Source organism: Platalea leucorodia (assembly GCF_965183815.1).
Source record: "Platalea leucorodia genome assembly, chromosome: 3".
Classification (NCBI taxonomy): domain Eukaryota; kingdom Metazoa; phylum Chordata; class Aves; order Pelecaniformes; family Threskiornithidae; genus Platalea; species Platalea leucorodia.
The window spans coordinates 13,769,462-13,913,640 of NC_138825.1; the positions used below are offsets into that span (position 1 = coordinate 13,769,462).

At 43.8% G+C, this 144,179-nt stretch overlaps 2 protein-coding genes across 8 annotated transcripts; one reads left to right on the forward strand and one right to left on the reverse strand.

The window, feature by feature from the left end:
- Positions 1-19,555: 19,555 nt before the first annotated feature.
- MAL (mal, T cell differentiation protein (MAL blood group)) lies at positions 19,556-23,912 on the forward strand (the record flags this gene model as incomplete). Its single annotated transcript, XM_082305998.1, has 4 exons — positions 19,556-19,642; positions 23,105-23,272; positions 23,455-23,589; positions 23,838-23,912. The coding sequence occupies 4 exons, from the start codon at positions 19,556-19,558 to the stop codon at positions 23,910-23,912; spliced, it is 465 nt and encodes a 154-aa protein (XP_082162124.1).
- A 6,940-nt stretch (positions 23,913-30,852) lies between these two features.
- On the reverse strand, positions 30,853-105,656 carry MRPS5 (mitochondrial ribosomal protein S5). Of its 7 annotated transcripts, none has more exons than XM_082306657.1 (12): positions 105,514-105,639; positions 94,649-94,786; positions 82,140-82,254; positions 78,902-79,027; positions 78,364-78,597; positions 73,674-73,708; positions 54,700-54,790; positions 50,114-50,160; positions 48,927-48,984; positions 48,252-48,314; positions 32,935-33,071; positions 30,853-31,473 (listed from the first exon to the last, which is right to left on the reverse strand). In XM_082306657.1, the coding sequence occupies exons 3-12, from the start codon at positions 82,204-82,206 to the stop codon at positions 31,249-31,251; spliced, it is 1,083 nt and encodes a 360-aa protein (XP_082162783.1). In that variant the 5' UTR covers positions 82,207-82,254; positions 94,649-94,786; positions 105,514-105,639; the 3' UTR covers positions 30,853-31,248. The 7 variants fall into 7 exon arrangements, with proteins under 7 accessions (XP_082162783.1, XP_082162778.1, XP_082162779.1 ...); XM_082306652.1 differs by lacking the exon at positions 82,140-82,254 and adding an exon at positions 92,961-93,177; XM_082306653.1 differs by lacking the exons at positions 82,140-82,254; positions 105,514-105,639 and adding exons at positions 92,961-93,177; positions 105,285-105,305.
- Positions 105,657-144,179: the final 38,523 nt, after the last annotated feature.

The window sequence follows — 144,179 nt, forward strand, 5'->3', positions numbered from 1 at the left end:
AGAGCGCCAGCGTTTGAGGGGCTGTGAATGGCGTTGCCTGGACACTTGAAGAGCAGCAAGAGCTTTTGGTCCTGGCACCTTTGTTGTGGGAGGACTCCCTGGACGTTGGCAATTGCTGAGCCAGGCTGTCCTCAGCGGCCCGGGCAGATATTACTGGACTTTGGGAGGCTGTAGCAAGAGAGAGTGCCAGCGTTTGTGGGGCTGTGAATGGGGTTGCCTGGGTCCTTGAAGAGCAGCAAGAGCTTTTGGTCCTGGCACCTTTGTTGTGGGAGGAATCCCTGGACGTTGGCAATTGCTGAGCCGGGCTCCGGCTATCCTCAGCGGCCCGGGCAGATAGTATTGGACTTTGGGAGGCTGTAGCAAGAGAGAGCGCCAGCGTTTGTGGGGCTGTGAATGGCGTTGCCTGGACACTTGAAGAGCAGCAAGAGCTTTTGGTCCTGGCACCTTTGTTGTGGGAGGAATCCCTGGACTTGGGCAATTGCTGAGCCAGGCTCTAGTCATCGGACTGGGTAGATAATACTGGACTTTGGGAGGCTGTAGAAAGAGAGAGCGCCAGTGTTTGTGGGGCTGTTAATAGCGTTGCCTGGACACTTGAAGAGCAGCAAGAGCTTTTGGTCCTGGCACCTTTGTTGTGGGAGGACTCCCTGGACGTTGGCAATTTTTGAGCCGGGCTCTACTCAGCGGCCCGGGCAGATATTACTGGACTTTGGGAGGCTGGAGAAAGAGAGAGCGCCAGCGTTTGTGGGGCTGTGAATGGGGTTGCCTGGGTCCTTGAAGAGCAGCAAGAGCTTTTGGTCCTGGCACCTTTGGTGTGGGAGGAATCCCTGGACGTTCGCAATTGCTGAGCCAGGTTCTAGTCATCGGCCTGGGTAGATAATACTGGACTTTGGGAGGCTGTAGCAAGAGAGAGCGCCAGCGTTTGTGGGGCTGTGAATGGGGTTGCCTGGGTCCTTGAAGAGCAGCAAGAGCTTTTGGTCCCGGCACCTTTGTTGTGGGAGGAATCCCTGGACGTTGGCAATTGCTGAGCCGGGCTCCGGCTGTCCTCAGCGGCCCGGGCAGATAGTATTGGACTTTGGGAGGCTGTAGCAAGAGAGAGCGCCATCGTTTGTGGGGCTGTGAATGGGGTTGCCTGGGTCCTTGAAGAGCAGCAAGAGCTTTTGGTCCTGGCACCTTTGTTGTGGGAGGAATCCCTCGACGTTCGTAATAGCTGAGCAGGGCTCCGGCTATCCTCAGCAGCCCTGGCAGATAGTATTGGACTTTGGGAGGCTGTAGAAAGAGAGAGCGCCAGTGTTTGTGGGGCTGTGAATGGGGTTGCCTGGGTCCTTGAAGAGCAGCAAGAGCTTTTGGTCCTGGCACCTTTGTTGTGGGAGGAATCCCTGGACGTTGGCAATTGCTGAGCCGGGCTCCGGCTGTCCTCATCGGCCCGGGCAGATAGTATTGGACTTTGGGAGGCTGTAGAAAGAGAGAGCGCCAGCGTTTGTGGGGCTGTGAATGGGGATGCCTGGGTCCTTGAAGAGCAGCAAGAGCTTTTGGTCCTGGCACCTTTGTTGTGGGAGGAATCCCTGGACGTGGGCAATTGCTGAGCCAGGCTCTAGTCAGCGGCCTGGGCAGATATTACTGGACTTTGGGAGGCTGTAGCAAGAGAGAGCGCCAGCGTTTGTGGGGCTGTGAATGGGGTTGCCTGGGTCCTTGAAGAGCAGCAAGAGCTTTTGGTCCTGGCACCTTTGTTGTGGCAGGAATCCCTGGACGTTTGCAATTGCTGAGCCGGCCTCTCCTCATCGTCCCGGGCAGATAGTATTGGACTTTGGGAGGCTGTAGCAAGAGAGAGCGCCAGCGTTTGAGGGGCTGTGAATGGCGTTGCCTGGACACTTGAAGAGCAGCAAGAGCTTTTGGTCCTGGCACCTTTGTTGTGGGAGGACTCCCTGGACGTTGGCAATTGCTGAGCCAGGCTGTCCTCAGCGGCCCGGGCAGATATTACTGGACTTTGTGAGGCTGTAGCAAGAGAGAGCGCCAGCGTTTGTGGGGCTGTGAATGGGGTTGCCTGGGTCCTTGAAGAGCAGCAAGAGCTTTTGGTCCCGGCACCTTTGTTGTGGGAGGAATCCCTGGACGTTGGCAATTGCTGAGCCGGGCTCCGGCTATCCTCAGCGGCCCGGGCAGATAGTATTGGACTTTGGGAGGCTGTAGCAAGAGAGAGCGCCAGCGTTTGTGGGGCTGTGAATGGCGTTGCCTGGACACTTGAAGAGCAGCAAGAGCTTTTGGTCCTGGCACCTTTGTTGTGGGAGGAATCCTTGGACGTTGGCAATTGCTGACCCAGGCTGTAGTCAGCGGCCTGGGCAGACAGTATTGGACTTTGGGAGGCTGTAGCAAGAGAGAGCGCCAGCGTTTGTGGGGCTGTGAATGGCGTTGCCTGGACACTTGAAGAGCAGCAAGAGCTTTTGGTCCTGGCACCTTTGTTGTGGGAGGAATCCCTGGACGTTGGCAATTGTTGAGCCGGGCTCTACTCAGCGGCCCGGGCAGATATTACTGGACTTTGGGAGGCTGGAGAAAGAGAGAGCGCCAGCATTTGTGGGGCTGTGAATGGGGTTGCCTGGGTCCTTGAAGAGCAGCAAGAGCTTTTGGTCCCGGCACCTTTGTTGTGGGAGGAATCCCTGGACGTTCGCAATTGCTGAGCCAGGTTCTAGTCATCGGCCTGGGTAGATAATACTGGACTTTGGGAGGCTGTAGCAAGAGAGAGCGCCAGCGTTTGTGGGGCTGTGAATGGGGTTGCCTGGGTCCTTGAAGAGCAGCAAGAGCTTTTGGTCCCGGCACCTTTGTTGTGGGAGGAATCCCTGGACGTTCGCAATTGCTGAGCAGGGCTCCGGCTGTCCTCAGCGGCCCGGGCAGATAGTATTGGACTTTGGGAGGCTGTAGCAAGAGAGAGCGCCAGTGTTTGTGGGGCTGTGAATGGGGTTGCCTGGGTCCTTGAAGAGCAGCAAGAGCTTTTGGTCCTGGCACCTTTGTTGTGGGAGGAATCCCTGGACGTTGGCAATTGCTGAGCCGGGCTCCGGCTGTCCTCATCGGCCCGGGCAGATAGTATTGGACTTTGGGAGGCTGTAGAAAGAGAGAGCGCCAGCGTTTGTGGGGCTGTGAATGGGGATGCCTGGGTCCTTGAAGAGCAGCAAGAGCTTTTGGTCCTGGCACCTTTGTTGTGGGAGGAATCCCTGGACGTTAGTAATTGCTGAGCCGGCCTCTCCTCATCGGCCCGGGCAGATAGTATTGGACTTTGGGAGGCTGTAGCAAGAGAAAGCGCCAGCGTTTGTGGGGCTGTGAATGGGGTTGCCTGGGTCCTTGAAGAGCAGCAAGAGCTTTTGGTCCTGGCACCTTTGTTGTGGGAGGAATCCCTGGACGTTGGCAGTTGCTGACCCAGGCTCTATTCAGCGGCCTGGGCAGATAGTACTGGACTTTGGGAGGCTGTAGCAAGAGAGAGCGCCAGCGTTTGTGGGTCTGTGAATGGGGTTACCTGGGTCCTTGAAGAGCAGCAAGAGCTTTTGGTCCTGGCACCTTTGTTGTGGGAGGAATCCCTGGACGTGGGCAATTGCTGAGCCAGGCTCTAGTCAGCGGCCTGGGCAGATATTACTGGACTTTGGGAGGCTGTAGCAAGAGAGAGCGCCAGCGTTTGTGGGGCTGTGAATGGGGTTGCCTGGGTCCTTGAAGAGCAGCAAGAGCTTTTGGTCCTGGCACCTTTGTTGTGGGAGGACTCCCTGGACGTTGGCAATTGCTGAGCCAGGCTCTACTCAGCGGCCCGGGCAGATATTACTGGACTTTGGGAGGCTGTAGCAAGAGAGAGCGCCATCGTTTGTGGGGCTGTGAATGGGGTTGCCTGGGTCCTTGAAGAGCAGCAAGAGCTTTTGGTCCTGGCACCTTTGTTGTGGGAGGAATCCCTGGACGTTCGGAATTGCTGAGCTGTGCTGCGACTCCACTTAGCGGCCCAGGCAGAGAGATTGTATTGGACTTTGGGAGGCTGTAGCAAGAGAGAGCGCCAGCGTTTGTGGGGCTGTGAATGGGGTTGCCTGGGTCCTTGAAGAACAGCAAGAGCTTTTGGTCCTGGCACCTTTGCGGTGGGAGGAATCCCTGGACGTTGGCAATTGCTGAGCCGGGCTCCGGCTATCCTCAGCAGCCCTGGCAAATAGTATTGGACTTTGGGAGGCTGTAGCAAGAGAGAGCGCCATCGTTTGTGGGGCTGTGGATGGGGTTGCCTGGGTCCTTGAAGAGCAGCAAGAGCTTTTGGTGCTGGCACCTTTGCGGTGGGAGGAATCCCTTGACGTTGTCAATTGCTGAGCCGGGCTGCAGCTGTACTCAGCGGCCCAGGCAGAGAGCTTGTACGGAACTTTGGGTGGCGGCAGAAAGAGGGAGCGCCAGCGTTTGTGGGGCTGTGGGTGGGTTTGCCTGGGTCCTTGAAGAGCAGCAAGAGCTTTTGGTCCTGGCACCTTTGTTGTGGGAGGAATCCCTGGACGTTGGCAATTGCTGAGCGGGGCTGTGGCTCTCCTCAGCGGCCCAGGCAGAGAGATTTTACGGAGCTTTGGGAGGCTGCAGAAAGAGGGAGCTTTATCGTTTGTGGGGCTGTGAATGGGGTTGCCTGGGTCCTTGAAGAGCAGCAAGAGCTTTTGGTGCTGGCATCTTTGTTGTGGGAGGAATCCCTGGACGTTGGCAATTGGTGAGCTGGGCTCCGGGTCAGCAGCCTGGGCAGATAGTGTTTGACTTTGGAAGGCTTTAGAAAAGAGATCCCCAGTGTTTGTTGGGCTTTGAATGGGGTTCCGTGATTACCTGAAGAGCAGCAAGAGCTTTTGGTTCTGTCACCTTTGGTGTGAGAGGAATCCCTTGACATTCACAATTGGCTTGCTGGGATCTGTCTTTTTCAGAGAACACGGGAGATACTGTCTTGTACTTCAGGATGCTAGGCAACTGCACAGCCCCTGTGTTTGTCCGTCTGCAATCGTATTTCTGAGTCTACTTGAGGACCAGCAACAGCTTTCAGTCTTGGCAACCTATGTGTAGTAGATATCCCTGGTCATTTACAATTTCCTACCTGGGCTCTGCTTTTAACTTGGGTGGCGGAAGATACTACTTTGAAATATTTGAAGCTAGGCAAGCGCAGCGCCCCAGTGTTTGTGGGGCTGTGAATTCCGTTCCAATGCTACTTGAGGACCAGCAACAGCTTTCGGTCCTGGCACCTTTTGTGTGCCAGAAATCGTTCGACGTTTACAATTTCCAAGGTGAGCTCTGTTTGTAACCTGAACAGGAGGAGATACTCTCTTGAACTTTAGGAGGCTAGGCAAGTGGAGATCTCCAGTGTTTGTGGGGCTGCAATTGTGGTTCCGAGGCTTCTTGAGGTCCAGCAACAGCTTTCAGTCCTGGCACCTTTGGTGTGGTGTAAATCCCTGGACTTTTGCAATTTCTGAGCTTATCTCTTGCTCTATCCTTAACGAGGGGACATACTGTATTGAACTATACGAGGCTAGGCAAGCGCAGAGCCCCAGTGTTTATGGGTCTGTGAATGCAGTTCCGAGGCGACTTGAGGACCAGCAACAGCTTCCAGCACTGGCTTTTTTGGTGTAACAGAAATCCAGGAATGCTTGCAATTTCCAAGCTGGGCTCTGGCTGTAACCAGGACGAGGGAGATACTGTACTGAAATATACAAGGCTACGCACGCACAGAGCCCTAGTGTTTGTGGGGCTGTTAATGCAGTTGTGAGGCTACTTGAGGACCAGCAACAGCTTTCAGCACTGGCACCTGTGATGTGGCAGAAATCGGTGGATGTTTTCAATTTCCGAGCTGGGCTCTGTTTGTAACCTGAACAAGAGGAAATACTGTATTGAACTTTAGGAGGCTAGGCAAGCGGAGAGCCCCAGTGTTTGTGGGGCTGCAATTGCAGTTCCGACGCTAATTGAGGACCAGCAACAGCTTTTAGTCCTGGCACCTTTGGTGTGGGAGATATTGGTGGACGTTTGCAATTTCCGAGCTGGGTCGTGGCTGTAATGAGAAGTCAGAGAGAGTGTTGGGATATTTAGGGGACTAGGCAAGTGCTGGGTGTCGTAGCACACCAGAAAATAGTGAAATCATGAATGGCTTCCATAATGAAAAAATGGTGAAGCGTTCCAAAAACACCCCGTTGTGCAGAGCTCCCAAAAATCTCCAGGTTGTGGAGCTCCAAGAAAAAACAAAAAAAATGAGGGCTCCAAAAAAGCCCCAGGATGGAGCAATCCTAAAAATCCCTGGAATGGAGCACTCCTAAAAGAAGCCCAGGGAAGGAGCAGTCCTAGAAAGAGGCCTGGGAGGAGTACTAAAAGAACAGTGAAGTGTTGCTGAAAAACCCAGGATGAAGTGCTCCAAAATTCCTAGTATACAAGGGCTCCAAAAAAGTCCCTAGGTGTAGAGCTCCCAAAAAAACCACAGCGTGCAGGACCCCCCCAAAAAAACAAACTATGTAGGACTCCCAAAAAACCAAATGCTGATACTGTACTCTGGGGCGGCACAGCGATGCATTCCATAGGACGGTGTGGTGAAACACTCCTCCGGGACAGCACGGTGAAGCATTCCATAAATGCTGGGTGTTGTAGCATGCCAGAAAAGAGCGAAACCATAAAGGCTTCCCATAAAAAAAAAAATGGTGAAATCTGAGGCTTTTTTCCTCTCTCTAGTCAGAATATATATTATCTATGCATAAAAAAGTATACAGACACAGGAAGCACAACCAAGTTTTTCTCTCTGTACATGCACGTTCTACACAGAATACATACATAGAACATACAGAACAGACATACAATTTGTCAATTGCATACATACTACACAAAAGACAGACAGGTGAGGGGAAGCTAAGCTTTATGTCTTTATGTTGAATATGAATGTTGATGTCTTTATGTTGAATAGATACTGTCTCTACATGGAACAGAGACATTTTCAAGGCCAAGGGAGGAAGGGCATTTCTCTCTGTGTGTGGAGTGTATGCTGTCCTGACTTGGAACACATGCACATGAATACACATACTTTACATGCAGACATACACAGAGAGAGAGGCAAGGCATGGTTTTTCTGTCTGTATAGAGCTCACATATTACCGTTATATATGTACTATCTGTACACAGAGTAGATATACAAAGAAAGAGATGAGGCAGGTCTTCTCTGCTTACAGAAGATAGCCTCTTTCCATAGAAGACTATAGAAGACCCATAGACTCTTTAGAAAACAGCCTATGCATATGTGGAATATGCGCCAGCAAGGTGATGAGAGGCTTTTCTGTGTGCACAGAGGGGTTATGATATCGGCTAAATATAAAACACATACATAGGAAAGCAGTGCCTCACCTACCTCTATGTCTAATATCTACCATCTGCGTACACACAACATGCCAACAACAAGGGGAGGCTTTTCTGTCGCTATACAGACTACATACTGTCTTCCTCAAGACTACACATGGACAGGTAAGGCCAGGCTTGTTTTCTCAGTATGTAGCGCGTATCAGGATATACTCTGCCTATCAGAAAAGAGATGGTGAGGCTTTTCTCTCCGGATACAGGCTATATTTCATCTGTAGACAGACTCTATGCAGGCAAAGCATGTCTAGTCATAGACTAGATACAATCAAGGCAGGGCTTTTTGGTCTGCTTATACAGTGTACACTGGCTGTAGAGAGAACAGAAAACAACAGAAGGGTAAGTTGGGGCAATACCTTTCTGTCACCATATAGACTATAAAATGACCGTGCAGAGAATACCTATGGAGAGCACTGCACGCCACTTTCCTGTCAGGATGCAGAACATATTCCGGTTACAGAGGAGAGATGGGCCAGGTGAGGCAGGGCTTTTCCACCCACCTGCATGTGAAATCTGGGAAGGCTGGGGGGTGGAGTGGTGTCTCTCTGTACATCAGGCACACTCTGCCTACAGAAGCACACAAACAGTGGAGGGAAGGCTTTTCTCTTTGCAGAGGAAAGACTTGGCGCACACATGTAGTAAGTACAGGGCTCTTCCCCCTGTATGTGGAATATAGGCTGTCTATAGAGATGTGTCTCTGTACTTAGAATATGTACTGCTCATCTGCACAAGAGACCCAGAGAGACAGGGAAGATAGGGTGTTCCTGCCCGTATACAGGCAACACCCTCTTTGTAGAGCATAGGCAGAAGGGTGAGGCCAGGTAAGGCTGCCAGGATGCTGGCAGTTATCAGAGCCCTCCTCTTGCACCTAGGCAGAGGTACCCTTCTGCCAACCTGACCTGAAATCTCAAGCAGCTTGCAGCTCACTGAATGCTCTGGTCCACAATGCTCCAGGGCAGCTGATGAGGCTCATCAGGCCCTCACCCCTATGACATGAAGCACCATCCAGGGGGAAGAGCCCAGGGCCCTGGCAGGATTCTCCTCAGGAAGGCTCAAATAGGAGCAAACACATCCTGCTGGTTAGTACCATCAGGCTGGTGGCACAGTCAGGGCTTCGGCTCTTACAACCACAGAACCCTTCCTTGAGGAACACAAGGAACAAGGACTGCTGGCCCCGAGACAGGGCCTCCTTGACTGAGCGGACAAGAGAGTCTCTGCTGGCAAGCTGGCTAACTCAGTGAGGAAGGCCTGCAACAACATACACCAGCACAGGCTTCTCAGACTCTGCAGGCAGGGTGCAGGGGGCAGTGAGGAGGCATCCAGCAGACAGCAGCACAGAGCAACATTGTCTCGCGCCCCATGTGTGAAAGCAGAATGACTGGGCACCCATCTCTACCCTCCGCTGGACTCCTTGTCCACAGACAAGGAAAAACTGATCAAGGATGCAAAGATCAAGGGTGCGCCAGGCTGCAGCCACCATCCGGTTGTAGAATTTAACAACCTGAGAGAAGTGAGCAAATCAGCAAAATCAGATCGCTGGACTTCAGCAGAGCAGACTGCCACTTCCTGAAAGACTTCTAGACAGGAGCCAATGGGAGACTGGCCGGAAAGGCAAAGGGGCCCAGGGCAACTGATTGAACTTCACGGACAGCAGCCCCCCCACCCAGACACCAGAAGGGTCCGTGCCAAAACACAGAGTTGGTCACAAGCAGTTGACCAGCACTGATGGACAGGAAACTCCTGACCCAGCTCAAACTCAAAAAAGGAAGAACACACAAGGTGCAGGCAGAGATGGGCTACCCAGGAGGAACAGAGAGACATTGCGCAAGCATGGAGGGATCGATTTTGGAAAGCCACAGCTTAACTGGAGGCAAACTAGGCAGAGATGAAGGAAAACAGGAGGAGCTTCTGGAAGGCTACTGGAAGCAGAAGGAAGGCTAAGGGAAATGCAAGCCACTGCTCAACAGGAAGGGAACCTACTGGCAAAGGACAGGGGAAAAGCTAGATAAGATGCTACCCAGGGCGGGGATGTGTGGGAGGGGGGTGGCGGGTGTGTGTTTTGGGGTGGTGTTTGCCCCACTTATCACTCCTACTTCTCTCCCTCACTGAAGGAAACAAAGCCAGACTCTTCTTGAGGGACACACTGGACAGACGTACGAGGGACAACAGACAAGCTGCAGATTCTGACTCAAGACAAAGTTGCTCACCATGAGGGTGCCCAAGCACTGGAACAGGTTGCCCAGATATGATGCTGAATCTCCATCCTTGGAGATACCCCAAACATGACTGGACACAGCCCTGAGCAACATGATCTGACTGGACCTGCTCTGCACAGGAAATCAGACTAGATGGCATCAGGAGGACCCGCCCGACCTACCCCATCCTACGAATCCCCAGACATTTCTCATTTCACTCCAGTACTCTTCAGTATTCAGTGTACTCTTCAGCATTCAGTATACTCTCCAGTATGCAGTACCAGCCACTGCTCGTGTTAAGAGCTCTACAAAAGCATTTGCAGAGCACACCACTTGCTCCTAGGACATCAGGGGAGTTGCTGGACACAGCAACCCTTACCTTCTATCACTTCTAGACAACTGAAGCATGGCAAGCCTAGGGCACACTAAAGCCATTTCAGACACATAACAGAAATTAAGGCAGAGTTTAAAGGCTAGGTCTTCCCATCTGAAGCCCATTGAGGCCAGATGGGGGCAAGTAAAACAGTTCTAGAAAGCACAGGGCTGGCAGACACATGAGAAGACACAGTACAGCTCCTCCTGGGGAAAGTGAGGAAGAGAGGAGGGAGCCCTTGGGAAAGGGGGCGCTGACAGCCCCAGCCAGAGGCAAGAACAGCCTGGCAGAGCTTCCTGCCAGGCAGCGCCCGCCTGCAACTCGGGCAGGAGCAGGGAGCGGGGAGAGAAAGTGGCACCCAAGGCAGAGCCTGCCCCAGGGACCAGCCCCAGGGGCAAAGCCAGGCAGGGCAGCCCAGCGCAGGCAAGCCCTGCCCAGAACCGCCTCACCCCACCCAGCCCCGATGGCCGCTCGCCTCAGCCCCAGCCCTGGCCAAACCCCACCTGAAGCCAAGCCTGGGGTAAGCCCCAGCCCCGCACTACAGACCTGCTCCGGCCTCTCCTGGGGAGGGCTCGCTGAGGTGGCCCTGCCCTGATGCAGCCCAGCTCCAGCCAGGCCCTGGGCACAGCCTCCAGGCTGGCTCTCCTGGGACAGGACAGGTCAAGCCTGGCCCGGCCAGGCCCTGCCTCACTTCTTCGAGGGCAGCTTCCCCCAAGGGGGCTCTGCCACAGCAGAGCAGGGGAGCTCAGCAGCCCCAGCTGCCCACAGGGAGGCACTGGCCTCCCCCCGCCAGGGCAAGGCCCTCAGGCAGGGCAGGCAGAGGCACCGCTGATGCCCACCCCAGCCTCTCTCCCCTACAGCAGAGTGCCGCCCTGTTGGCTGACAGCCTCGACGCCTCTGGGCACGGCCAATGGCGAGCGCCCTTGTTACTGCAAACTGGTCCAGAAAACTTTCTAACACCAGTTCAGCATTTAGAAAGTAGGCATTCTTTATTGCAGTGCTGGATGCACAGGGGATGCCTCTGCCTAACGTGCATAGTCATACAAAACTACAGCATATTTATCAGGTTATATGATCAGTATAAACCCGCCTAAATTTACACTTATTGGTTAGTGATTAACATTGCATACACTATTGGTTTACTGTATTTAAATTAGCCTCACTTTCTATGTAAATCAGCATGCATGCTCCTTTCAGGTGTGGGGGGGCAAGTCTTTTCAGTCCTGAATTGAGTCAGTGGCCATGATCTCCCCTCACTGCATTTACCTTTCACCCAGTTTCTGTAGTTTTATCAAACTTCATGCTTCTCTGGCCACCGTCCAGTCTTTGGTGCCAAGATGTTCCCTTTTATCGGTCTGTCAGCTCTTCTTCAAGGCTAGAGCCGTTAGTTTTCCACAGTTTGTTACTTATACAAACACTTCCATATCTTTTAGCTCCTTCCCAAATTCCTTTCCCAAGGCACAAGTGGTTAGTAGTTTTGCTAATTGGAAAATTACTGTTTCTGCTTAGCTTTAGAAACTATTTACAACAGCATGTCGGTTTGTGTTGTACATTCTGCATATGCATGCACCATGTGTGCACTATGTGTGGGTGCACGCAGTGTCTGTGAGCACTCTACATCTGTGTACATAACACCCTAGCTAGGGTATCACCCTGGCAACTGGTGCTGGGTGACAGGGCCAGCAGCCCCAGCTGGGCCCTGGGTCTCCTCCAGGCCAAGCCACCCAGCGCTGCCCATCCCAACACAGCCCCGACACGGGAGTGAGAGGGCTCAGGGCTGCAGGGAGGCCTGAGGCCATGCACAGCTCAGCACAGGGGTGGTGAGGCCCAGTTTACATCAAGTTTGGTTCCCCCTCAGCTTTCCCGCCCCTCCCAAGAGGAGCCCTTCCACATCAGTATCAACAATGTTCATGTTAACTCCCTGGAGCATAAACATCAAGGAACAAACTGGGAATAAACTTGGTAAAACTCCGTAGTTGAGCATGCGGAAATCTTCCCTTGTTATCCAGACACAAGTTTGATTCAGCACAGGCAAAATACGTGTTGTGGGATCCACAAAGACAGTGTCTTGTGGATGCCTTATTTAAGGGACCTATTAATAACCAGTTACTCTGTGAGAGGAAAAAATACATATCTGGAAGCCTTCTGTTAATTTCTAAAACACCCTGTGTATTTAAATGATGACCTTTGTGGAGTACTTTGAGGTCTGCCACTTACAAGCACAATACAAAAGTTCAGCATTTCACCATTTCAGCAACTAATCCGAGTCCTTGAGCACTGACACGGGGAAAATACTACTCAAAACTCCCACTGCCATGGAGGGTTTGCTTCAGCTTCTTGCAGAACTGGATATTCAGTTCTTCCAGAAATGGCTCTGGAAATCTCCCACATTCTGATATTTCCCAGTTTTTGATCTTTCACAGCACAGACATGTCCTTTGGCAGTGTCGAGTGTAGAATAGGCCTGAGGAAAATGCAGGAGCAAACCCCAGCTGTCCGAGGGGTTCCCACAAAGAGCACGGACTTTCCTCAGGGCTAAATTTAATGGGGTGACTTTATGGCAGTTTGGCCAGCAGGTTACTACAGGCACGGGTTGGTAGGCAAGTGTGGCCAGAAGGGCTTCTACCAAACTGGGAAAGGATGTACAACAAAGTGGAAATCATGGATATTCTCTTCTTTTGAGGATGCAACCATAACTTGTGCTGAATCTTGCTACAAATTGAGGCTATCGTACCTGCAAGAGCTGGGTGGAGCTGGTTAAAACTTCCAGCCTCCTGAGAGAGAGAGACACAGGTCTGGCTCCATGGCAGAGGGGTTTAGGGCATCAGCGTCCCTCCCGGAAGACACAAAATGCACCACCCACCTCTCTTCCCTCCTTCTGACTGCTGGAGGTGCCTTATGAGGACAGCAGTGAGGCCAGGCACTCAACTGTGAGGTCATCTGATGTATGAATGATTGTCTCTGATGTCAGGCATTTGTTTCTTGCCCAACCACCACAAAGGGAGAGGGACCCCCAGTTTGCTAACTGTGGCCCTCACTAAACATAGACAAGAACAGGCACAACAAAAGCTGCAGGAATCATGAAAACAAATGCTCATGTTAAATGCTCATGCTGAATGCAATCAGGCTGGTTTCCAAAAAGGAAAGTGTGACTGTGGTCTAAGAAATACACCAGCCCCACCGGCCCCGCACGGTTCAACCGTATCCTCAGAGCAACATGGTTTGTCACAGCAGGATGATGAAGAATTGGTAATAAGAGGGAGGAGGAGCAAAGAAAAATTAAATCAAATTAAAAATTCATTGATTTAATTTAGAAATCAAATCACATTATTGTAACTAACAAGTTAAATTTCCATTCCCACACACAAAAATACTTGAAAAAAGAAATTATCCAATAGTTCATGTGTATTCAGGCTATCACAACAAAAAAATGACGGCAAAGAGGGCGCTGTGCGAAAGGAGCAACAAATCAGTTTCCTTCTCTGACAGTGCAACAGCTTGTCAGGGGCAGGTACCTGGATGTGGGCTCCAGAAAGCCTCCACGCCCTCTCACCTGACGTTCCTGTAAGCAGGCTAACGGAGGCTAGTCTCAATCAAATTACTGATGGCTGATGGCAAACTGCTCCCAGAGTCATGCCTGGGCGGGGGTTCCCTGTGATTTCTCTGCTGACACAGGGTCTGTTTCTGAGGATCTATCTGAAAGATAGATGCCAATTAGAGGCATCTGGAGAATGACTAAGAAGGATCAGAGTTTTGGAAAACATGGTCTCTGAAGAAGGATTAACCACAGGGTGAATGGACTTGTTTAACATCAGGAAGAGAAGGCAGAAGAGAGCTGTGTAAGGGTCTTTAAATATCTAAAAGGATGCTGCAAAGAAAAAGGGGATTGACTTCCCATGCATCTTGTTGAGAACAAGGAGGAATGGGCTTGAAATGAAGCAAAGGAAACGCAGCTGAGGTGTTACGGAAGGAGAATTCAGAGGCAGTTTGGAAGACATCTGTGGTATCATGAGTGAAGAGAAGGAGAGAAGGAGGAACTACAGTTTGCACCACATAATGCAAGGAACAGGGAGCTTTAAATGAAATTATCAGTTGGGAGGTAGAAAAGAAACAAAGGGATGTGGTTCTTCAAACCAGTTGAGCTGTGGAACAGACAGCATATGCTGTAGGTTCCAAGGGCAAGTAGACACCCTGTGCATTTAAAAGGCTGGACTGAATCCCACCTAGCGTGAATTACAGAATCACTTAAGTCATGGGTTTCTGAGCTCTTTACTTTCCACAGTAATTAAATCTGGCCTGCCTACCTGACAGATGTGAAAATCTCTCTGAAAGTTGGCCAGAAATAGTCTCATGACGCAAGAGATTCTTTTTTGGAAGACTTGTGGGCAGCACTCTGAGGCTCAACTTATCCTGAACTGAGCCCTGTTGCTGTTCTGGGGGACCCCACATGGTCCCCAACATTTTCAGACAAATTCAGAAGCACACGTGACTTGAAAATAAGTCCCCACAGGTGCCTTAATTGTTTCATATTATGTTTTCAGAAGAACCCTTCCCAAATGGGAGAGGATGCCTTTTGGAGCAAATACACCAGTGTGCACTGTGACTCTATTCTGATGGAAGCTGGTAGAAGCCATAAAGGAGATGGTACTGAACTCAGTATTGCATGCAGGAGTGAGCACATAGCGTCAGTGCAACTTTTACTGAATAATAACAAAGACAACAAAACCAAGAAAAAATCCTCAGATCTTCATAGCCTCTACTGAATGGGGGGTGTAGGGAGCCTGTTCCCCATGTCTGCAAGATAGTTTTTCAAGGCAAAGGTGTGATGCCTTGGGAGGAGAACAGGAAAAAGCCAGTGTACCAAATACTCTTATGTTTCATCTGGGGCAGCCGTTCTCACAGCAGGCGCCTTGGACAGAAGCCAGCAGGTAACAGCCTCTTCCTCCCTTCATACCTCCTTGGCATGGTGTCACCTTTTGTACCATCTTCCCAAGGGAAGGGGAATCTTGAAGGAAGAGTGAATCTGTAGTAACAGTCTGAAAGAGACATAAACTGTTAACTAAGTGACTGTGATCTCTAGAAATGGGTACGTTGGTGTACACGTAAGCATCACGCTGACAGTTCACATGAAAGAACACGCAACACATTTCACACACAGTGGATTTCACTTCTCTCGGGCTTCCCTGGGTTTCTCATTGAAGAAGGCACTTGGCATTCTATATTGAAACAAACCAAAGACCTTGTTCAAGAACAGGTTATATTTTGTCCATTGTTTCTTCAGGATTGTGGCCTTTTAGTTTCCACTGTTGGTAACCAGGTTTACAAACTACAGGTGAGGCTGATGGCTACAACAGAGCTTTATTCTTAGCCTTTGTTAATGCCTAATTTGAAGGAATTTTAGCCAAGTACTTAGTCTCAGGAGTGTGAACTACTACAGCTCTGTCTCCTCCAGCATACAATTCCACAAGCTTTTACCAGCCAACATCTGGCCAGGAATCCTTGGCCTTAGGAGTTCAGTCCCGATGGAGAGACCGTTTTGGCTCTGTCTTGGAGAAAGATGCAGTGAATCCATAAGCCATTCACTTGGCTTTTGCTGGAGGGGGCGCGGAGAGAGAGAGAGAGAAGCTCTTCCAGAAGGTGACAGAGCAGTTAAAAGAGGTGTGTTGTGGTAAACTGGATGAAACAGGTGGGCAAAGCAGCCTGCCCTTTTTTGGGACTAACAGGAATGAAGTGAACCCTTCTGCTGGAGGGAGAAAAGAGTAGGAGCCCTTGGCCAAGGTGTGGGGCATTCTCTGGGAACAGAAATGCAAGAGGCTGATTTCAGGGGGCTGAGGGTAGCTGTCTGGGTAAATTAGCAACAGAGGAAAGCAAAGATCGAAACCAAAATACCAAGAAGACCTGAATACCTAACCCCAAGGGGTACTGACGACAAGGGTCACAGACCCATGTGAAGAGTAAGGAAGAAAGAAAAGGAAAAATCAAAAGATGGAGGAGTGTAAACCCTACAGACTTTTTCTTATGCTCATACTTTTAAGGTGAAAGTCAGTGTTTGTCAGCCATTCTCAAGCCAGCTGAGAATCAGTCAGACCCTTTTCAAATCGCTAGCAGCTACACAAACTCTGGGCTCATGAATGCCATACAGAAATCTAGCAGATGTCCAAAAAAACACTGCCTCAGCTGTGCAGATGAACTGTCTGTGTACTTGCTTGCACAGATGAAGGAGCAGTATTCAAAAGAATTTATATAAAGTACATATTTGTGATGTTTTGCTTGTCAGTTGTCTGCAAATGGTTCAGTTTACTCTATTCACCATTCAGACATGATTTGTGAAATAAAGTCGTCATTCAACCTCAGCCTGGAGTTTGTTCCCAAGCAATTCATTACAAAAATAATGGTCAAATATTCTAGCTATAGCAGTGTCTTTTCATCAGACAGGTGGAGTATTTGACAGTGCAATTATTCGTCGAAAGGTGTAGTCTTTAGCTTTAAGTAACCAGATGAAGAGAACCCAAACTTTGTTCTGTGTGTACTGCTAGAAGCAAAGACAATGGTACAGATCCCGTTCCCCAAGGAGACATTTAGATTCCTAAAATCCTCATGCTTATTTCCAGAAATAAATCCCTCAAAGTTTCTTAAGTTTAAATTGTGATACTCCTATATTTGTTATACTTCCTTGTTTCCTCAGGCACATTTCAGGAATAAACATCTATGAGATTTTAGTCCGCTTGAAATCATGTGTCATGCACTTCACTTACCTCTTCTGCTAAGAGGATGAAGTTAACTTTCAAAGAGACATGGCAGAATTCAAATAGACTTTTTTCTGATTAGACTGATTTTTGACTGGTTTTGTTGAAAAGCTGGTCTATTAGGGGCAAGTCAACTGCTACGGACCAATTCTAAGAAAACTTCTCTTGTATTGAGAGCCACCAACAAAATCAGGTAACAAGTTTGCAATGGTGTGGCAACTCCCAACAGTTTTGATAGTTGCTTTTAGTAACATGCTGCTTCCCAATCAAAAGAGGAGGACATGAAACAAAATAGGAGAAGCCATACCTTCAAGAAATTATATTCTAGTAACAAGCAAAGAAGGAGTTCTTCAAAGCTTACTCAGCCCTGCTGAACCGAATCGAGCACCAGTGTCCCCATCTCTCAGAACACAGTTGCTTGTTCCTCGCACCCACCACTGCCAGTCCCACGGTCCCAGGAATGGGAGGGCTATGTAGCTTCAGCTCTCCCCCTTACAGAGACATCTAGAACCCCTCTGGAGGTGTCCCTGTGCAGCTCTGTGCCTACACTCCCACTGCTTTCTGCTCTACCTGTTTGCTGGCTGGTTTAGATGTCTGCCACTTGGGTAAGTTTTTATACATATGTATATCTATGTAATCTTACAGCACACGTAATCTCACTAAAGAAGCAGGAAATTAGGTAGATACAGCAAAAACACTCTCCAACCTTTGAAGAAGTCATGAGTCCCCTGCGTGGTACTTGTGGCAGGAGGTGGTCAGCATGGACTCTGCATTTAAGTGGGAAAAGGTCAGAAACAAAACCCACAGAATTATCCTCTTAAATTGTCTTGCTTCAATGGACTTCTGGGAGGGGGGGGGGAAGGAGAGCTCAAGGTCTCAATAAAGGGTATCCATCACACCCCTTCACAGCCCCACCAACACTGGGGCTCTGTGCTTGCTCTACTACCTAACCCTCACCCACTCCCTCACACTAGACAGAGTCCAGGTCCAAAATGGACATGTGTCACCTACGGAGTCTCCCACACAGAAGTAGCCAGGACTGAAAGCTTTTGGCTGCCCTCACCTTCCCTTGGCAACACCTTCACAGCCCATCAACACTGGGGCTTTACACTTGCTCTACCACCTAACCCTCACCCTCACCTACCCCCTCAGGCCTCTTCGAGCACCCCTGCAGCCTGTCTGGCATGTGCTGACAAGGTTGCCCAGGGACTTTGCAGGTCCTCATTGTCCTTGCAATGCTTATAGCAAGTCCTAGTGATGATTGTTTTTCAGACAGGTTTGATACTCCAAACCACCTGGGCTCAGGCACATGCCAGAGGATCCTTCTCTTTCTGGTCACATTCTTGTGCACGTTGTATAAAATAAGGTGGGGAGGTCCCTAAAGTGGGGACCATCCCCCTCATTTAATTTGCTTATTAAAAACATTTGTCCAATTTTTCTGATTTTGCAGCCTCCTTCAGTCATCTGTCCCACTGCTTCCTCTCTAATGGAAAGTTTTCACACTGTCTTCCTTTCTTGCACTTGATGACCACAGTCTCTCAGTGTCCCTTGGATTCAGGGCAAGTGTTTATTCCTTTCCTCCCTGCAGAGGTCTCCCCATTTCCTCCTGCCTGCCAGCCTGCTGCAAAATGAACCCATCGTGCTTCCAGCCAGAAAGATCTGCACCAACGGTACAGATGCCACCATTATTCCAATGTAGCTGGCTCATGCAGGCTTGCCACCACACTCAGTGCTGCCCAGGGCACCCCATTCCTGCCGTAGGGCTGGGACACCAGCTGCTGCAGTCACAGAGAGCAAAGCAACAATGACCGTTGCAGCTGTGAGGAGGCTGGCTGGAGGCTCTGGGCCAGAGCTGATGGTGGCAGTTATGGGAAGCCGTATGTGCCAGGCACGCGGAGCTGCGAACAACGCAGTCCTACCTTCTGCTCCAGACTCTGCGCCAAAGCCCTGTGCATGGGAGCAGTTGAGGAAGGGCAAGCGCCATATAGAGGGCCTGGCCGAAATGGGCACTTCTTCCATAGGTCACTGATCCACAGCAATGTGTATTGCCACATTGCTCCTTTTATTTTCCTGATGTTTCATGTCTTTAGCCTTAGCTTCCAGAGTTGTGTGGTTTTACTGGTTATCCAAGTGAGTGTGTCCAAAAGAAATAAACACTCCATATTATGGAGAGGGGAATGACTCACTCCCGTGGACTCCAGACTAAAAAAAAAGGCAAAAAAAGGAAGCCAAATGGCTTGGGAAATCTCGTTATTTTAGGTCATTTTTGTTACCTTAGCATATCCAATCTCCTTCTGAAATGATAGAAGTGGTTCACCCTGCAATTCAACTGTCTTGGGATGCATCTCCGTCTGTGAGACATTTCTCAGCCCTGCTGTTTGCCAGTAGCTGGCACATCTTAGCTTGCCCTGGCTGCCAGCTGCCCTTGTGCCTGCTGCTGTGGCCAGCTCATGTGGATGGGGGACAAGCTGACTTACTATGCAAATAAAGGGGATGAGAGGCTGGCCAGCTGGAGAGCAGGTCTTCCCTGCTGTCCTCAGATGAAAGCCAGTGCCACCCACCACCACCCAGGGACTTGCCCTGTGTGCTCAGCTTGTGTAGAGACAGCTCTGCTCAAAATGCCTCAGGGCTGCCCACATCTCCTGAAAACTTCCTGTGTGGGTCCCATCAGCCACCAACTAACCCCTGGCCACAGGGTTTGGCCACACCCGTGCCATTCACAGCTATCTTCACCTGCCAGCAGGAAGGAGGGAGGGAAGAAGGAAGAGGAGGAAGAAGGGAGGGGGGGAAGGAGGAAGAGAGAGAGAGAGGGAGGGAAGGAGGCTGCATTTGGCAGGTATCTCCAGCAGCTAGAGCCAGAGTGGCTGATAGTCACCGTGGGAGAGGCTTACAATGTCCTCGGCAACTTCCACCACTTCTTTGCCCAGTGGCCTGGCTGTCCTGACAACTTTCCCAGATGTGCTCTTCATTCCTGAAATCGTGAGTGCTGGCTTTTCCCTGGGGAGGGCAGATACTGCTTGTGGGGCATCCAGCACACTTCATGCTACAGATGTCTGAGGGATGAGACCTTACACAAAGCATGTGGTACAGGACCCATGCCAGGTCCCTGAGCCACAAGGATCTGGGGGCAGCCCCTAATGCCTAGCTCACTCTCAAAGGAAACCACAAGCCCTGAGTTTTGTAGCTGTCCTTTAGTCTGCAGAGGATTTCTGTGATGCCTCTGAAAACCTTTTGTAATTTCCTGCCTAATGAAGTTGAAGGGGTTGGTGGTGGGTTTAAACGAGGTTGCCAAATTGAGCCAATTAATTAATTGGAAGGTGATTTTAACAGCTGATACAGGCAGAGGATAAACTGCTTGCTTATAGCAGGGGGTAAAGGCTAGCTGAGGTAATTTTTTGCAGTAGCGAAGAGCCTAGGCTGCTGAAGCTGTGCTGGTCAGCTGCAACATTCCTGAGTTGGAGGTGCAGAGTGCTGGACCTGGGTGTGTGGGCAACAGTGGGTGAGCAAAGAGTGAACAAACACCTTGTGCTTCTTCCTGTATTGTAATTTCTTTGAGCAGGAGATCATATCTTAATGGATTTGGCACAGGTGATTAAAAGCAGTTGCTGTCAGTACTGACTAAAAGATGGAAAGTTTCAACTAGAACCTTTTACCTGTGTTCTCTGCCCCTGCCCATGAAACCTGCTCTTCTCACAACAGTTTGAGAGACTTTTTCCAAAGCCTGAGCACTTTCATCCAGCATTGAGGGGTTTGGCTGAGTTTTGTAGGATGGCACTCAGATTATTTCATGCTAAAAAGTTCAACTCTGCCCTCTGGGACCAAATCCTTCCCTGTCACCCAACTCAGTCCACAGTCCTGGGATTTACAGCATTCTCCTAGTGACAGCAGTCAAGCAAAGAGGAACTGGGTTAAAGCAGGCATTACTGATGTGTGGAGAAAGGTTTTGCTTTAGCTCCTCCAAATATGCTCTGGGTACTTGGTCTCTGTGCCCAGGCCCTGAGAGCAAGATCCAGGTTTCCTGCAGCTGCATGAAGGAGACTGCAAAGTCCCTGTGGACATTTTGGCTCGGCAGACACTTGCCAGCCACCCCTGCCACTGGGTTGTGTTAGTCCTGGTGCTGAGGGTGCTGTTGGCCTTGGCATGCTTACAGTACCGTCTGTGCCTTGCAGTGTTTGTAATTCCTGTCTCCAGGGGATGTGGCAAGGCAGCTTGCTTAATGAGACAAAAATAAGCACCCTATCCTTTGGTTTGGGTAAGATCTGGAAATGTGCATCCTAAAGGCTCAGGAACCACCCCCAGGAAAGAGGAATGCTGCATAACCGGATTTCTCCATCTTCAGAGGTGTGTGACTCTAGGTTGTTCAGCTGTATTATCTCCGCTGTGTACAAAGGAGGCAGCTGCCTTGAATCACAGCATTCAGAAGGATAAAGAGTTTCTCAGTCCTTAGTGGAATCTGAGGTTGCCTGCAGTAGGTTAATATGGTAACTACAAAAAATTTTGGCATTTCAAATGCTAAGTCAGTTGTGAAAATGCCAGAAGGTCCTGCCTGCAGCTCAGATAATTGCCACATCTGGATGTGCTCATTAAGAACTACCATTTTTATTCTGTGAGGCTGGGTTTAATTCTGTTTTATTTGAAGAGCTCTCTGCATATATGGATAGCCAGGCCTATGTGGAAAAGCTGAAACAAGCTGAAAACAGATATGTTTGCTTTGTAAAAGGCTATTTAAAAGAGAAGTTTTTCTTAGACTGCTATCTCCAACCTGCTGTGGGTTGTTATTGAAAGCCTCTTGACCCTTTCCTCATTTTTATAAGTCTGCTGAACCAAAGTCATCAATCAAGCCATGTCAAACATATTTGCCTGAGTGAGAAATCACATCCTGCAGAAAGGAGAGATGGAGAGTGGTAACAAATGAGAAGTGATACTTCTTCCCCCAACTTCATATCTCACCCGAATTGTGTTGGATTTTAATGGAGCAACTGTAAGGTTTTCTCCAGGATCTTTAACTGCAACATGCTCATGGTGTCACCACATGAGTGAGTTAGTTATTACAGGGACTGGATTAGTGTTAAAGTGTCAGTCTTTGGTTATTACAAGAGGCACCAAAACAGCAGCACTTTGGACGACCTATTTTCACTCAGATATTTGCAAGGTCTCAACTGCATCGTTGCTTTAATGCATCAATTTGTGTAATGTAACCAATGAACGTTCCTACAAATGTGGGATGACACAAATCATGTGACGTTTTCTGAGTATCATCAATCAGAAAATTTTTTTTCCACTTGTAAAATGCCTCCAAGGAAATGGAAATGCCATGATTTTTATGAGTTGGCACTCGGATGCTGGCAAAGGCTGGCCTGGGATACACTGGTGATCAGAATTATCTTAGATTCAGTGAGGTTTTCTTACTTCTGGAGATTTGCCTGCAAATCCAAGACCAGCTGGTGATGAGGGATAGGTCCCCATAGCAGCACCAGTCTGCACACAGTGTTGGTTCAGCTGAGGAGCTCCTCATCATAGGGTGCTGCATAGACTAAACTTTGCACAGGTTCAAGAAACAACTGGGCTGATTTGTAGCAGAGAAAAGCTGCTGAGTGCATTTTAGCGTAAAGACACCACTTGCAGCTCGGACACTCGGCAGCATTGGACATCATGCTTTCATCCTCTTGTGTAGGAATCTGCGGTTGGAGAAAGGATGGAGCCTAGATATAGCTGTCCTTGTGTTCCCCACCCCACCAGAAAACCCATAGCAAACTCTCAAGGCTGGCTGAGAAGAATGGGGTCCCACTTGCTATTGGACCAGCAGCTGGTACCTTGCACAGATCCGGTGTAGCCAACGAAGGATGACTGAAATAGCTGGAGCAGCAATACAAGCCCCCCTTCCCAGGAGGAGCTGTGAGCCTCAACATTATTTCCCCTACCTCAGAGAGTAAAACTGGCCATATTACCTTTCTTAAACCTGTTCTCTCTCCTTTCAGGGTGACAGTTGCACATGGCCTTCATTAAGGCCATGTCTGTGGTCTTCATGAGGCCACATGTCTGTGCTGCTTGTGCAGGTGAGCTGGGTTTGACACCACTCCTTTCAGGGATCTGCCACACTGGGTGTGAAGCAAACATGCCCTACTGAAATAAGCCTCCCTGTTCATCAAAACCAGCCTTCAAAAATGTCTGAACCAGCCTCCTGAGCACACTGATGTGGGGAGGACATGAATGGCAGTGAAAGCAGGAGGCAGGGCTACGGTGAGGCTTTTTTTGGGTTAAGATCATAGGCAATGCTCCCAGCTAAATACCCAGTTTCAAGTGGAGCCTGGGAAGAACTCAAAGGCATCTCTGGGCTATTGCCATGGCAGTGCTAGTGCCAGAGGCGTGCATGGCTTTTCACTCTGCTCTGGATAAGCCAATTTATCCCATGCTCGTCTTCTCTCCCACTTTCACTTGCAGACCTTTGGGGGCCTTGTCTGGATCCTGGTGGCATCCTCGAAGGTCCCGTCACACATGCTGCAAGGCTGGGTGATGTTTGTCTCTGTGTTCTGCTTCATCATGTCCACCACCCTCCTGTGCCTCTACATCTGCGGGGTGCATGGAGGCCGCAGCTCCTGGGTCACCTTGGTAAGTGGATGTGACAAACCTCAGGGCCTCTCCCCTCCCTGGTATCACTGGTAGACAATTGTCTCCTTTGCTGCTGCTGCACTCCAAATCACAGGCTGGGGCTTGCTTGTGTGGGTTCCTTTTTTTTCCCCTTCGCAGTGTGCTCCCTCCTTGGAAATGACTGTGTGAACCTTGTTTCTTAGGATGCCATCTGCCAGGAGATAGCAGCTCTGTTCTATCTCAGTGCTGCCGTGTTGGAAGCCTACTTCACCTATGACAGCTTCTTGTCTAGCAACCCTCTGATAATGACCGTCTACCAGGAGAACATTGCTGCTGTGGTGAGTGCCTGACAAGCAGGGGAAGGAAGGCAAGGAGATGACTGTGGAGCAGCCTCAAGGACAAATCTCTACTTGCACTGACCATTCAGGGAGGGGGGAGACAACCTAGTCCCAGCCCTACTATGCATGAATGTCTCCAAACATGCAAGAGTCAATAAAAATATAATGCATCACTAGGTGTTTGCTCAGTACAGGAACTCATACCATATAATAAAAAGTTAACTGGCTGATGTGTTTTTCCATTGTAGGTATTTGCATTCTTAGCTACCCTGATGTACGTGATCCATAAGGTGTACTCGCTGCTGCGATGGAAATCATCCTAAGAGCCTCCCCTTGCAAGTGTGTCTTGTGGTCACCCCATGAACACAAAAGTTGTTCAACGACTGCAGTTTCCAGGCTGGGTTTGGGTTTTATTTTTTAATGTATCTATTACAAACAAGCAGCTTTTTCTGTGGCACCATAGCAATGAAGATGAAGAGCCTGCCAGAGAAAGCTATATCCTGGCACAATCTGTTTCCCTTCAGTCTCTTCTGGGTTGGTCACGGTTTGATTCTGGTAATTGAGGCCCAAATAGAAAAATATCCAGCTTTAAAAAGAATAATATAGTTGGGCTCAAAGTGCTAAAATCTCCCTGAACCACACCTTATGCCTCCAGGGTTGTTATTGCTATCAGAGGAAGCCTGAACAACCAGCACTAAGGAGCATGAGTATGAAACCGGGTAATTTTAATTGCTGCCCATCCATGTAACGCTGATTCCCTCCCTAAACCTGCTGTGCCAAAAGAACATTTTCATGCAGTTTCTGGGAATGCCATCTCTGACTTGTGATGAGAAATGGGGACAATATTTAACTTGCCTCAGGGGCAATATAAGTTATTGCAACCCCTGCTTGAAGGGTATTGCTGAATTACGAGGTACAGCGGTAATGCCAGGAATTACCGCTCTCGTTAATCCCCCTACAAAATACAATTTAGAATGCATGCAGTAGACTGCAGGAGAATTGTATGGATGATTAGAATAACACCTTGAATAAGCAGAGGCAATCAATCAACTCTTGTCTTTAGTGCATGGCTGCTCTCACATACACCAGCACTATGTTGCTAATAAAGATGGGTTTGCTGTGATTTTGCAGATAGACAAGAGTAATTTCTGCTATATTCCTTTTGCTGCACACAGGTACACAGCCTTGTACAGCCTCAGGAGCACTGCACTGTAACAAGGCAATGCCTAAGGAGGAGGCACAGATCTGGGCATGAATGAGAAGGCTTTTCTGGCAAGGGAAGCCTGTGGGGCTCTGTAGCCAGGGCCAGGGGCTAAACCAACTCAGGTTAATCTCAGTGATGATGTTCATCTGAATGCTCAAATTACTCCAGAGTGTTAACTTGAGTAAGTGTGCTGGTTCGGGCTGGGATAGAGTTAATTTTCTTCATAGTAGCTAGTATGGGGCTATGTTTTGGATTTGTGCTGAAAACAGCGTTGATAACACAGGGATGTTTTAGTTACTGCTTAGTTAGTGCTTACACAGTCAAGGTCTTTTCTGCTTCTCACACCACCCTACCAGCGAGTAGGCTGGGGGTGCACAAGGAGTTGGGTGGGGACACAGCTGGGACAGCTGACCTAAAAGGATCAAAGGGATATTCCAGACCATATGACATCATGCTCAGCAATAAAAGCTGGGGGAAAGAAGGAGGAAGAGGGGACATTCGGAGTTGTGGCATTTGTCTTCCCAAGTAACCATTACGCATGATGGACCCTTGCTTTCCTGGAGATGGCTGAACACCTGCGTGCTGATGGGAAGTAGTGAATGAATTCCTTATTTTGCTTTGCTTGTGTGCACGGCATTTGCTTTACCTATTAAACTGTCTTTATCTCAACCTACAAGTTTTCTCACTCTTCTGATTCTCTCCCCTATCCCACCAGGGGAATGAGCCAGTGGCTATGTGGTGCTCAGTTGCTGGCTGGGGTTAAACCATGACAGTGAGTTAATTTAAATGGGGTTTAGACCCAAGAAGGGGTGTTTTCCCATGTTAGAGGTGCCTAAAAAACAGTGGTACCAAATTAGCCCTTTGAGCTTGCGAGGCAAAAAATGCTTCCATTTTGAGCCTGAAGTTCCTGGATAATAACAAGGACTGGAGAATGGAAGGGAAATAAAAGTTGACTTGGAGACACCTCTGTTGCTTCAGATCCGGGGGGGGGGACACTTTTAGGCTGTGACCATGGGTTTGGGTTGAAGTTTTTTAATTGCAATGTGAGGAAAACATTTGGGGTTTTTTCTCTCGTTTATTTCCTTGCTGGAAACCAGCCTGACATGATTTGCTTGTTTTAGTGTGACAAAAGCAAGCTCACTGCAACAGAGGTGGAAAAAGAAACCCTTTTCAGAGCAGGGAGGGAACTCACAGCCACTTTGGAAAATGGCACTTTGTTCTAAAGATTTAACACATACCTGTTGAAACTTGTTTCAACATCACGTCATCGGGGGGGTGGGGGGGGCAGGGTTTGGTGCCCAGATTTGCCCTGCTTCTATTAATGCCCCTGAATTTAGCACTAAAACACAAAGATGCCTTTCTGTTTGGGTCTCTTTACAAAGGCAAACGTTTGTGGTCATACCCTGGGATGTGATATCTCTGTCCATCTTCTGCACCCAGATGTGGCCAGCACCTCTGCACCAAGCAGTGCTGTTGGTCGCCTCACAGCCATGTCCCTATGCCTTGTGGCAATCACATTTGCAGCCTATGTCTTGGCAGGGCTCCCATCTCTCCTCCCCAGTTCCTTCTGCCTTGCTTTGCCCTTTGCTTCTCCCTTCCCTGCCACACACCAGTTTACACCAGTCTGCACTAGCTCACCTGCTTGTTGTCCCTTTCCTTCTGGCCCCACCTGGTTTGCTGAGATACCTCCCCCACAACATTAGCATAACCTTGCTGTAAACCAGCACTGGAAAAAAACAGCCGGGTGCTGCTGGCATGGGAGTGCTCATCAGCTCCAGTGCAGCTGGGGAGCAGGCTGAGACAAGGTTGTGGACATGGCATTGGGAGGGAGGCCCTGTGGCCCCAGTGTAACCTGGGCCAAGTCTTTGCCTGGGGAGGGCTGGGCGGAGAGAAGGGCCACGACAGGGTCAAGAGCATCCAAATGAACTGATAGAAAGCAGTGCAAGCAGTGCTGCAACCTTGAAACCCTCCCAGTGTGGCCCCAACTTCATTCCCATGCAGCTGAACCAGCTTGCAGGTGAATGAGCGTCCCTGTTTGGCACAGGCCTGCTGGGCTGCAGCATAAGATAGTGACACAGTGAGGTGTGGCTTCCTTGCACCAGGCTGCTCAATTGCACCTGTCAGGTGCCAGGTGAGTTGCAGCAATATGCATGTCCCTTGCATGGTGGAGAGAAAAAAATGAGAAAAAGAAAATGAAAAAGCACGCTGAGGTCTCCATTGCCCATCATGCCCAGCCCTCCTATTGTCTCAATACAGCTATGAAGCCCCACATGCCCTAGAAGCTGGGCAGCCCAAGGTAGCTGCCTGGAAAATGACACACCTCAATGCTTCTGAAGGGGAAGATGCTGCCCAGAGCTCAGAGAATCCCCCAGGACCTACAAACCATCTACTACGTGTGCACCAGGTCTCGTCCCCACAGATTGCCCTAAGGATAGCATTGGCCTGAGAATTTGCTGTCACCCCACTGGAAACACTGGGCATGATGAACACTGCAGGCTTGATCCTTCTCCCATGGAGATAATTGTCTGGGGTTAATTACATATTAGCATGGCTCCCCAGAATGTGAGACAGCTAGGTCTGCTGAGTGCTGCTTGCACACGGTTGGCCCTTGCAGTTTGTTGACCACAAGGCACCTGCAGTTATTGCCTGCAGAGCTGCTCCCAGCCTGGCTGAATATATGGGGCTGCTTCATCTCAGGCTCTGCATTTGCTCAGACATTTCCAGGTTCCCCCAGACTGGCATCCGATCTCCAACAGCATCCTCCTCGTGCCATTTCATTCATCTTTCCCATCCCTTGCAGATGTAGCTAGATGGAGCAGCCCATTTAAAAAGCCACAAATCAGACCTTTTTTCAGAGCACGTACAAGTCCCATCACACTGTTAAAACCAGTGGGCCTATTGCATCCCCACAACCCCACCAGCTTTCAACTGGTAGTACAACTGGAGTTTCCATCTTTGCTCTTCTCCAGTTTCCTCAGCAAAACAAGGAGGTCTGCAGGCATCCACTCTAGAGAGCAGGTAATTAGACTTTAGTTAAACTATCCACTTGAAGGCAGTCAAGTGGATCAGATCCTGTGATAAAAGCAAGATTACAGACATATCATTCATTAACTATGCTCAGATTGTAATCTTGGTTGCTCTTGTGTAATTAAAATGCTTCTTAACCGCAATGTTAGCTGTTCACCAAGTATTTGCGTATTGGATACTTCCATCTTTTCCTGAATTGCAGAATTTGCTTTGTATGAAAGCAAAGAAACTTAATAGAAAATTACAGGCAGCTCCATGGAAAATGCAGGAGTTTCTGATGTTTCTCATTGTACAGTCAGCTTTATCTGTGAGTGATGAGCAAACCGTATGCTGGGTAAAACATCTATACAAGCATCTATATTAATATGAACAAACTTGTGAAAATGGGAAACTCACAAAAGATTACTTCTATGGAGGGATCAAAACTCCATGTGGGTCTGTGGCAGTCTGTTGGCTCGGTCTGCCTCCCCGTTTCCTGACCCAACTATGGTCCATTCCCCACATCTTCACACTGAGACCACGGCATCCTTCTGCTCCTTGGTCTCCCTTGTGCTAAGAGAATCAAGCACTGAAACCGCATTTGCTTTGAGAACAGGTATGGAAATGCCTTGTTCCTGATTCATGGAAATGCTCAAACATGAGTTATCATCCTGTGGGTCTGAGAAGAGCCCTAAACCTCCTCCAGAGAGCAGAGGCAAGGCAGAGGAGTCCTGAAGACCCTCATGAGAGCAGATGCAAGTATAGCTAGTGTGCAGACCTTGGGGAAAGAGGGAGATTGGTGGTTACCATGTTACTTTAAGTTTTGAAAAGGCAAATGACATTCACCCTACCACTTCCTTACCTTGCAGCTCCTCATTTCTACTAGCACACAAGACGGACCTGTAAGGCTTGTGTGGATTTTCTTGGAGGCACCAGCTAGAAATCAGTCAGACACTTCCCCGTGCTTTGGCTGATGGAGAAAAGATCCACTGAGAATGGTGTTTTACCCTGCACTAGCAGTGACAACAGAAATTATTGAGTGACCAAAAAGGGTTCAAGGGAGATGTCTGTTTGCAGATCTCTACTCACAAAAGACAGGCTGGGACTCTTGTGCAGAGTGATGGCCTATGCACCTCATGAGCTGGGAAAATGTGGTGAGATCTGTTTGGGTTGCACAAGGAACAGTGTTCAGGTCCAGGTCAGCTGGGGAGAGACGGACTTTACAACTTGCTCTGCATTGGGTGCTGCTAGCTAAGGACCTGTCCCTTGTCTTTCTTTCAGCTTGTCTTTCTTCAGCCCTTCCCAAGATCACACAAGGGCCTGCCCAATTCTGCCATCTCATCCCACTATGCAGATGGGGCATTGCTGGAGACCTTGATATCACCCACGCCCCCAATTTTTGTGCAGCAGTGGCCTTGTATGATCTCCTGTGGCACCATCACCATTCTTAGGCCAGAATATGGGGGGCTTCCCCATATGTGTTGGGTGAGGAAATGCAAGAACAGAGTGCAAGGAAGGAGCAGGACATCTCCAAGTGTGGATGCAATCACCTGCTACTGACACACACCTTATTCCTGATTCTGAGAAGAAAGAAAATGCTGGCATGATCCATCTGCTCACTGCAACACAGAGAAGCAAATGACAAACAGCTGATCCAGTCAGTAACTTCAGGCTCTCTACTACCCAAGCTGAGGCTGTTTCAGGTCAGTGGCAGAGCCAACTGACTTTAACTTCTGCAAGGACAGAGGCAAACTGAAGGTTATCTAAATGCAGCAAGATTTGATTCCTTCAGCTCAGGTTTATTCATTCTTGATTTTGCTCAACAGTAAGATGCAAGCTAAATGTTAGCACACATTCTCAAACAGTAGTGATATGCTGCTTACAAGAAAGTTTGCAAACTGAACGTTTTACAATCCTATTCAAGGTGGATTTAGATTGAGCTGGCAAACCAGAATAAAGCCTTCAGCCAACTGCTCAGCAGGCATGGCCTTTGAATTAGAAATTTCATTACCAAGGTGAGATACAACTCAATTAAATTCACCATGCCTGTTTGTATATAAGCGACTGCTGTCTTTAGAAACCTGCATTGAAATCACTATAAAATATTGCTCCTAAATGTCTTTAACATCAGAATTTAAAATGTAAATTCCCAGGCTGGTCTTGAAGTATTTCTAAGGTATTTTCTCCTGTACTAACAAAACAGGTGGTACAAGCATCTTTTAGCATACAGAGAAATGCCATCACAAGCACTTACAAACCATGAGGCAAAGAAGTTAACTCCTGACTTGTTTTATAGCCTGGATTACTCTAGTATTATGTGATAAAACATTGCTTGGGTTCAATTCCACTGTTTCTTTTGCCATGCCCAAGACAAAAACATGCAGTTGCCAGGTAGAGCATTGTGTCCTAGCATGTGGATGCAGAGTCTGTTTATCTTCTGGTGGGACTTGGGTGATGGATGCTCCAACCAGTGAGTTATTCTAGCATCTAGCATGTACCTCTATGTGCTTCAGTTGGAGATCCGCTACATGAACGGGTTTACTCCATCTCTGGTCAGAGGCTGTGTGTATCATGGACTGTCTCTTTCTCCTTTAATCCTCTGACAGCTGTAGCACTTTCTGAGTTCTGGGTAGGGTCCAAGACTCTACTGTGCTCAGTACCAAATTGGCAGAAAATGAAGTTAGGTCTTATCCCAGCACATATGCAGAGGAGAACTGTAAGAAACGCTGGATTGCAGGTTTTGGACTGGACTTCCAATGCCAGTCAAAACACTGCAACATCTCCCGGGAGACTGTGGGGTGGCTGTCCTCAGATATTAGGGCTCTGCTTCATTTGGGGAATTCCCTCACTTGCAGGAATAGTGTTTGCACAACTCCAGCTGTTGCCCATCATCACCTTGCTCCCCATCCCCCCCCCCCAGAAGACACACAACTTCTACTTTCTGATTTTACAGTTCCCTCACCATACTGAGTGAGCCTAGGGAGGGAGATGGAAAGTGCACACATTAACTCCCACTACTGCTTGCTTCAAGATCTCCCAGACATTGGCATTTTGCAAAAGAGACCCCAACAAACCCACACTGAACTAATTCTGAGAATTCTTTATTGCTTCCATAACCTTATCTTTTCAGTAGTTTCCCAAGATCTTGTGAAAGAAACATGGGGTCTGTTGATTAAACATCATCTTCAGGAATCAAGTAAATACATGGTTGAAGTCAAAGTCATGTTCACTGGCTGCTTCTGTTTGAACGTGCCTAGTCAAACAGTGGTCAGAAGAATTGTGGGAAAGCAAACAGTGTTACTGAATAGTAGCAATGGGAGCAGCAATATGGCTGGCATGAGAGAGCTACTGGTGCCCTCCTTTGAAATGTAAGCCTAGACAACTTGTCCATTTGGGTTGGGCTTTCCCAGTTGCATCTCTGAGCAGAAGAGACAGAGGAACTGAAGCTTTTACCATACTGTCCGTCTGACATTCGCCCAGGGAGATTTCTTCATTCCCTGAGCTTCTTTCACCTCACTCCATTCCAGCTTTGTGTCTGGAACCTCATCTTCAGGCTCAGGATCCTCCCGGACAGTCCCCTCAGGCAGTGCCACAACAATAGGCAGAGGGCCCTGCTCCTCCCGGAACTCCACTACATAGAGACTCTTCTGGTTTGCTAACTGTTGGTGTGTCTCCTGGGAGTAGGAAAGAGGAAAGACAATGCAAAGCAATGATGCACAATGTTGGTTTACTTCAGGTCAAACTCTACATGGAATATGAGGTAGGAAAAAAAAAAAGTAATTTACTAATAAACAGTTTAAACACTGCATAAATTAAATGACTCATCAGGCTCATTCTCATGGGTTTCAAATGAGCTAATTGCATAAGCAGCAGGAATTCAGGTAGCTAGACTGCAGATATACTAGCATTACAATATCATCCTGGAGGAACTTGCTTCTGGAAAGGACGTGGCCGGAAAAGGCAAATCCTGCTAATAAGGATGCATATTGGCATGTCAGTAACATGCAGTAATGTTCTTATGTCTTTATATGGATATAAATTTTGCTTTGACAACAGTAAAGTGCTTATTACTGCCCTGACAGGTAATATTAGCTAATATAATGATATGAATTTAACATTATTTTCAACTATACCTCTTCCTCACATACAAGTTGTTTTGTTAACACTCAGATTTTACAGAATACATGTCTACTGGGAGCAGGAAATTTTTCCCATTCAGGGCAGTGAAGAGAATATATCAAGTGCACACCTCTCAAAGCAATAGTCTATACAGTAGGCCCTTCTGTTCTTCTATTCATTCTGTGGAAGATTTCTCAGAGGCAATGCATTGAAAATATATTGACAGATTTCCTCAAGTCTGATTAACCTCAGATACTGATAAGCATTTGTAACTATCTCATCAGGCAAAGAGGATCATAACCCCCTCCCCTCCTGAGGCTAAACTGAAAACATTGGCTAGGACAGAGTGACAGATTTGACAGCTATAGCTTTGCAGGGCTATATTGGGAATGTAAGCAGCTAAATCCTGGCAGCTACCAAGACTCTATGACCAAATGAGATAACCAGGAACTTCCAAGGACTGACCTATCCTAAGGCTGGTGTTCAAAGGAAGTCAGATGAAATGTTGCATGTTGGCTCTTTCTATCAACTACAGACAGCTGGCTCAGACAGAGACATCTCCACTGTGCACACTTTGAGTTAGAGGAAATGACACCACCTCCCTGACTTATTTCAGAGATCTTAATTATACCAGTGATAGAAACAGCTGTGACATTGGGTCCTTAGGCAGTGAAAACTTAGAATGTAGACAAACAAGCAGCAGCAACCAAAGCTGGGCCACAACTTCCTCTGCCTATGGTTTTTCAAATGTCACCAAGAATACTACAAATGAAAGCTCAGAAATTCACATGCCCCCTGGAGGCACTTGGCTGTGGAACAGGTAAAGTTACAGCTGTTTCTGACTGGAGAACTTCATACAACTGCTGAGGAATTACCCACATGCTGATTTGTTTGCTCTTTGGAAAATTACTTCATTTTAAGCTGAGAATATAAACTGTTTGACCACAAACTATTATAATATCAATCCCATTCTATCCCTTGACCTAATGTATAGAACCACTCAGAGTGCAATCTACCTGTTGTGTCAAGCCTTTGAAGAGTGCTCTGGTAATGTTAATCAAGTTTTTGGATCCAGAAACCTTGGCGTACATGTCTTTAATGCCAATTAGTTTGCAGATGGTGATGATAGCTCGGTGGCAACGAAGACCATACCCTGGAGAAAAAAAAAAAAACATATAAATTAGCATTATGTGATTATTTGTAAGCATACAGCTTAGCTAAGGAAGAAAAGAGAACTGAGACCTCTTCGTTATTTTTGTTACCTAGCATGTTAGAACACATTATATCTTAAAAATGGCAAAACCATTCTGGGAAGACCATTCTTCCCAGTCTTTGCAGCCATGCTAACATAAAGATCATGGGTTTTTTATACTAAATATAACTTACTTAACATATTGCAAAAACAAATGAAAATGTCACCACCTATAAACTCAAAACATAAAAACATAAAAAATGCAACTTGAAGAATTGTTTAATAGCACAGGTTTAGGTAGTATTCCTTAGAAGTACCATTGGCAGCTTTAGAAGAATCTTCCACAAACACACCCCACCACCCTGGGAACATTCACCAAGCAAAAGGCAATTTCTTTCTCCCACTCAGCAGAAAAATAACAGTCTAGTAATTCCGCCCCCCCCCCCCCCCCCGCCCCAAAAATATTAGCAGAGAAGCAAGGCAACAAGTTTACTTAAGAGAGTATTAAAAGAAGCCATTACAAGGGGAGAGGATCTAAATGTAACTAGATCCTGACCAAGACTGTCTCTTCTAAAAAGCAATACCTATATAGCTTCAAAACTGCTTCCTTTGCAATTTCAGGTGACAAACTGCTGAATGACTGCTTCAGTAACTCCTAATGATGGTAAATCTGACTTTAAAGTCCAGGTTCATATACATGATAGAGGGATTCAAACTGGTCTCCTATGGTGAAGTTGCTGCTCAAAACAACTGGTATGTTCAAGCACTGCTGTCCTTTGGGCTTCCTTCCAGAAGGACCCTGCAGTAGAAACAATGTCAGTTTCTCTCATTCCCAGGGAGACTGCTGCTGGAGGAGAGGCCTACAGTCCCTTCCTAAAGCCTGAGGTTGTCCTCAAGACTTCTATCAGACAGAGCAGGCAAAGAAATTAGGGAGGGAAGGAAAAGGGAAGTCCAAGTAAGTCTGTGCGCAATAATGCTCCAACAGAAAAGTCTGGTCTAAACACAGAGCTGCTGGGAAAGAGGGTGAGTGCCCATTGGCACTAGTGTCTCTTGCTGCTCACAGGCCTTTGCGTAGCCAAATAAAACCTACCACATTTTTATTTTATTCAGCTCTTGGTAAGCAAAGCTTTGAGCAGTGAAAGTGGGACTGAAGCTGCTTGCAAATTGAGGAAGGCATCATTGCACCCACTTATACCAAATTCACACTTTGCAGTTTATGTCCAAAACGTGAACATGTTACTTGCCTCCTGACCCAGCAACAGCAATTCACCAGCTTCACACTCTATGCAAAATATAACAGCCACAAGCCACCAGCCATGAAAAAGTTATGTTTGTCCTCTTCAGGTTACAAAAGCTAGCAGAATGCTATGCACTATCAAGAGAGCAAGACAGCACAGATTATCAAGGTACTGTGCAGAGACATCACTTCCTTTCTCCTGGCCCAGCCACTGGCACGAATTACACTTTGTTATTACATTAGTGGCACAACGTGAAGGACAGGGAATGGAATAAAGCAGGTAACAGACTCATCGGAGCTAAAACTACATTGGAAAGACAGCAAATTATATTTCTAGAGAAAACAATTATTTTAATCAAGCTTAAAGAACATAGGGTTGTGACACTCATTTGCTTTCAGCTTACTGTTCAAAGCAATAAGATCATTCAAAAACATTCACTTGTCTGTGGAAACCACAGGCCAAATTACAAAAGCTTGTAATTGTAACAAGTTGGAATTTGTAGGTGAGGGGGGAGGAGAGACAAACATATTTCAAAATCCACAAACACAACAGAGGTTTGCATGTCATCTGCATCCATCTCCATCACAGAGCTCCAATACACAATTATAGTACATTTGCATTAATTGCAAATGGTTTCTTAGACCTGCCAGATTTTAATGAAGGAGTTATTTTTTGAGGAGTGTAATTTTGCTCTCTTGTTTCCCAGAGAAATTTGTTTCATGTGGCCTAGCTCTATTAATCTTTAAAAATCGGTTTGTAATAGTCCTAATATATCTTAAAAGCTGAAAAGCCAGGTTATTGATTAGTCCACTCTGTGGGACAGTCTTGCTGCTGAATAAATGAGGAAGAAAAAAACCCTGTTCCAGTGCTGCATGTTTAATTGTGCCAGTATGTCCCTTTTTCTTTTAAACTCTAATTTAACTATACCCATCCAAAGCCATTTGTTCTGCCATTTGAGAAAATACTGTTTTCTATGCTACAAAACCAAGTCAAGTTTCAGACACAATTACATGTGAATGAACTCTGAAAGGCTGTTTGTCAAAGTTTCATTTTCAGTCACTTAAAGCATTAAAGTGGCAGTTTTATTTTTGCTTTTCTCCCATCATTTCTGCAGATCGTTAATACATGAAACTCAGAAGCCAGCAAACTAGTCCATCAGTCACTGAACAAAATTTATTCCAAACACAAAAGGAAAGGATTCCAACTGCAAACTCCAGCTGTGGAGACAAAGTTGTGCTCACACATTTTTAACTTGTTTGTGGCACTCGGGCTACCCTACTGCAGTTTAATTCAAAGAGGCCTATATAAGAGAACAGGGTCATTGAAATGTAACAAATTTTCTCACACTGAAAAAGATACAAACATAACCAGAGGAAGTATTTAAAATGCATCCTTCCTATAAACTAACACAACCTGTTACAGGCAATCTACCTTAGATTTTCTGGTTAGCCACTAACAGGAGTTTGGAAATAGAACATCCCCTTTAAATCCACACTAAGGGATGAGTTAATTTCACATTCACATGTTCATATTACATTACTTTTTTAACTTGGATTTTCACTTGTCTCATTTGTAACCCTGACTATATATGGGGTTTTTCTCCACTTTGCAGGGATTAGGAATAAATTCAAGAAAGGAATGTTTAAGTATAACAGTGACTACCTTTTCTACTAAAACATTAGGCTTTGTTATGATCGTGTGTTTAGATAGCTGCCTGAGTCCTTTGTACAGGAACTGGAAATAAACTGCCAGCTGTAATTATGCAAAGCAAGAGGCTTCAGCATCCATAACTATAGAGCTGTAATGCCACCAGCAAACAGAAGGAATCTTCTATACTTTAAGCGAAGGCAGTCTACATATGCCATGGTCTAATGTGAAAACTATGAATAATTGTAATTTCTTATACCTATTCATTACAGCTACAGGGTATCAGTGCTGGGCTTCACAGCCGCATAAGTGTATTTGACAAACTGTTTTGCATTTCCCCTTAAAAATTCACATTAGGAACTAATTTACACTGCTTAAAGATGTATCAATGTGGCTAGCAGAGTAGTCTCATAACTACTTTAATTGTAAAATCAAGTCAGAGATGAAGATTAAGAGCTGTCCACACTCCAAAAGCACATTCTGCAGCACAAATCAGAAGTACCCTGGAAGTTTCCATCCAGCCGGCACATGCTAGCAACAGGAACGATCTGGAATGGTGGCAGACATGAAGTCCAGAGCCTGCCTCAAGTTAAATCTTGTTCTGTAGCATGTCCACAACTCATTTAATTGTTCTAAAATTACAGCCAGCTCCTGCTGCTGCTATGAATCCTTCCCTCAGAGTACAGCACAAAAGCCTGTTAGGGACTAAGGTAACATCAGCAAGATCTTTATCTATACCATCCCTAAAAACTCAATTTTGCATAGACATATAATGTTACAGCTTGTTATCAGGTTGCGAGCACATAATGAAGTCTCCCTCTCTCACACACACATATAATTCATCTACAAAATTTTACACACTGATCTATCATTACGCTTCTTAATAAGGCCAATGATGCCTGCTGCCCAGAGCACACTGGACATAAGCACAGTTTTTTCTTAGACAACATCAAACCTGTTTCAGGAAATGCATAATCTAGTTCCATCAGTTATAAAACACGGAAAATATTCATTAAGTGGAAAAGTGTTTCATGGTTTTTGGAGGATACTTGCATATATGTGAATGTGTTGTGTCAGTGAACAGGCTAGCAAGATACTCAGACAAGGCAAAGCACTGGCCAAAACTGGCAGCAACAAGGTACCAAGGCTAAGGTTCTAATGTGACAGAACTGGACTTGTATTCTGACACAGTTTGGTATGATACTCTCACAAAAAACCTAGGTAAATAAGAACCAGGCAAAATCATCATTGGAGTATATATCCCCATTACCATCAGTCTGCTGTCAGGCCAAGAGCATTTTCCAGATAGGATCCTACTGTGGATTTGTTATGGCTTTAATACCTGCAAGTATCTTCGTTAACGACTTGGATGGGGGAACAGAGATAAAAAAATAGGCTGAGGTCAGAAGTCAATGTAGGTCTGACAAACTGGAGACACAGTTTGAAACCAAAACACTGAAATTCAACAAAGACAGATGCAGAGTGCTTTGCTGAGAAATCAAAAGCACAAGTACAAAACAGAGGACACTGACTAAACAGCAACAGAAAAAGGATCTGGGGATTATAATGGACCACAACCCCCCCCCCCCTCCCCCCCCCCCCCGAGATCAACAGAATTATCCTGCTGCAGCACATCTGAAGTCTCAAACAAAATGCTCACTATATATGTTTTTCCATATAGTGTTCATATATGTTAAATGTTGCTCAATGGGGTTAACAGCTTTAAGAGGCCTAAACCCCACCTACAGTGTGGACACAAGCAGAGTCCAGTAGAATGGCAAGTGCAACCTCTGGGGAAGGTGAACAATGGAAGCTAGTGACTTCTGGCACCAAAAGGAGAGCTCCAGCTCCACCTAAAGGCTTACCACGATGAAATAGGTTCACTGCCCTCAAGGCTGAGGAGGAGCCAGATGTGTTTTTAAGCAAAGGGCCAACTGACCCTGAACAATGCAAGACAATTGAGAAGAAGCAGTGACTGATAGCAGTGGCCAACTCCCTGCTGCAGGGAAGAGGCACCCATCTGCTGACCTGACCTGTCATCTAGAGAAATTTCCTGCTTGCCAGGGGCCTGGATCCCAGATGTTGCAGAGAGACTGCTGAAGCTTGTCTGACCCTCTATTACCCCTTGCTGTTCTTCCACGAGGGCACCAATGATACTGCCAGGAGCAAGCTAGAGAGTACCAGAAGCAACTACAAAGCTCTGGGGGCGATAGTCAGGGGCATGGGGGACCAGGTAGTGTTCTCCTCAACTCTGCCAAGAAAGGGAAAGAGTGTAAGGAGAAGGGCACTGATAATGCAGATCAACAGTTGGTTGTGGAGGTGGTGTTGGCAACAGGGTTTTGGTTTCTATGACAACGGGACCTTGTCTGAGGATCAGTGTGTGCTTGGGAGAGATGGGATCTACCTTGCTAAGCAGGACAAAGGTATCTTTGCCAGTAGGATGGCTGACCTGGTGAGGATGGCTTTAAACTAGGAACGACAGGAGAGGAAGAGAGCTATCAGCAGCCCTCTGAGGGGGTGACAGACAGGGTCGACAAACAAAGGGTTTGGAGTGATGTGGGACCCATCCCATAGGGAAGTCTGCTGCCTCCCTGGGGCAAGGATAAGAGACATTACCAGGAAGCTCCCTAGGCTGGTAAAATTGTCTGATTATTATCCACTGTTGGTTGGTCAGGTTGGCAGTGATGAGGTAGCTGATAGAGGCACAAAGATAACCAAAAGGGACTTTAGAGAACTGGGGCGATTACTTGAAGGATCAGGAGTGCAGGTAGTGTTTTCCTCCATCCCGTCAGTAGCTGGGAGGCATACGGAAAGGAACAGGAAGACCCGTCTCATTAACATGTGGCTCAGAGGCTGGTGCCAGCAGTGGAATTCTGGGTTTTTCAATCATGGGGCAGTTTACATGGCACCGGGCCTGCTGGAGACAGATGGGGTTCCCCTGTCGCAAAGGGGGAAAAGGATTCTGGCTCAGGAGTTAGCAGGCCTCATTGAGAGAGCTTTCAACTAGATGCAAAGGGGGAAGGGGATAAAACCAGGCTTGCTAGGGATGAGCCTAGGGGTGGCATGCCTGTGTGGGAGAAGAGATCTATAGCCCAACTGAAGTGCATTTACACCAATGCACGCAGCATGGGCAATAAGCAGGAGGAGCTGGAAGCCAGTGTGCGGCAGGAAAACTGTGATGTGGTCACCATCACAGAAACATGGTGGGATGACTCACACAACTGGAGTGCTGCAATGGACGGCTACAAGCTCTTTAGAAGGGACAGGCAAGGAAGGAGAGGTGGTGGGGTAGCCTTGTACGTTAGGGAGTGTTTTGACTGTCTAGAACTCAATGACAGTAATGATAAGGTTGAGTGCTTATGGGTAAAGATCAGAGGGAAGGCTAATAAGGCAGATATCCTGGTGGGAGTCTGTTATAGACCACCCAACCAGGATGAGGAAACAGACAAAGTATTCTACAAGCGGTTGGCTGAAATCTCACAATCTCTAGCCCTTGTTCTTGTGGGAGACTTCAACTTACCAGATATCTGCTGGAAATACAGCAGAAAGAAAGCAGTCTCAGAGGTTCCTGGAGTGTGCGGAAGATAACTGCCTGACGCAGCTGGTAAGCAAGCCAACCAGGGGAGGTGCCCCGCTGGACCTGCTGCTTATGAACAGAGAAGGCCTGGTGGGCGATGTGGTGGTCAGAGGCTGTCTTGGGCTCAGCGACCATGAAATGATAGAGTTTTCAATTCTTGGAGAAGTAACGAAGGGGGTCAGCAAGACCGCTACCCTGAACTTCAGAAGGGCAGACTTTGGGCTGTTCAGGAGTCTGGTTAACAGAGTCCCTTGGGAGGCGGTCCTGAAGGGCAAAGGAGTCCAGGAAGGCTGGATGTTATTCAAGAAGGGACGGCCTGCTCCTGCGCCTTTGAGACTCCCCATGTGCTGTATGTCGAGCAGGCGGGGGAGAAGACCGGCCCGGCTGAACAGAGAGCTTTGGCTGGAACTCAGGAAAAAAAGGAGAGCTTACCGCCTTTGGAAGAAGGGGCAGGTGACTCAGGAGGACTACAAGGATGTTGTGAGGTTATGCAGGGAGAAGATTAGAAAGGCGAAGGCCCAGCTAGAACTTAAACTGGCCACCGCCGTTAAAGAGAACAAAAAATGCTTCTACAAATATATCGGCGACAAAAGGAGGGCCAGGGAGAATCTCCCTCCTTTGTTGGATGCGGAGGGAAACTTTGCCACAAAGGATGAGGAGAAGGCTGAGGTACTTAATGCCTTCTTTGCATCAGTCTTTAATAGTCAAGCTAGTAATCTTTGGGTTTTTCAGGCCCCTGAGCTGGGAGATGGAGATAGGATGCAGAATGAAGCCCCAGTTGTCATCGAAGAGGTGGCCGTCACCGACCTGCTCCTCCACCTGGATGTGCACAAGTCCATGGGGCCAGATGGGATCCACCCAAGGATACTGAGGGAGCTGGCAGGGGAGCTGGCCAAGCCACTCTCCATCATTTATCATCAGCAGTCCTGGTCAACCGGGGAGGTCCCAGATGACTGGAAGCTAGCAAATGTGACGCCCCTCTAGAAGAAGGGTCGGAAGGAGGATCCGGGGAACTACAGGCCTGTCAGCCTGACCTCGGTGCCGGGAAAGGTCACAGAGCAGATCATCTTGAGTGCCATCACGCGGCACGTGCGGGACAACTGGGGGATCAGGCTCAGCCAGCATGGGTTTATGAAAAGGAGGTCCTGCTTCACTAACCTGGTCTCCTTCTATGACAAGGTGACCTGCTTAGTGGATGAGGGGAAGGCTGTGGATGTTGTCTACCTGGACTTTAGTAAGGCCTTTGACGCTGTCTCCCACAGCATTCTCCTGGAGAAGCTGGCTGCTCATGGCTTGGATAAGTGCACTCTGCGCTGGGTTAAAAACTGGCTGGACGGCCGAGGCCAGAGAGTGGTGGTAAATGGAGTCAAATCCAGTTGGCGGCCCGTCACGAGTGGTATTCCCAAGGGCTCAGTATTGGGGCCGGTCCTGTTCAATATCTTCATTGATGATCTGGATGAGGGGATCGAGTGCACCCTCAGTAAGTTTGCTGATGACACCAAGCTGGGTGGAAGTGTCGATCTGCCGGAGGGTAGGAAGGCCCTGCAGAGGGACCTGGACAGGCCGGGGCCAACTGTATGAGATTCAACAAGGCTAAGTGCCAGGTTCTGCACTTCGGTCACAACAGCCCCATGCAACGCTACAGGCTGGGGGAAGAGTGGCTGGAGAGCTGCCTGGTGGAAAAGGACCTGGGGGTGTTGGTTGACAGCCGCCTGAACATGAGCCAGCAGTGTGCTCAGGTGGCCAAGAGGGCCAATGGCATCCTGGCTTGTACCAGGAATAGTGTGGCCAGCAGGACCAGGGAGGTGATAGTGCCCCTGTACTCGGCACTGGTGAGGCCGCACCTCGAGTACTCTGTTCAGTTTTGGGCCCCTCACTACAAGAAGGACATTGAGGTGCTGGAGCGTGGCCAGAGAAGGGCAACGAAGCTGGTGAAGGGTCTGGAGCACAAGTCTTGTGAGGAGTGGCTGAGGGAGCTGGGGCTGTTTAGTCTGGAGAAGAGGAGGCTCAGGGGAGACGTTATTGCTCTCTACAACCACCTGAAAGGAGGTTGTAGCGAAGTGGGGGTCAGTCTCTTCTCCCAGGTAACAAGCAATAGGACGAGAGGAAACAGCCTCAAGCTGCACATGGGGAAGTTTAGATTGGATATTAGGAAAAAATTCTTCACCGAAAGGGTAGTCAGGCATTGGAACAGGCTGCCCAGGGAAGTGGTTGAGTCCCCATCCCTGGAGGTATTTAAAAGAAGGGTAGACATGGTGCTTGAGGACATGGTTTAGTGGTGGACTTGGCAGTGCTAGGTTAACGGTTGGACTCGATGATCTTAAGGGTCTTTTCCAACCTTAACGATTCTATGAATGAAAGGGAAAGCAAAAATCATCAAAACAGGGCTTGAGTGGGGTCACGTTCAGCATTTGCATGTAAGCAAGGAAGTGTCTGCAAAGCACTTGGAGAAGTGCTTCCTGGGAAATCAGCATGCTGAGGTGCCTCTCTGAAATGGCTGTACACTAATGTATGCAGCATGGAGAATAAACATGAGGAATTAAGAGATCTGTGTGCAGTTGCAGGTCTATTGTCTTGCTGAAATCAGAGACATGGTGGATGGCTAACATGAATGGAGTGCTACAGTGGAGGGATACAGGCTCTTTAGAAAGGACAGGTTGGGAAGATAAGGAGGTGGAGTTGCCCTTTATGTGAGAAAATAGCTGGAATGCATGGAGATCTGCTCTGGTCTGAGGCTGGATGATGAGCCAACTGAGAGCTTACAGGTAAGGATGAAAAAGCAGACAATATGGGTGGCATTGTAGGGCATGTCTGTCTGCTAAACGACACCTGATCAGGAAGAACAAGTGGATGAGGCCTTCTACAGACAGCTAGAAGGAGCCTCACGTTCACAGGCCCTGGTCTTCATGAAGGAGTTCAGCCACCCCAAAAGACGCTAGACAAACAATACAGAAGAGCATAAGCAATCCAGGAGATACCTGGAGTGCACTGACAACAACTTCCTGGCTCAAGTGACAGAGAAGCCAAAGAAGATGCTCTGCTGGACCTCGTACCCACAAACAAGGAAGGGCTTGTTAGGGATGTGAAGGTCGAAGGCAGCCTTGGCTCTTCAAAGATCTGTTTGGAAGAGTCCTGTGGAATAAGGCCCTGGGGGGGAAGAGGAGCCCAAGAAAGCTGGTCATATTCAAGGATCACCTCCTCTAAGCTCAGGAGTGGTCCATCCTAACAAGCCGGAAGTCATGCAAAAATGCCAGGAGGCCTGCATGGATGAACAAGATGCTCCTGCAAAACTCAGACATAGAAAGAAGATGGAAGCAGTGACAGGTAACCTGAGAAGAATACAAAGACACTGTCTGAGCACGCAGAGATGCAGTTAGGAAAGCCGAAGCCCAACTGAATCTGGCAACAGATGTCAAATGCAACAAGAAGGGCTTCTATAAGTATCTAAGTGGCAAAAGGAAGACTAGGAATAATGCGGGCTCAGTGCTGAGTGGCACAGGGGACCTGGTGGCACAGGACATGGAAAAGGCTGAGGTACTGGACAATGCAGGGAACTACAAGTTAGTCAGCCTCACCTAGGTCCCTGGGAAGCTGATGCAACAATTAATCCTAGAAACCATTTCCGGGCACACAACATACAAGAAGGTGACCAGGAGCAGTCAGCATGGATTCACCAGGGGGAAGTCATGCTTGACCAACCTTATAACCTTCTATGATAAGACGCAGAGCTGTCGATATTATCTGTCTTGACTTGAGTAAGGCTTTTGACACTATCTCCCGTAAAATCCTCATAGAGAAGGTGATGAAGTACAGACTGCATGAATAGGCAGTGAGGTGGATAGAAAACTGGCTGAACAATTGGGCCCAGAGTGTGATAATCAGTGGCGTGAACTCTAGAGGCCAGTAACTAGTGGCCTGCCCCAGGGGTCAATACTGGGCCCAATTGTGTTCAACATGTTCATTAATGATCTGCGTGGTGGGGCAGAGTGTACCCTCAGCAAGTTTGCTGATGATACAAAACTGGGAGGAGTGCCTGATACACCACAGGGTCATGCTGCCATCCAGAGGGACCTTGACAGGCTGGAGAAATGGGCTGACAGGAACCTCATTAAGTGCCACAAGGGCAAGTGCAAAGTCTTGCACCCAGGGAGGCAGCCACCAATACGCCCTGCAGGCTGAATGGCTGGAAAGCAGCTTAGCAGATCCTGGTGGCCACCAAATTGCCCATGAGCCAGCAATGTGGCCTTGCAGCAAAAAAGGCCAACAGCATCCTGGTCTGCGTTAGGAGGACTGCTGCCAGTGGGTTGAGGGAGGTGATCCTTCCCCTCTAAGCACTGGTGAGACACACCTGGAGCACTGTGTCCAGTTCCGGGCTCCCCAGTACGAGAGAGATATGGACATACTGGAGAGAGTCCAGCAAAGAGCCATGAAGACAATTAAGGGACTAGAGCGTTTCTTCTATCAGGAAAAGCTGAGAAAGCTCGGACTGTTTAGCCTGGAGAAGAGAAGGCTTGGGGGTATCTTATCAAGATGTATGAATATCTGAAGGGAGGGTGCACAGAGGACAGAGCCAGGCTCTTTTCAGTGGTGCCCAGTGACAGGACAAGAGGCAATGAGCACAAACTGAAACACAGGAGGTACCATCTGAAACATCAGGAAACACTTTTTCACAGCAAGGGTGACTGAACACTGGCGCAGGCTGCCTTTAGAGGCTGTGGAGTCTCTGTCCTTGAAGATATTCAAAAGCTGCCTGGACATGGTCCTGGGCAGCTTGCTCTGTGTCACCCTGCTTGAGCAGGTGGTTGGACAAGACAACCCCCAGGGGTCCCTTCCAACCTCAACCATTCTGTGATATGCAACTTTTACTGCGTAAGTTGAATGGAAAAGCCTCACTGGGCAGGGCAACAGTAGTATGTCAGCTACAAAAGGATCCCTCCTGGGAAAAAGAGAAAGTACTGGAGAGGCAATTTGTTTCTCAAATCTAATAAAAAAAATGGAAATAAATAATGACAACAGTCTGGTGAAGAAAATTAATCATAAGGTGACCCTGATTGTTCTTGCTTCTGAGGTTCATGAATGTAACATGTCAGATGAGGTGGGAAGGTATGTCTTATTCTGTGTTCCACTACAGGAAAATAACAACATCTAATGCAAACGTTCCTTTACTATTTAACAGTAATAGCATTATTTGTATGTTTGTGCATGGTCAAATGTGTAGTTCAGTTCTGCTACTCCTGCTCCATGCATGTTTTTCATTCATTATATTGAAGACTAAACTGAAGTGGTTATCTTAAAAATTATAGCCCAATTACCTAATTTACCACCTTGAGAGCTTCTTAAATGCAGAAAAACTGCAGAAACGTAAGTGATAAGACAGTCTGACTCCATACCTGTTAACTTGTAAAGATTTTTCTAAGCCCATGTTATGACTTTACTGTCACACTGATTAAAAAAAACCCCTCATCCCAGAATCAAAATGTCATCTAATAAAAATTGTCTTGAAGGTTCATAACAATTTTAGACGCTTTCAAAATACATTAGCAACTCTGAACATTAATAATTGTACTCTCATATTACTAATGCGACAGCACAGAACAAGAATACCAGATACACAAAATCAAATAGTATGTCCAAAGCGTCAATGCTTCAGCTTACTTAAAAGTTGTAGAAATTGATGAATTAAGTAGTTGAACATGACAGTGTTCTGACTAGAAAATTATCCCAAGTTTCGGACTTATCATAAGCTAATCATTAAATGCTCTTGCAGTTTAGATCTTATCATAATGAAACTCAAGTGACTTACAAAGAACTAGCCATGTAAATAAATTAGTTTCCTACCTGTACGTTAAAATTAGAGGACCAATTAAGAGCGCTCTGCAGCAAACTAGATCTGTTTTCTATAGAACAGCAGCTACCTTTATCCGTCCTGAAAGCAAAGTTAGGCTAAACAAGTCAAATCAAACCTTTGTACACAAACATCTAACTCAAAAGATTCATGCAAAGAAATGACCTCATGTCATCACTGCAGGTCTTCAAAACAGAAAGACCCTAGAAGGTAAAATGGATCACACTGAAAACTGCAATGCATTAGAAATAAGTTAACCTTTAGCTCCTCAAACTACCTCACATGTTAAAACTTTTTTATGTTGCAATCCCGAAGAGCATGACAGCAGTTTACAAGGTTGTTTTGGATGTATCCCTGTCATTGTAAATGACTGGCAAAGCACATATTGCAACAGCTCTGAAGGTGAAGAAAGGGATAGCAGAAAGTCAGCAACATGTCTTCAAAAGGACAGTGTTCATGTGGAAGCTATTAGAGACAGCACACACACAACTGACGGACAATGTGTGGGGGGCTGTGTATCTCTGGCTAAAGCTGGGAGGGGAACACAGTCATGGCCCTCTGTCAATTTCCAGTTCGATGATAAAATCTGTGCTGTGTCTTGCTGGTGCAGAACTGTTGACACTAGACATGCTGAGCTGCCATACTTCACAACCACTGACAGTGATTTAGTACCACTGTGGACTGAAAGTATTTTTAATTGCAAGTACTTCCAATGGGCTGGTAGCTGTAAGAGTATATCAAAGGAGAGTGACAAGAACATACAGGGACACAAACCTGACCAACAAATGATAAAGGAGGTAGGGATGAGAACCAAACCTGGTCAGCCACACTAATTGATGAGAGCATGTGAGAGTGTGAAAATGTTTATTCTAGTGAGGTTATCTGATTGGGGACCTTGTCAGTTGGGAAACTGAGGGGAAAGGGGGAAACCAGAAACAAAATAGAGACACAGACCTGACAAAACAGAGACAATGACAAGAAACAAACATCGCCACTAACTGATGGGCTATCAAGAAATTACAAGTGCCACTTCCAGGAAGATCAACCTGGACTTTGCAACTGGTAAGACTGTAAGCCAGGGGAGACCCAGACTGGGAGGAGTGTGAGAATCAAGAGAGCTATACAAACCCACCAGTGGCTGGAGCAGGACCACAAGTCACAGCTTGTCTGCCTGGTGGTGGCTGCTAGGGGTGCAGAGCATCTCTATCTTCCCCAATCCTGGTGTGCATGAGGTGTGCATGTGTTTTTACTAGCGAACTTTAAGCTGGACTTAGGTGAGTAGGGGAACCTCAGGTCTGGGCGAGGGCATCAGGTGGTCAGGGGGTCTGTGCTCATATACCCAGGGGCACTTGTGAACGTGGAATGGATGACGGACAAGTGTGTGAGTGCACGTGTGTTGGCTAGTGAGCATCAAGCTGGATCAGCTGGCAAGCAGGGGACCTTTGAAGTGGGTAAGAGGGCCCAGAATCTGGGCAGGGGTGCTGTGCAGACAGAGGGGCTGTGCTGGTACTCAAGGGATCCGCAAATATGTGTGTGCTTGTGAACCTGGAGAGTGCTGTGTGTGCCTGCACTAGTGATCTTCTATCTCTGCCAGCCAAAGAAGAGGAGGGGACTTGGCTGTCTGCATTTATGTTTATGCGAGTCCTGTATGTAGGTACTGTTGAAGGTAGTGCCTTGTCTGTGGCCAGCCATGTCAGTGTCCTGTGTGCCTGTGTGTGTCCATGTGTCTCTGGGATGCATACTCAGCTTCGCTACTGGTTGAACCTGAAAAAGGGAAAGTGACAGCCACATCCCTCAGCTTGGGCGGAGGCCCTGGGTCCCTGGGCACCAGGCTGGCCTCCAGTGGTTGGGCAGGAGGGTCCTGGGCTGAAGCAGCTGGAGGAGGCAGCTGCACATCTAACATCACTTAACAGTAGCTTTGTGCAAGAACAGACCTGTGAGCTGAGAGCTACCAGGCATGGACTCACTACTACTCACATCTAACCTACAGGAGTCTAAAGAAGCATTTTCCTGTTCAGCTGGGATCAAAGTGAAGAACAGCTTGCAAAGATGGAGAAATGAAAACACTGCTACTGTGCAACAATGAGTTATATGCTGGTATGGTGCACAACAAGAAGCCAGCATAGATAATCCCTCTAGTTTCCACACTGGGAGCTCTTGATTTTAGGAAAAATAAAGCAGCAATGGTCTCAAGGAAGTAGCAGGCTGGATGCTGTCCTGGCGCTAGCTCATGACCACAGGTAGTCTGAGGCACTTAAGGGAAGGTATCTGCCCATGCTATCCCAGTATGGCTTTAGAAGGGACAGGCACACAGATGTGGCTTGCACTCCGATTCCCATTTGAAACACTCCCACTACTACATACTAAACTACCCCTGAATCTTGTCTTGAAAACAGCTATTAAAAATCACTGAAAAATAATGGAATGAGCCTATCAGTTCTCCAAAGCATGTGTGAGGCATACGGTAGGAAGAAAAACCTGCAGTGTTCTTCTAAAGGCCTTTGCCTCCAACATCTATGCTATTAGATTAGACCTTTCCACATCTAGGTATTTTAGAGCAGAAAGAACTACACTTAGGAAGTATCAAAGAAAACCAGGAAGAGAGCTCCCAGCAGTGTAAGAGGGTCAAATCCCAATTTACAATAACAAAGCCATGTCATCAACGGTAGGTATTTCTAATGAAAAATAATTTATCATCTTCAACAATTAAAATATGGCAGACTAGCACCAAATGATCCATCTCTGAAGTAAATAGACATTGCACAAATATAACATCAAATAAATACCAGTCAGTAATTAATAAAATTTCAAAATTTCCAGGCAGCTTTAATTACCTTTGTTTTGCTTCTTCATGCGGATGGTTGTGCTTTTAAATTTCACTGTAATGTCATGGTAAACTAGAGGGGAGGGAAAAAAAAGGCATTACAACTAAATTCTTCCTTCTAGAAAAGCTTTAGGTCAGTACATTTAAGGAGTACCTTTCTTTTACAGAACTGTGAACGGGAAGTTGGTTTTCCTCTCCTCTGAGTTCTTTAAAGAGAGGGGTTAATTTAGGTAAATTTCTGGAATAGGTGAGGCATGTTTACACATCTGTGAATACTATGTTACTACTGTATACAAAACCAAGCTTCACTTGAAAAACACGGTGTCTGTATGCCTCCAACGATCCTCATTTGAAGTGAGCTCACATGATACAATTTAACCTTCTTCCTCATACTCAGATTTTTCATGAAGTCCTTGACTTAGTGTAAGCACTACTTCGCAACAACTAAAACATCAGTGTGTTATCAACATTATTTTCATACTAAATCCAAAACATAGCACTATACCAGCTACTAGGAAGAAAATTAACTCTATGCCAGCCGAAACCAGGACAACAATGCATCAGGTCAGAAAAGTTTTAGTTAACATCTTTTTATGCTTTGTAACTAGTTGCAACCAGTTCTTGTTGGTATATTCAGTACTTATTGAAAGTTAAAGGAGGAGTCTAAAAAAATCATAATACTTACTTGTGTGGTTCTGGTATAGCTCTATGAAATGTAAGCAGCGTATTGCTTTATTCTTTGCCTAAGGAATAAAAGCAGAAAACATTTTTCTTGATTTTTTTCTTCAAAGTATTTGAAACTTAACCATTGTTCGGTTAACTAGACCAAAAAAAGCAAGAAAGAAAACTTAGGAAAACAGGTTTGCCACATCCAAACCATTTACTTTCTGGTAATGAAAATGTTCTCTTTAAAGAACAGCTTTTTCCTACCAGATTTAATATTTAAAAAGATTTCTCAATATCATAACAACTTTATCAAACTTTGTACATTTTAGCATTGCTACTTTGATAGCTTAGTTGAGCATTACAACACAAACTGTATTAATGTAGATAGGCAAGTAACACATTTGAAGTCTAAAGGAGCCTTGATAAGGTCATTATGCATGTGTAAGAGAGAATTTACTACACACTAACTGTATAAGCAGATTGTATGCTATATAGATATTGGAAACAAGTGAGCAAGGCGGGGATAGGTATAGACCATAGAAAAGGGAGTAGAAAGAAAATGAAGAGTGCACTAACAAAATCTCATTGAAGGGTAACCTCAATATGTGTGTCCAAAGAAGAGCAATGAAGCTGTTGAAGGGTCTAGACAACAATTCTTAGGAAGAGCAGCTGAGGGAGCTGGGGTTGTTTAGTTTGGAGAAAAGAAGGCTGAGGGGAGACCTTATCGCTCTCTACAACTACCTGAAAGGGGGCTGTAGCGAGGTGGGGGTTGGTCTCTTCTCCCAAGTGACAAGCAATAGGACAAGAGGAAACGGCCTCAAGTTGCACCAGGGGAGGTTTAGATTGGATATTAGGAAAAATTTCTTCACTGAAAGGGTTATCAAGCACCAGAACAGGCTGCACAGGGAATTGGTTGAGCTTCCATCCCTGGAGGTATTCAAAAGTGTAGATGTGGCGCTTAGGGACATGGTTTAGTGGTGGACTTGGTAGTGTTAGGTTTATGGTTGGACTCAATGACCTTAAAGGTCTTTTCCAACCTAAATGATTCCATGATTCTATGATTATTTGTATCAAGATGGACAAATCATGCACGTGGACTTATTTCTTTGCATAGACTACAAAACATACTGATTATTTAAAAAAAAAAGGTGTAGGTATAAATTATTTGTGCTTGTCATCAAGCAACAAATAATTCAATCAACATACTTTCCGTAAAGCATTCATCCTGTCACCTGCTTTCCCCATTGCAAAACCTGCAAGACAGAAGAGTCATTTTATTACTGAGAAATACATGAGGCAGGACCTTCAGAAAGCAGAGGGGAAAAAACAGCACTTCACAACCATGTTTAGTACCTGTTATTTCCGCTCCATTGCAGAGATCATACTCAGAAAATGGTCCAGAGAAAACCACAGAAACCATAGAAAGTAACAGTTTAGGAGTTATGAATACCTCACAATTGGATGCCAATTGCTTGTTGTCAAATGAAAACAAATAAGGCTTAAGTAATTTCTTTTGTATATTTGTCCAAACGTGTTCAAAACAACTGAATACTGGTGACTGCTTCAGCCAAAAGAAGTCCAGTCTTCTGCTTAAAAAGAAAGAAGGGAAGGAAGAAAAAAAAAGGAAGCTGATGCAGATATATCAACTACATCTGTACAAAGAGTAGCTCCAAGACCCTAGAAGCAAAGAAGGAGCCTGGGTTTCTATTAGCAAAATAGAGAATAGGAAAAACAGGTTTAACATAATAGAGCATTTGCAAAAAATGCATGCTTGTAGAACAGAGGGAAAACAGACTTCCAGTTTACAAACTGCTACCTAATTCTCTCTGAACCCTCAGACCTACTCCTATTTACCAGGTGAACTGTGGTAGCGATGAAGAGACTTGACGGCAGTCTTGGAATATTTGCAGTCAGCTCAGAGCAGGGCATCAACTGACTGTATGGAATGAACATTAGGATGTGACAACTGTTTTTACAAACTCTGTAGTCCAACAATGTCAAGGTAGATTGAATTAAAATTATTTAACTTCAAATCAGCAGATCTAGCTTTTTTGGTCCTTTGATGTTTCTGTTGTGTTAGCTGGGGCTGTGGGGTACCTGTATCCAAAAGCCTAATCCAAAAATCAATGGGATTGGACCCATTGGCCAACACTGACTCACGAATTTCATGCAGACACTACAGGAGAAATGGGCTGGAAGAGATCTAGGAAAGAAATACCATGCTGACTGTTGTGGTGCTACAAGCAAAGAGGATACAACCGCAAGCCTGGAGGCTGCTGTGGAAGAAGCAGACAGTCAAGGGTAGTGTCTGCTATCAGCTACCTCTTGAGACAACTTTCCCTGTGCATGCACCATGCACTCAGAGGTCTCTGTCACTTTCTAACTCCTGCACAAGAAAATGCAAGGAAACTGTGCTATTCTTTTATACACACACAGAGAGCACAACAGGAGTGTATTAATGCTGTGAAGTCACACAACAGATTAGAAAATGCCAAAAATGAAGTCACCTGGGCAACCTCAGTTCAATCATTCAGCACATATGGATTAAAGTGATAACATGTTTCATGAAAAAGCTTTCCAAAGAAGAGGTAGGAAGAATTTTTTCAGAGTAGCATATCTTTCTGCTGGAGAACACACCTTCCTCTATATAGAAACTTTCCTTCCCTCCAAACTGCAATTAAATTCAGCTTGAGGAACACATCTGGACTTGAATCTTTCACATAAATGAAGTTCTGCAAAACTGTAGTTGACTGGAAAAACAGTTGTCTTATTAAAGCTCCTACATACATCCCATCATCAGAGATACCTATTCAGCTCATAATAAAAGGAGACTATTTACATCCAAAAGGTGGATGCTCTGCATATACACTGAAAGCAGGATTTTCTTTACTAGAATCATATAGCAATGCAAATGCAATTTGCTGTACTCTGTCACCAATACAATACATGCCATATTCCTACCTCCTGATAGAGGTAGGAATCCTCTATTATTTGGATTATCTACTTCACAGCTATTCACTTTGGTTTTTGTAGCTGATTCTTCTTTTCATTTTGGACAGCTGTTTTATCTCTAAGTCTATTTGAGGTCTAATGGGAATTTAAATGTACATCAGTTTGTACCCGCAAGAAAATGCATGAAAACTATCTCCTTATGGAGAAAAAATTAGCACATTCAAGGGTGCTCCTTAAATAAAACTTATCCTGCAACAAAAAAAAGTCTTTAACTCCTGGTATTTGAAAACTGAGTGAAAGATAAACACTATTTCCTCAATAAAAGAACCGGAAACCTGCAAGAAACTCATTGCTGTAAGGGTGGCTGCATGGTTTCTTTATGGATGCCCTTACAATTAAGCGGTAGTAGCATTATCTTTTATAATTCTGTCTCGGAATCTGACCCATCCCAAAAGCTGGCTACCAAAAGCAAAGCATGTACTGTCAAATGAAGGATGACCAACAATTTTTGTAACTGACAAAGTGAAACAGAAAATCCTTCAGAGAAAATATACTTTTCTGGGAATATGTGCTAGCCTTTACAGATTTTTTAAAAAGACAGCGACAGTTTTGGTTTTTGTTTTTTTTTTAAAAGACAGTGACAGTGACCACCACATCATGGAATGTCTCCTTTTGCTTTACCAATATGTAATATTGGTAAGTATTATATATACAGTAATATCCAATATATAAACACCTGGCTATACCATTGCATTAAAGTACTAATATGTGCTTGTCAGCTTTGTCTGGCCATATCTGTTTTCTTTTGGTTGGCTGGTGGTTTTTTTTTTAAATGGGACCTGCTTGTTTAGAAAATCTGCAACTGTAACACAGAAACTACTTCAGCCTTCTCTACACTGAGTTTCCCATCAACAGCCATAACTGATTCAATTAAGAATTTTTCTTGCAACTTTTTACTTTGCATACAACCCCATAAAAAGCTGCAGTAGGGTGAATTCTTTTCTCCTTATTTGTAAAGACCAATTCTGACCAACTCAAAGGCTCTTCTGGCCAAGACTGCTAAACACTTCACTTGAAGAAAGAATTGTCATTACTTCATCGCAGCATTTTCCAAACTTCTGGGGAGAGGAACATGGCACAACATGCCAGGTATCAGTCATCTGTGTCTTTGCTGTGAGTGATCTTACTAACATATGAAGCAGTACCATGATATCAGCTGGGATCCAGGGCTACCTAATCCAAGTTAGATGCCACACTGAGATGGTTCGATTGCTTCTAGAAAGAGCTTGGTCATCACTACCCTGCATGCATAACTGTGCTTAGAGTTCCGTTACGAGGAAATCACAATTAAACGGAATGCCTTTGACCAGTGTTCTTTCTCCAGTCTTCGCTGACAAAGAAAAGGAAAAAGGTGTCTTTTCAAAGCTCGTATCAGATGATCTGTCATAATCCTACATTTCTTTGATTTGTCCTATTTAATTTATGCTGTAGACAGCATTTCTATGATTAGACTTCAAATTGCTTGCTGAAGAGACCATTATAGAGTCATAACAGAGAAAGCCTTCAAATAGGCCAAGCCTCAAATCACTGAAGTTACTGTGAGACCGGACTTCAAGGACCCCAAGTATTCTATTTTTCCTTAAAAGTGTAAATATAGTATTTGTAGGAAGCCCATAAATTGGAATTATTATTATTATTACTATTATTATTATTATTATTAACTTCCATAAAACAAGAAAGCTTCCTAAAGAGGCTGAATCAGAAGGAAATTCAGGGTCTTCTAATTTGACAGATTCATTACGGATTTCTGAATCAAGATGCTAGCTGAGACTACCAGTAAACAAGCCCTTTTTAACTAAAAGCAGTAATACTTCCAAGGGATTCTCCCGAGACTTAATGAGAAGAAAAAAAAAAAAAAAAAAAAAAAAAAAGACAGATTTATACTAATTCTACCTAGAAATACTAACACTAGCTAGAAAATAACCCAGGAAAATGCACAACCAGTCATGCTGCCCTTTGCTGCAAAGTGGTCTCTGCTGTTAGATCAAAGGAAAATAAGACCCCAAGAACCCTAACAACATTAAAGTGATTTTCAAAACCAGAAAGACAAATCCACTTACTCCTACTTTCTTATGACTCTATCTGCTCTACTAAGCATGGAGGCCCAAATTCATTTTAGTCAAGCACAGGCACCTCTGTGAACAGCACACTCAGCTGTGTTTTCTTCTACCATCAGTGCAAGGGGATGAATATTTCCTGAGGCATGTCAGCCTGCCTGCAATTCCAGGCACCTTTTGCAGGTGCCTGATTCTTTTCTTTGACTTGGGAGTAAAGGACTACACTTTGCAGCTAGGTGCCTAAGGCTAGGTGAAACAAATGCAGATATGCATGGCTGAATACTTTCAGGCTTTGGTTTTTTTTTTAAACATGAACAGTATCTACAGTAAAAAGAAACAGTGTGTACAGGAAAGCATAGATGATTGATCCCTTCCGGTAGGATCTACCAGTGTCAGTTCTATCACTCTAGAGTTAAATAAAAAAATTATTTTACCACTGGGTAACATATGCTCCAAACCTAACCACATACTACTAGTTTTCCCAGTTTCTTTTTCGTACAAAACAAGCTGTCCAAATGAATACATATATAATTTGACTATAAAGCTTACTTTTATAGATGAAACTCAAAATTCTTACAGGTATTTCAATATTGCCCAGTGGAAAAAAGGGTAATTTTTTTTTTTTTTAAGTATAAAAAGTCCCTTTAAATCACCATGCCTCCCAAAGTCCTATTACAAACAATGACTAATTTGGCATCTTTTACAGACAGTAAACACACATACCTGCAGCCCCTTTACCATTTCCAATAGCCACTAAGGCACGTACTGATTTTTTTCTGCCTTCCTTTGCCTTCATACAGAACACATTTTTCACCTGAAGAAAAAGACCACAAAGTATCTTGTCATTACGGCACAGTCCAACTGTATTTTTTTTAAAGAGAGTCAGTTTACCAAAAAGACATTAGAGGTCTGCGATGATATCTTACAATATATACTGTTTTTGTCAATGGGTATCATCTGCAGTGGGATACTGGCTTCAAGGCATTAAATACGTAAAGGCTGCTAAAAACCTATACTCAGACACAGAAAAAGTTACCCCAGAACAGTTTCATTAAAATATCTCCTCTGTTGTGTTTAGCTGCACAACAGATGATGCTTTAATGCCACTACCTTCATGCGTGATTTCAATCGCGATGAAAAAAACATGGAAAAAAAAAATTGAAAGTGGCATTAATATCTCACTGCCCCCTTCATATTTTAACATATTTTAGAAGCACTCTCAGGAATTGCTCAAGGCATGTTGTCGCTTTACGTGGGTTAAAACTTACAATTGAAATCTACTTGCAGACTGCAGAAGTCAGTCTCATTACCGAGATGACAGCTGATAAAAAGACGACTTCATTTAAGAGAGAGGAAGAAGAAAAAGGTATTTCATTCCTGGAACTAGAAATGTTTACAGAAACTCTGCAAGAAATTCAAGCAAAGATGCAAGACAGATATTTAGTTTGGAGTGGGGGTACACAACAACAATTGGGGGAGTCAGGTGGCCTTATGGTTAGCATTCTGGAAATCTAGATTTGCTTCTGCCTCTGCTAGAGACTCCCCTGTGTGACTATATGCAAGTCACCGCTTTATAGTCTCCCACCTTAAATGCTCTAATATATCATCTGAGATCATTTGTCCATCTAGCTCCTGTTCTAGTTTCCTTGGGTTTGTTTATATATTAAAATATATGTTTATTTAACTATAGACATATATTTTTATATATAGTTTATATACTGTATATAAGATATAAACTATATATAAAATATAAAAATATATAGTATATATAAAATATATACACATATAAAATAACATACTAGATATTGCGTGACTGAGTTAATATCTGTGTCTCTGAATTACCAGTCAAAAGGTACTGTTTACTTCATGGTTCATTTCTCCCCTTCCTCTCAAATGCATCAGGGTCTACTTTCTTGAAGCCTCAATATGATTTCCATAAATTATAATAACAGTTAAATAAAACATGCATTGTTAATATGTGAATTAAGCAGTGCTCCCCCCTTTTCCCTACATGTAATTCTTCAGTAAGCTAGTCTGGTTGTAGTGTTATACATCTGGAAGTAGATTATTATAAAATATTTGGTCATGGTGTAAACATTCTTACTGAAATTCAGGGAAAAAAAAAAAAAAATTCCACTTCATGGAATTCCAGTTCATTAGGTACAGATTAGGAACAAGTGCTTCTGAAAAATTCCACCTTGTTTTCATTAAAATAAAGATGCTGTTAAATTCAAGCTGCATATATGTTCTAGAGAGCACTTTGAAGAAATATCAGCTTTGCTAATTGCTTATTCCAAGCTATTTTTCTTTCTGCAATCTTATTGCAAGAAGCTGCTAAAAAAACCAAGCCCCCTAAGATGAAACTGCCTGTGGAAACAGGCTATTTACAGAAAATGCAAAATAATGATGAAAGAAACAAAAGAGAGTGAAGTACAGTGATCTATCCAGGAGCATCAAGAGCATACTATTTTTGCTTTGCACATACTTTTGTCTTCCATTGCCAATCTTAATAAGTACATGCACAAAAAAAAAAAAAAAAAAAAAAAAAGCTGGCATGCGTATTGTCAAAAATAAAGGGTGTGATGTTTGTAGAATCTACTCAACAATTATTTTTCTCCCTTTCCAGAAGGTGGCAATAAAGACACATACAATGAGCTGCTCCAGAAGCCTTCCTAAAACTGCATTTGTCAGCCTTTTCTGAGCAGCTCTGAAGGAAAATGTGTTCAGTCACCCATCACAATCAGGGCTATTGCATCTCTCCTGAAACACTGTGAAGGCCTTTCAAGCTTGATAATGTGCACAGGCAGCCATGACTGCTGGAACAAGAGTGTCCTTAGATTCTCCCCACCACAGCCCTGTGCCTCCTTACATCAAAGAAAGCAGTGTTCTTCTGGAGTGCACTCAGCCATGCTTCCCTTCTGTCTTGGAAATAAAGCATGCAGCTGAAAGCCTATCATTAAACTGCACTGGAATTAATTAATACACAACGAACAACATGCCACTTTTAGAACAGCATGACCTCTGAAAAGTGACTGAAACTAAGACACAATTACCCCTATTTACTAGATTGACACTCAAGCCAGATTTGAACCCAATTTTTTAAATCTGAAAACAGATGCATGCTCAACCTTAATCACAGTGTACCTCAAATTGACTGTCTCCCTGCAGCCATTATCCAGTGGTGATAATGCAAATTCAGCTTTCTTTTGAGAGCTGAGGAAAGGACAGCATCTCTCAAATACAAAATGAAACCACCTCAGACATTTATTAAGAGGAGAAATGGTAAGTAACAGTTTCGAAGGTGGAGCTGAAAGTGTGGAAATAGACTACAGTCAGAGACAGGCTGCTAAAGGTTATTGTGATTTCAAGTACTTACTACCTGTTGCACTCTGTTAGAAAAAGGTAAAAACCCAACACTTCTCTAGAAGTTTTGTTCTTGTAAAAGCAGAATGAATGACAGACCAAACTGATTGCCCTTGGAAAGTCTTCCTTTCCAGAAATCCCATTCTAGTCATGATTTTAGGAACCTGCCACCTCTAGGCCACACTCTTGACACTGCTATTCTTTTGCTGCTGTTATGCAGAGGACAGTGTCTGCACAGGCTGATCCCCTCATGGAATAAGGTCCTCTGGTCCCAATACTTCTCTAAGGTACAAGGTGAGACAAGATAAAATGAGAGCAGCATGCAGTGCTGAAAGAAAAGCACTTCCACGCAAGTAAGCCTAGAGATGCTCAGGGACATAGTTAAAAGGCTTGGGAAGCCAGTTACCCAAAAGAATTGAGTAATAAACTTGTAAACAACAATCAAGCTCACATTAGCTAGATCATGTCATATCAGCCTTCTCTTCTCTGTGAAAAGCACCAAGGGCAGAGCGGATTTGTATCACAGTGACAGAGCATCTCTCACTTGTAACTTAAACCTACCGTACCTAAAAATCAGAAATTGCACAAGCTAGCTGGAGGGCAGAACTAGTATTGCTGACAAGTGACAAGGATGTCATATGGTTTCCCTAAAAGTGTGCAAATGGTCAGCAGTGGCCGGGGCAGTGCTTCAGGAGAAGGTAAATTAGTCTGTCTTCTGATATGATTACTAAGATGTGACCTTTTCAAGAACAGCTAGGTAATGAATTTATCAGTTCATACTGATGTTTAATATAAGTGTTTAGAGAGGGCTGAATTCAGCAGCCCATCAGAGATAAAGCTGTTATAGCTCCATGCTCCCAGGTCCAAGAAGTAGCCAGGTATTAAGGGATGTCAGGAGTGGACACCACCTCCCACAGCTCTGGGCCCAGGACTTTGTCCCACCTGGCCACTGGAGCCCAGTCCAGCCAGGCTGAGGGATGTGGCTGCAGGTTCAAAAAGTAGCAAAGCTGAGTATGTATCCCAAAGACACATATGCAGGACACTGACATGTCCAGTTATAGTCTGTCACAGACAAGGCACTGCCTTAAACAGCACCTACATACAGGACTTGCATAAAACCCAAGTATAGACAGCCATGTGCCCTTCCTCCTCTTCAACTGGTAGAGACTGAAGTTCACTAGTGCAGGCCCATGCACACCACTCTCTAGATTCACGAGTGCATGCACATTTGCAGACCCTCCAGGTACCAGCATGGCCCCTCTGTCCATCTTATAACACTGCCCAGACCCTCTTATCCACTTCATGGATCTTCTATTTGCCAGCTGGTCCAGCTTGGTCCTCACTAGCAAACATGCAGCATTCACACACTCATCTCAAAGGCACTCCACATTCACATATCCCCCTCAATACAAGCAACTAGTCCTCTGCTTGCTTGACCCCATGCCCGGACCTCAGGCTTCCTACTCGCTGGCTAGTCCAGCTTGAAGTCTGCTGGTAAATTACACCTCCCTCCCCCCACACCAAACATCAGGTTGGGGGAAGATATGGACCCTCACCTCCCTGCTGCCTCCACAGCAGCTGACACCAGGCAGACAGGCTTTGACCTGCGGTCCTGCCCCAGGTACCAGCGCTGAGCCCCTGACTTGCTTCGCTTACCCTGGTCCCTCCCATTAGCTGATTTTCAGGACACATACCATTCCTGCACCAGTGGCTGGTGGCAAAGACCCTCATCTGCTCCAGTAGCTTGCACTGAGACCCCATTCACTCCAGTTGCTGACACCACAAGTTAGGGGTGCCCACACCCCCAGTTTGATTGCGGTTGCTGGCACCAATTTCACTCCCACTGGTCCCCTCACGTAGCTGGCACCCCGGGCTCAAATTCTGTAGGACCATCGCTAGATCCAGAGAGCTACGGCCCCTCTAAATACTGACACTAGGACCCTCGCTTGTTCCAGTAGGTGACACCACAGGCCAGAGGGCACCCATACCCCTGGTCTGACTCCAGTTGCTGGTCCAGTGTCCACTCAACGCCAGTTCCCCCAAGAAGTCCTTGTATTTAACCCCTGCAGACCTCACACACACACACATGGCAAAGAGTGACATAAGACAGAGAGAAAATTATGAAAGGATTTAATAGGAAGATAGACTATCGTCTACCAGACGCAGGGCTCAGTCAGACAAGTGTACGGACTGGCGTCATCTTAAATGCAGCCAGCCCCTTTTATAGTTCTCCTTTCTGTCTGTTCCTCCTTTGTTCCTCCCCGACCCCTTCCACTGCACATTTCTTCACCAGTTTGCACAGTTCCAGTGACATCCCTCCCACATTCTGGATCCTCAGGTTTGCATCCTTATCAGTTACAAAGTACTGGTTTGCCTGAAGGTTTTTGATAGCCCATCAATAAGTGTGACTGACAAGGTTTCTTTCTTTGCTTTGCCCCCGTTACGTCTGTCTGTCAGGTTTGTGTCTCCGTATATTTTGCTTCCCCCTTTCCTTGGTATCCCACTGGACCTCTATCAGATAACCTCAATGAAATAAACATTCTCACATTCCACATACCCTTAGCAACTAGTATGGCTGACCAGGTTTGGTTCTTATTACTGCCTGCCTTGTAGTTTGTCGGTCATGTTTGTGTCTGTGTATGCTCTCTTTTATGGCTTATTATCCCCTTTTTACATTGAAAAGGTCCTTAACCATGCACTCTTAAAGGAGGAGATGTTCTCTCTATCCATGTACTCTTAAAGAAAGCTGGGAATGCAATCCCAGGGGGCACAGACATAAACACACCTATACAACACATGGATGCCTATATACACAGCAAGCCCTGCAGATCAACACAAACAGAAATGAACAGCACTCCCACAAACACAAACAGTACTAATAGCCTCATCCTGTTCCTCTCTCTGGCTGATCAGGATGAAGGTCCATTAGTGGGAAATACATATACTCCAGTTGCTGGCACTTAGATCCCCCTATACACGCACATGTACACAGTAAACAAGAGTCTCTAGCCCAAGAAAACAGTTAGAAATTGAGTTTAATAAGAAGTCAGGCCAGACTGTACTGATCAGACACAGGTCATGGCGAGAGAAGCATGCTGACCAGCCCTGCTTACATGAGAGCCACCCTTTCTACCCCCTTATCCCTCTATTTTCCCACACTTGTTCCTCCCCAAATCACCTAGACCCCTCCCTTGCTCTCCCTTTTGTTCCTGCCCTAGACATCCCATAAGTCTTGTGTATTACTGCAATGCTCTTTCCCTGCATTCCATAATGTGTCCCCTACCCCTTGGCAGCAACCCCCCCTGACAAGGGCAGACAAGCCTTTTATCACATACCCTAACAGTCAGTATTCTCTCCATCTTGGCCAAGAGTAGAGTAAAGAAAGTACTTCTCTCTTGAAGAATTTGATTCGGTAGCTATAACCTCTGAGAAGCAGGAAGATTAGAACCAGTCATCCTGTTCACAGTGCATCCATCCCGCAAGGACACAGTAAGTGGAGAAACTGCAATACAGAAAATAATCTGGACTCCTACCCCCATCATGGTTTAACCCCAGTCAGTAAGCAAGCACCACACAGCCGATCGCTCACCCTCAGCCCCCACCCCCACCCCCAGTGGGATGGAGGAGAGACTTGGAAGGACAAAAGTAAGAAAACTTGTCGGTTGAGATAAGAACAGTTCAATAATCAAAATTTAAAAAAAATTGTAATGAAAAGGAAAACACCACGACAGAGGAGGAGCAAAACCCAGGAAAAACAAGTGACGCAGCCACTCACCATCCACTGACCAACGCCCAGCCAACTCGCCCCAGTTTATATACCAAGCATGATGTCATAGGGTATGGAACAGCCCTTTGGCCAGTTTGGGTCAGCCGTCCTGTCTGTGCCCCCTCCCAGCTTCTTGTGCACCTTCTCACTGGCTGAGCATGGGAAGCTGAGAAGTCCTTGACTTAGTATAAACACTGCTTAGCAACAACTAAAACATCAGTGTGTTATCACATTATTCTCATGCTAAATGCAAAACACACCACTATACCAGCTACTAGGAAGAAAATTAACTCTGTCCTAGCTGAAATCACGACAACCCCTCACTCAGCAAAACAGATCAAAGTTTTTGACCAGATACTTGAAGTGTTCCTCATATAGGCTGACTCATCACAGCCCTGGGATAAACCCCAAGTGCAGTTCTCATCCAAATTAGTAATAAGCCCAACCTGCAGAGAAACTATGGACTAAACCATGTTTAGTGCTGACAGTTTTCCCCTGTCACATGTGTGAAACACACTCTTTTATAACTCACCAAGAAAAATAACATAGCTCAAATGCCCTACTGACATGTCTAAATGTGACTTCATACTACAGCTCACATCTGAGTACAGATCCTTTAGATTAACACCATAATAATGCATGCTCAAAGCCACACTACATCTCAAATGGCTTTGTTTCATTTTCAAAGGATGATCCATAATCATGCTGAATTATAATTCACTTAAAAGCTTCTGAATGTTCCAAATGCCAATTATTTCATCCATGCAGGCTGACAGGTAAAAGAGAAAAAAAAGATTTAATTATTTAATCAACAGAATCAGTCAAAGGTAGCATCCCTAAACTCTACTTTAAAGGCAGGCCAAAACTCTTGAGAACTCAAAAAATATCAGAAATAAATTCTACTGCGCTGCTCTGACCTTTTGTTCTTTCCTGTGACAGGTTGCTTCAGGTGCTGTCTTAAAAACTGACTGAAATTTTCATTGTCACTCTAAAGACACTGTCAGTATCATCCAGGGAACAGAAAACTTCCCTATAGTTCTCAAAGCAAAATCTAGAGCTCCAATACTGCAAAAGTACTTTTGAGACAACATCTCATTTGAAGTAAATTGTTACTCGGAGAGTATCCTGTATACCATATAATTTTTTAGTCAAGGATGTCAAACAATGGATCTCAGACACTGTAATTCATGCAGCATTTCCTTCTCACAAGTCTTTTTTATTGCACACTTTGCAAAAACAATAGCTAGAAAACAATTTCCAATGACTTATAAAACGAAACAAAGGTTTTAGACTGCGTATTAAGGAATATTCTTTTTGTCACAAGTAGCAAGTCTACAAAGATTAATTCTGTGGTCTTAAAACAAACACGTACTTGTGGGTTTTTTACTGCTTCATGGAAAGTTGAAACTATAACCTTATATTCTATCAACAACCCCCTGCTGCACCTAGACAATTTATTTTTGTTTAGTGGATGCAGAACAAATGACTATACAGTGATATAGTTATAACTCTCTTCTGTGTTCATATTCCCTCTCTATAGTTCCATGCACTTTTGTGACAATACCTTTAGAAATACTTAAAACAAGGTCCTTCATATCATTTTGACCGAACAAACCTTTGTTTTTCTGACTTTACTCCTGCTTTCCACATGCCAACATAAAGCTACTGTTCCTAAGGCAAGTCAATTCTCTGTGGCTTGGTAAAGAAAGCCTAGTGGTTCCTAGTGTCACCATCCCTGAAAAGTGCCAGAACAGAATGAGGGTCCCCACACAACCAACCTTCGCTACTGCCCCAGTGATATTTGCCAAGGGCTGGATTCAGATGATCAGGTAAGTACAGGTGACATTCAACTGCAAGAACATAAACCTTGAAACTTCTGCTAATCTTTTCCAGCTAGGAAGACTGACTAACTCTAAGCCTGCTCAGATTTTGGGTGACACACAGCTCATGCTAAGGGCTGATGCATGCTTGGAGCAGCTCCATTAGGTTGAAGTGAGGGCAATACGCAGGCAGACACAATGGCCAGGAAGGGCTAAAGGTCATTATGCAGCTACTGCCACCTGCAGCTTGCCGTCCCCTGCAGCCATTATCTTTGTGTACTGATTGTCTGGCAGTTTCTTCAGAATCCCCTAACTCACAGCAATGGTACAGACCAAACTTCCAAGCTGGATGGTATAAATATGTCAGCTTACCCAGAAAGATTTTGAAGTGGATCCAACAGCAGCTGGACTGCTGAGGCTTTCATGCTTCCTTGTGTGATACAGGGGATGCCCGCACCGTGACAGAGGAGGAAGGATGAGTGCTCTTATTGTTGGTCTGGCAACTATTTTGCTCACAGATGTGTGAATTACAAGTTGCAAGTGATGAGTTATGAATTAGAGAACTTTTTGAGTCACAAACTTCATGAATTAAGTGATAAACTAGTGAATTCACATGTTAGACTAGTCAGTACAAAGGGGATTGAGCGCTTCTTTGATGTGTTTGTTTTCCTTCTTAGTAAGCTCATAAAATAAAGTTTAATTTACAGAGTATGTTGACCTGTAAATTTGAGCAATCCAAACGGACCGTGACAAGCACACCTAACACTACTTTGCACATGGGCAGCACAACTCACGTCAGATGCAAGTTGTGCAGACCCTGATCAAAAAACTGCTGTTTTCCGATTGCTGTCTTCAGTCTTGCTTCTCCAAAGTGCCATACAACAGTTGAGATAAATGCTGCATCCAAACAGGTCTCAGACAATCAAAACAAGCATGCTTCAATCCAGCTAAATGTCTGAAGAAAACAGTGGAAGAACAAGCAAACAACCGAACTCACTAGACAGAAACCACCAGCTTTGAGAAATTACAGGTTTTGCATGAAGTCTTGGCACATCAGGACTGGGATATGAACTGCTAATACTACAATACAACTCTGTGCAGTATATCCAATCTCAAGTCAATTCAACTAAGAATAAAGTCTGTAAAGAATACTACCAGAGGTATCATGCAAAAAAAGAGAGAGAAGATTTAGGTGAAAGCCTACAATCTGGCTTCATTTACTGCACACTACTTTGATTATAAGACAAAAGTATTTTTTCTCAAAGGCTTTCTGTAGAGTTCATCACTAACTCAACTCCTGGGAAAATATAATCCATGTGCTATTCAGAATATCCACTCAATTATCCACTCAATGCAATCTACTTTGATTGATTCTATCTAAGGAAGAACCAGTTAGTTATTTTTACTATGCAAGTGTTAAAAAGATCTCTCTTGTCCTTTTCTTCTCTCCCTTCCCACACTGAGAAAGTAAGAACAAACAAAAACCACACAAACACCCAAAAGAAAAAGGTCCACATACAGTTTTATCTACAACATAAGAAATAATGAGAGATAACCCTGAACTAAAATAACAACATAAAATGGTTTTGTATTTCAAGGACCAAAAAAGATACCACCAACATCCCAGTACCCAGCTCATGACATACAAAGCTCTGTATATAAACCAAAGCACCAGTGTACTTATATCTGCAGCAAGTAGCTTTTGCTTTAAGGATAGTACCAGTGTCTTTATGTTTGCTGCCTTTTGCACCATTTCTCTGTACAAATTGAGTGTATTGCCTGACCTGAACTTCTTTAGCAAGTCTAGATCTTTCTGTAATTTAACACTCAAACACAAATCAACGTGGGGTTTTTTTAAATTTTTTTTTTTTAAAAACAACAGTACCATATCCTAACCACCTGGCTGAAAAAGGGAACTATTCTGACACTGGAAAGGTTGCACTGACCCAGTTACAATGGGGCCATGCATGCACAAAGTTCTTCATTAGAAACAGGTAGCGAAAACAAAAAAGCATGAACATAATAGTAAGTGATCAAAAGACATCGTTTTCACAGCTCGCAGAGGGCAACTTCAGTGTTGGACAAAAAAAAAAAAAAAAAAAATCTGTCTTTTGCAGAGGGCATTATTTATAACTTTATCTTCTCCCTTAGAAAGCTCCCCTTCGTGAAAGATTCCAACGGCCACTAACCCCATGTTACGTGTTTTCAGGCCTTACTGATTACTAGGCTTCACTTTCTAATTTTGATTACACTACAAGGCAAATACTATCATAACACAGGATATCATGTAGGCTACCATTTTTACTATGTTACCACGTTGATTTTGGAGAAAATAGAAGAAAAATTCATCTGAGGATGGATGATACAGGAAATGAAGCCTTCCAGTTAAAATAAGAATGGTGTATGTCAACTACATCTGTAAATTTTAATTACTACTATTATTACATTATGTTAAAAAACAGTAAATACTACCACCAGTTCTATTCACAGAAATTCTTCTCATGCGTAATATATCAGCAAAACAGGAAACGTGCCTTCAGGCTGGCAGGGAAAGAAAGAAACAGGTAGTCCAAGTCACCTACTCTAAGTAATGCAACAGTCTATAGGAAAGCCAAATATGACAAAACCAATATGCAGTCCCTGCTGCTGTCCCTTAACACTCACTCAAGCTAGCTTTTTCTCTATGACAACTTTAGCTCCAGTTTACATGAAAATCTGACCTTGTATGTACGCTATTCTACAAGGGAAAAATCAAGTTAGCTTTTCTGTTTCTACATTATAAGAAAACACTTTAATAAGCAACTTCTCTCTTTTAGCAAGGGAGCATAGCCTTTTTAGTAGCATAATCATAACAGAAAGGGGCTTTTGTATCTTTGTTCGTAAGACAGTCCTTTAAAAATGGCTTTCAGTTTCTTGCTGCAAAGTATAATTTCCCAGCAAATACTATTTTAATCTCCTGTACTGTCATGAAGATAATGGAAAAGACATACAGAAATAGCATCAGGTATGCCATCTATTTAAAATAAGAATGCTAAAAAAAAAATCTGTTTATTTCAAAACTTGTACCTGTTATCAGAAAATTATAGGACTCAATTATCTTGGGCTCACTGCTGGCTTTGAATATACAAGTTTTTGCTGCTGATAATTTTTTTCCTGAAAAAAAAAACAGTCCTCTTTTTCAGTTCACATTGGTGGCAATCTCATATAACAGTAGAGTCCCAGCCTGCTTCTAAAAGCTTTTTTATTATTCAGATATAATAAAGCATTGAAACAGATTTCTACAGCACATGGAAGCATTGCACAAGCAACTTAATTTTGTTGTTTAATCTAATGAATTTGACTGCAAATAATTATGCCAGCACAGAATGGCCAACTTGAGTAAATAGCTACTGTAGTATCCAAACTGACAGTCAGTTGTGACATGTCACAGTAACAAAACAACAGCTACTTTTCCACAATGTGCCATTTCAATTAATTGAAAACACTGCCAACTGCAGGGCTCATTAAGAAAAATATCTTCTCTTATGAGCGGTGCCCATGTAACTCAAGTTGCCTTCCAACACAGACACAGCTAACGGCTAAGTGGTCCAAATGGTCTTTGCTACATCAGAGTCAAAACACAGAGTGCCCAGTCCACTCCAAAAACTCATTTCCTTAAAGGAGCTTTAACAAATTGTGTGGGTTTTCCAAACCAAAATAAATAGCGACCATATCCAAAGAATAAAATAGCTTTGTTAAGACAACAGAAGGGACTCTACAAAAACTCATCTTACTCTAAGGTCTAAGTGCTGGAAATCTAAAAAATTAAAAATAAAAAAAAAAAAATGAGGACTTAACTCAGGCACCAAGGCAAAGAAAGGTCTATAAAAAAAGTTTAAAGATGATTGACAAAAAAAACCTGAAAAATAAACTATTTTTCATTGGCAAGGATGTTATCATCACCCCAAGCAGCAGCTATTGGAAAGTGATTTTGAGTGATTTTGCTCAACATTTCATCGTCACTATAAAAGAGCACTACCAAGTAGCAGAGACATCTGTGACAATGTCTGCATAATGCTGTTTCAGGGCAAACAGAACATAAGGAAGAAATATGAGCTCAGTGATGGAGGGATTCACTATATTTAGGGTGAGAGGGGACTCTAGAAATGAGAAGGAAAGAAATATATTTTTAACTCAGGCAGGACATTTGCTAGAGCCCTTTGGAAGTTCCAACAGGACAGCATTGTTCTCAAATGCATCCAAAACAGAAAGAAAACAGTTCAACTGCTGCAGATAGATAGATAGATAGATAGATAGATAGATAGATAGATAGATAGATACACAGACTAGATTACAGACCACTCCCAGCTGCTGCCAGGGAGGAAAGCATTCCTCTTGTCTTCCATCACATATACCGAGAATAGTACAGATCTACTTTCACTTCATTACAGTGTCAGATGAATACTCCTTGGGAGCTGAGTGCATATCTTTGAAGGCAAGTCTGCCCTAACCTTAACAATTATGCTACTTTTGAAGTAAAATAAAATGGAGTGCACAAACATGTCTACAGATTAAATGAAATGCACCTGGAAAGTCTTAAAGAATCATAGGAAAATGGGTTAGAAGGTTACTGATTTTGTCTCCCCACCCCCTCTTGACAGGTTTATCTTTTTTTTTTTTTTTTTTTTAAAACCTCCAGTGACCAACATCCCATATACTCCCAGACAATGCATTCTAGTATTCAACTTTCCATTTGCAACTCATTCTTTACATCTAAATTTCCCTTGCTCATTATTTAAATCCATTGCTTCTTATCCTTATCACAGCAGACACGTAAAATAGCTTATTCCTTTCCCCTTCGGAGGATTTTTTTAAATATATAAACCAACTCATGACTTCTAATTATCCAGTCTGACATTACAGTACAACATCATTGTTTTCCATGTCTCAGAAGATATTCAAAACCACTGCAACAAGCAAGGATTTTGATACATAGGATTAATCTAGAAATTTCAAGCTGCTGGATGGATTCCCAACTGATGGTCATCACAGCAAAATGCAGGAAGATAATCAAGGACAAAGAAACCCATTTGCTCATTTATCAGGACAGGAGAGAATCCTCAGAGGCTTTTCTGGACTACAGCTGTCAGTCAACTCAACTTCTGACTTGCCTGATTATTCTTTTAACTTTCAGACAAGAAGCTGTTGCCAATCAGGCTACTCTGTTTAAAGAAATGTTTCTCATAATCCTTCTCCCCCAATTAAATAGACTTACAGTAACTCACTTTCCAATAGGTTATGCTTGTACACAGTTTAAAAGAAATTAATGCTGCGCTCAGTTATATTAACTTTGTTCTTACTCTTGCACCCTATACACACTATTTATTAGTTACTCAAGGCCATTTAAAAGGTATTTTATTTAAATTCTGACAAAATCTTACCCACTCTGGCCGCATATATGTCAATTAAGACAATGGATAGACTCCTATTATCACATCAAATACAACACTAAAATTCTCAAATGTTGGTGAAAATAATTTCTGAATAAAACATTTCTTCATGGAAAGTACCTCACCAAGGAATGGCAAAACAATTTCAAGCAAAAGACAGTTGACCATCATTCCAAAGACAGGTGCCACAAACAATGACAGGGAATTGAGAGCTAAAAACAAAAGGACAGAAAACTGTTTCTTGTCTCCACATGAGAGATGTGGTTCACAGCTGATATTCAGTACTTCTGGTTCCACCCTTTATCCTAAGCCTCTAAATAAGGCACCATGTAAGAGTATTATTATTAAAGTACATTATTTATTTCCCTAACTTGACGTATCTGCTTTTTTCCTCAGAAGAGAGTGTGATGGAAACTAGATACTGACGTAGCTTTAAGGTCTCTCACACATCTCACATCCTACGCCTAAACCTATGCAGCCTTGTGTTGCAATGAACTCTGCAAAACTGGCAGATAAAGAGACTCTCTGCTCCATGCATTTGATCCTGTTCTGGACTGGGACATGGTCATCTCCTTCCCTCTTTTACTACAATCCCATTTAAAGGGCAACCTTTTCCTTTCTCTCCAAACCAAGTAAACAGTTGATTTCACGGTTCTTTAGGCAACAGCTCTGATTTTATTGGCAAGGGACTGGTTCACTTTTTCCTGTCTCAAAAAGGGAGATGTTTGGCCACGTTTCAAGACAAATGCAATCAGACATAAGGTCTGGCAAGAAAATCAATGTTTGTCATTTATAGCTTGCTTAGAGATATGCAGTGCAGAAGAAAGTTGCAGTCTCAAAGAGATTAAAATCTGAGTATGAGGTTTTATTATGACCACAATGCAAAATCTTGAGATAGAATAACTGTTTTCAAGTGCATCCTACTAATTAAGAACATGTTATTCCTTGCCAGTTTTGTCAGAAGAAGGATTTTAAAAGGATTTGCATGAAGGAAAAACAGCTGTTCCAACAGTATATGACAGCACATGGTAGGGGATAGAGAGTATGATCCCTTCCAAAAAGGGCATTACTAGTGAACTTTGGTAGTGGAACACAAAATGATATGCTGTGAGTGAAACTAAACAGAAACTCAAACATAGATACTTTGGAACAAATACCTTGTCTGGACACAGGTGCAACATAACATTGGCTAAAAATACAGGCAAAGTTTCAGAGACCTGTTTGGTAAGTGAAGCTGTACTAATGACAAGAGTAAAGTGATGAACCCATTTAAAATTGCACAACAACTCAATGGACAGTCACTTTATTTTATAGTGACAAAAGGGTGTCACCATTCATATTAAGCAAAGAGACCTGATGTGCATCTATCACAGAATGTGATAGACTCAGGTTAATACCTTGGCTCTCAGGTCATGGTTAGAAATAAAAGAAGTCTCTTTTTCAAAGCAGCAGCTAGGCTAGTATAGTTTTTCAATAAAGCAGTTAAATATTAATTGCAAATGAAAGTTCTGATGACAATCCTCAAAGGAACATAAATCTAATAAGCAATTTCATCTGTAGATAAGTAAATAAAGTAAGACTGTTCTGAAGTGATATATTTACACAATTGGTCATAGCCAACACAGGTTCATGAGGGGAAAGTCTTGTTTAACCAAATTAATTTCCTTTTATGACAAGGTCACCCATCTAGTTGATCAAGGGAAGCCAGCTGATGTGGGGTCTTTTGGAATTTAGCAAAGCTTTTGATACTGTCTCTCACAGTATCCTTCTGCACAAAACGTCCAGCATAGAGCTAGACAAGTCCATAATACATTGGGTGAACTATGGCTGATGGGTCAGGCTCAAAGAGTTATATTAAATGGGGTTACATCAGGCCAGTGGCCAGTCGCTAGTGAGGTTCCACAGGGCTCTTCAATGTTTTTATAAATGATCTGGACACAGGAGTCGAATATGCATTAAGTTTGCTGATGATACTAAACTAGGAGGAACTGTGGACTCCCTCGAGGGTAGAGAGGCCTTACAGAGGGATCTCGATAGACTAGAGAGCTGGGCAATCACCAATCATGTGAAATCTAACAAGAGCAAGTGACGGATTCTGCACCTGAGATGGGGTAATCCTGGTTATACAGACACACTGAGGGACAAGAGGCTCAAGAGCAGCGCCACGGAAAGAGATCTGGGGGTTTAGGTTGATGGTAAGCTGAAGATGAGTCAACAGTGTGCCCTGACAGCCAAAAGGGCCAACCGTGTCCTGGGCTGCATCAAGCACAGCATAGCTAGCCGGTCAAGGGAGGTGATTGTCCCACTTTGCACTGCACTGGTGCGGCCCCACCTCGAGTACTGTGTGCAGTTTTGGGCACCCCAATTATAAGAAGGACATCAAACTACTAGAGTGTGTCCAGAGGGGGGCGACCAAGATGGTGAAAGGTCTTGAGGAGTGGCTGAGGTCACTTGGTTTGTTCAGCTTGGAGAAGAGAAAGCTGAGGGGTGTCCTCATCGCAGTCTACAACTTCCTCAAGGAAGGCAGCAGATGGGGAGGTGCTGACCTCCTCTCTCTGGTGACCAGCGATAGGACACATGGAAATGGAACGAAGCTGCGGCAGGGGAAGTTCAAATTGGACATTAGGAAAAGGTTCTTCACTGAGAGAGTGGTCGGTCACTGGAACAGGCTCCCCACAGAAGTGGTCATGGCACCAAGCCTGTCAAGAGTTCAAGGAGCATCTGGACAACACTCTTAGTCATATGGTTTAGTTTTAGGTAGTCCCGCAAAGAACAGGGAGTTGGACTCAATGATCATTACAGGTGCCTTCCAACTCAAGATATTCTATGGTTCGATGATTCCCATTACTTTACACACAAAGCTACAGGGTTGATTCATGTGCCATAATATTTGTATAACAAGGTTTAATTTAATTTATTGAAGAACAACCCAAATTTTGACAAAAAGTCCTTAGGAATTCATTCGGTCTGTGAGGGTTCAGTGGCAGTTACCTGGGGCTCAGATTCTTCCACTCTGGGTGCCCAGTGACACAAAGGAAGTCACCTTACAGCAGTTGTTTCCGGAACGGCAGTGCTCTCTCACAACCACCTCTGCAGAATGCTCCACAAGGATGACTTCCCCCACCATGCAGCCAACCTGAAGAGTCACAGGCAGTTTCCTGCTTTGTGGGCCTTCACAGACTGGTGATGTGGGCTTCAGGGCACAAGAAGCCAAACATGGTTCTAAGATCTTACCCCACCCTTACTGCTGTAAGTAGCACTGAGGCACTCCCAGTCCCTTCTCCTTCACCAATAAGATATACAGTTATGAATAAGAAAGACTTGGCCAAATCATATCTTATGGGGGGGGGCCTTCTGATGCCCACACCTGAAAGTGGTCAATTTGCCACACGGTAGAGGGTTTTGCTTTCTAATGGATCAATCATTTTAGCAAATATTAAGTCCTTTTAACACATCAGGTATTTAAATAAATAAATAAATAAATAAACGTCTCAGTTGTCTAAAAAACAAAATTCTGGACACAGACAGAGTTGGAAATGACTTGGCCACTGCTACCACAGGTCTCACTAAAATTACAACACAAGTAGAAGAGAAGGGAATATGCAAGGATAGAGAGCAAATAATTGTTCTCACTTCCAGACCTGCTCCCTTTCTGGATGCTGTGCATCACCTGATTCTGGACTGCGAACAAATGAGTCACAAGAAATCAATTTCTTTCTGAAGTCATGATTCCCCCCAACAATGCTTATACTAGTTGTATGGTTTCCATAGCAACTACTGTATTTGAAATGAAAGAAAAACTAATAAGATAAATGAGAAGCATAAAATATCTTGCAATAGTGTGGGTGTGTGTAGCGCTAATTGTTAATGGTCTGCTTTGGAATGAGTTGCAATTTGCCTTCTTTGGTAATGGCTTTTCCACAGAGAAGCAACATGGGTCCACATATCTGCATAACTAACACTTTACATTTCACCAGTCAAAAAATATTACTGATGGATTACCTTGTTTTCGAAGCAAAATCCACCTTTATCATATTTGAAATAAGTATCTTCTCTGACCACATTCTGAGTGGTGTTTCTGTTGAAATCCTTAAGAATTTGGGTCACTAAAGAACTTTTTTTGGTAGCATTAAGGACCTTACCCTTTAGCTTGAGGTTTTGCTGTCAGTCAGCAAATATCTGATTTAGTAGTCAGCTAATGTCACTTCACAGCAACCAAGGGATTGCATACAACCAGTTACACATTGGAAAGCTACTGTATGTTTAAAAAAGGTGACAACATAACGAAATGTAAGAGATTAAGTATTTTTAAATCTCTGTAACTTTTAACTTAACACAACAAAGTTATTCTAAGTTGATTCACTGATTTTATTAAATACCTAGAACATGCAGAATGCATTTCAGCACATATGCTGTTCTTTAAAATATTCCACACTTCCATTAAGAAGCCCTAGTCAGCCAGTCAGAGAGCTCAAGAGTACAGAGAATAATTCTATGAAGTCCAACCAGGAATAAGTTCACGAGATAAGCACGTGAGAGTCAACCTTATTATGTGCAAATAAAAATAGCAGGATTTACAGCATACGTTAGATCTTATTTACTAAAAAACAGACAAGAAAAATACCAAAACACAGACATCTTTTGCCAGTTACTAGTTTTGATTCATATATATTTTTAGAGTGAGATGATGCAATACAATCTGTTTAGAAATGAGGGTGGAAACAAGACTTACATTAGTCCAGTCATAACCATCATCCTTACTCTGTCAATAAGGACAAAGTGGATATAAAATCATGAATGGGAAATTCTGTCGGAATATTTTTCCCAGAAGACACAAATATCATAGGTTAAGACATTTAGGACAAGTGAGTATTTTATTACTTGAGAGGCACACAAAATGGGATCTTCATCCTACTCACTCTCTGCCCTGTGCCGCCACTCCCCCCCCCCTTTAATTAATTATTTATTTTACAAACTGAATTATACAACTTCCTACTTGTAGTTTTGTCTGAGAAATAACCCTAACACCTAACTAGGTTCCTTATTATGGTTGTATGTGAACTATTAGAGCTTTATCTGTAGGCATCTGCCATTTCAGAGTTGCTCAAAACCACCTTCAAATTAGATATTATTTGCTCAACAGAGAAGATAAGGGCCCAATGAAAAGAATGACAGATTATGTCATGTAGTTGAAACAGAATACCAGACTAATTCATATTGCTGTAAGATTTACTTAGCAAAGACTGGCTAAATAATTGCCCGTTCAATATAAAATAGTGATAATTATTTAAAGTCCTTAAAAAGATTTGTAATGCTTACCTCAATGACTCTTGTTTCAAAATCTTCGTAAGTTTCTGTTGGGAGAAAAATAGGGTATTACATTTCCTTGTATTACTTACCTATCAGCACAGCTGCCTGTAGGTGGTATAATTTAAAAAGGACACAATTTTTATGTAACTAATTTATAAATTAATCTCAGAAGTAAGTAGAAAAGGCAAGAATAATTTGAACAAACATATCTAAAGTGAGCTTTATTAGTTGCTTCCTTTTAAAAAGACCTCAAATATGTCTTTTTACTTGACTCCATTCGATCTCTTTTAGAATAAAGTCAGTGAAAAAAACCCAGCATATAGCTCTTATTTATAAAGCATAGTTTTGTTCATTTCTTCACTAAAATCAACATATGTGAAGAAAACTAGCTTAAAAAAATTCCAGTTAAAATGATAACTTCCCAGAAAGTGTAATACTACTCTTGTTATAATTACAACACAGCTCCTGTTATAATTAAGAAATGACAACTGTTAAATAGATTCATTGTGCTCTAGTAGGGACCCCAACCTCCAACTGTAATCAATCTCTCATCTTTGTAAGTACCATACATACAGGGATGTAAGATGGAAACAGAAGAATTCTTCCTAATTCTTTCCAACTGCAGAAATGCTATGAAAAATAACTATCCACAGCGTGTTATGAAAACAGAATTTTTTGGGTTTTCACTGGCTGGCAGTGTAAACTGCCTTCTTCCCTAAATACTACTCTAAAACTGTAAATGAACCCCAAATTTCATATAAACTGAGCAAAGACTGTAGATGGTTAAAAAATAAAAAGGTAAATCACCAAATGGGTCACATCCATCATGTCCAAACTATTATCCAATATTGTTCAGAATATTCTGAAACTTGTATTAGGCAATCAACAGGGATTCAAAGAAATTGCAAGTATTTCTTGATACATATTTCTGTGAAATTCCAGAAAGCAGAGGAGGAGGATAAAACAAAACTATACATAGCCACTTCAAATAATCAAGAATCACATAGCCAGACTGTTTTTTTTCCTCTTTCAATTTCAAATTCTGCCTGAAAAAATGTTTTTGCAATCAGAGACAATTACAGTATCATTTATTTTGTCTAGTAACAGTTAAGGTGTTTTGCATTGTAAAATAAAGATTGCTTCTATGTCACATCTGTTCACACAGAGCTCTGTTCAGGTGAACATTACATACTTGGCTCTAAGTGGCAAACATTCTTTTCACTGCACAGAAATTTAGTAAGTTTCTGCTTTGTCATTAGAAGGGACTTCAAAGAAGTAAGATGTTTCTAAAATGTCTTACAACATTGTGGGGGAAGAAAGAGCAAGAATACTGGAGAGCTCTGGGCATGACGTGGGCATCTACAGGTACTGCCTCCAAAGACAGTAAGTCAAATGAGAGAGCAAAAAATCATGCAAACAGCAGCCCAGTCAGATCTTATCCATAGGCCTTCACCCTGACACGCTGTAAGAAAAGTCAGCAAGCAAATCCCTTAGGCTTGGCTTTCAGCAACTCCACCAGCATTTCTCAAAAGCCATTTTATAAAAGCAGGCAAAAATGCTGCAAATCATGGATACTGCCAAAAAGATCCCATTTTCTCTGAGTTTCTGTTTCAAAACCTGATGACCACACAAACACCTGAATATAAATTGCAAATATATTTGTTTCTTTTTATGAAATTGAGAGCATACTTATAATTGATCTACATTTTAATACAGACACATTTTCCACAAGAAGTATCCTATTATCAGCTTGGTTGTGGAAAAAAAAAACCTACTGACTTTGGAAACAATGGACAATGGAGTAAAATGCAACATCTTGGTATAAGAAGCAGAACAGATCCTTCCAACCTCCTACTTTTCCAATTTATCTCATCAACAAGAGCATTTCAGTATAACATAGAAGACCAGTGTTAATTAAGGCATTTAATACTTAGTTTATTTGGTGTAGTCACAGTGAGATTCTTGAGAAAGGCTTGAGAGCTGAAAACAGTATAATGGTGAAGAACTGGAGACTCATTCCTTCACCAAACATGGCTTTATCATTTACACATAAACACCAAGATGATTATAAACATGACCATCTCGGCACAATTTAGAGATCTGTTAGTCTACAAGAAGTAGACTTCTAGCTCACAACAGAGGATAGGAATGCCAACAGGCACTCTGTTCCCTCTCCAAAGTCTCTTCAGTTGCATAGAACACCATAAACTTGGAAGAAAAATAATGTTATTTCCAACTGAAAAATACCATTCTTTCTCTACTCATAGCTAGCACAATAAGTAAAGGTGTAGTGGAAGAAGATCCCCCGGAAAGAATGAAGCATATAAAATCACAGTATGTCCCCAACTATTTTCTTGGTGTTTTGTTTTTGTTTTTTTTTTTTTTTTTTTTTTTTTTTTTAAACATATTGGTCAATTTCAAACCAATTTGTCAGATGTTGAAGGCTAACAACATTGGGGTTTCTACAAATTTCCTGTACCTGTTTTCATTAGAAAATATGAATGCTGCTGAAGGGATGCTGCAGCATATGCTCAACCTGCATTTGTTCCTAGAGGATCTAATACCAGAATACTAGGAAGGGCTGAACTGCAGAATCTCTATCAGAACTCATGCTTGCTTAGACACCAGGGAATCCAGCCATGCCATAGTCTCAGGACAAAAGGATTCACTCGGTTTGGTGGTTTCAGGTCTATTCCTCCTACCACCTTGACAGTGCTTTGCACACAGCCAATGTCCCAGTTCCCCTGCAAAATCATTAATTCTCTGAATAAAAAGATGCTGAAAGAACTATGGGTACCTGAAAATCCCTGCAATTTTTAACAGATTAAAAGGAAATTAGTGTATACTAATCCAAAACTGCTTTTTCTCAAGCACATTTATAATACAAGCTGACAGTTTCATTCTCCTATTTTGACTGTAGTACCCTTTCCTCTTTTTGACAGAACTTGACCTGACTACTACAGCCTCCACACAGCCAACTTTAATGCAAATAATCAACATCAATAGTATCAGCCAAAAGCAAAATCAAGGAAAACACCAGAAGGTAAAATTCATACATGCATAAATGTTGTTTGCAACAGCTGCCACTTCTTTTAATGGAATAAATGACTTGAAAATATATTTGAATTTAAAAACAACATAGTCTTGTGTCTGAAGTATGGAACTGGAACCATGAACTTTTCTTGACTTGACAGGCTGCCAAGTCCATTGTTTCATCACTGCCTTCTATGGAATATTGCTTTCAAGGCAGTAAAATGAAACACAGGGAAGTAAATATAGAAATTCCTTCATTTGTATACTGCGGTATTATGCCGATATTAAAATAGAATGAATTGTGCTTAAAATTGAAGACAACCAAAAAATACTCAAAGAGATTGGCAGGCAAGCTCTCCTTAAATTCACAAGGTAAATCCAAGGGAAACAATGTATCTCAGATACCACAGCAGCACAAGCCACAAAATCATCTATACCAGCTACAGGAATGGAAAACCTGGGAAGGGAACAGAGAAGTAGATGATAGCAACAATGGCATGAATTTATAAAGCAGAAAGCTACAAAAATGCCAGTGTAACTTCGATCTACACAAACGCATTACATCACACTGGAAAGACAATGCTCTCACTACCTTATGGCTTGGTTCAAAGAATGCTTGAATTTTTAGCTGAAGTCCAATAGAATGTAACCAGAAAATATTCACAGAGAAAAAGAAATTAATAAACAAAGCACCAGGAAGACTGGGGAGCAAAGGTGACTGCAAGAAGATCAGAAAACAATATAATTGTGATTCCATGTGCGCAATTTCCCCGTTATGTTGACTTGCTGCAACATATGTTCCAAGATCCAAGCTTGCACTGGGAGATCATATTCCTGGACAAAGAGAGCTCTGAAAACATGAACAACCGTAACTGTTAGAATGACTGGAGTCTGCAACAAGCCTGAAAGAACAGTGCTAGAAAACATCTTAGGTCATTTTACTATAAAAGCCTACAGAAAGACGACAATAAGCATACAAGCATCCTTTAAGTGCTTTACAAGAAAATCTCAGCTGAATATGAGTAAGAACTCATTTTCGTATTTAATTAGTTGAAAAGGATTAGGCTTCTAAATGTTAAACAAAGCTACTATAGAATTTCTAGTCGTCTAAATAACAGCACTGTAAAAAAAGTTAAGGTCACCTCTCCACTCTACATATAGGACCTCTAGTTTCACTATATTTAACTAGGCAGCACATAAATAAAGAAAGAACTTCTATTAGCTACATTCAAACTACATCATCTTTAACCATATTTCATTATATGAACTAGAAAAAAAAGCCTGATTTATTCCACAGGATCCTTTAAGAAACTACAAAAAAAGGGTTATATTTCATATTCAAGACAACTGATGCTGAACACAGAGAAATATTTCCATACTTCAAGACTCTCAGTCTACAACATAACACAGTACTCTCTAATACGGTATAATATCACACAATCTATAACATAATACAATACTCTAACAGCTATATTAAACTAAGCAGTGATTTAACTTGTGTTAACACAACTTGTTCTTTGATTTAGCTGCCTTGCTTCATGTATGGGCATGTAAGACAGAAGTATAAAATCGATTTGCAATCACAGGAAAAGTCTGGATCTCACTTTCTCCGAGTCCCTTACCAGACAGGCTAAGTAAGACTAAGATAGATATTCAGTTTTCTTACCTCCATTAGGACCTGGGTCAGGAGGATCCAGAATGACACCTCCCCAACACTTTCCACTCCATCCTCCTTCTCTCTTAACTTTTATTTTTCTTTTCTTCTCCCATGTATCTCTCTGCTGAACAATTTCAGACTGAATTCTCTCTCGTTCTTCTTTTTTTCGTTGAGTAACTGCCTGGACTCTACCACTTTGTATCACAGGAGCATTAAGACCAGGCCAGAGGAAACCAGAACGTCCTTAAAAATAACAGAAAAATATTTCATTTTATGCCAAATTAGGACTGAAACTCTGCACACTGGAAAAATGCAATAAAATGGAAGGTTCTCACATATTTCAAGTGCGTTTTATGATACAGAATTTATATTTTAAAACCAAGAATAACATTAAACAACCATATCAGGATTTTTGTTAAAAGACAAAACTACCTGAAGCAGTTCTGACACCACAGAAATTAACAGCAATTTGTCAATTTATTAAATCAAGAATCACCATACACGGAAAGATCAAGACATGTTTTCAGCCCCTTATTTGTGAATCTACCTTCACCAATCTCCTGGCCTTTATTGAGATTCTTCCTTAGCTTTTTCTTCCTTCTCTTTCCTCTTCCTTTCTTTACTCCCACACCGGTCTCTGCCAAAGCTCCTTTCCATAGCTCATCAGCTGTCACTGAAATAAAAAAGCTTTCATAAGTAATATACAGCTTATATTGGAAACTGAAGCTGAACAAAAAAACCCTTGAAATGTTAACTCTTGCTTGATCTTTGCTGGGATTTAAACTGTAGGATTACCGCCTTGCTAAGAAAGTGATTTCCTACTATGTGTATATGTATCTGGTGCAGAGATGTGCCTCTACTCCTGATGACTGCAATCAGACAGGCACAAAGACAGGTGCATGGTTTTTAAAATCTATTTTGAAAATCCTTTTAAGGCAAACATTCCTAACCAGTAACCAGTAAGGTATTAATTTCCAGGTCATTAAAAGAAAATCATTCATTAGTAACTCAGAGCAGCAATACATGGAAGTACTTATCCAAGGACAAATATCAATGACAATCAAACTGAATCACTCCTAAAAATATACAAGGGTTAGCCTGCTTTAAAAAGCCACAAAACACAAGAAGTTAACCAACAACATAAATCTGGTGCTGTTCTCATGTTCTGACAAAATACCTCATCTCTGTTATTGCCTGTATAAATGCAAAGGAATGTAAGGAGGAAGGAAAGTAAGACACTTTAAACAGCCTCATCACAGAGCTCAGGCTTTGGTCAGGCCTCCTCACTCAGTGGCTGTGTACAGGACATCCACTGTCTTAAGATGTTTCACCCAGCATATGAGAGCGTGACATGGGAAGCACATATCTGGTAGTTAACTTCAAACTACTGTTTGCCCAGCTGATGGAAATATAGGATATCATCATAACTTAGACAAAAACAAACCACACCAAAATGAAACTGATGATGCAAAGAAGACACCACAGACAATATTTCATCCTATTAGTCCAGATGAGAAGGCTATTGCCACACAAGCATCACCAATGTTATATGTGCAGATTAATGCTATTATATGTTTCACCCAGGGGCAATGTTACTATGGCAGTTTAAATCTCTTGTCTTCTCTGATTAGAAACTGATTTTATTTAACGTAGACAAAAAAAGTCAGTGAACAGTTTTAACCAGGGGAATTAAAATAACTATGCTCAAATCACTACAGTTTCCCAACAGCAATCATTCTTAGAGTAATGCATGTGAGAGATCCTGTCCCACAGACTGGCAAACACATTGGAACTGCTATGTTGACAATACAGTGAGGGACAGGAGCTATCCAGGATTTCTAAGGTACTGCTAAGTGCCCAGGTTTATTTTTGTATTGAGTAAGTTTGTATATAGTGTCAAGGTGGCTCTTCCAAAGGTACGATGCTCATCTTTTCAGCCAAAATCCTTTTCAAAGTGGGATGCATAACTGCGATTCTTTTTTGAGAAGTACAATCCTGAATCAAGTAATAAAAGCTCAGTACATTGGAGAACAACCATACAAGGAAGGACACACAATACTACAAGTCCAGGAAGCTACAAAATAGTATCCCCTCAAGATGGGCAAGAGCAGAATGGCCTAGAAAGTCACTACATACCCAAATAATATATTGTACGAATAGTACAATAAACCAAAGTATGTAATACAGATGAAATCTGTACAGACAAGTGGAAATTGTGTATTATAGACAAGAAGAAATGCCCACAGATTGCACGTAACAGCAACATTTATCACACTTCTTATATGCTGTGAGGCAAGAATAGTATTTGCTCCTGGGTAGGCTTTAGTCCCTGTAAAAAAGAAATTTCTGTCTGAAATTACACTCTCTTTTCCAGACATTCAAGTGAGGTTTATGGTTAAGAAATTCCCACAAACAGTAACTGTATCAAATGGCTTGAAACCAGTGTCTGAACTGTCAGCCACTAAAAAATTCCCAGCTGAGTACAACAAATGGATGTATGTAGCTGTGTGCTAAATGCAAAAAATAAAATAAAATAAAATGCAAAAAATAAAATAAAATAAAATGCAAAAAATAAAATAAAATAAAATATTCTTCAGGTGTACAGAATTCACCAAACAGAAAAACTTCATTGCTGACTCAGCATGTTACTTTCAATAAAAGCCAAACTGTGATAGGTACTAGACTGTCTACAAGTAGTGAATATTACCCTAAGATAACATGGCATTAAGGTTCAGTACAGAAAAAGACTGGTAGTAAGCAGGTAACATATGATGCAGTTTTTCATGTTCTAAAGCAGACTACAGGACTGTTACATGAGTTGGAAGGCTGACGATCAATCATGTTAAGCTGCTTAGCTTATTCAGAAAACACTGTGTAACTAGCAATTTCTTTTTTCTATGATAATCCTGCTAGCCTGGAAACATGGAATTACAATAAAGGTATTTACGTTTTCCTTTGCAAGGTTATTTTTAAGCTGGAACATTCCTCGATCTACTGCAGTTTGTGTGGCCTCAGAAAGGGTCATAACACCTACAAAGGAGGCTGCAGAGGGGCAGCAACAAGCAGCTGAGAGATAAGAACAGGGAGCTCTTGAGCTGGTAATACACTCAAGAAAAACCCAGCATTTTGAGCTGTATTCTAAATATCTGTATGATAAGATCACTTAATCTCAGTAGAGGAAAGTAGCAGAAGTCACGGAGTAAGGAGATTGTTTTGTACCAAAGGAGACCAGTCAATGCCAACAGATCCAGCAAGATGAGGTCAGACTGAGTCAAGTTTTGGCCTCAAGCACTGCACAAATTCTGACAAAATTAGAACCAGAGGAAAACGTCACATTTGGTACCAAAGTGCAGTTAATCTCATCAGTCTATAATAATATCATGTGTTTGGAAAGCAGCTGAATTTAATGAAACACATCAGAAGCCTGCAGGCCACAGAGCTCTTTATAAGATGGCAGATATCACACTGATTTTAAGATAAAGTGACAAGAATGGAATATGGAAGGGATAGGAAGATTACAATGGTGGGGACATTGCTTACGACAGACAGACAACACAGCAACAAAGAAAATAAAAATCTGACCATAAGAAAGGTCAATCTGACTTGGCAGCAAAGCACCAAGATGACTGGAGAGCATAAACACAGGCAGGAGAAATGTCTTGTAGTGGAGGAAATAATCCCAAATAGAAATGAGGATTGCTGTACTGCTTTTCACATTTGCAGAAATGCTCTGAAATGAAGACGGTACAGTAGGTATGCAGTCTCTTAGTGATTTGTGGCCTTACCTTTATTTTGCCTTTGTAAAATGGGAAGCTGCATGCATTCCTCCAGAGCTAAAATAGACCCAGTCATAAAAGCCACCACACGTCTAGTCAGTTACCAAAAGCACATAGCTACTAACTGAAAAAAATAGAAGAAAATGTGTCATATATAAGATTTTATTTTATGGCCTAGAAAAAGATCCACTATTGAATTGCACTAACAGCTGCTAATAGTAAGTTTGTATGACAACACTCCATTTTGCTTAATCTACATAAAAGATGTTTGTAATATTCTGAAAAGGATTTTTTTTTGTGTGTCTTTTTATACTATCCCTGAATTTCAGGAACGCTAGTGGTTACTTCAGAGGAAGATGAATATTAGACCACACCTCAGGAACTCACAAGTATTACTAAAAAGACTTGCTGTAAACCTATCAGAAAACAGTATCCTAGATCCTGATAAACCGAGATTAAAAGCAGATTTCTTTGCCTCCTGCAAGATGAGTTCCCAGCTTGCTTAGAATATAAACTACAAAGAAAGACAAATAGCAGTAAGTTGGAAAACTGAAGGGAGTAAAAGAAGAAGAAAGAATCAACTTTGTAACCAGCTAAGTAGGCTCATTTCTTCCACTTACAAGCCATTTTTCCTTAAGTTTTTTGATGAAAAATAGCCTTGTGGCAGCACAGCAGCAGACATCCAAAGACATTAATATTAATGACATAATAAAAAGACTAATGATCATGTTATAAATAACATGCTTCTTTCAATTTACTGTTGCCCACTAATGCCATTAAGGTAATACAGATGCATAGCTGTAAAGAACTTAGTAAGGTCTTTTCAATCACTAACATTCTTTTCCAGGTTTCAGCTTAGAATACATACTTTTATTAGCATATGAATTCTAAAAACATATATTTCAACCTCTTTCCTTCTCCAGACACCAACAGTTTTGCCACCATCTCCAAACAAAAACAGAATTTGGAAAAAATACTTCCCACACATGAAACATGAAAGAGCAGCTGCAAAGCAAATGTGTTGCTTATGTATTCTATTACAAATTGCATGATAAATTACACAGTCTGCTTAATGACCACAAGGAGACATTTTTTCTCGGAGGCAGGTCAAAGGCTTAAAAATAACTCCTCTAGGAACCAAGCCTCACAAACCTCACTATACTGAAATGAAGAGGGCACTTCCTTGACCTCGTCTTCTCTGATGAACACATGCTTACCCATCTACAGAAAAGAGAATGCACTCTTGTCAGATCATTTATATGGGTTCAAAAGCAATCAAACAAATTCATAGAAGAAAAAGCCACCTAGAGCTATAAATTCAAAAAATTCCATGTCACAAATCACTGAAGGTTGTGAGGTTTTTCTAAGGAAACACCCGTACATGCTCATGCAATTCTTACTTTCTTCCCATAGCATCAGCTGCTGTTGGAGACAGGATGCTCAGTTAAATAGACATTTGGTCTGATGAGGCAAGGTTTTTCTCATGTTCTAGAAGTTAATTTTTAACTTACTCCTCTAAGACACTACCTTAAGGTATAGTTTTCATATTCAGTATCTGTTGGTTTTGAAAGACATTTCTGAAAAAACAGTATGGACTCCATAAGTTCTTAGAAAACACACACGTTACCATCACCTCACCACAACTGGAAGCACTGAGGACTGATTAAGAATAAGCCAAGCATTAAACAGGTATGAAAAGGCCTGCGCTCAGAGCTGGTCTCTAGGTATAGCTGAAATAGGATGAGAACAGGGAAAATCATGTGTCATTTATCTGTACAACTTCGCCTCTTAGAGGTTCCAGTTGTAGAACAGATGTCATTGTATAAGATGTTAAAAACAAATCCATAACCAGTCTTCTGTTCTCTAACATGGTTGTACTTCCAAAAGTCTACTGTTATGGCTATCATTTTAAGGATGTGCATCTCTGATAAGAACTGTGCAACTGTATATTAAACAGTGAAAAGTCTGTTCATGTACCAGACAGCTTATAAACAAGTTCTTCACTACTGAGAATTGCATTTCAGTATTTGTTCTCAACAGGCAAAGCCTCAAGAGAGAGGTCATTCTGTCAGTGTTCATGAACAATTAATATTAAGTCATCCTTCTAAAGCAGGATGTACTGAAAGTCCAGAAAGATAATGAAGTTCATCTTTATAACGCTTTGATTATGTGGCTAGTATCTAATACTGGCATTAAGGTGAACACCGTAATCCACTCGCTTTTAAATTGCATAAGTTCTCAGTGACAACTCCGCTGCCAATAAATTGATATCCCATCAAGTAAGAATTTTTAACATGGCATGACATGATGAAACTAAATTATTAAGCAGTCTCATCACTGAGATACAGGCAGAACTGGATTATTCCAATTAAATTGGGGTTTATGATTTCTCAAAAAAAGGTAACTGCAACCCTGTCTCATCAGAGCTAACTACAATAGTCTACAGGAGTTCTAAACATTAGGCTTTCCCTGTAAAATGACAGCTTTCTTCAGAAGCCTGGAAAGCCCAATAGCAGTTAATTTTTTTTTAAAACCCCTGATGGGTTGTAAAAATTCTGCAACTGTACATTCAACATGTAGTTGTTCACAGTATTTCAGCAGCTAAAGTGGCACTGGACATTTCAGTTGATTCTGCAAGTGCACCATTTGAGATATTTAAGGGCCACTCACCACAGTAAAGATGTACTTAAGAGACAGCATAGGCCCCAGTGCTGCAGCACCTAAACAAGAACAATGTTCTCTAGCTGTGCCCAGTACACTGTCATGGTGGGAAGTTCTCCAACTGGACTTCTGAAGCACTTTTTCTCCTGCTAGGCACAGTAATCTTGAGAATAGTAGGTATCTCTCATTTCTGAGGCTCTGATCTCAAGTTTTAACTAGATACAAAGACAGCCTGAAAAATTAATGATAATTTGCAGTCTTACGCATGTATGTGGTTTATCTTCCATTAGTTTTCCTCTCTTCTTGTATAACTATAGCTTCCTGAAGCTTCAATTTTGATTATATAATTAGCCAAAAACCTCAGACTATTTCTGATTACATGTGGTTTTTTTATTAGGAAACAAAGCAGCATATGGACAGCATAAAACATAAAGAACAAGCTAAGACAAAGGCACTGAAACAATGTTTAAAATTATTCAAAGAATTACCTGAGAACCTCATGTGACTGCTCAAGAAAGGCATGGAAAGAAAAAACATATCATAGTAGTGATAGTTGCCAGCGTAAGGGGTGCTTGATCCAGCAGCTGCCTGAAGTGAGCCCAGGAAGAGTTTGCAAGGGGAGTGAGGGAGATGTAGCTGGCTCAGGGCAGGAGAGAGAAGGCAAAGGAAGTGATGGCAACCCTTACATCCAAAGGAAAAGATCCCCTAACTTAATTCAGTAGATAAGACACTTATCTGGAATCTGTAGACCCAAATGCGACTTGATTTGAAGGACTTAAGTGCAAGGTCCTGCACGTGGGTTGGGACAAGCCCCAGTATCACTACAGGCTGGGGGATGAAGGGATTGAGAGCAGCCCTGAGGCGAAGGACTTGGGGGTACTGATGGATGAAAAACTGGACATGAGCCGGCAATGTGCACTTGCAGCCAAGAAAGCCAACCATATCCTGGGCTGCATCAAAAGAAGCATGGCCGGCAGGTCGAGGGAGGTGATTCTGCCCCTCTACTCTGCTCTGGTGAGACCCCACCTGGAGCACTGCATCCAGCTCTGGGGTCCTCAGCACAGGAAAGATATGGACCTATCGGAGCAGGCCCAGAGGAGGGCCACAAAAACGGTCAGAGGGATGGAACACCTCTTTTATGAAGAAAGGCTGAGAGAGTTGGGGTTATTCAGCCTCCAGAAGAGAAGGCTCCGGAGAGACCCTATTGTGGCCTTTCAATACTTAAAGGGGGCCTATAAGAAAGATTGGGACAGACTTTTTAGTAGTAATGTAGTCCTGTAATGACAGGACAAGGGGTAATGGTTTTAAACTAAAGGAGGGTAGATTCGGACTAGACATAAGGAAGGAATTTTTTACCATGAGGGTGGTGAAACACTGTAACAGGTTGCCCAGACAGGCTGTAGATGCCCCATCCCTGGAAACATTCAAGGTTAGGTTGGAGGTGGCTCTGAGCAACCTGATTAGTTGAAGATGTCCCTGCTGAGCGGGGGTTGGACTAGGTGACCTTTAAAGGTCCCTTCCTCCCAAACCATTCTATGATCCTATGACTTCAACCTTGGTCTCCCATTTTCTGCAAGAATATGTTTTTTCACAAATTCCATTCCTAAAAAACAGCCCCCAAAAACACCTTTCTGTTTGCAGTCCCTCCCCATCGCTACTTAAAAGATTCCTAGGACAGAGGCTGGCACAGAGCAGGCTACATGAACTACTCTAACCATCTAGGATTTGGCAATGAACTGCAATTTAAGTCACTTAGGTCAGGAAAAGGAGTGCTCAACTATACTTTTGAATCTGGGCCTTACAATGTCTTGCCTTCTCTCTCCACAGCCTAAATGTGCCTAATAACAATATCCTTAACTACAAAGCATTTAAGATAAAGGTGCCAGGCAAAAATGTACACAGAGCAGCTGTCTTAAGAGCAAAACCCACAACTTATTTCAGTGGCTGAACATGAACCAAACATGAAGCAAATGATTTATATGTCACTTTCAATTGCACATATGAACATTTAATTTCAGGCACAACACTTAGTAGTGGCTGGAAGCATTCCCACAGTCACATGAAATACCTAATTCCGGAACAAAAGAAGTGAACCATCCAAAACAAAGATGGAGACTGATTTTATATCCCTTCATAATCTTCAATTGAACTCTCATACTGTTCAAAACTGTGAACTCAATCCATACCATCAGTTATTCCTGACAAGCTATGTTTGTAATATAGCATTTTCCTGTTAGTTTTAGAAGTGGAATCTTCAATTCTAAGACTTACTCAGCCTGTTTAAAGATACCTATGGAAACTATTTAACTCTTTTAATAGGTTGAATCCTCTCCTCCACAATTCAAAAGGGAATACTGTGCAGATGATAAAACAAATAGATTTATTTATGAGAGAAAAATGGAACAATGGCATACTAATATTGGACGGATCACTTATAAAAGGCAAGATTCTAACGCAGTTTCGTCAAAATCGCGTGTTCATCCCTAATGAGAACTGTCATTGCTACTTCCTTTATCTCCAAACTGCAACTGTCTGCCATCATGCAACATCATAGTTTCATGACTCCCTGTCTAATCCCAGTCCACAAGCAGAAAAGCCTAGATCCATAAGAAATGAGATATAGTGCTGGCTTACTCTCAAGTTTCCTAAGTGACCACGCTCAAAACGTTGTTTTCTTCAACTGCAAGAGAGACTCCTTACATTCTAAATGGAAGTGTATCATGCATATCTGATATTGAGTTCTGCTGAAAGATAATGAGAAGATAAAAAACTTTCTCCCTCTCCCCCAAGTGACTCCTTAAAAAAAGAAAAGGGCTGCTTCAGCAAAATATGTGTTCCTCTTCGCAACTCTGCCTCAACCCTTTTAAGATGTCATCTTCTGGGGATATTATCTGTTAGCTCTACAGGGCCTTTACTCAAACCTACAAAGTTGTGAAGAATATAAAGCGTGAAAAATACAAAGCATTCAGTCTAGACAGCCTACTACTGAGTCACTCAAAATTAATTTGGATAGCAGGTGGTAGCTAACTGCAGAACTGCAAGAATCTGGACATTGAAAATGTCTGAGAAAGACAAGGTCTACTGCAAGACCATAAAGAGGAACCTGAGGCCATGTAAGAGATTAGTACCATGAGACAGATATAAGATGGTTTTAGATAAACTTCACAGACTAAAAATTACAACTGCTCATCTATGAAATGCTTCCACTGAAAACTTAACCTCATTTCTACTTCTCACTGCTAGCTGGATTTCCACAACAGCAAAACAGAAAACAACCTCATCTACTAACAAACTTTCTGGCTTCTGTTTGTTTTTGTTAATACAAGGCTGAAGCTCCAGGGGCTACCTACTTATTCACAGAAGTTTAATAGTATCATAAAAAAATGCAAAAGTTCTCATTATGTGGATTACAGAAAAGAATTAGTTTAGGTGTGTCCGCAAATTTGTTGGTAGCAGAAGATGTCTCTATAATCTAACTATTATTCCCATAGGACAGCATGGGAAAGTTTTGGACAACTTCCCCAAAACCAGAAACAGATCTATTGCATTATGATAGTACAACAAAACCTCTGGAGCTGGAAAATATTACTCTGAAAGATGCATTCATACTGCTACACAGACACAGTGAATAACTCAACTGCAAACCTTGAGCACATTTTCACAGCGCACTTGGCATTAGAATTCCACATTTTTAAAAACTGGCAATTTAGCACAATGTCAGCAGGAAATTGCACACATGGGATTTTCAGGTCAATCACAATTCAAATCCTAAACAAATCCAGCTACAAACCCAGTCATTAACAGACTAAAAACTTGTTAGCTTAAACAAAGAACCAAAACTGCTGTAAATTATCCTGACAAACATCTAAGAAATTGTATTTTTTCTTCATAACATCTTATTAAAAAAACTAGGACCTTAACTAATAATGCTGTTGTAAATGCTACTATCTTTTGAAGGTTGCTTTGATTATTAAAGCTTTCATTTGCAGCCTTTTTATTTTTTTTTAAATAATAAGTATTATGAAGCTGGCCTCAGTGTCACCAGATGGATATGGAGAACAGAGATTTCAGCGAGGTTTGCAAACTAAACACCATTGGCCTGGTTCATTTCGTCAAAACAAAACAAAAACCAGATGCCAAGTGCCTTCAGAAAAGTTACACTGCAGAGTAGCAAATTAAAACCCAATAAAATAGCCCGTCCCATTAAGTACAATTAACTGTAAGGCATTTAATATTCACTCCCCTTTTTCTGACTAAACACAATTAACCAACTGTTCTTCAACACACATGCATACATAGGCATCCCCCTTGTAAAAGGGAAAAAAAAAAAAAAAAGCAGTTGTATATGTGGAGTTTTTTACATCCTTAGTGCTGAAACATCAAATCTTTTCATATGTTACTACTGACAATGACAAGTGGTAACTCGGTAATTATTTATCTGGAGTGTTCATACTTACAGAAAAATTCTTTAAAAATTGAAAAACAAAATCATATTTTCACTCTGATTCTCAAATTAGGAATGGCAGAAAAAATGAACAATTTAATCCAAAGAAAACTCACATAGGACTACAAAAATTTAATATAAAATGTAATTAAGGAGCAGGCTTTCAGGAACTGGTGTTTCCAATAAAGAATACAAACACAGAGATTTATACTGAGTATAATTGCTTCCAGTAAGCAAAGCCTCTAGAGACAAAATGTGTTACTCTCAGTACGATTTTATATTGTTGGTCTAAATGATTCTCCCTTGATTGTTACAATCTAGTTCTATAACCTCTAAAAAACTATCATATTCCTTATACTGTATTCTAACCTAAGATGAAACATCACCTAGCAACAGAGAAATTAAGTTGTTCTTTTCATTTGTTCCCAAGGGTAGCTAATGGAATTAATACTGTAAGTAGGAAAGCATAGTTTTTATATAGTCCCAGTATCAAATAAAAGTTCTTTATTCTCACATACACTCGGATGCACAACGGATGTTGAGAAAATTATGCTTGCTGGTTTGGATGATTGGGGTTAAAGATAACTCTCTTATAGCTGGGAAACAGCCAAATCGTTTCAGTATTCATGACACATCTGTGTGCCTCTGCTGCCTTCAGGAATGATAGCCCATATGTTTCAACCCAATTCTATGGCTATCAAATTTAGAAGGTCCGTATCTCACTTTTTCCTCTTCTACAGGTCAGACAGATACATACTTCTTCCATTAAGCGTACAGCACTTTCTATCAATGTTTCTCAACAACTGAAGCTTAAGCATCTGTTCAGAACGTCTGGATTGGTGGGATTTCCCAGCCTGTGTGCCTGCACATAAGAGCACATAAACGAACTGAGAGGTAAGGAAAACAGATCTGCCCTGTCCTCTCAGACAAAAGCTGGACTGAAACAGGCACAAGCAAGACATTATCTGCAAATACGAGGTCTATTGAGACACACTGAAAAAGGAGGTAAGACTTTTCAGAGGAAATTATTTTTTAAAAATGATCTGAAAAACCTCAGGCCCTTCCACATCTCTAAATAAGCATGTGAAATTGTTAAGTAAATGGAAACTGAACTGCTTCCCACAGTGGGGAGGGTGGAAAGGGGAAAGGAGGGAGGGACAGAAGCTAAGCCTGCAATAACAAGATCATTTTAAATTACTTCATTACAAACTCACTGAAACATGTCATCAGACAAGAATAAACCCCTGTGTATGTTTCTGTTAGAGTTGCAGGAGACAACTATCTGGGTAAGGATCACAGACTGCATAGGATAATTGCTATTCTTTCTACTTCAATGAGTTAAATTGTTTTTAATAATTAAGTTGAAGGTACAGATGACCCTAACAAGAGCATATTAATTTTTAAAAGTATGAAAGAAAAGAAGTAAACCTTCACTAATGAGACAGAAAAGTATAGTTACCTTTCTCAGTCACAAAGGACTGTCATTTGGTTGACATTACACTTGAAAATTGTTTCATATAAAATGGTCACATCTGCATTTTTAATCAGATAATCATAGAATGGTTTGGGTTGGAAGGGACCTTAAAGATCATCTGGTTCCAACCCCCCTATCATGCACAGGGACACCTTCCACTAGACCACGTTGCTCAAAGCCCCATCCAGCCTGGCCTTGAACACTTCCAGGGATGGGGCATCCACCAATGCTGTAACTGCAACCTGTTCCAGTGCCTCACCACCCTCAGGGTGAAGACTTTCTTCCTTATACCTATTCCAAACCTACCCTCTTTCAGTTTAAAGCCATTACCCCTTGTCCTATCATTATGAGCCCTTGTAAAAAGTCCCTCTCCAGCTTTCTTGTAGTCACCCTTCAGGTACTGGAAGGCTGCTATAGGGTCTCCCTGGAGCCTTCCCTTCTCGAGGCTGAACAACCCCAACTCTCTCAGCCTGTCTTCATAGGAGAGGTGCTCCAGCCCACTGATCATCTTCGTGGCCCTCTGGATTCGCTCCAACAGGTCCATGTTGGGGGCCCCAACGCTGAATGCAGTACTCCAGGTGGAGTCTCACCAGAGCAGAGTAGAGGGGCAGAATCACCTCCCTCGACCTGCTGGCCACGCTTCTTTTGATGCAGCCCAGGATACAGTTGGTTTTCTTGGCTGCAAGTGCACGTTGCCGGCTCACGTCCAGTTTTTCATCCATCAGTACCCCCAAGTCCTTCTCCTCAGGGCTGCTCTCAATCCATTCTCCGCCCAGCCTGTGTTTGTGCTTGGGATTGCCCCAACCCATGTGCAGGACCTTGCACTTGGCCTTGTTGAACTTCATGAAGTTCACACGGGCCCACCTCTCCAGCCTGTCAAGGTCCCTCTGGATGGCATCCCTACCCTCCAGCATGTCAACCACACCACACAGCTTGGTGTCATCCGCAAACTTGCTGAGGGTGCACTCAATCCCACCACCCGTGTCACCAACAAAGATGTTAAACACCGGTCCCAATACCGACCCCTGAGGAATGCCACTCATCACTGATCTCCACTTGGACATTGAGCCATTGACCGCAAATCTCTGAGCGTGACCATCCAACCAATTCCTTATCCACCGAGTGGTCCATCCATCAAATCCACGCCTCTCCAATTTAGAGACAAGGATGTCATGCGGGACAGTGTCGAATGCTTTGCACAAGTCCAGGCAGATGACATCTGTTGCTCTTCCCTTATCCACCAACACTATATCCCTGACATAGAAGGCCACCAAATTCATCAGGCATGATTTGTCCTTAGCGAAGCCATGCTGGCTGCCATCAATCACTTCCTTATTTCTATGTGCCTTAGCATAGTTTCCAGGAGAATCTGCTCCAAGATCTTCCTGGGCACAGAGGTGAGGCTGACTGGCCCGTAGTTCCCCAGGTTTTCATAGAACCATAGAATCATAGAATGCTTTGGGATGGAAGGGACCTTTAAAGGTCATCTAGTCCATCCCCCGTTTCTATTTTTCCCTTTTTAAAAATGGGGGTTATGTTTCCCCTTTTCCAGTCAGTGGGAACTTCACCGGACTGCCACAACTTCTCAAATATAATGGATAGTGGCTTAGCAACTTCATCTGCCAGTTCCCTCGGGACCTGCAGATGCATCTCATCAGGTCCCAGGGACTTGTTAATTTTCAGGTTCCTTAGATGGTCTCAAACCTGATCTTCTCCTACAGTGTCCAGCTCCTCATTCTCCCAGTCCCTGCCTTTACATTCTGCAACTTAGGAGGTGTGGCTAGAGCACTTGCCAGTGAAGACTGAGGCAAATAAGTCATTGAGTACCTCAGCCTTCTCCATATCCTGGGTAACCAGGTCTCCAGTTTCCTTCTGGAGAGGGCCCACATTTTCCCTAGTCTTCCTTTTATCACTGACATACTTACAGAAGTTTTTTCTATTGCCCTTGACATTCCTGGCCAGATTTAGTTCTATCAGGGCTTTCGCTTTCCTAACCTGATCCCTGGCTGTTTGGACAATTTCTCTGTATTTCTCCCAGGCTGCCTGTCCTTGCTTGCATCCTCTGTAGGCTGCCTGAAAAGTCTGAGCTTGTCCAAGAGCTCCTTGTTCATCAGTGCGGGCCTCCTGGGGTTTTTGCCTGACTTCCTCTTTGTTGGAATGTATTGCTCCCGAGCTTGCAGGTTATCCTTGAATATTAACCAGCTTTCTTGGGCCCCTCTTCCCTCCAGGGCTGTATCCCATGGTACTCTACCAAGCAGATCCCTGAAGAGGCCAAAGTCTGCTCTCCTGAAGTCCCCGGTAGTGAGCTTGCTGCACGCCCTCCTTGGTGCCCTAAGGATCCTGAACTCCACCATTTCATGGTCGCTGCAGCCAAGGCTGCCCTTGAGCTTCACATTCCCCACCAGCCCCTTCTTGTTGGTGAGAACAAGGTCCAGCATAATGTTACCACTTCTGAAGCAACTGCACTGCTAGAGGATATGAGTGATTTACACTGTTAATATCTACTTCATTTGAATTTTGAGGATTTTATTTTTGACTTCTGTAAGAGAAATTGTTCTTAGAATAACTGTACTTTGAAATATAAAACCTTCAGTTTTCCAAATCTGATGGCTACTGTCTCTGCTGAACAAATAAACAAGCTACACTTGAATTCTTCCAAGTTGTTACATCTTATAAATTAAGCCAATATTTTTAGGTAGTTTGCCTAAATAGAACTTGCTTAAAATTTTATTAAGTCAAACAATGGGGATGCCATCACAACAAACATTTCTAATCCAGTCATCTAACAAGACAGCTGGCAAAATTCCTCGTAAAACAGACCTCATCTAGACTTTGTGAATATGAACGTAAGCATAATTAAGGAAACATCTAACCTAAAAATTGTAATCACATTGCAATCACTTGCAGTGCTATATTTTAAATTTAAGATAAACAAAATAACAACAGTGCTAAGCTTCTTACATATTCTTATCTTGTGACTGCTTGGGTGCCTAAGAAAAAGTACTAAATGAATTTTTCCTGCAGTTGGCATCCTTAGAAAACCTTTACCAGGCAGAGCCTCTTGTTCACACTGCAGCCTTTTGCAGGTCTTTTAAGACCTCTCTACCTCAGTTGTTTGAAATCAGCCAACAGTCACAGTTTACTGGGTAAGACAGACAGCCAGCATGACTGCTTAAACCCCATTTCCTGAGCAAATGTAAAGAAAGCAAATACAGTACTCTCCCACTCTAATGTTGAGAAGAATAGGAATTCTATGGATTATAAACAGTCAAAGAACTTTGACACTCAAACTGCTGCAGTTACCTCCTCCAGATACTACATTCTTACTATTCCTTCTTTTGCCCTATGGGATAGGATAAGGAACAGGTGGAATGGCCCCTCAGCTATCTCAGTTCACAGTTACAGAGTAAATTTAAACAGCCATCATTTCTCAATTATGTTATGCATGTGTGTAATTCCTTTCAGGACTGGAGGAAAATACTGCAGCTGACCAGACAATTAGCAGGACATTATCAACAGGTTTTGTTTAACACATTATTGCATTTTAGCTATTTCACTTTTGAGACAGCACAGCTTGAATAGTACGTCTTGCCTGCGGCTCAAAAATCATTTGGAAAATAAACACACAATTTATATCTTCAATAAAGGACTAGGAAACAGAGGGGAAGGTGTTTCCCCCTTCCATCTAATGACATATACTAGATGGATTCACTGTGACATAAGTCACACCCTTGCTTGCTATTAAAAGATAATAAACTGACCTTGTGCATGCACTTCTGCCAATAGCTGTAGTTGCAACTCTAGTCTTAAGAGATATGTAACTAGAGTAACAAAAAGTTACTATACATAGATTTTCATGACTGTATCTCTCCAAAGCAAATTTTTCTTTCCTTTTTCTGTTTACTACAGATAATAATTTTAATTCAACTCGAGACTTACACGTATTGAAGAAACTGCTTTTTCTGCATTGCTCGATGGTCACATTCCAGGGGGCAGAGATGGAACATCGTGTCTGGAAAGCATGTGCCAGGCTAGAATACGAACAGCAACTCCCTTTCACTGCCACAGAAGCAAACCCTGAGAAGACAGAAAGGTGTTTATACACAGCACATTTTCTTCTTTAGAACAGCATTTCCTACAAATATACACACCAGAAGAAAAAACACTAATATTTACTCATACAGCTTAGTTTCCAAAGGGAATCAGACTTGAACATTCTATCTTGAAGCGTAAAGCAAGTTGCAAAAGGGTGGGGGAAATATTGCAATAGGAAATGTCACAAAGAGAAGGCTAGAAGGCTTCTAACATATTGCTGTTACAGTAAGAATGCATGCTCAAAAAGTAGAAATATTGTTCTAGCAGCAAAACATGCAATAATGTTCCCAGACACAAACAAAGGTAGTAAATAAATACATCATTAAATACTATGTGCTATGAAAACCAAATCCGAAATCGGTCCAGTAATCCTGTTCAGTATCTTCATTAATGGTCTGGATGGTGGGGCAGAGTGTACCCTCAGCAAGTTTGCTGATGATACAAAACTGGGAGGAGTGCCTGATACACCACAGGGTCATGCTGCCATCCAGAGGGACCTTGACAGGCTGGAGAAATGGGCTGACAGGAACCTCATTAAGTGCCACAAGGGCAAGTGCAAAGTCTTGCACCCAGGGAGGCAGCCACCAATACGCCCTGCAGGCTGAATGGCTGGAAAGCAGCTTAGCAGATCCTGGTGGCCACCAAATTGCCCATGAGCCAGCAATGTGGCCTTGCAGCAAAAAAGGCCAACAGCATCCTGGTCTGCGTTAGGAGGACTGCTGCCAGTGGGTTGAGGGAGGTGATCCTTCCCCTCTAAGCACTGGTGAGACACACCTGGAGCACTGTGTCCAGTTCTGGGCTCCTCAGTACAAGAGAGACGTGGACATGCTGGAGAATTGGACATTAGGAAAAGGTAAGAGGGTGGTCAGTCACTTGAACAGGCTCCCCACAGAAGTGTTCATGGCACCAAGCCTGTCAAGAGTTCAAGGAGTGTCTGGGTGATGCTTAGTCATATAGTTTAGTTTTAGGTAGTGCTGTGAGAAGCAGGGAGCTGGACTCAATGATCCTTATGGGTCCCTTCCAACTTCAAATATTCTATGATTCTATGAGAAAGTCCAGCGACGGGCCACAAAGATGATTAAGGGACTAGAGCATTTCTCATAAGAGGAGAGGCAGAGAACTGAGACTGTTTAGGCTGGAGAAAAGCAGGCTCAGGAGGGATCTTACCTATGTATATAAATATCTGAAGGGAAGGTATAAAGAAGTCTAAGCCAGGCTCTTCTCATTGGTGCCCAGTGACAGGACAAGAGGCAATGGGCATAAATTTGAAAACACAAAATTCCATCTGAACATAAGAAAACATTTTTTTTTTTTGACTCTCAACTGAACATGGTCCCGGGTAATCTACTCTAGTTGACCTTGCTCTGAGCAGGGAAGGTGAACTAGATCTCCAGAGGCTTCCAACCTCAACTATTCTGTGATTCTGCAAAATCGTGAACCTGACTTACTCTGGCATCCTGAAAGGAGAATGTACCTCCAGAAGTACCTTCTCCATGGCTCTCCAGATTTGATTATTACAAAGCTAGCCAATTACACATGCTCTTATCATCTCCAGAACAGGTTACTTTAGAATAGCGTACATGGTGGTGCATTTTCTGCCAGGTGGCTCAACTAACACAAATGTTATTATTCTATTAGCCAAAGGGAGCATGGTATAACTGCTAAGACTCAGGTGTTCACCTACAACAATGAAAGCAAGATATACTTTCATTTATTGACCAGCACAGAGAGGTGGTTCTTCAGAAGTAAGGAATCTATATTTTTTCCTACTTACATAATCAAACAAGCCAAACAGCTTGATTAATCAATCAATCAATTGGCTTAATCAATCAAACCAAACAAATGATTCATAGAATCATTAAGGTTGGAAAGGACCTCTGAGATCATCGAGTCCAACCGTTAATCTAACTGCCTGGTCCACCTCTAAACCATGTTCCTAAGCACCACATTCACATGTTTTTTGAGTACTTCCAGGGACTGTGATTGTACCACTTCCCCGGGCAGCCTGTTTCAATGCCTAATCACTCTCTCCGTGAAGAAATTTTTCCTAATATCTAATCTAAATCTCCCCTGGCATGACTTGAGGCCACTTCCTCTCATCCTATTGCTTGTTACTTGGGAGAAGAGACCGACCCCCACCTCACCACAACCTCCTTTCAGGTAGTTGTACAGAGCAATAACGTCTCCCCTCAGCCTCCTCTTCTCCAGACTAAACAGCCCCAGCTCCCTCAGCCACTCCTCACAAGACTTGTGCTCTAGACCCTTCACCAGCTTCGTTGCCCTTCTCTGGACACGCTCCAGCACCTCAATGTCCTTCTTGTAGTGAGGGGCCCAAAACTGAACAGAGTACTCGAGGTGCGGCCTCACCAGTGCCGAGTACAGGGGCACTATCACCTCCCTGGTCCTGCTGGCCACACTATTCCTGGTACAAGCCAGGATGCCATTGGCCCTCTTGGCCACCTGAGCACACTGCTGGCTCATGTTCAGGCAGCTGTCAACCAACACCCCCAGGTCCTTTTCCGCCAGACAGCTCTCCAGCCACTCTTCCCCAAGCCTGCAGCATTGCATGGGGTTGTTGTGACCCAAGTGCAGGACCCGGCACTTAGCCTTGTTGAATCTCATACAGTTGGCCTAAGCCCATCGATCCAGCCTGTCCAGATCCCTCTGTAGGGCCTTCCTACCCTCCAGCAGATCAACACTTCCACCCAACTTCAACAAACTAAAAAGGGCTATACTGACTTGAAATCAACTACTCAACATGTTATTCAGAAAATGATAATAAAATTTTAAAAAATTTAAAAATCTACTTCTCCCTAAACCACATTTACATTCAAACTTTTCAGATAGATTTTAAAAGCAGAAAATAAGTATGACTTTTGTCCTGTTCTGTTACCATCCAGTATCAATAAAACAACAATCCATTTTTTGAAGTCAGGACAATAGGTCCTTCTAGGCAAATAACAATCTGTTCAGTTAACTGGGGTAATGCAGCAGGAAGTTCTAAAAAATTCCTCTCAAAGTAGTCTTAAAATGTAAATTTATCGTCATTTACTCCTATGAAAGTTAAAGTTGACAATAAAACTCTGTTATGAAAATTTTGTGAAAAACTATTAATTTTCCAAAATAAAAAGCAGTCTAGAAACAAAAAAGCAAAAAATAGGAATAGAAGATTCTTAAATATCTGGTTAAATTCACAGAGAAAGCAGAACATATCACTGAGTCATAATATGAGACACATACAAACAATACACTAGTCACTACTCAAACACTTCCTTTCACTTCAAACTGCTACTGAACTAGCAGTCACTCCTAATATGAACTACATAAACAATGTTTATGATAACTCTATAAGCACACACAATTTTTGAGCTGTTTTGTGTTTTTAATAAGCATTTAAAGACAAACTGTTAATCTACAAGATTAAATTAACAGTTCATCTGAGAATAATTTTCACAAAAATTACATGAGGTATTAATCTATTTTTTGGAATGGCATGCAATTAAAGAAGTTGTTTTTTAAAAAATAACATCATGTATCTACAACTAACTTGAAATTGCACTGTGCAGCAGTATTTATAATTTCCCATGTTGCACTCTTTAATTGCCTACATCTGGAAATTGCTTCAAAATAACTTGCAAAATCTAATGCCATCTTCTTCACCCACTTACAAATTTTGTCATACCTCAAACATGACTTGAAGTGGCACACTTTTCCCTGCTTCACATACTTCCTGTTGGTCTACAAATGATATTTTCACATACATAAGCACATCTACTGATAATTTCCTTGAACAAGCTTCTTTTAATACAAAGACTTAATAACTCCTAGTTCTTAACACCTTTTTGAGAAAAATGACAAAAAAAAATCTGGACATTTATGAACAGATGCATTGGTTCAAGCTACTGGCCTAAGCAGCTCAGTATTCCGCCGCTGTAAGCATTATAAACAGCTGCCTGGGGAAGAGTAAAAAGTGAGTGAATATGTACAATACTGTCCTTCTTGGTATTTTCTCAGTCTCTGACTACTTTCAGTACAAGTGATTTCCTCAGAACCATGTAGACACCTTGCATCCACAACACTCCTTGGTAAGGAGTTCCACACATCTACTACTCACCACATAATGAACCAGATGCTTTTTATTATTATTTTCAGCCTGTCTTTTATTAGCTCCATGTCCTACTTGTCAGATTGGAAGAGAAAGTCCATTCCTTTCCCCTCCACATGTGATCTAGAAGATTTCTCTCATACTTCCCCAGGAAGCCTTTTCCAGGCTGAGAAGACCCAGCCTACTCAGCTGTTGCTATGGTATTTCTGGTGACCCTACTCCCCTTTGCATCACTCTTCTCTGGTTGTGATTCAGTCTTTTCGATATGAAGGGATTTAGAACTTCATCACTTTATATTTAACTACACTGTAATTCATTAACCATTTTATTGCCCATTCACTCAATCTTTGGTAACTCTCCAGTCAGTCTTTTTTTTCTACTTTAAATAACTTAGTACCACCACCAAAATTAATTACCTTGCAGCTCAACCCCTTTTCAAGTGAGCTTATGAACATGCTAACCAGTACAGATGTTTATGGAACTCCACTGGTGATCTTCCTCTGACAGAAGAGCTCCAACACTCTTCCCTACCTTTCAGCGAATTATTTAAACACGCCAGAACCTCCTCTCATCTCCCACATCCGCTGAACTTAAAAATCTGTGGTGAGGGACTCTGCTAAAAGCTGTTTGGAAATCATGCATGTAGTATATTAACTAGATCACTGTTATTCTACTGAGTCTCTCAGAAAAACCAACAAACACGGCCAAGCTCTAAGAGATTTGCAAGGCTGAATTTTCCATTACTAAAGGCATGCATAATCTTTTTATTGACATTTATTCTGCAAGCTTTTTTTAAAAGATTGGTGCCACATTTACCACCTTCCATTCCTCAGGTACCAAAGCAATTTCAAAGTGAAGGTTACACACTCTTACTAGTAATTAATCTTTTTCAGCCTGGAGTTCTCTTCGAATTCTTTTGTGAATAGTTTCTGATTCTGCTAATGATCATCCTGTAGATTTGTCTCATAACCTCTTTCACAGTTATTTTAATTTCAGAAATATCCGCTAACTCTCACCACCATCACCACCAAGGGGTACCAATCTCTCTTGTTTCTTATTCCAGTGAACAATGATGCAAAGAATTAATTTAGCTTCCCTGCCTTGCCATCTCTGAGTGCTTCTCTTACATCCTGTTTGTTAAACTGGCTCTACAGACATTCACATTGAGTTATTTATTGGAGCAACACTTTATGAGCTAAAATGAGATAAATAACTGGTCAACATTCAGAACATCAGGAACAACACTAATTGTCTGGGCCAGGCTCAAATGTACATTAAAACATTACAGTGAGAAAGTCATTGCTTGCTTTGAATTGGTTGTCTGCACTTCTGGAGTGGAGGTGTTGGTTTCTTTCACAGTTCTGTAATAAAAAAGCATATTCCAAATTCTCTGCCTAAGAAACAATACATTCATTTGGAAAACAAAACGTAAGAGCATCAGACAGTCTACTTCATTCTCAAAAATATTTGCAAAGCAATTTGATTTTGGTTGTTTGTTTTACTCCTACTTTCATTAGCAAAAAAAAGTTCCATAATCTAAATACCATCTCCTTCTGAAATGATGATGGAAATTTGAAAAAAGTCTATAAAGACGCAATAAAGTTAGGACAAAATGACAAGTAAGAATAATCAAGAGACAGTGGAATCAGATGAGTAACTGCTGCAGAAATAAAATTTTGACAGAATGGCTGGGGCACAGAAGAGGAAAAGTCAAATGTCAGAAAAAGAAGCCATCAAATGAACACTGGTATGATAGATTAAGGTCAGAAGACCTTCGACTTCTCTCAAGAAGTCTGGCAATCCAAAGTAATTTTTAAAAAGTACTATAACATTCAACTATTAAAATTCATAAGAGAAGTTGTTAAAGCCCAGGGTGAGATCCTGGCTTCAGTGAAACCAGTGACAAATCTCCTATTTTCTCTAAGGATTCAATCTTTTTTAAAGTGAGAGCAATTTATACTTTTAAGACTGGCAGCAAGAGAATACCAGTTCTGAGCTGGCAATCAAAATTATATGTCCAGGAAAGCCCAGGGGCTGTGTTGACCATATCCTGGACAGTGGGAGATGAGACTGTTTTGGTCTCTGAATTGCAGCAGGACAAAAGAGGGAGGAGGAAGATGTGGCAAAAAAAACCCCAAACCCACATGATTCCCAAAGTCTGAAACACTAAGTGCTGGTATTTAATAAAGTATACGCACACACTTCTTGTACACATACTGCTACCAAGGGAATAGACTCTTTGAAAGGAGAGCAAAGAATAAGAATATTTATGGAATGCAAACCATTTGAAATGTCACATTGCAATAAAACAGCATCTTGACATGTATGTACAGCTAATGCATCATATCCTCCATCCCCTATACATCCTCCAAACATTCGAGATAGGATTTTTATATGAAATCTAAAATGTCGCCTACAATAAGCTATTCAAAACTGAATCGTTTGTAAAAGCAAGACAGGTCATAAATGCTGGACTGATGTCTTGCCACCAGCAAAAGACACATCAACAAAGCAGGAGAAAAAAAAAAAAAAGCATGCTAACCATATATAAATTGTGCTCTTCGCCAGCATAAAATTAACTCCTTGGTGATACTTACTTCCCTGCTATAAACATTACAGTTAAAACCCTGCACTGACTTTTAAATGTCTTTCACTGGCTAAATACAAAATTTTATACAAGTATAAATATACATATATTCAGCACTAAAAATTCACTTAACAAAACCACTATAAAACCATTTCATTCTTCTCACAAGATGCAACAGAAGACTGAATCTCAAGATAGCTGGAAAAGTAAACCTAACAGGTTAACAGTCTTATTTCTGCAAACTTTAAATCCCTAACAGTTTTCTTTCTAACACTCACCCCAGTTCATATACAAGTCTACTACTTTACTGTACCCATTTCATTATAACTTTCCTAACCTTTATTTCAGTTACGTACTGGTTTAATATGCCACCTTTAGGAGATTTATGTGCAGGCTGCAGCATCTGTCACCACACACAATGCCCAAAACTGGCCTGCATTGCCATTTGCTTGCTATATCACCTCACATTCTGAAAGACAGCAAGCATTCTGAACATCCACATATTTACGTTACTAGCGAATGCAGTGTTCAGCAAGCCTAAGCGCTATTATTTTTTAAGCAATTGGTAACAATTTAATAATCCCCTCTACTCCTGTAATTATTTTTCACATGAATTAAACACTGAAAACTTTTCTTACTCAGTTCCGTACCTGAGAGAAAGAAACACTACATGAAGTTGGTTTCAGCAGTGAGAACTGTATTGTAAAAAAAATTTTAAAAAGAGCCACCAAGATGCTTATTGTGGGGGTATAATTAGAATTCTGGAAAAACTGCCCAAGTATTGTTCCAGACATACACATGGGAGGCTCTAGGCTGAAATAATCACGACATTCTCAAGAGGTTTATGTACAAGAAAACAGAGATGTTCTGATTAAATTCCAAATTGCAGGTCTGAAGATACCAAGCACTATTAACTTAGCCTCCAATGGGCAATGAAGTTTTTGGGGTTTTTTTGCTTGGTTTTTGTGTTTAACATTTTGCTTGCTGCTTTTTATTCAAATTAAACTGTTATGCATAGAAATAACACATTCATACAAACAATTGTAACAGGGAAGACACTTCAGAATCGTTACTGCTTTTTTCATATCATAAGTGCTCAAGAAAGGCTCAAGTAGTAATGAAATCTTTGCACTGATACAAACTGCTTTTTAAAAAACCCTCCAGCTACCTTGGAAAAATTTGGATGCGAAGAACTCAATTTCTCAAGCTAAAAACCATGCATTTAAAATCACAGCACATGGAAAGGGTCATTATCTACCTGGGCTAAGCATGGAACACAAAGGTAATCAAATCAGAAAGAGTCACACCTGAAAAGACACAGACTATTTTAATAAATTATTTAGGAGCAGTTGCAGCATTTTACTTTTCCTGGTCTACTTGCAGGAAATATTTTTTTTTTAGGATATATTCTGTGACTAGACAGTGAAAATGTTTCCCTCCACCAAGGAAACACCACTGGCCTACTTTCAAACCTCCCTGAATGCTCAGAATTTAATTGCAGTTTGGCTACAGAATGGGCATCACTTCATCATAGATTGCCCTGAGGAAGAAAAGAGACCAGAAATTCATTAACTACTTACATTTTTTCTTTTTAGGAGTGGAGGCAAGGAAGTTTTTAGAGGACTGTAGAAGCTAGAAAAAGCTAGAGAACTTTATTTTGGCTTAGACTGTGGGAAAGAAAGAAGAGATGTCTTCTGCTGAAAGCAAAAAACATGCCCAGCTTCCAGGTGTTCTGATACCAAGCTCGAATATACTTTTACCAATGTAATCTGGCCTTTCTTCCCACATCAGTCGCCAGCTTTCCCTGGAGAACACACAGGCATTAATGTAGTTCGTAATTACTTTTGCCTAGAAGTTAAGTGCATACAAGCTACCTAGGTTGTATAAAGGATTCTGAGACAGGTTCACCAAGATTTATTAGCAGGGTGCGTAGGTGATGACATACAACTCTAATGATGGAAGTCACTTTGGAGGAAAAGTGTAAACAAAAGGAGAGAGAAAGACATAACATGTGTCCCAAGGCAGTCTCCAGTGCTGCAGATGATTTCCCCCCCGTAAGAATTTCCCACAGTAAGTATATACTTTTCATCAGGACCCTTTTAGACTCCTCAATGGATACAAGCAGGCTGGCTGGCACACTATGAAAGCATGCCATGGCATCCCCTAATGAATCCAAAACCTACAACCCAGAGGAAAGCAAAGGGAAGAAGAGAAGTTTTTCCTGCTCCTGACAGTTGCTACCCAGGAGAACCCACCAAACACTACTGGGATTCACAGCTGCAATGCCATAAGGACAACAGCATGAGAACAAGGGGTGAAAGGGGATAAAACTGCTGAAAGGCATGCAGTTGCAAATGGAGGGCACTTAGGAATACAAAAGGCTAAGGTACCCCTGGCACTGCAATAACTACACCTATACTGCCTTAAGTTTGTGTCAAAACCTCAGTGGTATTCACTGCTTAAAAACACCGTATAATGAAAAGACTTTAATTTTCTCTTATGAGAAGGATGCAAGTCAAAACAAAAAATCTATATCAAAATTAACTATATATTCAGAAAATACCACCCAGCAGAAGTTTTCAGTTATACATTATTATTCCTCATATATCAAAATACAATTTTCCCAATTTTCTAACCACAATTTTTGAAAGACAGATCCAATGTGAACTGTGATCCTCAGCAAAGAAAATATATGTGCCCTCCCTTCCTCCTAAGTATACTTTAACCTCTACTGGGAAAAATAATGCATTTCAGTTTTGAAAAGTGACTGCAGAGGACTAAAATCCAGAAAGAAACGGCTGCTGAACAATTAGAGAAGTCTAGAAAACAAACTTAGATTCCTATCAATTAAAAATGTCCAGGAAGACATAAGAGGAGAAAGGTAGAAAGAAAGGGAAGAAAACAATATTTGAACTAAAAAGCAAACCACCTCATTCCATTACCTTAAGGCATGTATTACTGCCCAAGTTACTCTGATGGGATAACAGATGACTGATACAGGTTTCCAGAGGCACAGCTGGCCTGCCCCAAATTCTAACAATGAGTGAGATCTGCATGCCTAACACCCATTTATGATTTGAAATACGTTTACTGCACATGCAGAAAGAAATACGGAAACTGCTAAGTAGTGACAACAGCAACCTTGTCCACTGATGACAATGCAAGTGTAAAGCTAGTTATTTCATAAGGTATTTATCACACCTCCTGTCCTGGAGAAGAACATCACATGCAAGAGCAACTAGGTTCACGCTACGTAGCAAAATACAGGCTTTAAAAAAAAATAACATTTGTTTAGAAAGTCCTATTAGATATAAAGAAGGGATAACGATATAAGTCCCACTTAGATATAAAACAATTCATATCTAGCTCTTGCAGGACCCAGAGTGATTGAACAGACAAGGGAATGTATGCAACTGTAGTGTGCTCTGATCCATGCACATACAGAGCAGCTCCTGCTTGTGTTGTTTTCAAGTTAATCACCAGCCATTTAATATTGTGCCACAGTAACCATTGTTAAGTCTCACAAATAGAGCCGAGTCCAACAAGCAACAAAGTCTTTTTTCCACACTGGAATTAACACAATGGAGGAAAAATCAGTGCAAGGGCTTATAAAATACAAATATACATACATATAAACATCCACATATGACAACGACCAGCCGCCTCCGAAGCACAGACACACTCTTGATCTCCCTCTGTCCCCCAGCAGCACTGCCGGTGTAACCCCAGAGCAGGCAGTCAGCAGGCCACAAGGGGAATAGGTTGCGCTTACCACCAAGAGCTCTTACCAGGTCATGACCTGATCTACGGGAACGCGGCAGGGACGCAGCATACCCACCTTCCGCGCTCCCGTGCATGCACAGGTATGTATATAAGTGCACCCCCAACCCGCCCCCGACTGCGGGGAGCCGCTCGGGGCCCTGCCCCCCGTGGCGACTGCCCCCCGTGGCGACTGCCCCCCGTGGCGACTGCCCGGACCGGCCCGTTGCCACGGGAGACGGGCCCGCGAGCGATTACCGCTTCCCCTCCCCTCCCCGGGGAGGCGTCCCAGGCACGATGCCGTCCCTCATCACCTCGCCACGCTACTCGGAAGGCACCATAGGTGCACGCGCGACCGACCGCCGCCACCACCGCCGCCGCCATACTGGCCCCTTCCCGCGCTCCCGGCCACCGTACTTAGCTGCCCCGCGTACTGCCTGATGAGAAAGCGAGAGACCAGCCCGGGGGAAAACTAGGGCGGAGCGGCGCAAACCAACGGCTGACACTCGGCTGGAGCCTTACTGAAAAGCTCCCACCTCCCCGGCCCCTTCCCGCGAGCAGCTGCACAGTCAGCGGTCCAACAGGCAAGCGGCTGAACAGCCCCACATCAGAGGCCCGTCCCAGGACCCCAACGGTCGCCGAGGCACCGCCCGACGTTGGCGTGGGACTGCCCCCACCCAAGGGCGGGGCGGGGCCGGGCGGTGGCGGCCCTCGCTGCCGGGAGGGCAGCGGTGGGCGTGGGTCAGGGATGCAGCTGGGGCCTCACCGGGGCGGTGCTGTGCTGGGCCTGGTGCCGGGCTCTGCCCAAAACCAAAGCTCGCATGAAGAGGGCGGCAGCTGTGCCTGGAGCTCGTGCGGCTTTCCTAGGAGTTATGATCCCTTTTCCGGTGGTTGCATTCCCCTTTCGCACACCTGAGGTGCAGTGGGCTGTGCAGTGCTTCTAGTGGATGGGGGCTCGGTTAGATGAGGTGTCTCCTTCACAGACAGCTTTTTCCTAGCGGCTCCGCGTTGCTGGTCAGAGCGGCAGCCAAGTATCCTTGCTCTTCTGTGAATGCTGGTGGCCATTTGATCCAACAGGGTAGGTGAGCTCCAGCAGAAGCTGTTTCCTGCACAGATGAACTTTGCCTGTGGCTTAGAAGGCTCCCCTGCGCCTGACAATAATGCTGTCAAACACAGCTTGCAGTCTCCCCACAGCTCTGCTACTCCCCTGAAGTGCAGCAGTTTAAGCACCAAATGCTCTTCAGGAACTGCTCAAGACCCTGCACTCACTCATAGAGCAAGTGTAACAAGACCTGGCAGTTCAGCATGCTGCACACACCTGGTACCCTTTGGTGTACCCTTGGGGCGGGAACCATCTCTTACTCTCCTGCATGGTGCCTACCACTGTGGCTATGAGGCATTATTATACCAAGAATGGCAGAATGCTAGGGGATTAATTCTTGCTTTTTCAGAACAGTTTTTGGGTCAGGGAAAACTTTTCTGGAAACAATTCACAGCAGCTTTTTTCCCCTCTTATTTTTCTCCCTCCTGTGCAGCAAAGCCAGTGGAGTTACTGGTCTGACTGCTCTCTTCTGCGATACAGGTATTTTCATATACTGCATTACCATTCTTCTTCCTGATGTTCTAGTTCCAGTATTGAAGACTACAGTGATAACAAATAGCTTAATTTGCATTAGTGAGCAGAAGCACACAACCTGCAATGTGTTCAGTATTTGCAATACATTCAACAACTAACACAATGATTGCTTTGTACCTTATGGAACAAAAATACACTGAGAAGCTGTAAAGAAGAATTTCCTGTAGTGTGCTGACAGACCAGCTGCTGGCAGAAAATTGATGCAAGACATCATAATCTTTTAAACGGGATTTTTATCTTATCTTCAGGCACTTTAAATATGCCCATTCTCACAGCATTAAGATACCACATATTTCAGGACGTAACCCTGACAGCGTCACTAAGGATAAAACCAATTAGTCTCTCATAAATTCCTGCAGATATATTCACTGCAGTATTTGTTCCCAGTTCTTCCTTTTAGAAGTAATTGTGCCATGTAGAGAATTAAACTCCCTTTTTTATTTATGCACTGGGTGATCTAATGGAAATGCCACTTTCTGCGCATCATTTACTGGAGAGAAAGAATTTGCCTGGTACAAATTTGTTACATAGAAAAAAAAATTGCAGCCAGTGAAATGGCTGTTTAGCAACTGTACCTTGTTACGCTGCTACAGTTGGTCAATGCCAGCAGCGTAGGGGTAAGTGTGTTTTGTCTTGTGTCAATGGGGATTGGTTTATGCACTAGCCAGTCTCTCAGTATGCTGCACGGACTACAAAAGATGGAGAAAAAGTAATATGCAGTCCTGAAAGCCTGTTCCTGGAGTTTACTACTGGTCATTCAGCTTCAAGATCCAACTCCGAGAAGACAAACTGCCTCCTTCGTGAGAGTTATTACAATTATTTTTCTCCCCCCTCTCTAAAAATGGACCTACATTTTAAGAAAAGACTTCCCAAAAAAGCCAAATCATCTTGGAACAAAACCTTCCAAGTCTGAAAAGTTAACGAATTTCTGAATTGACTCAGAATGGTTCTGGGGTTTGGAGGCTTGGGGGTTTCACTTAGACCCTTTTGAAAGAATCTGGTTCCATTAGCTCTGAACTATTATTATCTTACCTGGTTGAACCCAAAGTTCTCTCCCTAGAACTACAGATAGCGTGCTAAGTCTCCCTATGTGCACTGAGCTCCACAGAGACCCTGCGAAAGTCTTAGTGTTAGTGCTGGGACCCCAGAAAAGCACCTACTGCTAGTGCTTGGTTGCTGTGCAAGAAGCTGATGTGGGTGATGCCATGAGAAGCTAGAGAGAAAGCAGACTATCTGAGCCATTGGTAGCACCTGATTAGCGCCAGCATGGCACTGTCATGGCAGGCAGGAAAGGATGTATGCGCGGTGGGGAAAAGGAACCAGAGGGGTGATCAGCCCAGAAGGGGGAACAACCGATCATTAAAACACCATGGTGCAGCCACCATTCTCCCTGTGGCGAGAAGCTAAGGTGGAAAAAGCCGCACCCCACAGGTATCCATCAGGCAGCCTGGCGCTTTTAGTATCCCACTGCACTCCTGTGAGACACAAATCTGGTCTGTCCAGCACTGGAATACTTTCAACAAAGTGATGTTATCAGCTATTTGCTGTCCTCAGGGTAGAGAAAAATCCCATCATATCTGATAACCTACCAGAACTGAAAACAATTACAGTAAGCCTACTGTCTGGATATGCTGTCACCAGAGCCTTGCTCTGGTGATGGAGGGCTGCCGAGACAACACCTGCATAAGGTGCGAGCAGGTGGAGGATCTGCTCAGCATGGTAGCAGAGCTGAAAGAAGAAGTAGCAAGACTGAGGAGTATCAGAGAGTGCAAGAGGGAGATAGACTGGTGGAGCCACTCCCTACTGTCCCTAAGACAAGCATGCCAGATGGAAGCATCAAGAGAAGGAGAGGCTCCCCTACCTTCTTGCCACCAGGCAGGAGGAGGAGACCCAAGAGACGGAGGGGGATGGAAACAGATCCCTGCTCTGCACAGGAGGCGAATCCTCTCGCAGCCTACCTCTGCCTCCCAGGTGCCTTTACACAATAGGTATGAGGCTCTGGAGCTTGAGGGCCAGGAAGATGAAGATGCAGACAGTAATCCACCCAAGGGGTTGACTAAGGGGAACCAGTCAGCCCCATGCATTACAACAGCCACTGGTAAAATAAAAGAAGGGTAATTGCCATAGGTGACTCCCTTCTGAGGGGAACAGAGGGCCCGATATGCCAACCAGACCCATCCCATAGGGAAGTCTGCTGCCTCCCTGGGGCAAGGATAAGAGACATTACCAGGAAGCTCCCTAGGCTGGTAAAATTGTCTGATTATTATCCACTGTTGGTTGGTCAGGTTGGCAGTGATGAGGTAGCTGATAGAGGCACAAAGATAACCAAAAGGGACTTTAGAGAACTGGGGCGATTACTTGAAGGATCAGGAGTGCAGGTAGTGTTTTCCTCCATCCCGTCAGTAGCTGGGAGGCATACGGAAAGGAACAGGAAGACCCGTCTCATTAACATGTGGCTCAGAGGCTGGTGCCAGCAGTGGAATTCTGGGTTTTTCAATCATGGGGCAGTTTACATGGCACCGGGCCTGCTGGAGACAGATGGGGTTCCCCTGTCGCAAAGGGGGAAAAGGATTCTGGCTCAGGAGTTAGCAGGCCTCATTGAGAGAGCTTTCAACTAGATGCAAAGGGGGAAGGGGATAAAACCAGGCTTGCTAGGGATGAGCCTAGGGGTGGCATGCCTGTGTGGGAGAAGAGATCTATAGCCCAACTGAAGTGCATTTACACCAATGCACGCAGCATGGGCAATAAGCAGGAGGAGCTGGAAGCCAGTGTGCGGCAGGAAAACTGTGATGTGGTCACCATCACAGAAACATGGTGGGATGACTCACACAACTGGAGTGCTGCAATGGACGGCTACAAGCTCTTTAGAAGGGACAGGCAAGGAAGGAGAGGTGGTGGGGTAGCCTTGTACGTTAGGGAGTGTTTTGACTGTCTAGAACTCAATGACAGTAATGATAAGGTTGAGTGCTTATGGGTAAAGATCAGAGGGAAGGCTAATAAGGCAGATATCCTGGTGGGAGTCTGTTATAGACCACCCAACCAGGATGAGGAAACAGACAAAGTATTCTACAAGCGGTTGGCTGAAATCTCACAATCTCTAGCCCTTGTTCTTGTGGGAGACTTCAACTTACCAGATATCTGCTGGAAATACAGCAGAAAGAAAGCAGTCTCAGAGGTTCCTGGAGTGTGCGGAAGATAACTGCCTGACGCAGCTGGTAAGCAAGCCAACCAGGGGAGGTGCCCCGCTGGACCTGCTGCTTATGAACAGAGAAGGCCTGGTGGGCGATGTGGTGGTCAGAGGCTGTCTTGGGCTCAGCGACCATGAAATGATAGAGTTTTCAATTCTTGGAGAAGTAACGAAGGGGGTCAGCAAGACCGCTACCCTGAACTTCAGAAGGGCAGACTTTGGGCTGTTCAGGAGTCTGGTTAACAGAGTCCCTTGGGAGGCGGTCCTGAAGGGCAAAGGAGTCCAGGAAGGCTGGATGTTATTCAAGAAGGGACGGCCTGCTCCTGCGCCTTTGAGACTCCCCATGTGCTGTATGTCGAGCAGGCGGGGGAGAAGACCGGCCTGGCTGAACAGAGAGCTTTGGCTGGAACTCAGGAAAAAAAGGAGAGCTTACCGCCTTTGGAAGAAGGGGCAGGTGACTCAGGAGGACTACAAGGATGTTGTGAGGTTATGCAGGGAGAAGATTAGAAAGGCGAAGGCCCAGCTAGAACTTAAACTGGCCACCGCCGTTAAAGAGAACAAAAAATGCTTCTACAAATATATCGGCGACAAAAGGAGGGCCAGGGAGAATCTCCCTCCTTTGTTGGATGCGGAGGGAAACTTTGCCACAAAGGATGAGGAGAAGGCTGAGGTACTTAATGCCTTCTTTGCATCAGTCTTTAATAGTCAAGCTAGTAATCTTTGGGTTTTTCAGGCCCCTGAGCTGGGAGATGGAGATAGGATGCAGAATGAAGCCCCAGTTGTCATCGAAGAGGTGGCCGTCACCGACCTGCTCCTCCACCTGGATGTGCACAAGTCCATGGGGCCAGATGGGATCCACCCAAGGATACTGAGGGAGCTGGCAGGGGAGCTGGCCAAGCCACTCTCCATCATTTATCATCAGCAGTCCTGGTCAACCGGGGAGGTCCCAGATGACTGGAAGCTAGCAAATGTGACGCCCCTCTAGAAGAAGGGTCGGAAGGAGGATCCGGGGAACTACAGGCCTGTCAGCCTGACCTCGGTGCCGGGAAAGGTCACAGAGCAGATCATCTTGAGTGCCATCACACGGCACGTGCGGGACAACTGGGGGATCAGGCTCAGCCAGCATGGGTTTATGAAAAGGAGGTCCTGCTTCACTAACCTGGTCTCCTTCTATGACAAGGTGACCTGCTTAGTGGATGAGGGGAAGGCTGTGGATGTTGTCTACTTGGACTTTAGTAAGGCCTTTGACACTGTCTCCCACAGCATTCTCCTGGAGAAGCTGGCTGCTCATGGCTTGGATAAAGTGCACTCTGCGCTGGGTTAAAAACTGGCTGGACGGCTGAGGCCAGAGAGTGGTGGTAAATGGAGTCAAATCCAGTTGGCGGCCGGTCACGAGTGGTATTCCCAAGGGCTCAGTATTGGGGCCGGTCCTGTTCAATATCTTCATTGATGATCTGGATGAGGGGACTGAATGCACCCTCAGTAAGTTTGCTGATGACACCAAGCTGGGTGGAAGTGTCGATCTGCCGGAGGGTAGGAAGGCCCTGCAGAGGGACCTGGGCAGGCTGGATCGTTGGGCCAGGGCCAACTGCATGAGATTCAACAAGGCTAAGTGCCAGGTCCTGCACTTTGGTCACAACAACCCCATGCAATGCTACAGGCTGGGGGAAGAGTGGCTGGAGAGCTGCCTGGCGGAAAAGGACCTGGGGGTGTTGGTTGACAGCTGCCTGAACATGAGCCAGCAGTGTGCTCAGGTGGCCAAGAGGGCCAATGGCATCCTGGCTTGTACCAGGAATAGTGTGGCCAGCAGGACCAGGGAGGTGATAGTGCCCCTGTACTCGGCACTGGTGAGGCCGCACCTCGAGTACTCTGTTCAGTTTTGGGCCCCTCACTACAAGAAGGACATTGAGGTGCTGGAGCGTGTCCAGAGAAGGGCAACGAAGTTGGTGAAGGGTCTAGAGCACAAGTCTTGTGAGGAGTGGCTGAGGGAGCTGGGGCTGTTTAGTCTGGAGAAGAGGAGGCTGAGGGGAGACGTTATTGCCCTGTACAACTACCTGAAAGGAGGCTGTAGCGAGGTGGGGGTCGGTCTCTTCGCCCAAGTAACAAGCAATAGGATGAGAGGAAGTGGCCTCAAGCTGCGCCAGGGGAGGTTTAGGTTGGATGTTAGGAAAAACTTCTTCACCGAAAGGGTAGTCAGGCATTGGAACAGGCTGCCCAGGGAAGTGGTTGAGTCCCCATCCCTGGAGGTATTTAAAAGACAGGTAGATGTGGTGCTTGAGGACATGGTTTGGTGGTGGACTTGGCAGTGCTATGTTAATGGTTGGACTCGATGATCTTAAGGGTCTTTTCCAACCTTAATGATTCTATGATTCTATGATTCTATGATTTACATTTTGGAGCAAATAAGGTGTTTTTTTTTTTTTTTTTTTACCAGTGATAACTGTTTTACTTGGCAGTAAAATAGATTTGAACCAATATTAGTCATTGATGTGTGAACAGTGCTGCCACTGGGAGGGACAGCAATACAGGCTGACAATGGACCATTCAAAGGCAGGCTGCCTGCTCCAGTGAAGGATGAATAGTGCACTCTAACACCAGCAGACAAAAAATTTCAGAGATGTGATTTTGATTAGGGTTTTCCTATCTTTGAATAATAGCAATGTCTCAATCTAGCTCATTGTTTCAGCAAGAGTGATAATTTTTAACAACTGATAACATAAACACTGTATTTTTTTGCCTGGCTCATTGCCTGTAAATCTCTGTTGTTTAAAGTTACTCCCCAATGTATGCTTTCCCAGTGTAAAAGAAATGTCAACTAAATGCATTACACTGCTTTGGCTTCTCCTTGGTAGAAACTTCAGATGTGCAAGAAGAAACATCTCTAAAGAAGAGGAGCTCTGAGACCTAGTGGAGTCAGAAGGACTTCACTCACTTTGGGTCAGCTTCAGCAGGGAAGATGCTGGTGTCTTGAACAGTTTCTGATAAACAAGTTTCCAAAATAGCAGAACTGGCTGTTTGGCATAAGCACTCTGCTGTCCCAGGGAAAAGCAGACAGACCTGTCTCCCAGGGCTCAAGGTGAGGTGAGACAGCACAGGCAGTTGTGGGTGGCCTTATAATGTGGAAGCCTCAGGAGTATTTAGGTGTTTAGCAACTAATGCTAAGAAATGCATTTTTAAAAAGGAGTACAAAGATCCTCCAGGTGTGATGGAAACAGCTGCATGCCAGGGAACAGTAAAACCCACCAGGTAGAGGAGATAAAAAGTTTTGTACCCTTCTTACCTGCCTGGGCCACTGGATAGTGAGGAACCAGGGAGCTTTCAGCCCAGCTGCCCACCTTGATCCCAGGCCTTGGTGGCACATGGAAGGGGCTCCATTCCCAGCTTCCTTGCTAAGTGCCAAATCAGCCCCGCTCTGCAAACACAATAGCCAGTTGCCAGTGTTGCCTAGGGGAAGGTTGCCAGGAGAAAGCATAATACATTCTCCATGGAAACCTGCACTTTTAACGGTTTGCTTTTGTACATGTTAGGGACTGACGAGCACCATCAAGGATCCTGTCTCAGGAAGGTATCATTAAAGATGCCAGAGCAAGGCCATCAGCAGTATCCATGAGGGCATGAGGGTGTACCTGCCAGACTGCTGCTGCCTTTTAATACCAGAGTGTTTCTAGAGTTTCTGCCAAAACCTCATGTTTCTCCTCAGCCAGTCAGGAGTAACTGTGGCACACCACCTCCCAGGTGGTCACTTCTTAGGTCTGTGCCAGAAAAATCAGCTATTCCTTTTGCAAATACTACCCTTCTGCTCCTGCCTGCAGTTTGCATGGTGTTTCATTTCCTCCTCTGCTGTGCCAGTCTGTGGAGGCTCCCATGCTGTAAAATCCCAGTATCGCTACAGAAGTGTATCATCTCTGGGACCAAAGATCAGCTGCCAAGGAGAGTGACAAATACAATACAGCTCTTTGCTAATCTAGAGATGCTGCACAGCTGCTGAAACCAGACAGCTTTCAGTAATTTGAAATCTTCAATGGCTGTTTAATACACCCGCTCACTGAATTGTAGTCAGAAACATTCCTGGCCTGGTCAGTATTTTCCCTCTGCTTCTCTGCCTCTCCCCCTCTTTTTTTAGTCCATGGGTCTCACAGTTGGCTGATCACGTGTTTTCTTCAACAGGTCTAGGTTCTTGACTTTTCTTATTATTTGGGCATAAGCATCAGTTTTATGGAGGAGGCGACACGTGAATCCCAGGTGTCCACATTATCAGAGTTATAGCAGCTGTAGTGATGCTGCATCTAACAACGTTATGTGATGTGGCACCAGGTGAAACCCTTGCTTCTTCCCAATACAAAATTGTACCAGCATATGTATCTAGAGCAATTGCTGCTTGCTCTGCCTGGTTACTCTTCCACTTTTGATATGTAGGTGGTCAGCATGGGCCTTGCAACTGCTGGTTGTGCTCAGAGTCAAGCAGGGAAATGAGCAGGTGCACTGGCCTTTCATAACAGTTAACATGCAATTGCACAGTGGTATTGCTAATGAAGCCGAAAGAAACGTCATAAACAGACTTGCAGTTCTGAAGGTGCCTGGGTATTTCTGCCAGTGCTGTTATGAGTCTTTCAGCAATGATGTTCCTTGGTATTTAATTGTTTTGAGATGGCATCTGTGAGTCCCAAAAGCCACTGCCAGGCTCTTAGCAGAGCAATGTGAAACCAGCATGTAGCTGATTGAAAAGGTTAATGTGACTACTGCCATCATTTCTCTAGTGTTGCAGAGGTACAGTGTTACAAGCTACACATCAATAACCTGCCAAAGCGAAAGCTGGAAATAGATTGAGGCTTTCCTGTGGCCAGCTCCATTAAGGTATACTGAATTCCAGGCAGGACAGAAGGTAATTTACATGCCTCTTGAAATACATGATTACTGCCAGGCACCTGGTTTGAAGGCTGTGCAGTTGAAGAGGTAGTCGATCCATCAGTTATACAGAGCAATAAACATATATGTAAAGCAGGGTCTGGCAGGCCCAGAAGGCTGCTCAAAGATACCTCTCAGACAGGGTAATATTCCTCTGACAGTACTGCTCCCTCTCACATTTCCACTGAGATCTAAGTATTATTGCCACCTGGCATCAAATGTATCATAGTTGATTTCTGTATGGCAGCAGCCAGAGAGACAGGAGTAGTAAACAAAGCAACTGTTCAACTCTTCACATTATTTATGTGTTCTCCTTCCCATTGCTGGCAGTAACAAACCATGCTCCACTTGTCTCACATGGATCATTTGCTAAGCAGAAGGCTGCTATCTCCAAAAGCCAGCTGCTAGCACTCAGATGCACAGTGGACTCTGGCTCTGAAGAGCTGCTTCAGGACTCCATACTATCAGCATGGCAGGGGACATTGATACTTGCTCTGGCAGGGTTAGTGCAGTGACAGCACAGTTGACCAGTCCAGAGTCTTAGCACAAATCCGTTGTCACTATTGAGCAGACTCAAGAGCAGGAACTCACAGGGGGTCTATCACACCAGGCTTCACCACAGGTGTTCAGCACTTGACTTCCCCGAGAGCTGATGTGAAACAGAGGGTGCAGTGAGAAATCATACAGGAATAGCAGCTGCAGTTAATTTGGACACTCACATCTGCAGACCTCCTCTTGCAAAGATTGTCTTGCTAGTGCCACTGTCACGTGGCAGCAGGAAATGAAATAAAGCTGCAAGCTCTTGTTTGCATGCTCAGATCCCCGCCTCTATCTGGCACATGAGTATAAACAACAAAGAATAGAACAGGCAACTTTGATACTGGTCATCCTGAAAGATATCCATTACCCCAAAGGAAGGCAGGAATTCTGTACAGCACAAAGGCATTCACTACCAGCACTAAATCTACAGGGTCTAAATTGGAATTGCTCCTTTGACTATTTGGGGTCTGTTTTCTTTCTTTAGAAACACTGTATTTAAAGAAGTAAGAGCAAGTAATGCAGTGTTTGTCGTTGAGTCACCCCATACACATCTTTTATTGATATGGTTTAATGATGCATGCCAGACCAACAGATTGCTTATTTACCTGCAGTATCTCAATTTTTGCAATGACTCCAGGACCCCAGGGCCCTCAGGACAGCTTTCTGTTGTGTGTGCTTAGGTTGTTAAATAAGCTCTAGCAGTCAGTGCTGGGAATACAGGTGACACAGTGCTAGCAGGTAAAGCCAGCTTAAAGAGTTCTCACCCAGCCTGTGCTTAGTCACTTGATTTTGCCTCTTTCTTATGCTGGTGGCAAGGATGCATTATGAGTTGGGGAACTTACTGACACAAAGATCATCATCTTTTGGGCTGCTGTCCAGGGCTCTCCTGCCATCTGGCAGCCAAGCATCTTATGTTCAGTTGCTTCCTATCCGCATGACTTGTCTGAGCAACACCCAGCTCGACTTATGCACCAAAGGCTCATTCATGAGACAGATAGCAAATGTAGTGAAGAACCAAACAGAATGTCAACTCTCATGTCAGCTGCCCCCATTAGTAGCACAAAATGAAGAGGCTGGAATGCTAAGAGCTGGTCCTGGAGGACTACTTCTCTCACAGCAACAATGAGAGCCAGGGTGCCTTGTCTTCCTGAGGAGGACCCCAGTGTCCTCCCAGAAGCCACTCAGAGTCTGTAGAAATCAGTCCTAATAAGTGACATGTTGCGAGGGACTGGGACATCTCTAGGAAATGTCAAGAAGACAAAGGACACATTATGAATAACAGAGACTATGAATAACAGAGACTAGAAGTTATGGCTCAGAAAATGAATGCTTTCAGGCACAAAATAAATATTCATTTTGCTTGAGAGAACTTTTAAAAGATTAAACCATACTGTCATCTTCCCTTTAAACTACATTTCTAGAGAAAAGAGGTGATGAGATTTTCTTTCTTCGCTCTCTGACATGTCAGAGTATGAGGAAATTTAAAATTAATGCAACACTCAAAAAATTAAAAAAAAACCCTGCCTGCAGGTCCTATGGACTGGTGGAGATGACCTGGGCCAAGGCAGCTGAACTGCGTTATGCCAGGGTCTGAAATAAAAAACAAACATAGGCAGGGCTGCACACAATCAGTTCATCCCCCAGCCTGTACTGATACCAGGGATTACCCCGACCCAAGTGCAGGACCCTGCACTTGTCCTTGTTAAACCTCATGAGGTTCACACAGGCCCACCTCTCCAGCCTGTCCAGATACCTGTGGATGGCATCCCGTCCCTCAGATGTGTTGACTGCACCACTCAGCTTGGTGTCATCTGCAAACTTGCTGAGGGTGCACTTGATCCCGCTGTCTATGTCATTGATGAAGATATTGAACAGCACTGGTGCCAGAACGGACCCCTGTGGGACACCACTCATCACTGTTCTCCATCTGGATATTGAGCCATTGACCATTACCCTCTGGATGCGACCATCCAGACAATTCCTTATCCACCGAACAGTCCACCCATCAAATCTGTATCCTTCCAATTTAGAGAGGAGGATATTGTGGGGGACCGTGTCAAAGGCCCTACAGAAGTCCAGATAGATGACATCCATAGCTCTTCCCTCGTCCACTGATGTAGTTACTCATCATAGAAGGCCACTAGGTTGGTCAGGCAGGACTTGCCCTTGGTGAAGCCGTGCTGGCTGTCCTGAATCACCTCCCTGTCCTCCATGTGCCTTAGCATAGATTCCGGGAGGATCTGTTCCATGATCTTCCCAGTCACAGAGGTGAGGCTGACAGGTTGGTAGTTCCCAGGGTCCTCCTTTTTACCGTTTTTAAAAATGGCTGCAATATTTCCCTTTTTCCAGTCCCCGTGGTCTTCACCTGACTGCCATGACTTTTCAAGTATCATGGTGAGTGGCTTAGCAACTACATCAGCCAATTCCCTCAGGGCTCTGGGATGCGTCTCATCAGGACCCATAGACTTATATACATTCAGGTTCCTCAGGTGGTCACGAACCTGATCTTCTCTTACACAACTGGGCAGTGTCCCTGTACTTTTCCCAAGATACCAGTCCCTTCTTCCACTGCCTGTGCAATCTGTTCTTGCCCTTTAGTTTGACATGTGGAATGCTACCTGTTGGAAGCAACAGCTCTGCAGGGGAACTACAAATGCTGCCCTTGCAGCCTGAAAAAGTTGGGCATTGTGTCCCTGGGAGGTGAAGATCCCCTGTAATCTTCTACTGAATTGGATGTGGTGTCCCTGAGAGGTGGAGATCCCTTGCAATCTTGTACTGTGGTGTAACCCTCCCCCTCACGGTGAACCCCTGTTCCACGAATATAACGTTCCATGCTCCCCAAGTTGGTGCATTTAGATTCCTAAAAAATGGGGTGGCTATGCTCATCATAACCACTCTTGTTATCAATTTGCTTGGTCCCTTAAGCATGTTTTGTCCAATCCAGATAGTATAATTGATGCATGAGAAATAAATCCCCTACCCCATGAGGATACCCCCCTAATGAATTGTTCACAGACGGTTAGTTGTAAATCGCTAACGTGGGACCCCATAGAAACATGGTATATCCCAGAATTGCGAACCTTTATTTGGGATATGTGCACTTGTTGGGGCTTTCCAGTAACAGGGTTTAAACCTAGAGGTCCCATGCGTAATGGAACCATTACCATTTCAGAAACCGTGATAAAATGTGGAGTCACGCTTACCCACGAGACAAAGTGGAAATTTGCATGGGAAAGGGGTGTTGTAATAATCTAACCCTATAACCCATCAACATGGTCTGCTGCTAAATACCTCAGGGTACCTTCTGGGCATGTTCAGATGGGAAAATGTACTCACACCTGCATGTACATGAAATGGCAGGTTTACGCTGTACCGTCGGTATTCCATCAATGTGCCCCTCCAGAACATTTGACTTTAACAACCCCAAATATAACCGGAGGAAGCAGGATGTTCAGACACCTCAGAGTGCACCCAAGTGGATAAGAGGGGTCCTAGCACCTCATTATTGTACCTGGGGAGTGAAAGTGGCCCTTGCGTTTGAGGCCTATTTCGCTCCAGGTGTACTCCTACAAAAACACCAGTTTGTATTAGAAAATTAGACCTGACAAGTACATATTTTGAGTAATTGGACTGCACATGCTTTTGGAGAACTAAATTTGCAGGTTCAACAGGTGTCAAAGATGGCCTTACAGAATGGTCTGGCTCTGGATATGCTATTAGTCAAAGAACAAGGTGTATGTGGAGTGCTGAACCATATGGCTGGAGAATGCTGCATTACCATACACAATGCCACAACCACAATCAAGGAAGCAGTCGGAGGATGCGGGAAATCACAACCAAGATGGGAGACCTGTTCCAGTCAATGTTACCGAATGAATGGAGGGTGGGTTGGAACACTGCCTTGTGGATCTCAACTCTGGTTAAAAACTTTGGACTTGCAGGAAGGTGGGATTACATAGTGGAAGCTCTAGCAATGCTTTTGTTAATATTAATTGGCCTAGCTATCAACTTTGCCTAATAAAGTGCCTAATCAACCGCTTATTCTCTTCTCTCTCTCCTTCAATACAACATGTTCAGATTACCACTGTTGAAGAGGACCTTGGAGTGTTTGAGCCACAGGGTGGTGTAAGGGACGAGCCCCAAATGCCTGTTCTGTGAGCCTGGACACCCTGCCAGAAGTCAAGAGAGGGTTAAGTCACAAGGAGGTGCCTAGTGACACTTCTCTTGATTGGTCACTTCTCTTGATTTGATGGGTGTCTCAACCACTCCTGGAACTGGGACAAAAGAAGGTTCCAGGAGTCCAGGAACTGGGGCCAATAAATAGAGGCACGTGCGAGTGTACGGGAGCTCTCTACACCGAATACCCCTGTTGGCAGGTCCGACGCTGGATGCAGGGTTGGTGATCTCTTTATCTCTCTCTTGCTTGCTTTCCTTCTCTCTTTCTCTCTCTTTCTCTTCCTAAAGTCATTGAGTAACGCAAGACTTACTTACTTACCTTAATTTCCCACAAAGTTGCATAGCTTAGGTCAATATACTTGTTAGAGGGCTGATGTTAACAGAATATTTGTTCTATAGAAATCTCCCATTAAAGTTGATGTTTATGTACGGACCTTGAGTGTTATTTCACCTGAATCCACGCTGAGGGGATTTGCAAGTCTGAGTCCCTCCCCGCTCCCCACAGGTGGGACGTGACAATGCCGGAGCAGGTGGATGTGCCCTGAAGGAAGCTGTGACCTTATGGAAAGCCAATGCTGGAGCAGACTTCTGGCAGGAACTGTGGCCTGTGGAGAAGAGCCCACACAGGAGCAGGTTTTCTGGCAGGAGCTGTGACCCTGCTGGGGACCCAAGCTGGAGCAGTCTGTTCCTGAAGGACTGCACCCTGTGGAAAGGACCCATGCTGGAGCAGTTCATGAAGAACTGCAGGTTATGGGAAGGACCCACATTAGAAAAGGTTGTGAAGGACTGTATCCCATGGGTTACACACTGGAGCAGGGGACCCCATGCTGGAGCAAGGGAAAAGCATGAGGAAGAAGGAGCAGCAGAGACAAAGTGTTATGAACTGACCGCAACCCCCATTCCCCATCCCCTGCTCAGGGGGAAGGAGGTTAGAAAAGAAGTTGAGCCTGGGAAGAAGGGAGGAGTGTGGGGAAGGTGTTTTTCAATTTGTTCTTATTTCTCATTATCCTACTTTTTCATTAATTGGCAATAAATTAAATTAATTTCCCTGAGTCAAGTCTGTTTTGCCTGTGACAGTTATTGGTAAGTGATCTCCCTGTCCTTACCTCGACCCATAAGCTTTTCATTGTATTTTTCTCTCCCTGTCCTGTTGAGGAAGGGGAGTGATAGAGTGGCTTGGTGGTCACCTGGCAACCAGCGAGATCAACCACAGGGCCATTCAGCAGGGCTGGATGCAGCCTGGGACATGTGGTTAGGAAATAGTTCCAGGCATGCACGAGGCACACTTACATCCCCACAATCAAACACAGCCATGGCAGTTGGCTCTGGGAGAGGAGGCTGGTGAGATGGACTCCCGTGAGGCACCTGTCTCGGCAATGAAATGGACTGGGGAAGATTCACAGCAGGGCCAGAAAGCTGCAACATTTCTAACAAAGTCTGCTGATGCATTCCTCCTCCTTTTTATTGCTCTGTACTTATCTGTGTTTTCCAATTTATCTCTAATGCTGGTTTACCCAAACCATGAGGTAATACACCTGGAGGGACCCTGGTTGATGCTGTGATTTGTTTTCATGGGCTGGGACCTCTAGGCAATTAAAGACTGACGGGAAATCAGTGGAACAACTTCACAGCCACATCCTGTCAAGATTTGATCTAAGCAATTGTACAAAAATTGAGAACTAGTATTCTCACATACATAATGCATGCTTTGATTTTCTGCTTGCTTGGCATCCTTCTAAAGAAGCTGTTGAAATATTCCATCAACAAATGAAGATTTCAGCAGCAACCTGAGATAGCACACTTAAGGAGAAGAAAGCAAAGTATATGAGACGCTAGATTTTCCTGAAGCCAAGTCCTTTTCTGCTCCTCAATGTTCATGTGACAAATGCTGACCTATGAACAGTCCAACCCACTGATGAGGGCCTGAAGGCCAAGGTGATGTCTGGCTTAGTTGTGGACAATGCCGTCCAGGCAGCTGAACTAACAACAGCAGCCTGTCCACAAGAAATCACTGCTGAGGCCAATGCTCTGTTTCCAAAAAAGAGCCAAACTACAAGGCAGAAACTTTATGTTTGTACTGGGCTTAGGGAAAACAAGAAGAGTTTTTTGAAGTCCAAAGAAGAGGAGCTACATTTTCCTAAGAAATAGGTTTAATTTCTATATTGAGAAATTTCATTGGAACTCCAACTTCAGCTAAAGTAATACTTTTTTTGCAGTGTCTATAGCCAGTAATAAAATAACTACTTACAGTAGCTTTTCCCTCCCCCTCCACCCTACCCCAGGTAAAGCAATGCAATTTAAATTAGCTACAGTGAATCACTTAAAAAACATTGCATAGAAAGTTGCTTGAACATTTGTAAATAATTGAAAGACATGTTTTTTTAACAGCATGTTTGTGGTGCCCTGCTCCAGAACACTACCCATGGATTGCTATTAGCACAGAGGGCCAAATCTTTCGCTGATGGGAAATGGCATAGCCCCATTAATCCCACAGATTACATTGACCATACTGCTTCACCTCCTTCCTCCTGCCTTAGGGAAACCCTGTCTGGTCTGCCCAACAAAGGATACTTCAGCATCAGAGGAAAAAACTCAATAATAACCAAATCAAGTACAATATATCAAGTCCATGGTCTGCAGTTGATGCAGATCTTTGCAGCCATTCAGGGTGTGCGAATGCCTCTATTTCACAAGGGAAGAAATTGTAGAGAGGTATAAGTGCCCATGGAGTCCCATGGCATAAGTGCCATGGAGTAGTTCAAGACCATTAACTGGAGCTAACATTTTGCTATTTCCGAGCAATAGCAAATGTGTGCAGAGATCTTTGTTCAGTCTCTATCTTCAGGCCATTTGAAAGGATTCCCAGAAAAAACAACCACCATGGAAAAAAGTCCTAGTCGTTGCATGGTCGTGCTCCAGAAGCAAACAGGGAGTTCTGTTCTCTTTCTTTGGACAGCCATTGAGAAAACATTGTTATATATATCCTTGCAAGGGTGTGTAGCTGAACACTTGACTTCAGAAACTAGCAATTTCTTGCCAAGGGAAATGAACTGAGGGCCTTTTGCTTTTGGGAAGCCAAGAGAAAAAGGTGGGGTTTTATTTTATTTTTTATTTGTCTGATATGTTGTCTTCAGTGTGTGAATGAAAAGCACATGAAGGAGTATCTGTTTTGTATAAGGGTAGGAGAGGATATACCTTTAGACCGAGTCTTTCCCTGACAAATATTTTCAGGAGATTGAGATCAGGATTTATCATGGAGGTCTCAAAGGCCTTATAAGGAACCAGGTGTCCCAACCCTATTGGCCATCAGTAAAAAACGTGTATCAAAAATTGTTTTGAGAATCTTCCACTGCTTCCTATGAATGAGACAGTCCCAGACATCCATTGCAGCACAGAAAATTACAAACACAAAAATACGTTAATGCTGGAGACTTAAAACCTTAAAGACTCAAAGGGTTACTTAAATATATCACTAGCTTCAAACCCAGTGGACCTTCTGCTATATCACCAGGAGTTAAATAAAAAAATGAACACTGCTGAGAAGTTAAACCATTGCTCTGTTTAAATTTATTCTGAAAAAGAATGCATTTTTAAAGGCTGGTTTAATCATCAGACCAGCCAGGAACAACAAAGGAGTAGAAAAATGAGTAATCCAAGCTGCTAGCAAATACCTGCTCCAGACATTATGAAAATGGCAGGTGTTGACCTATAACAGGTTCACAAGAAGTTCTTGAACTATAGGCCTCCCATGCAGAACTGGCAAAACATTTGTAGTGCTGGTGAAAGCCTAGAAAAACATGGGGAAAACCATGACCTGGCAGGGATGAGCAGTGCAAGCATCATAAGGAAAACAGACCATCCCTCACAGCTCCTAAAATCATTTGAGCTAGCTGATGAAGTGGAGACTGTTGCCACAGGAAGCAACTGGAGCCAGAGTCAGCAAAAGGTAAGGGCATCTCTGTGGACTCATGAGGGTCTCAGGTATTGTATCTCATGATGCTATTTTGAAATCAACATCAGACCTTTTGCTTGAGTTTAAGCATGCCTTGCTAGATGATCTCTAAGGCAGAGATGGGGCATACATCTGCCTAGTGCTGGCCTCATGGCTCTGGAAGCATTTGGGGTGATCACTTCCATATTCAGATGGGAACAGGTTCCTGCCTGAAAGCAGCAAATACTCAGTACAAGATCCCTGGCAACCTCCAGACGTTCCCTGTTTTGCCTCAGGGGTTTATTTAAGCTGTGGATCTCTCATCAGCTATATGATATTGACTTGAATCAGCTGCTTCAGGGTAGGCAGGGAGTAACACTCTCATTCAGTCTGCACTGAGGCCCCTCCTCACTCTGTCACTTCACCCACTCAAGGGGTGTGCGGCGCAAGCTGGCTTACACACGCCATCTTGCAGAAATGCTGCAGCGGACTTCACTGTGCTCCCAAAGCCAAAGTATAGTTGGTCCGTGCAAATGCTGCAGTTGCCAAGCAAACCTGTTCCCTCTCATAAAAATAAAATCCAGGTCAAAGTTGTTTCCCAGAAGACCCTTTTGACAGCCACTAATTATTAATCTCATCCACATTACCCCAATCTCCTCTTTGTCTCTCCATTATTTTTGCTGTATCTGATAGCACTTGCTAGGTCATTCCACTCACCGTCTGCACATGTGCAAAATGTTAGCATGTCCCAGACCCTGGAAACTCCTCCACTGTTCCCAGATTTGCTCCTGCAGGAACCAGATCTAGTTGGAACAGCTCTGAGAGTGTTTGCTTCTGTTGGAGGAGTTGGACTAGATGATCTCCTGAGGTCCTGGGCAAAATTGCTTTCCTTCCAATTGAAATTATTCTAGTATTGGTTAAGAATGAACCTCAGTGAGCTGGATTGTCTCCTCAGCCACTGTTTTTGGACCTGTGGATACAAATGATTGGGGCCTACTGATCAAAATGTGTTTGTCTGTAATAAACATGAAATATTTGCTTTGATACATGAACAATCTCCTGATCCATTCCAAAGACTGGCAAGGCAAAAATGCAGTTTGAGTGAATGTGCCTTTTCTCCACCATAGTTAATAAGTTCCATTGCCTGGCATTCAGTCTACTCCACCACTACAATCTCTCTTTTACTCACCATTCTAATAGACCTCCTTTGTTGTTTTCTTAAACCCTACCAATCCTAGCCATGCACACATTGTAATGTCTCATTTTTACTAACCGCTTTCTCTGTACAACTTTTTCAAGTTTTTACGCAGTTTTTAAATTTTAAAAATCTTTATTATTATTATTATTTTTCTTTGATGCTTTCATATTCCACCTAAGCAAGAGGTTTTGGGCTAAAGTTTTCACTGGCCAGAGCTGCAGTACCAGTGTGCCAAATAGTATATTGTGTAATTACTGGTGTGAGCGCTACTCTTTGATCATAACCAAGCTGTAATGATCTTTGATCTTATGATCTTTGGACCATAACCAGGTGTTAATCCCGGGGTCCTGGGCCAGCACTACCTTCCATCTCAATTGCTGATACAGCTGAGAAAAGAAGTACAAAACAGCAATGCCTTTGCCTTTGCTCACTTTTAGTTTCTGTGATTGTACTCTCAGAATATTTTACTTCTGGTCTCACCATCTGGAGTATTTGTCTCCTGAACTAAAGGAGGCTTTTTTCCCTGCATTGCAGATTAGTGCTGCAGGGGCAAATTCACCCTGCCTTTGCACAGAAGTGCTGCTTACCCTGCCTAGCCTGTCAGTGCCTTCATCTTCTCCCACCACCCTCTTTGCCCAAAGAGCAAGGAGGGGCTGCACAGCCTCCACTACTAACACTGTTACAGGGCAGGGCAAGACAAAAGCTCTATCCTTGGGATGAAAGCCAGAGTGCACAAATGGATGTAGTGACTGAGAGGGTAATTGAGGAACCAATTTCTGTTTCTGCTCCTGCTATGAGTCCACCAGCAAGACTGTAGGAGCCTCTACAAATCCCCATGCTTCTGATTCTCTTCCCACTGTTTCCTTCCTGCATGGCTGGTGAGTTGTGCAGCACCCAGGCACTGAAACCTCAGGCTCAGCCAGATGGGTGGAAGGATCCAGGACATAAAGACCAAGATGGAGAATTTGACTTTGTTGAAATTATTATTAAATTGCACAGAACAAGAGAAATGCCTTCCCCTAAGAAAACCTGTGTCTTGTTTTTATGGGATCTAGGAGTTGTTAAGAAATCTGCCAAAGAAAAAAGCATCTCTTCTCCATTTTCTCTGCCCTTGTCTCCCTCTCCCCAAACTTGGGTGAAGTGAGTTTCAAGGTTTCCATAGTTACACAGCACCTTCCTTACATTAAACAAGAGGGAAAAATAATACCTTGGGGACCATGGGAAAAAAAAAATGTTTATTAATATTCGTATTATCCAGTTTGCCCACTCCCGGTTGACAATATTGAAATTCAGTAAGCTGTTTAGAAGAAGAAGGCTGCTAGTGATAATCCCTTGAATGCTCTGTTCATTTGTGGGTGGCAGACTTTGACTCTAGAGGTATTTCAAAGATGTCTCTATCAACAGCACTTCACTGCCAGTCTGGTGCTGGAAGTGCCTAAAAAGATAATGGTCAGCATTTTCCCAGATTCCTGCTCAGTAGCACATTAAGCAGTGACATGGGAGCCTTTTATGGGATCCCATTACAGCCCATCACCAACACACAAAACACCATTTCACAATCCAGTGAGAGAAGTCTAGTAGCTCATTACATTAAATGCTCAGAAGATGAGGCAAGCTCCTCATCTTGCTCTGTTTTCTATTTAACACTGAAGTTTGCAGGCTACATTGTACTAACAAGGCAAAGAGATGCCAGTCTATGGCAAACTATTTGTAAGGAAAAGTGGGTTTGTCACCGAAATTGGGAATAAATCTCTTAACACCAATGAAGCATTAAGAAGCAGGCATTCTCTTTATTGCAGCGCTGGATGCACGGGGGATAGTTCCACCTAATGTGCATGCCGTATGTTGCATCAGTCAAAGCTTATATCCCCCTGTTACATACATATGCATTGGATTTCCTGGAATTACTATACATATTCATTCTATTTCCTGGAACTAATTATCATATTTCCATAGTCTTTACACATGCAGCCTGAGTCTCCGAGGGCTTCCATGGAGGGTTTTCGATGGTCCCTGGTGGTTCCTAGTGGTTACTGAACAGGTGTCTCTTAGTGTTCTTTTCATGAACTCTGAGTCTTTTCTTCCACATGTGGTCTTTTCTTCTCAGGTACTTTGTCTTGGTTTCAATGGGTTTATCTGCACTCCCCCAGGATATGCCAGTCACAGTTGGAAAGTCACGTCCTTGGGTGTACACCCAAGTCACCTCCTTGGGTGTATTCTTGTCTGAGGCCCCTGATAACAATCTGCATTCTTGTCTGAGGCTCCTAGTAACAGGTTGATCCAGGAGTTTTCCATCTCCTTTACAAACATCACACATGCTCTGTATTGGTGGAAGTGAACAAAAGAAAACTTTTTGAATGGCCCTGGGACAAGGCCAAACTATTCCAAAATAAGATTTACACCAATTAATTTTCATCCTCTGGTTACAAAGCAACATACAGGGAAGCTGCTAAAAACTATATTTGTATTATATTCAGTTCTGTCTTGAGGTTGGGGGCGGGAGGTCCATTTTAAATTTAGGGAGTACCCCAGGTATCTGTAGGAATGTTGGACATTGTGGTGTAATAAAGCACTCCATTTTTTCAGTGGATGCCCTATGTTGTATTACTTGTTAGGAAAAATAAAATCATATCACCATTTATGAACAACAGAAGTGAAATTATGACTTTGATGCATGGTGGCTGCTCTGCAGATAATGCTGAATCCTTTTTTTTCCCATCTAGGGCAAGGATGCATATTCTGCATATATAGCACCTCTCTGAATCTGCTACAGATTTTCCCATATGCTGAGCAAAGGGGTCACCTGAGATCTGGCTGCTCAACAAAAACCTAGCTGCAGGAATGGCCTGGGCCCTCCCTATCCATCTTCCTTCCTGCTTCCCGTATAGCTCACCCCACAGTCCATGGCTCTGCATCCTGAAGGATTGTCTGCAAGTTGCTGGCCTAGCAAGAGACTATCCCAGAGCTGCCTCCTTGCAGCAGACCTGCTGCTCCCCATTGCCATGGGAGCTGCAGCACCGCATTGCTGCCCAGCACCAGGACCTGCCCTGAGCGAGCTGAGAGCCCTCAGGTGTCCCTGGGGTCATCCTGCCTCAGGGTGCAAAATGAATGCCATAGCCACCCCAGAAGAGCCACTGCTCATCTGGCCGGATGCTGGCTCAGGGAGGAAGGGGGGCACAGAGCACTCCCTCAGCACGCAGGAGGTCCTTCCTGGCACTGGATGACAGGATCCAGGCTGCACAAAAACCTGACATGCACTAAGTGAGACCTGCAAAGATTCCAGTGATGGACCCAGATGGGGACTCTCTGACCCCATCCCAGCCTTGGGAAAGCTTCAGAACACACCTGCTCACTCATAAGGGCAGAAAACACATGGCTATGTAGCATAAGACTTTTTGACTATTGCTTTTCTTGATGTAGGTCTTGGTGATCACCTGCAGCAAGCACTGTGAGCTGGAAATTGAAGATGCATTTCCCTGTCCTGTGCCATGCATGTGCATGTGATAGCTAGGCCATTGCAATTGCAGTTGCAATGCTGGGGATTCAAGGAGCTGAGCACAGCAGCAGAGCAGGGCAAGGAATGACAAATACATCCCTTGAAGCGCAGGGGACCAACAGGTCCCATGGTACCCAGTATGCAGGGGTCCTGGCTCAACAAAGCTCCCCTGGGGCTGAGGCCATTGCACAGCAGAGAGCAGCTCTGGCTCTGCCATCTAACAGACCCAGGGAGCAGAGGCACCTGGAAGAGCCACTGTGGGACATGGGTCAACCCATAGGGCTGCAAAACTACCCAAACAGCCCTTGACAAAGAGATTCTCTCTCTCATGCAGCAGAAGCATGAAGGGATTCCACATGGCACCTATGGACACAAGAGGAGAAACACAGAAGTTCAAAAGAGGAGGGCAAAATGTGGAGAAATACCAAGATTGCTATTTGGAAGGAGTAGGATGGAGACAAGAAGGAGAAACCTGGCAAGTCCAGTGTGGAGGAGGATGGTTGCTTTGCAGGAGGACCTGACATGCTCAGATGAAAAGCCTGTCAGGGCCATGCAGTGGCTTCACAGACTGCCCGCACCCTGGATGACAGTCGATCCTCCCCTGCCATGCTATCAGCTAGGAGGACGCTGGATTGAGATGAATGAAAAGCACTCGCACGAGAAAAGCAATATTAGTTAAAATGTCTTATCATACATTTAGTTAATTACTAAGTGAATTGCTTTAATGCTACACAAAATATGCAGCTGTGTTTAATGAGCTGCTAAAATGCTCTCAGGCAAACTTTAATATCACTGTTCTCACAGAAGGAAATTGCTGCAGGGGAAAATGCATGTGTTCGCACCTAAAATGTTCTGAGTGACAGCTCGATGGCTATTATCTTTAGGGCACATGGTAGTCAATTTCATTAATATGGAATGTTAAAATATTTATACTTATCACTAGTGTGCAGCTTCCAGGGCAGACTGCAAGCCCAGTCGAGCTGGTGACAGAGAAGGCAATTCCAGGATAGGTTAAATAAAGTCAGCCCCTGCTTCTTTTTGCTTTCTGTCATAGTGCACATTTCCTAGGCCTCAGACCTAGAAACCACCTCACGCTTTCCCTGGGACTCTCTCCAGCAGGCCTACCTCCCTTCCATGATGAATGCCCCAGCTCAGACACAGCTCTCCAGCCCACAGCTGACCCATAGCAAATAGCAAAAACCCATTGACTATACACATGCAAGGAGGACAACTGCCTGTGATACATCCCAGTATGAGGCATGCCTTCTCCATGACAGCACAGTTGCCTCATGTTTGGCTTGTGATTGACTGTGTCTCAGGTCACTTCAGTAGCTTGCCAAACCAAGATCAGGCTTGCACATAACTCCTATCCAAGTACAGCCCTCCACTTACCTGTATTGAGCTTCATCTCCAGTTTGTCAAGAGTAAGCTCCTGGCGCTGCTGCCTTTTAATTCTGCTCTTACAGACTGAGGAAAAAGAATTAGGCACAAATGAAAGTTATGAACCAGAAAAGTCTACATACTTCAGAATAAAAGACAGACTGGTTTCTCAGAAGTCCTGCTGTAAGCCAGCACCTGTCAGGCTGGGTGTTAAACCAGTCTAGTAGACGCAACAAATCTTTGCAGTGTAGAACGTCGTACCAACTTTGTGAGTTGTATAAACTGGTACAAATGCTGAATATCTCATCCTAACTTCAGTGTTGTTTCCTAACCAAGCTGCACCTTCTATACGGTTTCAGGAAATGGGAAAATGGGCAGCACAGAGGCAGGCTATTAGCCTTGAAGTGCTCACAAGAGAGATTATTGCTGCTTCCTTCAAAGCAGCAGCTGCTGGCCACAGGCACCTCAGTGTCTGGAGTGCCGTGGTCCTTCTAGGACATGCTCCTTTGCTATGGCAAGAACAGGTTCACTCTTATTAGGTGCACTGTTGCTTCCCATATTATGTGCATTCACATTCAGGCACTTGAGACAGATTGCCAGTGCTGATTTAACAGGGAAGGTACAAGAGCCTCCCTCATCATGCTTTTCACCATCAGCTCAGCCCTTTCCAGATTCACAGTGCCCCAAATGTTGCACTGGCACACCTATGATGTACCTACACAGATGGTCAGACAATCCTGCAGCCACCAGGGCATGAGTTGTGTGACTTAAGTTTTGAAGATGGTCTCCAGTCTCCATCCTGTACCTCTCTGTAGTTGAGAGAGTCTTGATTTATGGGCCCAGCTGTCTGGTGGAGAGGGGCAACATACTGACAGTATTTTTCTGAAAACTTGCCCCAGGAGTCTTCTGCTGCCTCAGAGTGACTCTCTGTATCGTGATGGGTTGAGAAAACCTGAAACACTTAGACATCTGAGAACACCTTGAGAAGCATTTGTTTATCTTTTCTTAGAAGAAACCCCATCACTTGGGAAGATAAGTTTCAGAGATGTTTTCAGTATCTATAAACAAAGCCAAATATTTTGACTGTGGCGATGTAGTGACTGTCATGCATTACAAATACAGTCAGAAGCACGTTCTGCTGAGCACGTGATCAGGCTGATGGATACTCGGTCTGCTTGCTATTTGTTGCCTCATTCAGAATAAAGAACCAATGCTCTGAATATGAATTGTGAATACATCATTCTATTTTGTGATCAGGAAATGTTTTAGTCTATTCTGATGTTCAGAATACTTGAGAAGGACCAAGTGCAAACATTCTTGCCTGTATCATTTATTGAGGAAAGAAACCATTAGCTGCAGCAAGAGCTGTATTTTAGCTATGCAATTACACTTATGGCCTGTCATCTGCCACTAATGCCTAGGGGAAAAAGAGCTTTTATTGCAGAATTACACTGAAAAAGAAATAAATCACCCGTGTGCCAGGGAAATCCCGACTTGGCTTGCTCAGCAATAGTGGCCAGGCCTATTAGCTCCATCTCTTGATAAACATTCTTGTTATAAGGTAGTTCTGGTTTATGGCTCTCTCCCCAGGTTTCTATAGCTCACTTGCGAGTAAACGCTATGAATGTCGATGCTTACAACCTAACACATTGCTTCACTGGATGCCTCTTCCTCTGCCCTGCCAGAGCCCTGGCCCCAGAATTACAACCTACTCAGCACCAGCTCTCTCTTCTCAAAAGCAGAAGACTGAGTTCAGAAGTTTCCATCCAGGCCAGAAGTGTCCCCACCTTGCCTTTTATATCATCCATTCTCTGCATAAAGTTCTACACTGAATCTCCATAAAGAGTATAAACATATTTTGGAAATATACACGGGGCCACAAAATCCCACTTCATACTCTGCACTTTTTAGTTCACTGCTTTAAAGGAGGTTCACAAGATATTTTACTGGCTAAGTTACTGGATGGGAAATGGCTTGTGGATGGAGCTTTCTGGAGATTTTTTCCAAAGCAGGCAAGTCTTCTCTAAGCCTCTTTGATCTTGAGTAACAAGACCTCCCAGGAGACTTTCAGCTCTTCCTGGCTACTGCTGGGCTAAAGAGAACAGTATTTTTCTCTCCCTTTTTTCTCTTACTGAAGCATTTCGCCTTCTGGGCACAGCTTTCCTCCATAACAAGCCGATTTTACTTGTCTTTAAAAAAAAAAGGGAGAGATGGACTGCAGAAAAAAGCAAAACAGCAAAAACTGAGGCCAGCCAAATCTTTGTCAGAGCAGAACTAACCTGGAAGGAGATTAAGGATGAGAATGTGTCCCTAATTAGCCACATGGAGGGAAGAAGAGCCACAGGCAGAGTGGCTGTGCACCCCACAGTGCAGTGCGAGTCAGCAGCTACATGCACAACACAGGGCTCCTAAGTCCACAACAGACGACCTGACTAAGCACAACACGTACAGTGCCAAACAAGCTATCAGATGTGCCCCAGCATATTCAACTTCAATACGTATATTACACTAAGTTGTGTTTTAGCAGGCTCACAAACAAAGGTGGCCTTTTCTGCAAAGCTGATTTTGCTGTAACACATAAGACAAATTCTTGACAGTGTTCTCTGCACAAGCAGGGGCAGCATTGAACTTATGCATGTGGTGCCAGCATGGTTCACATCTTCTGTGTATCCACAGACTGCTCCCTTGCTGCTTCTGCCTGCCCAGCAACACAGACAACAGTGGCTGTAAAGAAGAGACCTTCTCTTGGCATAAATGAGCCAGGCAATGCTGAGGTCTTCTTTTCCAAGATTACTCAGGCTAGTGTTTAACCTTGTCAAATCAGACACTGGACATTGTCTCTATTTTCAAAGTGTTTGTTTTGTACATATGGAAGTGGGTATTTAAGGCATTGCAAAATACACTGGGATATCAGTTAGGTTCCTGCAAGCTACTTCTTTCTTTGGCCTGTGCAACCAGTGCAGAGCAAATACAGTGCAACTCTGAGAGATGGGAAAAACTCTTTGAAGCAGAACTAAAGGAAAAAGAAGCAGCAACATCAAGGCAAAAAAACTCCCAAGCAAGGGGATAAGGTACCTGGCCACCTTGGAAAGGAACACCTTCAGGCATTGCACTGTACACCTTATAAAAGGATAAGACCTTTATAGTAGGTGAGGGAATTGTTATGGGATCATCAAAGGTTTGAGCACAACAAACTACCTTTCTATTGACAAACCATTTCATCAATGGAGCAATGTAACTCAACTCAACCATCAGCTGTCTTCCACAAAAGAAAGCAGAAAGGCTGCAGTGACTCTGCTCTGAATGCAGTACAGTTGCACAGGCAGCTCTGGCATCCTTTGGAGTGATGCTGGGGCAGATGGGAGTTCTTCATCTCACTTTTCTGCTTTCTTCCAGTGCTGTTACTACAGCAGGCAACAGCCCCTTGCAATAAGCACAGAGAAAAATCAAGAGAAGCATGGACTGCCACCCACCCCACCAACCTCGATCCCTCGAGCCTGTACAAGCCCAGGGCTTGGATTTCCATGGCACTCATGAACTGACAAAGAGCACATAGCTCCACAAAGCAACAGTAAGTTGTTCTCATCCCTCATGCCCAATGCAGAGGTCTTGTTTCTTTTGTTCTGCCCATGGCTTATAGAAGTTTTCCTCCAGGCATGCAACACACACTAGTGCTAGACAGAGCAGAGAGGAGCTAGTGACCCTCTTTAGGGTCATCATTTTACAGTTTTTTGCAGGTCAGATGGATTCATGCACTGATTTTACTGTCTCTGACTTTCTTGTTTTCATTGAAGAGAAGAGCTGCCTTTTCAGTGACCGTAAGTAAGAAGTTCCAGCTCTGTAAAGATTTGCAAAGGAAACTTGACAATTGTTTGTGAGAGAGTGCATATGTGGAAGCACCAGAAGAAACAGCAGAGCAGGTTGTCAGTGAATGGTGGATATGCAGCAAGTCAAGAGACTGAGAGCAGCTGTGACATCCAGGATGGAACATAGATAATGCCTGGGAACTGGCAGGAGGTGGCACTGGGAGGAGTGCTGGGTGCACATTGGTGCTGGAGCACCAGTGGTGTGACTTCTCCCTCTCTTGCTGAAGCAGGCTCAGAGCTGGGTTGAGTTGTAAAAGTAACAGTCACATAGTATCATGGAAGGTATCAGGAGACAAGATGAGCACTCGGGATCCTAATCCTCTGTGTCACCACAAGGAATCCTGGACAGACATGTCTAGGTGCTTGCAAGTGTTGAAGTGTTGAAGAATGGGCAAGTGACTGAAATGCATCTTGGTTAAAATGAGCTTTGTCTTCCCCTTCTACACAGTCTCACTCTGAGTTTTGCCACAGATCTGTGCTCTCTCCACCATTTTTGCCTGTTAGCCCCTGGGGAGAAGTTCCTCTTTTGACAACAGGAGTTGACCAAAGTGCCAGCTCCCACATTTGGGATGATTAGTTTGGCATCTTCCTGGGAGGGTGGTGCAGCCAAGCCACAGGTCTCCACAAGGTGGGGCCTGCCAGCTGCAGAGGCTGCTAAGACTCAGCCAAAGCCATGGCCCCCTAATCTAGTGTTGGCATCAGTCCAGCTGTGAGTCAGAGGTTGGATTGGACCCTCCACAGGCCCATTCTAACCAGCACTTCTAGGAGTCTAAGATGACTCTACAGCTGCTCAAAACTGTCCATCAGTTGTTCTTTGGAGAGTGTAATTTACATTAATAATATAGGATACCTACTGCTGTCCTAAAGACGCACTGGACTTTCGCTTCTTTGTGCTCTCCTTTGAGTAGCCACCCAAATGTTTATAGGAGGTGACCTGCAGCTTCCTTGGTTACCAGCTGCATTAACAGCTGAATTTGGTGGTTGTGAGCTCTTTCTCTCCAGGGACTTGTGTCTAACAAATGCTGAAAACAGTTCAAGACCAACTCCATCGGAACAGATCGCTTTTCATATGCTAGGAAAAAATGGTAACAACTGCAAAGGCCAATAAAGTAGGTAAAACCATTAAGTAAGTGATGCATTCCTGCTTTTTGTCATTGGTAGGACAAGTTCATGTGAGTAAAAGATGTGTATCATATTTGTACTGCACCTGTACACAGAGCTCACCCAATCTTTACAACACAGTTATATCTTGTGCAAGAAAACACCACTTGGATTTGCCATGGATAGACACATATTCACAGAGCAATGCCCTCCCACATCCAGCCCCCTCAAAAATCACTTGTAAAAAAATAATCTTTCCAGCCAAAGATTTTACCCCCAAGTCCAAATTTCAAGTTGGGAATGCCTGAGCAACAACTCAGGGAGCTCTTGTTTTGCAAGGGCCTGCCTCCTCACCATTGTGTGGTGTTCCTGCCAAGACACATCCCGTGTGCCCTCTTGCACATAGGGGACCAAAAGTACCACAGGACATGTAGTCCAAGCAGAGTCCAAGCACCCTGAGAAGAGAACGGGAGCATGGGGCTGGCAATCTCCATGGCCTATGAAACACTGAGCACCATGAGAGAACTGAATTGTTTTGTTCTGTGACCAGATTTATGGTTTGGGATTTCTCCTAACAAGAAAATATTTTCTGTGGAAAGAATAGCACTACCATTGGCTAGAACTTGCATGACTGTAGAAAGGAGGAAGAACACCAACTACCTGGTGCACCCAGGACATACCTACATGATGTGCTGTTGGTCAGTATGTTGCAGGAACTGAATGAAGTGGGACAGTGATGAAAACCTAGACAGTGTTCTGCACCCTTGAATCACTCCCATTACCATGGAGAAGGACTTAATGCACAAACCTGTTTGTTTTCAACTAGCCACAGGAATGCCTGTGGTTCAGTTTGGCTTCATATGAATGGCTGTCTCCTTTAAACAACGTAAAGCAGAGTGGAACAAGCATCATTGCATTTTAAAATTATCTATACATTTGTTTTGTTTTTTTACTGGTCACTCACTTTTGACAGAAGAGATTTTATGAGAAGACAGTGCTGCTTTCGAAGACTCACCTGCATTATGGAGGGAACAGCAGGAAATGGGTGGTGTTCTCAGCATCGGCATTTTCCCAAAACTTGAGGTCTAAATACATTCCGCTTTTTGTTCCTAAGCAACTGGGGACAACTGAAGCATTAAGTATATTTGCAGTCACCACTACCCACCTGGAATGTTTCCATTTGTCTTCATTATTGAGGGCATTTTGGAAATGGGAAGAGCCCAATTTGCTTTCAAACATGCTGTGCAGCAGTACTGACAGAGGTTGGCTGATGATCAGGCTTGGGACTCCCCACCCTGCCACCACTTCAGCTGGCCCAGAGCTTCTCACTCACATCTGTTTTCAAATAGGCTGGCTAGTCATCTGGAGGTATCCATCTCTCTCTGCTGACTACAGAGGAGCCTAAGAGAAGATTTTAGAGCAGCAGACTAATTCCTAGATGTCTGAAGTGAGCTCAGGTATATCCAGGCTCCCAGGAATGGCCTAGAATGCTGTGTCCTGGCCGGACACATGAGCTAGTGCACCGTGGTCAGACTAGTCCCAGTGGCAGGCAAACACATCCCCAGGTAAAGGGAGAACCTGTTTGGGAAGATTCGCACAAGATGTCCTGCCTGTTGTAACCTCACAATCACACACTTGCACGCACATCCATAAACCCCCACACAACTGGGTTTTGTAGCTTCTACAGTCTCTGCTTCTAAAAATAAATGGGGTGGATTTTGCATCCTGGTCAGTGCTGAGGTAAGGTCCAGGGAGACAGGGGCGCTCTGTTTTCGGTAGGTTGGAGCTGACCACCTGCTGTTATCTCGACACTGATGGAGAATTATAAGCAGGTGGCTCGGGGAGGTTGGGGCAAACCAAATGTCAATGGCGTGAAGGAGAAAAGATGGGAAAACTTGACCTATTTGCTCTGGTGTCTCCCTCTGTGCAAGTGCTCTGGGTCTGATAGCCATCAGCATGGCTATTTCCCACATAGAGGAATGCCAGTATCATTTTGTTCTTCCGAATCAGAGCAACAGCACACCGGGAGGCAGAGCTGAGCAGCAGAAAAATGCCTTGGAAGGGAACTTGCGAAAAATAGGTTTATTCTCAGCTCCAGGACAAAACTTGTGGTTGAGCCAGCTCCTTCATCTGTAAAGCAGGCATCTGTGCTCAGAAAGTTAGGTGCTGGAAATGTACAGTAGATGCTCTGTGAAAACACACCATTTAAAAATGGACAGCTGTTCTTGGAGATTAGTCCAACATATATATATGTATGTTTATATATATATACACACCTACTTGTATACATACATATACATATTTATGTATAAATATGTATGTCTGTATTTCTATATATATATGTATGTATACATACAGGCATGTACACATACTCACGCACAGAAATAAATTGATTCTCTGGAGGATCAGAATCTCAGCTTGTGCTATTGTCCTGGTTTCGGCTGGGATAGAGTTAATTTTCTTCCTAGTAGCGGGTACAGTGCTGTGTTTTGGATTTAGTATGAGAATAATGTTGATAACACACTGATGTTTTAGTTGTTGCTAAGTAGTGCTTACACTGGTCAAGGACTTCTCAGCTTCCCATGCTCTGCTGGGCGCACAAGAAGCTGTGAGGGAGCACAGCCAGGACAGCTGACCCAAACTGGCCAAAGTGCTATTCCATACCATATGATGTCATGCTCAGTATATAAGCTGGGGGGAATTGGCTGGGAAGGGGGGAGCACTGCTCAGGGATGGGCTGGGCATCGGTCGGCAGGTGGTGAGCAATTGTATCATGCATCACTTGCTTTGTATGTTGTTATTATTATTATTATTATTATTACTACTACTGCTACTACTGCTACTACTACTACTACTACTATTTTACTTTATTTTATTTCAATTATTATACTGTTCTTATCTCAACCCATGAGTTTTCTCACTTCTACTCTTCAAATTCTTTCCCCCATCCCACCAGGGAGGGGCAGTGAGCAAGTGGCTGTGTGGTGCTTAGCTGCTGGCTGGGGTTAAACCATGACAGCTATTCTTCTCCTCCTGCTCCTGCTCCTTCTTTGATGAAATGGAGTGAAAAGGCTTGGAACTGTGAAATGAATGCTCATTTCTGGCTCAGGACCAGGAGACAGAGCAGAAGGAATCTCCATCCATATAAGTATTTAAATATCCCAGCTTTCAGGGGCAAGGCTCAGAAGTTTTGAATGCAGAGGGCTGGTAGATTGCCCTGCCTCTAAAAGTAATTCGCAGGCTGCCCTTCCAGTGGGTTTCTCCAGCATTGTCTCAACCTGACACCAAGTTGCTGACACCTTACTGTATTAAAGCTTGCCAGATTAGGGGGAAGAAAAATGGTGAGATGTACTTCAGTTTCCACAACCTCTGAAACGCACTTTCTGCCCAGCATAAGAGAAGATTTTGGTAGGCTTTTGAAAGAAAATGTAGGCTCACATTAGTGGTGAAAGGAAGGTCAGAGTCCCTGACATCTACTGATTTGCTCTTCCTGTGCTCAAAAACATTTACATATGGGGACAATCTGCAAAATGCCTAGGTGAGGTATCTGCCTTCCCCTCAACCTTTGAAAAGTCTTCTGCACAATTGGACCCAGATCTGCCACAACTGTTTCACCACATAACTCCACTAGTGCTGATGAGAGCTGAGTGCTTAAAATCTAGCCTTAGGTCTTTAAGAAGTCTTTAAGTAATTTACCCATCTTTTAATCAAGACCAAAACCCCTTGAAAGACCTAGAAACAATGAAAGCAAAACGCAAAACTTCATCCAGTCACTAAAATCAAAGTTAATAACAGTGTTTGAAGGAAGAGGGCAATGTCAGATGAATATATCCAGCTGTAAACAGCACCATTGCACATAAAAGTTTATCTGGAAAAAAAATAAAACCAAAACAAAACCCAAACAAAACCACACAGTGGAGAGAGCAATCCCCCAGTCCTGGCATTCACGGATCAGTGTGTTTTGGTTGGAGACATTTCAATGGCAACAGACAAGCCAGTACAGAGGTTAAAGAATCAAACACATCACCACAAGCTCTTATTCTGGAGCCCGAGTTAGGAGTATGACACTGGGCTGTATGCCAGGACCCCATCAGACAGTAACACTGACCAAAGTCCTAGTTAGAGCCAACTGGAAAGGTTTAGACCAGGCAATAACCCCTAAGAACATGCCTTTCTGTCAAATCAGAAAACCCTTGTGAGAACAGAAAACCCACTTGTGTGTGGTTCTGAGAAAAAACATATAGTGAAAATTTTTTTCACCTCATTTTGGTATATTTTGTCTCATCTGTTATTCTTTCCTGACTTTGTTTTTAATATTCTGACATTGTGGGAAAAAATATGGATTCAATATTATTATGGGAAAATGCCATGGTTGAAAAATCTGTATTTCTGAGACTCTCCATTTTATAAGGAAATGGATTTTTCACAATGCACACTGCAACAAGGACCAGTGATGGTGGGATCGCCATCTTTGCAGGTATTCAAACCTCAGCTGAACATGGCCCTGAGCAACCCCATGTAATTGGACCTGCTTTAGAGCAGGGAGTGGGACTTGAGCTTTTCAGAGCCAGCCTACACTATTCTGTATTATGCGATGTAAGGGGTGGGAAGAGGCTTGCTACGGCACAGGGGAATGAAAGCCTAAGAAAGATTTTTTTTCTCCATTTCACTGTCTTCTCCACAGAAAAGCATGAAACATAAAACATTAAATTTCAGAAAACTAAAAATATTCCATGGCACTGTCTCATATGGCAAAAGGGTGGTGGGGTCATTTGGTCTTCCTTTTAATACAAACTTTTTTTCTTTTCAATTTAACATCAAACAGCTCCAGTCTGAAGCAAGACCTGAAGGATTAGTCCTCTCTGGGCCTGGCCTACTCTTGCAGCGGTGTGACGATGCAGTCCAGGCTGAAACTTCACAGTGCTTGGTGGAAGGCACACAGCAGGGACCGAGAGCAGCATTGGCTTCCCTGCCTCTGCTTTTCCCAGATGCTTTCTCCACAGGTCCAAACAGGATTCTTTGCCTTTGCAGCAGGATCATCACATGTTCCCATTCTTTCATGTTAGAGGCAACCTCCTTTTAAGTGAATATTTATAGTGCACCCCACATGGCACCAGCTGGGAGGCGTTACTCTGGATCTAAGTGCTTTCCCCCAGTCCAAAAAGCTAGTTGTGACTTTGAGTGCCCCTAATGTCATTCATTAACTTCAGATTTAGTAACCCTCAAATAGTTTCTACTTCTAATTTACTCACATTTTACTGAAAAGTAGTTGCTTCTCAGATTCCACTAACTCTCATCAAAGTAGCTAACATGATACACATAAACACATGTATAATATAAACATGTTATTGCAATTGTGCATTTGTGCAATTTAGTATGTATAATACACACACACATGCATACAAGATAACGCAATGTATCCAACATGAATGCGCAAACCACCTGGCTTCCAACCAGCAAAGCCTGTGATGAACAGCAGCTACTCAGTTAGCTGGCAACAGCTGTGTATTACTGCCTTGACCAAGCAAAATGCACCTGGGTCTATTCCTCCTAGCCACAGGTGAGGCTGGGTCCATGATTGGTGTAAAACCCAATTTCACCAATATGAATAGTGGTGTACCAAGCAAAGCCAGCTAGGAACCCACTCAACATGGTTGTGCTGGATGTGAGCACAGGACTGGAGACAGGAGCTAAGCACCCTGAGAGCAACACCTGATGTCAAACCATTGAGATCATTTTTCCATTTTCCTGAGTGCTTCAATATACTGACCTTGACATCCCCTGCTCTGCTGGGTCCCAGTGCTGGTCAGTTGGGAGCCCACATGCTCCCGGGTCTTGGTGAAGAAGATGGAAGCAGCTGCCTGCACTGCACTGCCCCTCTGCCATCTGCCACCAAGCTGCCAGACCCTCCTTTCTCATGGACGCCCATCCTGTCGTGGGCCCTGTATGAAGGGTGCATGAAATCTCATGATACAGATCCCTTGCAGACTCCCTTCTTGAAGGCACTAATCTCAACAGGCTCTAGTCTAGAATTAGTCCCCTCTCCTTTAACAACACTAGGTACTATGTACTGTATATTGCAAATACTGCTTGCTGTTTTCTGCTACAACCAAAGAAAATTAAACAGGATACAAACCTTTGCAGTTTGAGTGTCACAAATAATGTTACACAGCCACTTTCAAGTTCTCAGCATTTGTCATCCAAGCTGCTTGGCAGGAATTCACATAACAATATATTATAGTTTAATATTATGCAATTAAAAAAATCAAATTTCCTCCATGAAAGAGACATTAGCACTGTAGAAAAAAACAGTTCATGACATTGCAATCAACAACTGTCATGGGGGGAGGGGTAGAATAAAGTTCACACAGGCAACATTAAATCTCTTACCTGCTAAATCCTGAGTACTTGATTTTTGCAGCAGCAATCATTTTCCTTTAATGTTGTTTCCTGTTATGTATTTTATTGAGCCGGAGTTTATCCCAGGCTAAAACCCCTACGGATCCCATCTCCTGTGGTTATTTCCCCTATGACAGATTGGAAATGGCTGAAAAGCATGCCTGTTTGAACTACAGTTTAAAATTTCCATTTTAATTGTACCATTGTAAAAACGTGATGGGCAGGTTTATACATCAGCTGTGGATATGGGCACCTGCCTCCATCCAGAGAATTACAAATGCTGAGGAGCTAGATGCTGGACCTCAAATGCTGCAAGGGCACCAGTGAGATTCCTGGGGCACCCACTAACTCATCAGCCACTGTCTCACCTGCATAGAAGTCCTTACTGTACCTCTCGCTTGTTAAGGCCAAGCAACAGCTTTCTCCTGCAGATCTCTGCACTAATCTGCTTAGTTTAATTAAACAAATCTCTAAATTCAATTAGCAGTGATAGTTAAGACTTCTGCAGATCTTAAAGCGAATGTCCTGCTGGTTTTAATGTGTGCCTGATACCAGGCACTTCTGTAAGAATGGTTGCATCTGTTCCCTTGGTTTGCTCATTTGCCTGACCCTGGTAGGCTTGTACTCAATTAAAATGTAGCAGAGCCATCATGAGAGGAGGCAGCCCAGGAAATAGCTGCCATCACAGGGCATCTGATTGAAAGTTACCCAATTTCCATGCCCTTGCCCTCTTACCCCTGTTTAAAAGTATCACAGTGACTTTCCACACAGAGGGCATCTCAGTGAGATTAAGGAAAAAAGCCTAATTCTTGACATTTGCTACTCTAGACTTCTCCAGCAATCACGGAGCCTTTCTTTTTTTCCTTTCCATTCACTTTGCTCCAAAACTACTTCTGCCTCTTAATGTGGATTTCAGTGCTTCCATTTCTACTTTCTTTTCAATACCTGCCCAAACACAGCACGCATACATGAGCCCACATGCACAACCACAGGAGCTTCTTCTTGGGAGAACTTTGGTTCCCAAGAAAAGTGACAGCCCCAGTTCCACATTCAGCCTGTCCAATGTAGGGAGACTGTTACATTCCTTGCTTTTACACGGTGCAAGTAATTTAGGTTTGACAATTGCATAGTCTTTTTGCTGCCATGATCACAGTGTTCTTGGTTGCAAAACCTAGTTTACATTTGCAAAAGCTGCATAAGCTGGACCCTTCTTAACAGCTGATTTTATTCCTAAATCCCATTAGAGCTTGGGGATGCACCAGTTGGTCCCAGCCACCCTGACCTCCTCCTTATTTTAGCTTGCTCCTCCACTTCTTATTTCCACATGAGTTGCCTTCTCATACTTGAGAAAACAAAGCAATACCTTTTGGAACCTTTCTTTTTCTCAGGCTGTTGGGTGCAGTTACATCACAGCCATGGTCTCAGCTATTTCTTGAACAAGACCTGCACTGAAAGCACAAAATGATGGCTGTTTATTAGCAGTAGCTCTAAGTGGTGTTTTACAGAGCATTTGTCCCACATTGCCATGTGTAGAGACAGGAAGTAAACCTGATCCCTGCTGTTTACAGGCTGTGCAACTGAATCATCACTGTAGGTTATTCTAAGGGTCACCATCACAGTTGTTCTTTCAGAAAAAAGAAAATAAGTCTAGAGGAATTGTGCTTAAGGCCCCTATCTCAGCAGGTTCCCTCTTGTTTTTTTCCTTTAATGCTTTTTTTCTTTTCTAGCAAAGGACGTGACAGATGTTATTAAGTTTCCTTTGTGTGAGATTTCAGGTGATAATCACAGTGATTTGAGTCTCTCTTTTGCTAGTTGCTAATGCAAACATTGTGTCGGGTTTGGTTAGTTAATCTTAAATTCTAAGATCAGCATTTACCTTAAAAGCACTAAAAACTTCTTTCTGAATAAATGATAGCTATAAATACTGGAAATGCCCAACGTATGTTTTCCTTAGGGATACACAGTATTTGCCTCTGGGCACTTATGATGAACTTTACCTTCCAAAATACTTCAAGAAATGCTTTCTACTCAGTTGCAGGACTCATCCTCCATTTATTCTCCCATTGCTTCTATCCAGAGCTGTGCAACTAATTCATTTCTCTGGCAGTTAAGAAAAAGAAATAATTTCCATTACTGTTTTTTGTTTTAACTGAGGTCCCTAAAAGTTAAAAATACATTTCACATTGGCCAATGAAGTTTAGCTGGAACAGGACTGAAAAAGAGAAGTTGACAAGAATACAAATTTGCATAAAAAGTCCGATGCAGTGCATTAAAAAAGACAAGATCAACATTTTCTGAGCTGCTGTGAGCAATCTGGTGAAATGGCATAGACTCTGTAGGACATTTTCGTGTCAGCTGAATCTGATTTGTTGCTTTCCCATGCTTATAAACCAATTGCACTTTCTTCACTCTACAACCTGTGGACCGCTGCTCTGGCCACAGACCCCGTGTTGTGCTGAGCAGAATGCATGTTCTCACAGTGTCTTGTCCTGAAGAGATTTATTAATTGCATTGAGGAAAGACCTTGTGATTAAGGATCCAATTAGGAAAGAAGACTGGTATTGGTCTAGCTTTGCCCTCAGCAAAATCCTGCTAGCTGCAACACATTTTGAAAATCCTTTTCAGTGCTAATGCTTACGAGCTTGATATTTCACTACTTTGAGGAATGCCTAGTCCTACTCAAAACTCACACTTGAATTCTGCTTGTGTTGACCTGGGGTGTTGCTTTGTTCGTCAGACATATCCTGGACAATATCTCATAGGATTTTCATGGATTTTGCTACATGCGGACATACACAGACTGAATAGATATAGGTTCCTATTAAACTCATCAGCAATCAGGCCCTTACAGTACAGTAGGGCTGGCAGGGTCTAGCCTTTACATCCCAAAAGGGTTTTATAACATGAAGTTAATTGTATATCTGATGTTTCAACTCCTCTGTTCTGTAGAGCTCATAATGAGAGTCTGGCAAACAATTTCTTCTGAATAATTTGTTGCATGAATTCAACCTCTTTCCCAGCTGGCAAAAGCCATGAATAGACTGCAGTTCCTTTGATGTGTTCAGTGGTGCCCGAATTAATGGAAATATGTGTTTTTCCCCAGCTTGCC

Coding starts and splice junctions, on each gene's coding strand:
- MRPS5 (XM_082306651.1), bottom strand. CDS start 105,639: ATGGCGGCGGCGGTGGTGGCGGCGGTCGGTCGCGCGTGCACCTATGGT. Junction 54,791..73,673: donor TTGAAACAAGAGTCATTGAG/GTAAGCATTACA, acceptor CTTTTTCTTCAG/GTGAAAAATGTGTTCTGTAT. Junction 48,985..50,113: donor GGATGAATGCTTTACGGAAA/GTATGTTGATTG, acceptor TTTATTCCTTAG/GCAAAGAATAAAGCAATACG.